This window comes from Microtus oregoni, unplaced genomic scaffold (assembly GCF_018167655.1).
Source record: "Microtus oregoni isolate MIOR12 unplaced genomic scaffold, Mior012 000042F_ref0000377, whole genome shotgun sequence".
NCBI lineage: Eukaryota > Metazoa > Chordata > Mammalia > Rodentia > Cricetidae > Microtus > Microtus oregoni.
Window position 1 is genome coordinate 16209036 of NW_024543209.1, and position 144179 is coordinate 16353214.

Sequence of the window (144179 nt, forward strand, 5' to 3'; positions counted from 1 at the left end):
AAAAGATTGTTGAACCCTACCTGATCAAGTAAGCAAGTCCCTTAGCTCATACTCTGTCTCCTTTAGTAGAATGTCTTTTGCTTTTTTAAATTTTACTCTATGTGTTTGTGTGTGTGTGTTTTGTGTGTCCACAAGTGCACACATGCAATAGCATGTGTGTAGCGGTCAGAGGACAACTTGTGGGCATCAGCTTTCTCCAATCAAACCATCTCTCCCTTAAGTTGCTTCTCGTCAGGTACCGGATCAGCGATGAGGAAATTAAGTAATACACACGTTTCTTTTGCATTTTCCATCACGTCCTAAAACTATACAGAGTACTCTGTTAGAGACATTTTACTGCATGCATCCCTAGATTGCTTCTCCATTCTTATTCTTCATACTTGGTTTTCTTTCCTATAAAACCTTCAAAAATCAAGCTCTCTTATTCTCTTCACCGTTCCATATGCTTTCTTAAACAACTGTGCCTGTACTGAAGGCTTCAGCTACCAAATATGGACTAGAAGTCCTCAAATGTGTATCCCTATGCCGGGGAACTACAGATCTAGTCCACTTCAGCAACGCAAGCAGTTGACAGCAGCTTACATACCTCATACCAGCTTAAACTCAAGGACTGTCCCTGTCAGCCCGAATCACTGTTCTCCTAGTCAGTGGGTGGATCACCATCACCCACCCTCCCTCGACTTCCATTTCATGTCCTAAATAATTCTTGATCCATCACTTGTCTCCACGGCTGTTGCCACCAAACAAGTTATCAGTAGTATTTTTTGAATGACTATATTGCCTGCAAGATAACCTACACATACACCCTTTGGTCCTTTATAACCATATCTCCTGCTAAACCCTGAACATTCTCTTATTTTTAATTTTGAAGCAATTTGACTGGCATGAAAGTTGTAAAGGTACATTATAAAACTCTTTCACAATAATATCAAAAGATATTACCAAATGGTAGAATTTTGTCATGTCTTATATTGTTTGATTTATTATTATTCTTTCTTTTTTTATTTTTTGTATTTTTGAGACAGAGTTTCTCCATAGCTTTTTGGTTCCTGTCCTGGAACTAGCTCTTGTAGACCAGGCTGGCCTCGAACTCACAGAGATCCACCTGCCTCTGCCTCCTGAGTGCTGGGATTAAAGGCGTGCACCATCACCACCCGGCTTATTCTTTCTTTTTTTATAACACATATAAAACATTTCCCTATTTGAAAGAAAATTCCACACAAAATTCTTCCATTGTACCTAAATGTTTCATTGTGTCAAGATAAGATGTTATTTTAGATAATTATAATATAATTAGCAAAACCACAGAATAAAGACTTTAATTACAGAACTGTTACAAAATTTTCCAATTTTCCTACAGAGCTCCTAACACGCCATTGTGTTAGAACAGAGAGGAGAAGGCCATCAGGTCTGCATGCAATCACGTTCTGGGTGTGCAGGGTCTAGAGGGTGCTAGAGAAGACTAGACAGAAGGTTGCCTGAGGTGGCCACTCCAGTGATCACCTGTAGATGGGACTTCTTCTCTGTGATGCTATGGGAGACCCCATCAAATACAATGGCCCTGCCACCTAGATCTAGATGGAATTGCTTCAACTCTGTCACAGAAAAGCTACGTTCTGAGATGGGTGACGATTCAGGAAAACTGCAGCCCTGGAGCTCCCTACACAACCTGCTGCAGCTCCACAGTCCTGAGGAGGGTTAGCATGCTGGTAGTCTATTAGTCGATTTAGCCTGTGTCTTTGTCCAGGTTTCTGCTGTTGTCAAGAGACACCATAGCTGTGGAAACTCTTACACAGGACAACATTTAACTGTGGTGACTCACTTACAGTTCAGAGGTTCATTATCATCATGGCATGGCATGGGGGCATGCAATCAGACATGGTGCTGGAGAGGTAGCTGAGAGTTCTACATCCTGTGCAGGCAATGGGAAGTGGTCTCAGACACTGACTGTGGCTTGAGCATATATGAGATCTCCAAGTCTGCCTTCACAGTGACACACTTCCTCTGACAAGGCCACACCCACTCCAACAAAGCCACACCTCCTGATAGTGCCACTCTCTTTAGGGGCCATTTTCTTTTAAAACACCACACCACATATGAGTTTCCATATCGTCTCTCTCACTTCCCCATTCCAGATCATTCTATATCATGTCCCAAACAAAGCATTGTAACTTATCACGAAATCTTCATCTTGGCATCTCTATACAGGGAAATACAATCCAGGAAGGTGTGTGGCCTTTCTGTTTCCCTGCAGAGGTCATGGCTCATTTAAAGATTACTAAAGCAAACAGTCTATACTAAATATGTAATTCATTCAGATTACTAGAACAAGAGGAAGTAATTATATAACTCCTGAAATTTATCCAAGTTTGGCACTATCAGAGTTGGGCCAAAGAAGGAAGCTGAAGGCCAAGATCCTGAACCCATCATCTGCTAGAAGGATGCCCACAAGGTGATTACTTCCGGTTTGAAAAGGAAGATGAATATCTGGTTCCAGAACCAGGAGAGATGGCTCAGCAGTTAAGTGTGCTTTTGCAAAAGACCCCAGTTCACTTTCCAGCACCTAAGGAGAACAACTCACAACTGCTCAAACTTCAAAGGATCCGACGCCCTGTTCTGGCCTCTGCAGACACTGCATTGATGCATACATATCCACACAGATGCAAGCATACACACATATTGAAAAATAATAAAAATAGATCTCTATAAAATAACTGGTTCCACCACTTCTAATTGGGAACCAACAATGAGAACAGATGGGAAACTGAGCCAAACTGTAAATTACAAATAAAACAAGGAATGCGTGCCTTGAAGTTCCCGGAAGAAAAGCTGCACCGTGTTACAGATGCCACCAGGCTGACGGTTGGTTGGAGCATCCAGGCTGAGCGGGGTTGGGATGGGCTTTCTTTGGCTTCTGTAATAGCCCCTTCTTGCGTGAGGACCTGCCTGACCTAACCTCCTATGAGGAGCAGATGAAACCTTTGGAAAGTATTAATGTAACATCTGCTTGCTCCCCTGAGCCCCAACACTAAGCATGCCATTAGATAGCATCTTGAAGCCTGCAGCAGGGATTCCCAGGCTGCCATGAGCCGCCCACCTGATGTTCCCAGCTTGTATTTGAGAAGTGCCTTGATTTATGACTGTCTTCCATTCTGTAATTATAGCAACTTGCTGAGGCCTTTCACAGGAGAACATGCTATCTGGGCAACCCGAAACCTTGCTCCCAGACTGGAGTTACTCATTTGATCTTCAGAATAAACTGCCTCTCTTATGCACTTTGAGGTGAGAGCCATGCTTTGTATCAACAAATGTCACTCTTCCCCCGGGGGGAACAGGACTGGGTGGGTGGGTGGGGCCAGAACCTCACCACCAGAGAGGAACCAAGCGAAGGGAAGAATATCATGCCAACCTACAAGACGACTCCCTTTCTACGATTTTATATGTTAATGAGTGTAACCCAATGTTCAGATTTTACCCAGGCCCCAGCGTTTTGTTCAAAAACAAGTGAGCCGAGAAGAGAGAGAGAGGGAGAAAGCCATGGTGAGTCACAGCATAGCTGAGCCTGGTGACCCGGGGGCCGAAGCACACAGGTGCTTGTGCTGTCCCATCAAGAGCTTCATGAGTGAGCCAGGTGTTATTTGTTGTGTCATCTAACAGCACATCCTGGAGATTTAAACATTTCCCAGAAGGACAGTGTGTCTTCCTTGGTTCAGAAATGTGCTCCAGCCGGCACGACCAGAACACTGAGTTGTCAGCAAAGACAGGGAGCCAGGAGAAACCTGTGTTTTCCTTTAGAAACTGATCACTCAGGGCGAGTAACCTAGAAAACAGAACGCTTTCCACGAAGGTGTAGACCAAAATAAGCAGGTGAGCTCCCACCGACAACGGCTGGCTGCTGGAACAAAGAGACTCTGAGCGGGAGACAATGAAACAAACTATAAAGGTCAAAACACAAGCCATCCATGGTCAGTCATCTTCCATCTACCGCTTACAAGTGATAGAACGTGCTAACTGAAACATCCCCGGCTAAAACATAACAGTGACTTATTTAAACTCGGCCACCACTGCAGACATCTACCGACTTCGTTCCTTCACCATCACACTTAACCCTCCCGGTAGTCACTGATTCACCTAACAGAAAGGCGACTCACTTTCTCCAAACCACACAGCAAACAGGAAGCATTGACCTGCAGCTGTTTTCACCTTCTCCACTTCCGCCTTCTTTAAGTCTACCCACCATCCTGTTTGTGTTTGTCTTTTGAGTAAGAAGAGGGCAACTCAAGGGCATCATTTCAGCGTTTTACGCCTTAAGGACGTGGCCATTTCTACGACAGACTAGCAGTTACAGGTCAAAAAGAGTAGTAGAGATGTTAAAATGGCCAAGGCAACACGTGGTTGAAAGGAGCCCCAAGGGAACACTTGACTTGCAATTCAAGGGCCGCGCCTGACGTTACAGCAAGTGGCCACAAGATGTCCCTACTTAACACCACTTCAGAGAAACTGCGGTCCAGCAAAGACTTGTCTAGGTGGTGTCTGATGAAGCTGTTCCTAAGTGGGAGAGGCTCCTTCGTTTCCCAGGTAGTGGGAGAGGCTCAGGTCATTTCTCAGGCACTCTGGGGTTTGTTCCTCTCAAACCTACACTACGATAAGGGTGTAAGTTAGGTTGAGGGCTAGGGAGGTGGCTCAGCAAACAGAGGTGGTTTTTTTTCTCCCCTTTTAAAAAGGTTTTGGGAGATAGAGAGATGGCTCAGCAACTGTGAGCGCTTTATCAGGGTTCAGTTCCCAGCACTGCATGGTGGCTCACAGCTATCTCTAACTCCGGGTCCAAGGAATCCTACGCCTTCTTCTGCCTACTTGGGGCATGGGACACTCACATGGAGCACACACATGGTGCCCAGACATACAAGCAGGCAAACGGTCATACACATAAAATAAAAATATAAAGCTGGGCGGTGGTGGCACACTCCTTTAATCCTAGCACTTGGGAGGCAGAGGCAGGTGGATCTCTGTGAGTTTAAGGCCAGCCTGGTCTACAGCGTGAATTCTAGGACAACCAGGGATACACAAAGAGAAATCCTATTTTGAAAAATAAATAAATAAGAAAGAATAGAAGGAAGAAAGAAAGATTTATTATTTCTCTCCCCTCATACCCTCTGTGTGTGTGTGTGTGTGTGTGTGTGTGTGTGAACATGTGCATGCCTACAGAGGCCTGTATGGCATCAGATCTCCTGAAGCTGGAGTTGTAGATAATTGTAAATTACATTGTATGATGTGAGTGCTGGGAACCAAACACAGGTCCTCTGGAAGAGCAGCACGAGTTCTTATGGGCTGAACTACCTTGCCACCCCCAAATCTCCTATATACACAGTTCTCCTTGTCTGAGTTCCCAGAACTCACATCAAGGTGGAAGGAGAGATCAACTCTACAAAGTTGGGCTCTGATCTCCATATATGTGACATGGCACATGTACCTACCTCACATGTGCATGCATGCGTGCACACACACACACACACACACACGCACACACAAATAGCCTGAAGCTTAGAAAGCTAGGAAATCATTAACCAAGAAGTCAGCCATTTACCTCTTTCCCAGGCTGCTCTGTGAAACCAAAGCCAAAGCCAGTGGGTATGTAGTTCCAACCACGGGGGAAACTGAGGCAGAAGCATGCTTGAGCCCAGAAATTTCAAGACAGCTGGGGCAACAGGAGGCCCAGTTTCAAATCAAAACAAATTGGCCACACCATCCCATTATCCACTCTTTCCCTGGCTCCGTTGTAGCGTTTCCTCCCAGTGCTTTGCTGTAACCCCCCTCCCCTCCCCCCCCCACACTCCTGCTTCAGACTCACAGGAAACTGATTCAGCAAAGGCCCAAAGGCAGCATGTCTGGGTGTAACTGCTTTCTTCTTGAAATACTTCTCAGGCTTCCTGCTGGAATTGAAGACCCAACCACCGCTGTGAGTTTATAGGTAACACACACGTTTACCATTAGAGTAGGGTATAGTCTTTGCTTATTGGAGTGGGCGAGAGGCTATCTTTAGAATTCAATTTGCAGCTGGGGACAGAACTCAGTGGTGGAGTTAGCCTAGCCTGCAGGAAGCCCTGGTTCCCATCCCCAGTACCTCATACACCGGCACTGTGATTCTAGCACTGAGGGCGTAGAGGCAGGAGGATCAAGATTTCACAGTCACCCTTGTCTGTGGAAGGGTTAGAGGCCAGCCTGGGTTATAGGAGACTTTGCTATCAGAAAGAAAGGGAGGGAGAGAGGGGAGAGGGTCCAGTTTCCAAATCACTGCTTCAATGTCTTAGATGTTTTAAAGGGGCAGTGTGACATTATTCAGCCTTAGAGGCTCCACTTTCAGCTGTGTTGGCCAGCGACAAAATCAGAACATCAAAATAAACTGTACATGCCTTGGACATCTGTGGCCTACCGGTACTAAAACATATTTACAGGTTGTCAATTTTATTTTATTTTTATTTTTGAGAGAAAGTTCCATTATGAAGCCCTGGCTGGCCTTATGGAGATTGGGGATGTTTTATTAGTATTCTCTACTGATATTCCTTTCCCTAATGTTTTTATTGCAACAATGAAGTAGCAATCACTGTATCAGCACTTGGTAGGTTTGGAGACAGTGGGTCGGAAGAACTGCTTTGCCCTGATGGTCCCTTTTCCCTGTGCAAACGCACCTGCTTGTTGAGAGGGCAAATAAAGAGTCCTCTTCTGCTCAGGGAACTGAGCGATTCGGAGAAGCTCCATCCCCAAGTCATGATGGACAGTAAGATATGCCAAAGTCATTTCTGGGTAACAGTAGTTAAGCAGCCAAGGTTTGCGATTGATTGGCCTTGTGAAAATTAAACACATAGTAGACACACCGAAGCCAAGAAGTTGTTCTAGTGCCCTTCATTTCCACTCTTTATTATGCTTCCTGGAGCAGAAAGGAATAAGAGTTTGCTTGGTATAAGATATCCCTGTGAAGTGAAGCTCGGGAGGCTTTAGACTTCTGTCAAAAGAACTGTTTCTCCAAAAGAACAACCAAAAATAAAAGTTAAAAAAACAAAACAAAAACTAGAAATACAGTGAAATGTTGACTGTAGCTGAGGCAACGGGTGCCTTACCATATCTGTACTTTCAGTTCTTTCTAGAATTATCTTTTATCAATGAACCTTTAACCAAGTGCTCAAACATTTGGGGAATATTTCATGACTCCATGATACTCACATCCACAGGTGTTAAAAACAACTCTTAGGAGGCAGTGAGGTGGGTTAGTTATTAAGCCTGAGCGGGTGAGAGTGCTTGCTACCCGAGCCTAATGGATGACCTAAGTTCAATCCCTGGATCCCACCAAAGGAGAGAACTGACTCCCACAAGTTGTCTTCTGCCTTCCCAAGCTAGCTGTGACACGATCACACTTGCATTCGTGCACACATGGTGCACACACAATAATAAAGAAAAATAAGTTTTAAAAATACTTGGGAAGTTATATAATGACATATCATGCTTATCATGTGATATATTTGCAATAGGCCTCTAGGGACTGAAATTCATTCTCCCAAAGTCATGTTGAAGTCCTATCCCCCATACACGAGATTGTAGCTATGTTTGAAGATGAGGTGTTCAAAGTGTTTACTTGAGATCATTAAAATGGGTCTTAAACTGGGTGATGGTGGTACATTCTTTATCCCAGCACCCGGGAGGCAGAGGTGGGTAGATCCCTCTGAGTTCCAGGACAGCTACATAGCGAGACCCAGTCTCAAAAACAAAACAAATGGGCATTCAGCAATATGGTCCAGCATTCCTAATAAGAAGTTGAGATTACAGGGAATCCCTCAGAAGAGGAGGTAAAAAAGAGTATAAGAGCCAGAGGGGCTGGAGATTACAAGAAAACAGGACCCTCTAAATCAGCATGAACAGAGCTCATATGAACTTAGAGTCTGAAGCAGCATGCACAGAGCTTGCTCTGGTCTACACCCGCTCCTCTGTGTATGTATGATGACTTCAGTTTACTGTTTGTATGGGATTCCTGAGAGTGTGAACGAGCGGGTCTCTGATTCTTGAGCCTTCTCTTGGGCTCCTTTTCTTCTGTTAGTTTGTGTTGTTCAACTTCAATAGTTTTTGTCTTTTTTTTCTCATTATATTTAATTTTGCTGTATTTTAATATTGTCTCTTAGAAGCCTGTTCTTTCTAATGAGAGCCAGAAAGGGCGTGGGTCTGGACCGGGAGCAGGGGTTGCAGAGGAACTGGGGGGAGCAGAGGGAAGGAAACTGTAATCAGGATATAGTATGTGAGAAAATCTATTTTCAATACAAGGAAAAACAAGAAAAATGCAAAAATAAAAATTTATAGACCTGAAGAGAAATAAGTCAAAATTTATACTCCATTATTTTAAAAATAAAACTGGCTAGGATAAAAAAAAAAGGAGTTGATATTAGGACACAGGTAAACTCAGAAGAGTTGCGAGGACACAGGAGGAAGAAAGACAGCCATGTGACTCAGAACAAATTAAACCTGACAACACTCTAATCTCAGATTTCCACTTTGAGACAGAGTCTCATATAGCCCAAGCTGGCCTCAAACTTGCTTCTGAACTTCTGATCCGTGTGCCTCCACCTCTATAGTGTTGGGATTACAGGTATGTGCCATCACGTCTGGTTGGTGTAGTGCTGGGGATCAAAGGCAGGACTTCACGTGTGTATGTGTGTGAGTTAAGCACTCTAACCACTGGGACATGCCCCAATATGGGTTTCTTGCTTCCAGGATGGTGAGGCAACAGATGTTTGTTGCTTAAGACACACAGTCTCTGGTATCTGGTGATGGCAGTCCTCCATAACGCGGAGTCCATAGTAGAAGTTGAGCAACACTAGGCCTTGGTTGCGTAGACAATGATGTACCACATCTTCTTCAACAGAGTCAGGAGCTACAGGAAGCCATCATGACAAGGCCTACGTGATAGGAAGACCAGCATATGCAGGACTCTAAGAAACACAGGTAGATCCAGCTCACTGGTCATACTTCACCCAAACCTTAGGGAACAAAATTCAAAATGTAGTTCCAACTGCAAGAGAAAGAAGGACTCAGAAGACATTCAGAGCCAGTGGCAATCACCAGGGCCATCTTGGTCTCTAAAGGCAACAAAGGCCAGCTCCTCTCTCAAGGCAGAGAAGTAACAACATAATCTTGCCATGGTAGGGAAATTTTCATTTGTTCAGCTAATGTTGATCCAGAACCGATTTGAGCCAGGGCTTTGCTAGATGTGAAGACAGAAGGAAACACAACTGGGCAGCTGCCAGTCTGGCTGCAAAGAGGCAAATGGCATGAGGAGAACCAGAGCAGACGATATTATTGAGGATTGGTGAGCCGAATTTAGAAGTCACCCCATGGAGATTTCTCAGGGAATACAGTCATACCCAATGCTCAGGAGATAGAATTGCTGTTTTTCCTTTAGCCCTCCGGGTCTAGTCTTTCCCTTCAACACGGTGCTGCTTCAATCTCTACTTTGCAGATGCATTCTCCCCAGCCCCCAAATCACTACCTGCTTCTGCTCCTGGAGACAGTCCATCAGGGACAACGGCAGGCCTGAAAGCAGGGGTGGAAGGAGGAGGGTTGGGAGGGACAGGAAGGTGGTGGGCTTTGTGTTGTATACAGCAGGAGCCAACAGGAGTGAGGAATAGCAAGGGCCTGGCGTACTGTCAATGACAGCAATGCGGAGGACTCAAAGGAAAAGGTCACTGGTGAGTAGGCAGAAACTTAGTCCTGGCATTTGCTGGCTTTTGCAGAGCTGTACAGTCCGCTGCAATTGGCTGCAGCTGGAAATGCTGAAGGGTCATTTTGTTGACAAAGCAAAGACAATGGAAAGTGCAGGGCAAATGGCTGGTTGTAGCTGTCGACTGCTTACTCTAAATTTTAAAATCAAAAGTGCTTATCCGTGTGAATTTTCTTTGTCCAGGAACAAAAGGGACCATCGGATCCTAAGAGCCGTGTGCATCCAGAAAAGAGTTTTCTCTAAAACATGCTTCTCTGTCTAGAAGGCAGCCTCTAGCATGAGGCTGGGCACCTGGGGCCAACCGAGACCCCTTGATGCAAACCCTGACCTGACACCCCCTTTAATGCAGATTTTTTTAATTGGCATTTAATATGCTAGATGCCACCATGTGACATTATTTTTTGATTCTCCCTTCCCCCATCTCCCCTAATCCTGTTTCTTCTGTTCCTTTTCTGCAGCACCTCCCCCACCCCCCCACCCCTGCTAGGTGCTTCTTACTGTTCATGCCTCATGTGTCTTTATGCCCACCCTCCGTCCTTCCTCATCATCTAATATCCTCCTCTCTTGGTCTTCTTCCAGATTTTTAGACTTTCTGCATGTTATGCTTGTTTACATATACACACACATTGCAGGCTAGGGTCCACATGTGAGTTTTTAGAGGGAACATGGGATTTTTGTCTTTCTGAATTTGAATTACCGTAATATTATTCTTTCCACGTCCATCCATTTTCCTACAAATTCCACAATTTCTCCTTTTCTCCCACAGCCATTGTATGTATATACCATGTTTTCATTATTTATCCACCTGTTGATGGACATCTAGGCTGGTTTGTAAATGCAGTAATAACCATAGATGTGCAAGTCTCTGCTAAGATACGGAGTCCTTCGCGTACACCCAGGAGTGGGATAACTGGGTCGTATGGTAGATCTATTTTTAGTTTTCGGAGGAACCTGCACACTGCCTTCCCTAATGGCTGTATCAAATGACTCCCACCCCCATCCGTGCATAAGGGCTCCTCATTCCCCACATCTGCTCTAACATTTGCTCTTAGATTTCTTGGCGATAGTCATTCTGACTGGGATGAGGTGTTATCTCAAAATAGTTGCATTTCCCCGGTGTCTAGGGGTGTTGGAAGCACGTGTAAGTACTTATTGGCCATCCGCGTATCTTCTTTTGAGCACTAGACAGTTTCTTTCACTAGTTCTTTCATTGAGAAGCAGTTTTGTTTCTTTGATGTTTCGCTTCTGGGGCTCTTTGTAGATTCTGAAGTGTGGCTGGTGAAGATTTTCTGCCACTCTGCTGGCTATCCGTTTTTGTGTGGCTGACAGTTTCTTTGGCTGTGTAGGAATGTTTTAATTTCAGGTCGCCCTATCTGTTGCCTCTTTGGGCTCGCTCTTGTGCTACTGCAGAGAATTCTTGCCTACACAAGGATCTTGAAGAGCGCTCCTTGTTTGCTTCGAGTAGGTTCAGTCTTGGGCTTTAAATTAATGTCTTTTGTCCACTTCAAGTCTTTTTGGTTTTGTTTTTTAACGTAGGTTGAAAGACGTGGATCTAGTTTCATTCTTCTCCAGGTGGTGATCCAGTTTTGTCAGCTCCATTCGTTGGTTAGGTTTTTTTCCACACTGCATGTTTTTGTTACCTTTGTCAAAAATTAGGCGCCTGTAGCTTTTGATGTCTTAGTTTCAGATCCTGTCTTCTATCCCATTGATCTACCTCTTTTTTTTAAATGCCAGGCTGTCTTTGTCTGTAGTTCTGCACCATAATTTAAGGTCAAGCAATGATACTCATTGTAGAAAGATTTATTTTAGAAGTGTTTTGAGGACTTTATACATGAATGCTGTTTTCATATCGTTCCCTCTCCCCCACCAGCTCCTACTGAGTGTCCCACCAACATATACACAGAGAAAACCTACTGAGTCCAATTAATGTTGCTTTTAAGTATAAGGTGTGTTTAGGGCTGGCCACTTGGGATTGAATACCCATCAGGGTGGCTTCTCCCTAGAGAACACTGAGTCTCCCACTTTCAGCTGCCATGAGTTTCCTGTAGCTCTGCATCTGAGATCTTATGAGATCCCCCCCATCCATGTTGAGAACCGGTATTGTCATTATTCAGGTCCTACGTAGGCAATCATCTGTTTTGAGAGGTTCATGGGTGCAGCTTCCTGTCATATCTAGAAGACACTCAATCTCTCCACATATTTCTTGGTCCTTCGACTCTTACAATCCTTCTGCCCCTGCTTCCATGTTCCCTAAGCTTTACGTGTAGAGGTTGTATTATAGAGGTATCATTTAAGCTTGGGCAACAAATGCCATTGAGGATGCAGGGAAATGGGAACCCTTTCAGACAGCGGTTCTCAGCATTTGATCAGTTGTGGATTTCTATGGCAATCTACATCCGTTGCGAAAAGAAGCATCTTTGATGAGGGTGAAAGTTATACTAAATAGGCACATAGGCACACATTCAGGAAACAGTTAAAATTATACTGGTTTGGAAAGTGGCAGTAGTAGGGTCTCCTGCAGTGTCCATGACCTCACCAGCTAGGCTAGGGTCATAGTGCCAGGTAAGAATTCCTTCCTACTGAGTGGGGCCTTAAGTCCATTGTTGTGGTTCATAGGCATTTTACAGGAAGGTAGGAATATTGATTGTTTTTTCCTAGGCAGCTTGCACAGCACCATCAGATACTACAAGAGCTCATCCTCAGGGAGGAGATTTTCAATGCCAGCTCGATTCTCTAGGTCCCGTGTTTGCAATGTGTTGTGTCTCAGCAATAGGGTCTTACTTTCATGTTCTGGAAGGCAACCAAGGGCAATAACAATTGCCTATACTGTTTTGGGAAGCTTGGAGACTCTGCTAACCGAGAACTCTAAGGGAACTTTCCCACCCCGTGTCTAGCTGTTTACAAGGTCTTGCTCATTAATTTTTGCCTTGAATTCCTAGACAAATGATGTCCTATTCAGAGAGTCCTTTCCTACACCTTATCTTGAAGGTGTACTGCCTTTGCCTTCCTCCAAATTTCACACTGAGCTAACACTCATCTTTAAGGCCATGGTGAAGGGTGGATGAAAAACAGAGAGCTCTTTTGGGAACCACTGTCTCAGGAGTGAGGCAATGTTAGGTGTTTTCTACAGGAATAAAGCATATTTGTGAACAAAACATTCTAGTGGGTCAAAAGACTATGTTTCTACCCTCATCTCAAATATGAAGGAGCCTAGTGATGCATTGGGCTGAACACTAAAATCCCCAAGCTTCAGTTTCCTTAAACGCAAAAAGGCAAAACTATACCATTAATTCTGAACCTGGTTATACATCAGAATTATATAGACAGATAATTAATAATACGGACTTTGGGCATAGCCCTAGTCAACAATGCTATCTACAGACTGAGACTCTGGGATGTTTTTAACTAAGAATTTGTGAAGGCATCTCTAGGGAGCTGATGAAGTCCCGAGTGAGTATGTGTTGTTGACATTAACATGACCATGTCAAGGACGCCAAAGCCTCAGACCCACGGGAGCGGCAAAGCCTTCTCCTGGTTCTTGTGTGAATGCTGAGTGAGTGTGCAGAAAGCTTTGGCCCACACATACCCCTCCCTGATGTATACAGCCTGAGATGTCCTGCAGAGACCTTCCATAGGAAGTAGCTAATAGTTCCTCCTTGTGCTGTACATAATAAGCTCGTTGAGCTTTTGTGTTGTGAAGTAGATGCCCTCTGTTAGAGCAAACCCAACCCAACCAATCTCAGCGTTTCTGTGTGTGTGTGTCTGTCCTTTCTTCATCCACAAGTTGCCCCTGTCAGGTTTCCAGGATCAAGCCACAGAGTATGTGGCAGGCATCCATTACCTTCATATCCCAAGATCTCTTGCCTTATAGATGTGCTTGGAGATGCAAACAGTGGGTGCATAGCAACCTTCAAAAACAGGCAGTATCTTAGCCAGTACAACTGGGACCCTTACAGGCGGCTTGGCTGACTCAGGGATATCTTGATCCATTCTTTAGCTCCTTTTGTGATCTCTGTCTTAGCTATTCTTTTCTCCTTTCTCTTGCCAATGTTAAGCAAAGTCGGAACCAAGTGTAGCCTTTTCTGGGATGGAGAACATTTCCAGGGAGGTGTGAGTGTGGTTCAATGACGGAGCACTTGCTTAACAGGCACGAGACTCCGGCACTGCAAAGAAAAGTCTCTCTGGCTAAGAGATAAACAACCCAGCAATGAGACACCTTCCTGTGCTTAAAGGTCACCAGACCAATCTACCTACTAGGAATCCTCCTCTTTGGACCTCAAACTTCTGTCATGTCCTTGCTCTGCTCCTAAGGGCTCTGTGCTTAGACCTCCCAGTGTCATTTATTTCTAGAAAAAAAAAACTTGCTTTTCACAACAGGCTTCAAATACCCAAAGTCTAGGGAAGCCTACATCAAAGGGCCATATTAAATAAGAGGGCCTTCAGGAGCAAAAATATTGGCAGAAGACCTATATCTACAACATCAGCTAACTGGCCAGCTTGGCTCCTGCCCTCCTCCTCTACTCCTTGAGTCCCTTAGCTCCCTTCCCCAATAAAGGCGAGGATTAACTACTGCTGGCAAACAGCTCTGTTTAGATGGAATAGGGAAAGATTATTCTGAGCTACATATGACTGTGATCCAGGAACATAGAATCACACTGCCCTGAATGACTTGCTCCAATATGGAAGTGGTTGCATGATGTGTGTTGCATACACATCAGTATCTCTACCCCTTGCATGTCCAGTAAGCTTCCAAGTCAGTATATGTAAACAGAAGTGTCTCTGTCTGTCCCATCCTGCAGCCATTTCTAAATAATTACTCAGAGGCTTAATATCAACTCCAGAATGTTTGGCCTATAATTCAGGCTTATTACTAACTAGTTCTTACATTTAAATTAACCCATTTCTATTAATCTATACATCTCCACGTGGACCATTGCTTACCAGTTTTCTGACACCTTGTCCCTTGAGCAGCTGGATCATGTCTCTTCCTGATTCTGCTCTTCTTTGTCCCTGTATTTAGCCTGGCATTCCCACCTTGCTATATTCTGCCTAGCTATAGGCCAAAGCAGCTTTTACTGTCAACCAATGAGAGCAGCATATATTCACAGTGTACGGAAGGGTTATCCCATAGCAAGCATATGTTTGGAAGCCTCTGGGGCAGGTGAGTGCTGGAGTTACTCTTGGCTCTAGAGGTGTCAGTTGCTCTGAAAATAAGTTCTGCAGTCGAATGTAAAGCAGACTCTTGTCTCAGCCCATGCAGGATCCCAATCCCATCTCCTCCACTACCTGGGAAAACTTGGGCCTATTACTTGTGTTAACTAGACTTTATGAGAGGCCACCATTTTGAATTGAGCTTCTACACAAGGCTAATTCAGACCAAACGAGAATGCAACCAATTATGCCAAGGACGCAAATAGATTTCCAAGCAGGTCTGTTTCTCCTAAAAGAAAATTCCAATCTACCTGCCTTCATATCATATGAAATACCCCATGCTTCACTTCTTACAAAAATATAAATAACCTGAACCTGATGGTTCCCAGGTTTTCCCACTGTTTCTAGATTACAGATTCTGCTACCTGCCCTGCTCACTGGTAGCTCATTCTATTTTGTCACCAGAAGCTGTTTGGTTATTGAACCATAAATACAAGCCAATTGGATCTCCAGCTGAATCTGCCATAACTTCATCTCGACACCTGTGGTCCCTGAGCCTTGGCCTTCATCTCTGCAATGACAAAGGCCATTGCCAAGTTCGCGGTACTGTAGAAGAGAAAACAAGAGAAAAGAAGCTGTTCGTGGATGCTTCTTCTCTTCTTCACAGCCAGAAGTGGCAAACACAGGGAGTCTGACAAAGCTCACATGAGCTGGAACTCTTCTGCAAGAATAACTTTCCTCGGGGGCCCCATGAAATTACTTGCTGGACCTGGAAATTACCTCCGCAGGCACCCATTCATGTGGAGCCTGTTTGATGGCGCAGCTGATGTCCTGGCTGTTTGCTCCAGGTCAGTGTGTCTTCAAACAGGACAGACGCAACTTTTTGGGACAGCAGGCCAGTGGATGGTGCAGCTGCTGTCCTGGGTAGAACATTAGCCATAATAAATGGCTGCTCAAATTTTGCAGGGAAGCAAGGGTAAGGCCGCCAATCCGACTGCTTTTAATTTGTAAGTGCTGCATGTCCCCAGTACTACAGTGTTCTGAACCACATCTTTCTAGGATTATGGGGGAGGGCAGAGAATGGGTATCCAGCATCTTTTACTTGCAGTGTTGAAGAACGTCAAGCCCGCTCCAAGTACAACACATCTGATGAGCAATTAAATGCATTTAACCAGGGAACGGATGGAACAGGCAGTTTCAGACTATGCAAACTCGCTGTTTGTGGGACACCACCCCCCTGCACTCCAGAACATGCTTCCAGCGTTCTCTACAAATCTAGCTCTTAACCTCCGAAACTAATTTTGAAAAGCAGGAACATTTCCCAGGGTAAACACAGCTCAATCAAAACTGTCAAGAGCAATGACGCATTAAGCTAATCCATCCAATCCTTCATTCCCCCAACAAACACTTACTACATCTTCATTACACCGCAGGCCCTAAGCCAAGTGCCAGAGACAATGGGAGAAAAAGATGAAGTTTCTAGACCACAAGGCATTGATTTTTTTTTAAGCTTCCTAAGAAGCTGAGATGTGCAAGCAGAGGTAAGTGCACTGCCCAGACATGGAATGAACAGCCCAAGCCCCACCAGTTCCAGGAACAACTCTCAGCTCCCTTGTCCCTTCCCCAGCCTCCTCCTGAGGCTTTCCTCAGGATCTCAGCATCTCAGACTGCTTTTCTGAGCTACCGAATAATATTGTTCCTTGGGGTTACCTAAAAAGTCAAGTACAAAAAATAATCCTAAAATAGACTATTTTACATTTGTCTTTAAAAAAAATTAAAGCAGTAAAATCAGGAGCTGGAGAGATGGCTCAATGGTTAAGGGCACTGCTGTGCTTGCAGAGAACCCAGGTTCAATTTCTGGGACCCACAACCATCAGTAACTCCAGTTCCACGAAATCCCTGTCCTTTCCTACCCTGAAGGTATCAGGAACACACATGGCACACATACATACATGCAGGCAAACTTATTTAATTTAAAAAAAAAGCAGAAAATGTATTGATTTCAACCCAAACCTCCCCCCATCAACTCATTCTTATTAAAAAACTTCTTATATTACAGCCAGCCTGGAAATCTAAACAAAGTTGCAACTACTAGTGAAAACCCTGGTCCTAAAGAGAAACCATGTGGAAAATGTTCTTGGAGGATAGGGCTGAATTTCTATGTGCTGCCCCTTCAGAGCCGATGAAAAGCCTCAGAGATGCAAGCTAGCTGCCCAGCAGCCGTCTCTCCTCTCCTCAACAAGGTTCTTCTCTCAGAAGTGAAGATGCTTAAGTACAGGGAAGCCTGGTAAGAGAGAACTCTGCAGTGTGGATTACTCAAACCTCACGCCAGTTCTGATGGTTACTGTTCTCACCAGCGTGATTTTTTTTCACGTTTGTACCTCACAATGTTCCCACCAGAGGCTCTGGTACATTTTAGGCACCTGTATCCCATCGTCTATCACAAACACTGGTCTTTGGATTCTCAGGCAGGCTTGAGCCTCACGCACTGGGTTCATACTACATAGCAACGATGCCATGGAGGAACTAGTGGTCCAGGATATTCTGATCCTTGCCGCTCAGCTGTAGCATGCACAGAACCTCCCACTGGTTGTGGGATTCTACCCATCACTTTAGCTTCTGCGTGTCTTCTTTTCTGGTGTCTTCTGCCTCTGGGTTCCTGCTGGCTCATTTGGAGGAGGTGATGGCTACACTGAACATGTACGGGCATCTTTCTCCTAAACATCACACTGTAACAGTAATTTATGCTGTGGGAGAAGGCTCTTGTACACTCTAAAGATTTGTCACACATATTGGTTTAATAAAATGCTGATTGGCCAGTAGCCAGACAAAAAAATATAGGTGGGGCAACCAGACAAGGAGAATTCTGGGAAGAGGAAAGGCTTAATCCGCCAGATATAGGAGCAAGATGAGAATGCCTCACTGAATAAGGTACCAAGCCACATGGCTGAACATAGATAAGAATTATGAGTTAATTTAAGTTGTATGAGGTAGTTACTAATAAGCCTGAACAATAGGCCAAACAGCTTATAATTAATATAAGCCTCTATGTGTTTATTTGGGACTGAATGGCTGTGGACCAGGTGAGACAGAAATCTTCATCTACAAATTTACCCAGAATTTACACTATATTAGCTATTATTACAAGCAATCCAGGGACTAGTTAAAATATACAGGAGATTATTAATAATTTTTATGCAACTGCTATGCCATTTTACGTAAGGAACTTGACCATCATTAGACTCTGGAAACAGAAAGTTGTCCTTGAATGAATTCCCTCGCTGATACCCCAGGGAGGGACCACTGTCCTCTTACCCAGCACCAAGACCGATAAATGCTTTCAAAGTCAATGTATAAGTTACAGTCCCAAGACACACCCAAAGGGTACATCATGGAAAAGCTCACACAACAGTGGTCTGGATTGAAATCTCAGTTGCTTCACTAATTCTCTGACACTAGTAAATGTGTGTAATCCACAGTCCCTTCCTTGGTAAGGGAAATAAGTCATACTTACAACACCATGAATGAAGATAAGAAATCATACCGTCCCCATTCCTGACATACATGGTGAGCACTGACCATGCTAAAGTGCTAGAATTAACACAAAGACAACTTCAGCTGTGCACACATTGGTGAAAACACACAAAAGTCGACAAAACAAGAAACAATTCTTCCATAAGGAGTCATTTATTTAAATAGAAATATATTATTTATTCAGTGAGAGACTAATTTTTTTTATTATCTGATCAGAACAAATTTTCAGCTACCAGGCCATTTGATTGGGGGCACATCACTGAAGCATATATTGTATTATTATTATTATTATCATTATTATTATTATTATTATTATTTTCCACATTTTAAATATTATGTTTCCTTCTTTCATACAGACTATTTTACCCAGTAGAAATCCCCGATCGGAGCCACAGCACATTCATATTGAAGACAGTAGAGCCCTGTCATTCAGTTGCAGCTTCCTAAAATATAGCTGGATTTAATCCATTACAAACATCAGCTCGTGTCTACACACTGGCCGTGATCACTGACACTTCCAGGATATGCAGGGAGAAAAGAGAGCCTCTACCTACTGAAAGCAATTATTCCTTGAAAAGGCATTTGCCACCTTTGACAGGATCAGTGTCTGGGTGCCTTCTCAGGGCCAACGTAGGTCAAGTCCAGCAGATCAAAGCAGGTGAACTAGAAACCAGTAGCCTCCACCCCCTCCACAGCTCCTGGGGCACGCAGGCAGGAAACTTTCTGATTTCCAGTCTTGGCTCAGTTCAGAAGGAAGAAAGGGAACGATACATTCTTGGGGGGAAATGATGTAGCCTGTCTGAGGGCACAGCAATCCATTCAAGCATTCAGGGTTAATCTTCCCAGTTAGTGGAGGGTTTTGGTTTTTTTTTTTTTTTAACACCCTGAAAATATCCCTCCATCATCACTTCCCACCAAAGGCTTCTGAGCATAGAAGCTGTATCCACAGCCCCATAAGTCATCCAAGGGTCTTAGAGTTGCCAGGGGGAAATCATGCCTGGGAATGCTCTGATTTCTGAAATCTAGGACGAGTCATCTCAGCAGACACCTCCGACGTGCTGGAGGCAGTGCCTGGATCCATGCATCCAGATTTCAGCAGGTGGAAATGACTTTAGAAGAGCCGATCCAGTGGCCTGCTCTCCACACTATGTCACTGAAAAGGCCCTGTAAAATATGAGGACAAAGCTAGACATGGTGACTTAGCTGTACAAACAAAAAGGACTTATAAAAATATTCCCTGCAGTGAAAAAAAAAGAATGCATGTAAACATCTCCTCTGGGTCACTGGAGAACCCTCAAGTCTGTCCACTGTGTCTTCCTAACGTCCCGCAATTCTGTCATTCAGCTTCTCTCTGTGGGTATCAGTCTGCCTTCTTCTTTACAGAATTTGTACTTTGAGGCTGCCTTTGAGGCTGGCGTGGTTTGATGGGCAGGACAAGGATTATCAGCAGACTTGCGATGTGTAAGAAAAAGAACATGGACCTAGAAGTAGAAACACAAGAATTGCCTTTCAAAACGGGCATAAACGAAAAACATGCAACACACGTGATGACATCATCTTCAGTGGGGGCAAGGAGAGGCAGGAGTAGTAGTGAGTCACAATGACCCAGGGTGGCCATGTGCTCCTCATTTTGTAGGCCAAGGAGGCTAAGGATGGATGAAACCACAAGGTTGGGTGAGGCAGAGCTGGACAGATACAGTGCTGCCCCCTTGACATAATCAGACCATACCAAAAGAACCAACTGCAACCAGATAGTTCTGCTGTTCAAAAGCTGAGGACGACAGAACCCATGACGTCCACTCTGTCCTCTAAGGGTAAGCACAGCCTCATCTCCCACGTACTTCTCAAGACAGAGGAATTCTGATCTACCTCAGGAACCAGAAGGATCCTAAGGTTTTGGGTTTTTTTTTATGATTTGTTGTGGGGAGGTTTGCAGAGAGGTGCCACAGCACATGCGAGGTCAGAGAACAACTTTTAGGAGTCTGTCCTCTCCTTCCAGCACGGGTTCCAAGGATTCAGTTCAGGTTGCCGGGCTCACACACCAGGGGCTGAGCCATTTCATCGCTCCAGGGTCTGTATCTTGAAAACTCTGTTTAGGGCTTGAAAAGAAGTTCTATCCAAACTAATAAGAACAAAGTTTTACTTCAACGTTGACTGTCATTGGCACAGTGTAAATGCCAGGTAAACACTGAGCACAACTCGGTAATAAAGATGTGTAAATAGAAGTTGATTCTGTCAGCATAACTATTCCAGATCTGTTAGAAAGGCTAAACGAATAATTTAGTCCAACTCCTTCAACACTGCTTGCCTGTGCTTTTGCTCTGTCTGTCTCTGTCCTGTCTGTCTCTCTCTCTGTCTCTCTCTCTGTCTCTGTCTCTCTCTCTCTCTCTCACACACACACACACACACACACACACACACACACACACACCTCCCCCTTCTCTTGATGGTAAGGATTGAACCTAGGGTTTTATGTGTTAGGCAAGCATTCCATCACTGAGCTGTATCCCCAGCCACTTCAGCGTTCTCTAAAGATTAAAGAAAAAACAGTTAAAAGACAAGGGATTCATAGCTGATGCATGTAACATTCCTCAGTAGTGACAAGACCAAACACTCAGATCTATCCTAAGCTGCTCCACCTTTACCAAGAAGAATGGTTTCCAAAAAAAGTTTGTGGTGTAGTCAAGAGCATTAATGTATCTTTTATGTTGCATCTGTTTAACTCTGTGAAGCTGTGTTACTTTCCTGTCTAAAACACCTGATTTGTCTAACAAAGAGCTGAATGGCCAACATCAATGCAGGAGAAAGGATAGGTGGGGCTGGCAGGCAGAGAGAATAAGAAATAAATAAATAGCCGGGCGGTGGTGGCCCACACCTTTAATCCCAGCACTTGGGAGGCAGAGGCAGGCGGATCTCTGTGAGTTCGAGACCAGCCTGGTCTACAAGAGCTAGTCCAGGACAGGCTCCAAAACCACAGAGAAACCCTGTCTCGAAAAACCAAAAATAAAGGAAGGAAGGAAGGAAGGAAGGAAGGAAGGAAGGAAGGAAGGGAGGGAGGGAGAATAAATAGGATCTGGGAGGAAAAGATCAAGAAGGAAGAAAAGATTGAGGAATCAGAGAAGAAGGAGGACTCCAGGAGTCAGTCACCCAGCCACACAAGTCACAGAGTAAGAAATAGAGAAAGGTATACAGAAATAGAGAAAGATAAAAGTCCAGAGGCAAAAGGTAGTCAAGCTAATTTAAGTTACGCAAAGCTAGCTAGAAACAAACCACGCTAAGACTTGGGCATTCATTAAGTATTATTGGGAGCTGGGTCATTGGCCCCTGCAAAGAGCAAAATAGTCAAAAAAATAAAAAAACAAATAACTACAGTCTCGCACAAGGCAGATCAGAAATATAAATACTAAAGATGGAGAGCATCTAGGAAATGAGTTTGTACGTAGCTGTCCTTCACTGCGGGCACTGAACTTAACCCCGAACAAGCTACAGATCTGCAAGGCAACTACACTCGCCTTCTCTAAATGGCCATGACATGTGAATTCCCCTTTACTAGATTTAGTGGCTCTCTTTAGAGTGAGTCAGAGCTAGAGAGGGAGGGCTGGCTGTGCAAGCAAGAGGACCTGAGCTTAGATTCCAGCAAATATGTTTAATAAAAGAAAAGCCCTACATATGAATATGCCCATATGCACCTGTAATCCCAGTTCTGGTGCACGGTTTGGGGGTTGTGGGAGGGACGCAGGGGTGGAGTCAGAATGATCACCTTTCTAGGCTTAGCCAAAATATGACTGGATGAATAGATAATCTGAGGAAGTTCCACATGAGCTTTGGATGCAGGGTTAAATCTGGTCTTTCAACATGAAAAGTCATCTGAAACACTCAGGCTTCAACATGAGGGCATTCAGGGGCAGTTCTGTCTTACACTTGGGAGAGGAAAAGAGAGGCAGGGCCTGGGAAACAGAGATGTTGGTTGCTTTAATTTAAAGCATCAACATGCCTAAACATCATTCATGGCTGGAGTACCATTCTCCGGGCATCAACACGGCATTGTTCATTTCTAAGTCACTCTTTATAACCAGACTGTGTTAAAAAAAAATTAACCCTGGGGCTGGGAGGATGGCTCAGTCAAGTTATTAAGCATAACATAAGCATGACGACCTGAATTGATCCTCAGAACACATGTTAAAAATCTAAATATCTGCTTGTTTATTACATGCTTGTCATCCCAGTGCGAGGCAGGTGGAGACAGGAGGATCCCTAAGGACTCATTATTCAATAAGTGAGCCAAATGACAGCCCCCATCTTAGAAAGCAAGGTTGACAGGTTGACCTCTGGTCACCAAACACACATACACACTCACACACACACCCTCCCTCATGCACACACACAAAAGTTAATCTGGAAAGGCCGCATCATCCACTAAATAACGCATGCTAGCATTTGCTGGTTAGAGGTGCTGGTCTATGTCCTCTGCATGCTCCTCACTCAGTTCCCACACCCACTCCTAACAGGGCTGCCTGAGGCATTCTTAGCCTCCTTTCATGGTGAAATTACACAATTTCAAAGCCGACAGTTCAAGAACTCCATAAAGGAAAAAAATTAAACATGAACATGAAATATAAAAGTACATGACTATAGGTCATAGTTCATTTGGAGCATAGTCTTTCAAATACAAAGCCTGATATACCTTTCCCTAAAATCTGGTCCCCTCCCTTGGTTGCCATATCCCCCATCATTGTGCACCATGAATATAAATCCCCATACACACACACCAGCACTGGATCTTAGCAAAGGGCACGAGGTGCTTCTGCAGGCTATGAAACTCAGTCAACCAGCAGCGACACCCAAATGCCTACCCTCGATCTGCCTCAGAGAATGCAACTCTCCAACACTTTAATTCTCAGAAAAAAGGAGCCATGGGTAGGATATTCACACTTTGGGGGAGCAGATTTACAGGCTCCTTTTTAGCCCTTTGTTTGAGACAAGACCTCACAGCCCAGGCTCAAGCTCCTCCGGCCTCTGCTTCCCAAGTGCTGGGATTACAGATGTGCACTACCTTGCCGGGAGAATCCTCTGAGTTTGTAGTCTGTATCTATCCCTTCTGAATGCACAGCCACAGGAGCCCTTTCACAACATTACGGATGACTTAAGGGAGTCTTGTCAACCGTCATCTCATGTATTGGAGCTCAGGTTGGCATCTTTGGCACAGTAATCTCCTCTCATGGCTTCTGTAGGCATTTTCCCCGTCAAGTCACACCTAGCAGTTCTTAGTATAATTCGTTAGTATGTTGATTCAGCTTACCAGCTCTGAGGTCAAAAGAAGATAAAGGCACCAGGCATCAACGGAGACCATTGGAAACTTACTTGTATAAACTGATGGTGGGCTCAACTGCCAACAGGACAAAGGGCGCTGCCGTGTAAGAGATAGCCAACTGCGTGGCGGCCCAGGTAACCACGTCATAAGCAACCTTCCGAGCTTTAGAGGAAAGGAAGTGATGCCTGTAGTTGTTCCTCATCTGCAAGAAGGCAGAAGAAGAATGCAGGAGTGAAAACATAAACAACTTCCACTCCATCGCACACACAAGAAGTAGGACCAAGGGAACACTGACTGAAGAGCATATCCGACCATCTGAGCTCCAATTTCAACCAAAACCCCACTATAGCTTTTCTTATTACAAGCATTTATGTATGTATATATGTATGTATGTGTGTATAATATGTAAATATGCGATTATATATAATATATATTATATATATCCCCCCCCCCAAAAAAAACAGTTTAAGAACTTGGCCCAGAGCTGGACAGTGGTGGTGCACACCTTTAATTCCAGCACTCAGGAGGGAAAGGCAGGAGCATCTCTGTGAGTTGAAGATCAGCCTGGTCTACAAAGTGAATTCCAGGACAGTCAGTGTTGCACAAAGAAACCCTGTCTTAACCATCCTCCCCAACCTGCCCCCCCCCAAAAAAAAGAAAAAGAAAAAAGAACTTGGCACAGAGCCTTCAAAAGCCTTTTCTATTTATATGTATCTACATTTATATTCTTAGTGGCACTGGTGAATTTTTAGCCAGGTTGATGTTTTTTGTTTGTTTGTTTTGTTTTTGGTGTTATCTGTTGTAGACTTTTTGTCATGTCCATAAATATTAATCTTCAATGAATTTAGGTAATTAGGGAAGAGTGAGCTTGTCTGCCTGTTCTAGTTTTGTGGAGATTTGCTCAGTTGGTTATTACTTGTCTATGATACACAGAGCTCTGGGCTCAGTCCCCAGCATCTCTTCAAACTGGGCATGATGGCATAGATCTATTATCCCAGCACTCCAAAAGTCCAGAGGTGGGGGCAGGAGGATCCAAAGTTCAGAGTCATTGTTTTGGATATGTAGGGAGCTCCAGGATAGCCCAAGCCACAGGAGATTCTGTTTCAAAATAAAAGTAAGGCAAAACGAAGACACTCCCACCCCCAACAACAACAACCCTTTTCCTCCACTCTCACCTCAGAACAGTCTGGGGTTCCATTCATTCAGAAACGCTGGGCAGTGGACAAAAGTTTTAATAACTAAGTATTTAACCTCCAGAAGCCTAGGCCATCACAACTGCGGAGTTCATTCTCTCGCTAGAAAGAACTAGAAGCTCTGCTCCGTCAGTCCTCCTTTCCATCCACCGCCTAACTTACTTGTGAAAACAGTTTGCAAGGCTGCAATAGACAAGATCTACAGAAATCAAAGTCTGAGCCAGAGAGGCCTCTGGAGTAAAGATACTTAAGGCACGAACTCTGAATACATCAGCGAGCAAAGCGCCGACCTTTATTTCTTAGTTTGTTCTAGCAATCTGTTCTTAAGTATGTGTTTAATATTTAGAATTTTGGAAATTAGCAGGAATAGCAATTTTTTTTACCTTGTTCGTATGTAGAATTTAATATACTTCATCTATTCTAAGTAAAAGATGAACCTTCAGGGGAGAGCTTGTCTTATCCACTGTGGTATCTGGACACCTATACACTGACTGACATGTGAGAGAGCTGCTGAAATATTCATAGAAAACTGCACTGAAGAATGAGCAAATAGCACAAGCTCGGGAGATAACCCCGTTGTGAACTGAATATCCAGAAACATTTAAAATTAAAAATAAAAAGACACAAAAGCCAGACATCATGGCATCCATTTGTAGTCCTGGTACCAGGGAAGTGGAAACAGGCAAATCCTTGAGGCCCATTAGCAGTCAACCTAGCCTGCTTTGAGTTCCAGGCCAGCAAGAGATCTTGTCTCAAAAAAAAAGAGGGTGCCAGTTGAGAAATGACACCCAAGGCTGCCTTCTGTTCTCCACATACATATTACAAACGCACCTACAAACACCCACCAGCCCCCCATCACACACACATAATCAGGCAAAATGAGTAAATAGCAAAATTTACATATAGCACAATGAAAGTCATTGGAGCCTGAAATAAGAAAGACTATAACCACAATCAAAGGACAAGATTAAACTAAACCTAAAACACTGTACTTAAGACAGTAATTGTATGCTGACTATAACGGACATATGGGGTTAGGTCCAGTTCCAGGAGATGCAGTTCCGAGGCTGCTACCTCACTGACTTCTCAGAGACACCATGAATGTCTTCTAGGCTTAGTATAATGATACAGGACATTACGCAGGGTATCAGCAAACTGAAGTGTGATAGACCCTGCATTAATTAATAAACATGATCATCTGTACATGTGCATCCAGTTTTTAGTGATGAGAAATGTGTTCGTTTCTCAAGGGAGTAATCTGTTGCTCATAAAATTCTTATTGTTTTACTCTCTGCAAGTGAATCCGTTCATCACTTTTACAATGGCAAGTCCCTGTACATTGAAGTTCTTCTGTAATAAGAAGTTTATATACATTATGATTTTTCCAAATATCATTCCAAGAAAAGAAAATAAAAAGTATTCCATGGGGGAACTTATTGTTCAACATCAAAAAGTCACTCCCAACAACCCCAAACCTTCAACTCACCCCTGCTTAAAGCAGAACAACACACACACACACCCCAGGTTGCTGGAGGAAAAGCGCCACCAGCTGAAGGATGCTTACCGCTCTAGCTGCCAATGTGACAGGGACTCCAGTTAAGAATGTGAAGTAGTATCCAGGGTAAACGCCATGCCACAGAGCAGACAGGACGAAGGTGAACACAGTAGGGTACCAGGGAACCCGTTCGTAGCACACACTGCAAAGAGAGGAAGGACTAGCAAAGCCCCAGCGCAAACACTGCAATGCCCTCCACCTGCACCTCTCTGGGGTCGACCACGTGGAAGTCCTCAGGTCCACCCTGAGAGATGCCTGCCTGACACTTAGCAGGAACTTGCAATGAAATGCCGGCAGCCTGTGCTTCTCTGGCATCCTGAAACACTATCAGCCAAGCGGCTCATGGCTCTGCTATCAGTTTTAACCTCACTAGACTAGATGGCCTGGGCCCCATCACGTGGTCTACTATAACAAAGGTCTCAGTGGTCCCTTTCAACTCAAGTTCCTGCCTTAAAGAAGCAGGTTCCACCAAAGGGCGAATCGACTAGAGGCACTAATATGAGTGCCAATGGCATTCAAATGCCCGAACGCCAGATAAGTATCTGTAGAAATGATCTTCATTTAGACAACATTAATTTATCTTTCCAACCAGGCCCCCATGCCACCATACTAATCAACATGACAACCCTTTTTATCTTTCTGGTAGGAACTCTAGTGAGAAATCAGTATGACATTTAGAGGACCTGCTCTGAGCCCGACAAATTTTAAATCAAGATAGAGGTTGAGTAGCTCTTACCCTAAATGTCTGAGGCAAGAAGTCTTTTCAATTTTGGATTTTTTTTTCAGAGTTCAGAATGCTTACATATGCGTTATCTTGGTTTTGAGACCCAAGTCTAAAACATAAGGTCATTTGTGTTTTGCATAATACACCTTCCACACACAGCTGGAATGAGGAGTCACCCGATATTCTAGTGTGTGTGTTCTGATTGCCATCTGTCACGTGATGGCAGACGGGGAATTTTCCTCATGGGACATCATGTTAGTGTTCAAAAGGCTTCAGATAGGGGGGCATTTGAGGTTTCATGCTTTCGGATATGAGATGCTCAGTGTGGGAACTACACTGTGAGAAGCTAAGAGAAAAGTCAGCTGGATCCCTGAAGATCTTTGGCTCTTCTTGAGCCAAAATTAAAATTAGTGATAGGAAGTGAGAGGGGACTTTCTCCCCAGAACTCAGGCTACGCATTGCCAAAGTCAGTCAAGGTGGCCACTACATTCTTCAGTAAGTGACAGCGTCCCAGTAGAAAATGCAACAGTGAACTCAGCAGGTATCAAGAAACCACCAGGGATGGTTCAAAAGTAACTGATTTTTGTTGTTGTTGCTGCTGTTGTTTTTTAAGATAGGGTTTCTCTGTGGAGCCCTGGCTGTCCTGGAACTCCGTAAACCAGGCTGATCTCACACTCACAGAGATCCGCCTGTCTCTGCCTCCCGAGTGCTGAGGTTAAAGGCGTGCGCCACCACTGCCCTGCAAAAGTAACTGACTGACACTCAGACTCAGGGCTTCATTTCCGTTTCACAAGAGGAACACAAATGCAGCTTGTCAGAAAAATACAGGCTTGAAACTCTGCTCTCGGTAAGACTTCTTTTTGACAAGAGAACTAGGCATGTGCTTTTTTTATTTTTTATTTTTCTCAATTCTTTGCATCTTTTTGAATGAGTGAAATGTGTCATTCTCAATCTTCTTGTCCTGTGCATTCCTAATGGAAACTGTATGACTCTTAGCATGCCGGAACTACTCAGCAGAAAGAAAGAAAGGCTGGTGGTAAAACTGCTTGCAACATTGGTTAAAAACAATCATGTTCATATCAGAATTTCAAAACTGCAGGAAGTAGCAGTTTCAAGGGGGCAGCACATCAGCTTTATTTGAAGAACCACTACATGGTGCTTGCTTTGCTTACATAGCTTCAAAGATTCATCATGTATGTGTCTGCGTGGGGGTTTGTACGCATGAGTGTTTGTACCTTGGAGGCCAGAAGAGGGCACTGGATCCCTCTGCGCTGGAGTTACAGGTGGTTGAGTTACTCCATGTTGGTGATAGGCAGTGAATTTGGCTCCTCTGCAAGGCCAGTCTACACTTAATCACCCAGCTGTAACTCTTTAGCTCTGCCTCAGGGTTCGGATTTGTGAAAGACTCTGCTCATCAAAAGCAAAACCTGTCTTTTCCCATGGTCCCTGCAGGTTCAAGGGTGTTCACAACGTGGAGTTCAGCATTCCAATGATAGTACACTCATAATTTTCTAATAAGTAATGCTTCTAAATTTAGAACACATATAGAAACAGGTCAGAGAAATGTCAGTACAAATCCAGGCATGTGGGGTACTGTAGAGCTCTCGGAGCTAGGGACAACAGCAGCTCTCATACGGGACTTGATGTTGACACTGACTTCCTTAGATCTGAAAACGAGACTCTCCTGGGTATCAAGCCAAACAGCAGGGAAGTCAAAAGCCTTGTTCCGGGAACAGACCTTTGGCCCTATGTCTGTCACTCACAGATCTGTGACTTTGGGCATGCCATGTAACCCCTCTGTTCACTTTCCTCAGCGATAAAACAGAGTAATCCAGCTAATAGCATCTCACAGGACTGCTACAAGGAACAAACTAGTATGTGGAGCTGAATAATGAGCATTCTGGGATGAAACAGGCACATGCCGGGATCCTCTCAATTCAGCATTCCTACTTTTGTATTTCTAAGACGTGAACAATATTGTCGACGTGTCAAATGGCATGACTGGCAGGCACCTGCTGCTCCCCTAGGAAGTCCCCAAGCACATCCCTGCCATGAAAAATAAGGTCGTTCTGTGTCCCTTACCATTTCAGCCAAGTAGACGTCTGAATATTCCAGTTTTCTAAGTACATTTTGAAACTCGTAGCAGTCTAGAAACAAGAAAACAATGCCTATCGTTAGCTTTAAAATCGCCCGGGCAAGGGAAAGTCCTGCCCAGAACTCCCTTGCTTCCACAACTGATGTGAATCTCAAGCAGGATTCCGCACAGTTCAGTCAATCAGCTGTTCTGCCACCGGCAGTAACATTTTCTGGCATTTATAAGATTTACTTTGCAGCTAAACCTTGGCTTGGAGACGCAAGTCTGCTCAAAACTTATTTTTACATTAGAGCAAAACAGAGGGAGAAATTCTGTCAATTCCCTCTCACTCTGATTTAAAAAAAAAAAAAAAAACAAACAAAGCCAAATGTCTTAAAACTACTCCAAAAGGGGATTTACCACAGGGAAAGTCTAATTATATGATGGTGGGGCTTTGGGGACAAATTAAATGAGACTGTTATCTTTGTGCTATGTGACCACATGCAAACTAGGTCAGCCTTTTACAGTCATTTCTATAAATAGCCTCACAGTCCCAGCTGCATCCAATTTTGCCTGGAATAGGAAGAGACTTCATGCATGAAGGGATCACAGTACAGAATAGAAGATCAAGAAATCTCACCCATCTGGCAATAGTGTAAGTCAGTCGACTGCCAAAGAAGACAGCCCCAAATACGCCATGAACTGAGCTTTCTCATTCAAAGAGTAACAAGTGTGGCTTTTCCTGTAGAAAATCTTCAGTCATAAGAAACCCTGTGTAGGCCACACACCTGCCTAATGTAATGAGCTTGGAAGGTGAGACTAGGCTAGGAAGATAGATGACATATAGCTGCAAAATGGCCTGGCCTGACAGAGGATAGACAGATAACACAGATAGGCCAATGAGAGAGAACATAGGTTGGACAGACAACAGACGACAATAAATAAATGGTATAATAGATATATAGGTAGTATGATTCTTAGTTTCTTTGTCAACTTGAAACAAGCTAGACTTATTTGGGAAGAGGCTCTTCAGTTGTGAAAATGCCCCCAACAGATTGTCTATAAGCAGATATATTGGTTGTTTTCCTCACTAACGATTGGTGTGGGAGTGGTGGGCACTGTGGGCAGTGCCATCCCTGGGCAAGTGGTCCTAAGAGGTATAAGAAAGCAGGCTAAGAAAGTCATTAGTGAGCAAGCCAGTAAGCAGCATCCCTCCATAGTCCCTGCATCAGCTCCCACTTCCAGGTTCCTGCCCTGTTTGAGTTCCTGCCCTGACTTCCCCCAGTAATGGACTATGATGTGGAAGGAGAAGCTAAAATAAACCCTTTCCTCTCCAAGCTGCTTCTGGTCATGGAGTTTTATCACAGCAATAGAAGCTCTAAGACAGGTAAATAGATGTGGATAGATGACAGTTAGATAAATGATAGAGAATAGATCAAAGATAAGAGGAAAATAGATGGGCAGAGGACAGATGAAAGGTAGATGAATGATAGGTAACATAACAGACGATACATGACAGATTGTTAGGAGAGCTATTATTTATTGACTTTTTATTGCTAAACCCAGTTTGTTTGTTTGCATAGCTGGCTGGCTGCTATAAAACACGGCATCGAAGCACTGTAACTAAACCAGACTTCCTTGTTGTTCTGTTGTTCTTGCCCCACACCAAATACAATGAAAATTAGTGTTCTCATTTTCTCTTCAGTAACAATGTAACTTAATATCAGCCTTTGACCCCAAGCACACATCCAAAATGAAAGGATTCTGTCTTTGGTGCACACTTGGGGTAATTCATGGGCAACTAAAAACCAAGGGGGTCAGCTCTGAAGGACAGCGACCTATAGTGCTCCAAGGGAGCGAAGTCCCTAAACCCCAGGGCTTTGTCTGACAACTGAAGTCTTCACAGGTTTTTCCAAGAATGAGAAAGGTGCTTATGATGTCTGGAAATTTCCTACTGAAGAAGCAGTTTACTGGAATGGGGCAAATTGCTCACTCAGAACCGGTTCTAAATTTGAACTTTTTTTTTCCTTTTAACCATATCTGCCAGGGCTTTCTGACCCAAGGAGCCCTCAGATTCTCTAGAATCTAAAGATCAGCATTCCCTCCCCCATAGTTGAGACTCATTGCTTATGCAATCTGATAAAGCTGAGGCATCAAATAGCACAATGAATTTAAATTGAATATATGATACAATTTGGTGAGGGAACAGGCACAAAGTGGAAGAGGAGGAGGCGAGGAGGAAGACATGAAGGAGAAGAGGCTGAAAAAGAAGATAGAAAGGAAAAGAGAGAAGAGGAGGAAGAGGAAGGGGAAAGGGGAGGAAGAGGAAGAAAATGAGGAGAAAGAAGAAAAGGAAGAGGTGGAAGAGAAGGATGAGGAGGAGGAAGTATAACCCTCCTTATAAATTTTGGTAGGGGAAACGAAGGCCTCCTTCCTTCTGGAGGCCCTCCAAATGCAGAAGGCCTCAGGCAGAATAAGATGGTGGTTTTCTAGGTGGCTCCTTTTGGTCTGCTTTCCATGAAATGTGGGTGGAAGATGGCCAGTCGCCCAGGTTTCCTGCTCTCCCTGTCTGCACCAGAAAAGATGGAAATCAAAAACTAAGAGCCACCCTAAGTGGGCTGACTAGGGGACTGGCGCTCCCGCTGCACAATGAGAAGCTTCCCCTTCCTCCACTGCTCTAGGATGAAAGACTCTGTGGCTTGGCAGTCATGTGCTAGTCTGTGCTAGTGCAAACAAGGTACGCACACTGAGAGAGTACGGTTTGAAGGGAACCATGTCTGTCTCCAAAGACACAAAGAGAACTGTGGTCCAAGAATAAAGACAGATGGAAAGACACACTATTCTAGTGCCCTAAAAGGTGTGCATTGGGATAGTTCTTCTAAAAAAAAGATCAAATTAATTAAAATTGCTCCCCCCCCCCAAAAAAGAAAATAACCCACAGCCAAGCATGTGTAAGTCGAAAGGCACATGCCTCTGGTCCACACTCTGGATTGAAATCCAAGTCAAATGCAAAGAAAAGAAAATGGCATTTTCGCTTTCTCGTTGGTAGAACAAGAATGAAACAATAGAAAGGTTTTCCTGGCTCTTTTACAAATTTTTGGTACCATTTTTTCCTTGAATCATTAAGAGTGTCAAGAAAGAAGGTATCCTGAGAGCAAAATGATAATAATGTGGAGGAGAAAGAGGAGGAGAGGGCAATAATCTGAAATACAAATGGTGAGGAGAATATGGGGCCGGGCATCTCCCCAAACAGCTTTCCTAGACACCCCGACGAAGGACTTTGGACTCCCACACTCAAAGCAACTGCGGCCATTTGTTCCAGAAGCGCAGTGTTCTCACCTCAATCTTCCAGATGTTCAGGTTAGAGAGCAGATCCCAGCAGAAATTCCCATCGGCATCCACTCCACTGAACCCAAAGCCAGCTGCATTGTGCACCGCGTCCGCTGTGGTTTTAAGACAAAACGTCAGGAACCAGGCAAAGGTCTCTAAAGGACTGCCAACATTTGTCTAGCTACACACTGAATGCTTATTCGATAGTTTCTTGGAAAATGTGCCAACACACACACACACACACAAAGGATATGGCACCATTACGAACTGGGCTGTTTGGTGACCTTGGTTTCTATTCATTTGTTCTGTAGCCTCTGAATGCTTGCTAAAATGGACGTCCATAGAATGGACAGAGGTGCATCAAGGAATGAGGAATGATGTGAAGATATCAGTAGTGGGATTCAGTGATTGGAGGGGTGAAGAAATGGCATGAAGATGTCAGTAGTGGGATTCAGTGGCTGGCAGGGGGTAGGGGAAGAGAAAAAGGCAAACACACCGCTGCTTAGAGGTAAAGGCCAATAAGGGACACAGTGGGGACCAAGGGTTATCACTAAAGATATAACACATGGGATTTGTTACTTTCCCCCTGGCTGAAACAAATGTAATTTAAGGAAGGCTTATTTTGGCTCCTGGTGGGGAAGGCATGGTGGGGCAGGAGGCAGCTGGTCACACTGAGGAAGCAGAGAGAGGTGGAATGCTGGCTCTCTGGCCACTTTCTCTTTTTTTATTTAGTCCAGGACCCAAGACCATGGTGCCCCTTACACTCAGGCAGGTCAAGCCTCTGCTAAGCGCTGCAGGTGATTTGAAATCCCTCCAATGGGACCAGCAACATTAACCATCTCAGGTGTTAAAGGGTAGTGGGCTATGTCAGGAGAGAGCCCGTTCTGGAAGAAAACAGGAGCTTAACCTGGACAGGCTACATAAAGGGGCTGATGGGCTAACCCAAGATGCAGCTAAAGAAAGTTTATGACAAACTGAGCTGAGCTGGGAACTGGGAGCCGGCTCCAGAGGAAGCCGCACAGGGCCACAGTGATGAACACCCTAAGATAGTGTGTGGGAGCAGAGCTTGGGAGGTAGGGAAGGGAGGATTAAGAGTGTAAGATTATTCTGGGCTGCAACTATGGAGGAAGTTGAAGACCAGCTTAAACTACACAGGAAAATTCTGGCTCAAAAAGAAAGAAAGAAAACAGCAAACCATCTAACTCACAAAGTCATTCTGAAAGCCCCTGCTTCCATCTTGATTTACTTAACTAAATTGTAAGAAAATGGCCCTCAAAGGAACAATCTACCTCGAATCAATGCTGTAATGAGGTGTTTTGTAACCGGCTAGAGTCCTGACAAGCCCTCGCTGTTATGATGAAGACCAAGAGACTACTTTTCTCCTTTATCATATTCCAAATTCTGTTAGAAATTTCTTCAAGAAATTAAGTCACCAGTGACTCACACTAATTAAATCAAAGCCCTTTCCAGTTCTAGACTGGAGGAGGTCCGAGAGGATTCGCTCATAAAGGTTTAAGTCCAAATGCAGACAGCTCTCAGGCCCACTGGAGAGGAGCCTGCCTTCAGAACAGCCACATGAAAGGAACTAGCATCTTCCAGGTGGGGGGCTGGCTCTGAGCTCAGTGGTCGAGCATTTGTCTAGCACTGTCCTTGGGTTGCATCTCCAGGATGGGGAGGGAGCAGGGGGGGTGAGAGAGAAGCTCAATGTTTATCTCCTCTATTTTTGGCATAGCTGATGATTTAACGATGCTTATCTTAGGCTTGGCTTCAACTGAAAACTATCTGGTTTCTCATAGAAGACAGGATTTAAAAGGACAGAGCCCCATGCCATCCTCTCTCCTTTAGAGGGAAATTCAGTAGAGAAGAAAAAGGAAACAAAGAAAGCAGATGCCCGAAAAGGGACCTCAGGGTTTCATATATGTGAGAACACATCTATGAATGACAGATGTCAACTAGGTGACGGCTAAAATCACAGCTGGGCAGCCCATGGCAAGGCCAGCACAGCAATTCTTAACTTCCTGTCTCCTCCTTTAGTTTTGTGCCTACCACTCTGAGTCAGAGCCGAAAGAACCAAGCAGTGATCGTGTGCATGAATGTGTTTTCCCTGGTCATCATCTGTGATAGTCAGATCTTCACAACACACAGGTAAAAACAGATTTACTCAGGCCCAGATGTTGCAATCCATCACTGTAGGGAAGGTGGGGGTGGCAGAGCAAGTCACATTGTGGCACTCAGAAAGCATAAAGAGCAAGGATTCCCGTGCCCATCTAGGTCCTTCTCCCCCATTCGGTCCCTTCAGCCTAGGTCTGGTGCTGCCAGCATGCAGGAACGGAGTTGCCCCTCAGCTCACTATCTCTGGAAATGCCCACACAGACACACCTAGAAGTGTGTTGTACTAATAATCTGCATGCTTCTCAATCCCAGCAAGCTGGCCATCAAGATGAGCTACCACACACCTTTCTGGGTCTCTGGACCCCACACCTTTCAAGTATTTCTTATCTCCCATCACGGCGGCCTTAGGAGGGTCGGTAAGGATATGCTCAGCAGCATAAAATGCAGAAGTTAGAGGAAGTGACTAACTTCTAGAAGCCTGTCCCCTAAGGATCAAACAGATGTAACAATGGAACCTGTGTTGAAGAAGCTGTTGAAAGTGGACTAAGTTCACACCCAGGACCCATCCGGGAAGCTCTCCCATCCGGGAAGCTCTCCCATCCGGGAAGCTCTCAAGAGATGCCATTTTTATCATGATGGCCTCTGCTAATGGGAATGCAAAGGGGATGGAGACTGGAGGTGTCTGTTCAACGTGCAGACCATTCCAGTGTAAGCAGTGCCCGAATCTGAAGGCCGGAACTGATTCCACATCCTCAAAGGCTGAGCGCTCCTTTGTGAGGTGATTCTAGCTTCCAGAATCACCCTATTTGGAGAGTCAGGATTCCCTGCTCTGCACAGCGCTTTCTGCAGAAGTTTATCTAAGATTCCATCATGACCTAGAGCAGCCAGAGTGAGGTTCTGACTCATAGCTCCAAACCGGCTTTCCTTTCTCCACGCATGATGTAACCTACTATGGCAGACAAACTGATCAGGATACTCTGATCAGTTGGTTGGAGCTGGTCCTTATGATCAGGATACCCCTTGGTTGGAGCTCCTCCTTAGAACACAGCTTAACAGTTGAGCCTCTTAAATTAGTAACAGTTGGTTGCGGGGGGGGGGGGGGCATTTAGAATTGGATGTTAAGTACAAAGAAAATAATTTTATTATTTATTACATTTATTTATTATTTCTATATAAACAGTAACTAGAGCAAGGCTAACACGGTGCAGTGCAACTGACATCCACGAGAGGCCAGCTTTAAGGATTAAATTTATAATTAGTACATCAGTTATATGTAAATAGCATTTTAAAGAGCTGGATAAAACAATTATTCGGTTAAGCAATTTAAATATTCCCCGATGGACTACTCATTGCTTCTTTATTCATAAATAATACAAAGGTTAATTTCAGACCAGCCCGTGGAATCGAAACTGGAAAAGAACTTCAAATCAAAGCCATTAATGAAATGTTTCCACTAAACAACCAGGAAGACATAAAAGATGGGACAGAGGCAAATGGGGAGAAAAAGAGCTCGGTGCACAGAGAAAGCTGCCCAGAGGAAACATGTCCACATTCCAAAAGTCTCCGGGGTTCTCCTAAAGTGCAGAATGACATTCTCTTCCCTGCCACCCTTCCCACCCCGACCCTGTCAGCACAAATCACACCCACCTGTGTCAGACTCTCCCCATAAGGCCACGGAATGGCCTTTTTTTCTCCTTAAATCTGCAGCTGATTTAGTCCAAAGCCAGCCCTAAAGCCCCGAGATACAAAAGGTGGGAACGGAAAGGGTAGGGGAGAAGAGAGAAAGCAAAGTGAGTGGAAACAGAGAATGCAGTAAAAGGGAAAAAGACATCCTCACTCCTCCTCGACACACACACACACACACACACACACACACACACACACACACACCTATACACATTTGTCCTCAGGTTAGAGCAAAGAAACAGCATTAACTATTTTGCATGGGAAAACATACTAGATACCCAAGATAGAGATGCCTAGCTACTCAAGTAATAAAGAAGGCAGCATTTTTAACTAGCAAGGCAACAGCAGAATCGGGGAAGGGGGTCGAGATGGGCTTTTGAAGCACATATCATGCCACTGAGGCAACTCTTGATGCCTCCTGCCCAGATGATGAAGAGGTCTGTGTTCCCACAAAAAGCCACAGTCTCGAGATGCAGAAGGCATTTCCTAGCACAAAGCCTGGTGCTCAACAAACACCCCTTAAATTAAACTGAATGGAAATGGAAACAAAACACAGCACCCCATAAATTCTAATACAGCTCTGGTGCTGGATGTAGAAGTCCCCCACCTTTAGTACCAGCAGAGAGGGGCAGTTGGATCTCTGGTCTACAGAGCGAGCTCCAGGACAGCCAGGACTACATGGTAAGACCCTGCCTCAAACAAAACAAAACAAACAGCTCGAAGTCTGATGGCTCTGGCCAAATGCTACGGAAGCACTGCATTTGGACTCAACTTACACATAGATATCCTTGCAGTTAAAAATAACCTGGCCCCAGTAGAAATGCTTAATGGGCACAAAGTTTATGTTTGGGGTAATGAAAGTTTCTGGCTCTCAGTCTTAACTGTCATAAAAAAAAAAAAAAAAACCTGCCCATGCTGGACTGCAGGCCCAAATGGCCAAAGCCGTCTACTTCACATTACATGTACTTGAATGAAGAAAATAATTCTGCATCTGCAAAGTTTAATTTCGATTTTAAAACTTGAAGCACAAACTAAGAAGAGGACCTGAGTCACGTGCTATTCCCTAAGCTACAGTCTGTGGACAAAACACTGGGGACTGTTGAATGGCCAGTCGGACTTGAGAAGCCAAGTGGCTGCTCTCTGACCTTTCCATCTTAAATCAAGCAGCGTTGGTCAATGCATAGGCTCTTCTCTTAGCAAGTAAACAACTCCATCTAAGATTCTTTTAAAGGAAAGAGATAAACCTTGAGATTGGCCAACGTGCTGAGAGAGAGAGAGAGAGAGAGAGAGAGAGAGAGAGAGAGAGAGGTGTGATTAAAAAACAAACAAACAAACAAATAATACTGAGCTTTTCACCATGAACAGGAAAACCTGGAACTCATCTTCCTTCTGAAGCATCAAGCTCAACCAGCATTTCCTTCACTGTGTGTCACCTAAACTGACATGTGTGATGTAAAAATTCATTGTTCACTCATACAACCCAGAAAAAAAAAAGCAAGCCAGACTGTTCTGGGATTTTCTCTTAATTTTGCACTGCACTGAATGCTATTCTGGCTAAACCATCCAAGGACGACCACTGCATTCCTCATTCATTTTGGGCCACTCCCTCAAACTTACCTAATGTCCACGCAAAGTAATACTTGGGCTTTGCAGCTTGCATGACGACATATAAGTACCAGAGTCGACTCAGAAAGTTGGCTTCGTGTACAAACCAGTCATCAAGAAGGAAGGTGACAGGAAAGGACTTTGAGAGCGTCAAAAACAACAGGAGAGACAGCAAGGTCATGCACAACTTCTGTACCACAGCTCCCTAGAAATGGGGGAAAACCAAATGTAACTACTGAGGTGTGAGGACCACAGTTTTGGCAAGAGCATCGAAAGAACACGGTCATCCAATATCTTCCCTAGAAAGGGCAGTGGATGGATATGGGTTTTCTTCCTCAAGACACAAATCGCTAAAATTAGGTTAGGTGGTATATTTACATGCAGAACACACATGTAACCCTTGAGGACTGGACGTGTTCACGGTAAACATGGGACATAGCTGAATGTGTCTTTTAGTATCTTCTACCAACATAAGTTAGGTAGGGTTGTTTTTCCAAAACATAAGGGAAATGGATACCATCATAGGGTAGCAATTTTACACTAGAAAGCAGTAACCATTTGCTTTCCACCAGTACAGCCTGGAGAGGCAGGGAAACATGCTTGAGTCGCCAGCCAGGAGGTGGAAGCTTCCAGTATAATGGATTCTGTGCAGGTGACTAAACACCTGAGCCAGTTCATAGGCAGATAATGGAAAGCATTTGCTTCCAAAGAAGACTCAAATGTTTAAACTGGTATCATCGTCAGCTTCATCTGTTACTATGTCACAAGGCTGTTGGCAGAGATTTTTGTCCTGCCTGGTCCCGCAGCCGTTCGGTCCCAAAGAAAAACACACAGAGGTCTATATTAATTATAAACTGGTTGGCCTATTAGCTCTGGCTTCTTATTAACCCTTACATCTTACATTAGCCCATAATTCTTGTCTTTGTTAGCCACATGGCTTGGTACCTTTTATCAGCAAGGTATTCTCATCTTGCTTCCTTTGTGTCTGGCTTCCTCTGTGATGACTTCAGACTCAGCCTTTCCTCTTCCCAGAATTCTCCTTTTCTGGTTGCTCTGTCTATCCTTCCTGCCTTGCTACTGGTCAGTCAGCATTTTATTAAAGCAATACATGCAACAAATCTTTACAGGGTAGAAGACCATTGTCCCACAGCAAAAGGCTATTATAACCAGGGAAGAGGGAAGCTCAGTTGACAAAATTCTTTCACTACACTGGCCTGTGGCATGTCTATGGGGCTTTTCCTAATTGCTGGTTGATGTAGGAGGGCCCACTAGGCAGCTGGGTCTAGGCTGGAGAAGAAATGTAGCTGAACAGGAGCCTACAAGCACTTCTGTGGTGTCTGCTTCAATTCGACTCCAGGACTTTTCCTGTCGTCCTTGCACTGGCTTCTCTGCGACTAAATAAGGCCTTTCCTCCCCTAGCTGTTTTTGATTATGGTTTTATAGGAGACACAAACCACAACATCTGGGGTTAGGATGTCCTGACTTCTAGTTTAGTCAACGTTCAGTAATTTTGCCCAGTTCCTCTGACTTCCCAGGCAATATCATCCTATAGGTATGTTGTTCCCAACTTCATAAAAATGGGCATCCTTTCTAATACGGCACAGCAATGGCATCCTTGGCAGGACTGATTGAGGCTTAAGTGAGTGGACACGATATGAACTGAGAATACAGCCTGGATCTAACTAAGTGATCTAGCATACAGAACAGCTAAATAATTGCCTATATTTGATTTTAATCAAAGGGGGGGGACGATTGGTCAAGCTCTCTGCTAAGCTGTTTGACATTGGCTTTTTCTGTTTCATTTTTCCATTCTAGGGATCAAACCCCAGATCCCGTGCATACTAACCAAGCTCTATCACCAAGCTACACTCCCAGCTATACGACTCCTTAATTAGAATGACTGTTAGCGAGGGTCAGCCCTGAGAGTAAAACCCTTTCTATGAAACCCCAAGAAACATGCTGAATGCTGAAAACTTACAGTGGGAGAAGGTTCTGGCAAACTGTGAAAACCTCTTTGCTTCCAGTTCACTTCCAGCAACTTCATATGGATATGTCTCCCTTCAATGAAGGCTACGTAGTCCTTGAAGTTGTTACAAGGGCCAGCTATGACACTCATAAAGTTGAGATGGTAGCTTAAATATTCCAGAAGCGAGGGCTTCACTCTGTGAACATAAACGGAATTTAAAACTTGAGTACTCATCCACGTTCAATCCTCCAGCAGAATATGGCCATATACCTGAATGTTATTATCCACGGCAAAGTCTATCTCTCTTCTGTTCTCTATAAAATCCAGCTAAGAGAGACTTCTTTAAGACAGGAACCATGGACGAGATGGGTGAGTGAGATGGTCCTAGTTCCACATCACCCTCTGCTGGTGAGGCCCATGAACACTGAGGGAGGGTCTCGGGCAAAGGTTAGTCTAAGCCTGGGAGCTGCTCTTTTCTCTTCCCCTCTATCTGCCTGCATCACAACATGAAGGTACAAACAAAGGCAGGGTGAGAATCTGGCCCAGCGTCAGCTGCTGAGATACTCTGGAGAGGGGAAATTCTCTCCTGACTGCCAACATAAATACAAAGTAAATAGTGGGTGGACCCGACCAGTTTCCACTTGGAAGCCACACAAAACCAACTGTGACAATCTGTTGTCTGCTTTGGTGTCTATAGAGGTCCTGAAAAAGAGACCAGGGAAAACCTGCAGTGCATGCCTCTGCTTAACGCGTCCAGGGCGCGCAGGATGCCTGCTCTAGCAGGGTGTTATCGTAGGCGAGTTCCCAAAACAGCATCATTCTCAGGTTCCTCTGATTGTGGCGTAAGCTGGTTGTAGCTACACAGGGCCGAGCAAGAGACCAGACTGTGAGAATCCTCCAGTGCTTCACAACTGTTTCCAAGTCTCAGTTCCTTCATAAAGGATCCCCTGGGACTCCTTTGGGATGCCAGCTGACCTTAGGGATGCCAGCTGCTTCTAGAACCCTCAAGTAGGAACACAACCCCCAGCCATGGCTGTTCTTTGTGAGCCACTCCAATGGAATTTTCATCGCTATGTCATTGTTTATCTCCTGATCCATTGGGGGAGCCTCCCCCTTTCTAACACCCCTTCCCTTTCCCTTGGCCATCCACACTGGCCAAAGAACACATTCAGAATCCCTGACTCCTCTACTTGGATTCCCTTCTGTCCTGCTTCCTATCTTTCCCTATGCTGGGAACTAATCATGCTACATGCAATGGTAATTACTATTTCTCAAAGGCCCCCAGATACAAATCTAATAGAAATGATTCTGGGGTAGACACATACATCCTGAAAAGGGAGACTCTTACAGGATTGACAAAATCAGAGAAAAGCTTCATCTGCTCTTGACCCTATGGCACACAAAGATCTATATGCAAGGTTAGCCATTGCTTAGTATTGTCCAAAGGCAAAGATTAGTAGACAGGCAAGGGCCCGTTAACAGCATTCAACAGTAATACTACTCCCATATAATAGAATTAATATATGAGTACTTATTAAAATGAAGAAACTCTAGACCAGTCGTTCTCAACCTATGGGTTGCATATCAGATATTTACAGTGCAATTCATAACTTATTACAGATATGAAGTAGCCAGGAAATAATTTTATAGTTGGGGTCACCACAATATAAGGAACTGTATTAAAGGATTGCAACATTAGGAAGGGGGAGAACCACTGCTCTAGACACATCCAAAGGACTTAAGAACATACTGCTAGCTGCTAACTTACTTCACAGCAAGTCGGTGTTGCTCGGCAGAAAGGTCTTCAGCTTTTCGGCCCAATCCTATGAAAGATAAATGAAATTCAGATTAGGGTGTCTTCCCAAACTCATTTGGAAAAAGCTGATTATTTTTGTCTCCTCCACTAGAAAGAATCACTTTTGGTTTTTTGCATTTCTTCAAAAGCCCTGCAGGAGGAAGGCATTGGTTGAGCATGAACTTAACACACACACAAGGCCCTGAATTCCACCCTTACAGCAGGATGTAAAGTTATCCTACATCCTGTTACCCATGAGTTTGCCTGGAGAAGTCTCTATAGGTTTGTATGAACAAGGGAGCATTCAAGGTTACTTGTATTTGATCTGCCTGGAAGTCTGTTAACTCCAGAAAAGCCTGCCCATCACCTCCACATAGAGATTCCTTAGCACACAGCAGTATTCTAGAGCTCCAACAGTTGGAAGAGTGCTTCAGCTGCCTTGCGTGAGCTGAGCCAATTCAGATATCTCTCTCATGATGCCAAGTGAGAAACGTGGTGCGGTGGCTAACGGTGACTGTCAACTCAACAGGACCTAGGATCACCTAGGAAACAAACCTCTGGGCATGCCTGTGTTTCTAGCGGCAGTTACATGAGGTGGGAAAATCCACCTTAACCACAGGCAGCACCACTTCAAGGTGGGTTTACTAAAGAGAAAAAAGTAAGCAAGGCACCAACACACAAGCCTCTCTGCTTCTCAGCTTCAGATGCCACGTGACAAGGTACTCATGTGCTTGCTGCCATGTCTTCCGACTATGATGAACTGTATTGTCGCTTTCTGACATCAAAGGCAATGTGACAAGAGCTCATGCACCTGTTGCCATGTCTTCCCGGCCATGATGGACTATACCTCCAACTGGGAGCCGGGTTTGGTCAGAGGATTTTGTCATAGCAACAGGAAAGCTTACTAATAGACCCGAGAATTGCGATAGCTCTAACAGGACGCTGGGAGCACTGGGATGAGACATAGTGGGGGAGGAAACAGAGACTTTCTCCTTCTAAACAGCAAAAGGAAGCTAATGCTGACTGCAGGGAAAACACAGAAAATCACCAAGTCCTCAAGAATAATGCTTTAGTTTCTGTGACTCCAAGATAGCATGCACATTTTACAGAAAGCAAGTATTACTTGTGGTTGGAAGTTTGCTGTGAATGAGTTCAGAGAAGAAGAAAAGACAAAAATCTGGTGATTTTCTGTGTTTTCCCTGCAGTCAGCATTAGCTTCCTTTTCCCACAGGTCAGGGAACCCTGATTGCTCTTCGAGCAGATGAGGGAGGGGGACTTGATCAGGGGAGGGGGAGGGAAATGGGAAGCAGTTGCGGGGAGGAGGCAGAAATCCTTAATAAATAAATAAATTAAAAAAAAGATAAACTAAAAAAAAAAACAAAAACCAAAAAAAAAGAAACTAAAGCATTATCTTGTGGGTATTTTTTTAACCTCCTTTTTTTTTCTTTGTTCGTTTGAAATAGGATTTCACCAGTTAGCACAGGCTGACCTTGAACTTGCAGCCCTCTTCTGTACACTATCCAAGTGCTTTGAGTACAAAAGTGAGCTGAGCCACATACTGGCTCTGAAGTATAACCAGCAACATAAGAACTCTAAATCTGCCTAGTAACCATGAAGGCAATTCCACAGCACACTTAAACTAGGTGTGGTGGCTCAGGCCTGTAATTATAGCATATAGAAGGCAGAGACAGGCAGATCGAGTTTCAGGCCAGGAAGGAGCTATAATAAAATCCTGTCAAGAGAAAATGCCTAAGAAAAGGCAGAGTGTTTCTGGAATTCCCTCATTCCTCCCACACACAAGGGGGAAAAAAATAAAAGAAAAAAGTAAATAAACATTTCACTCTGTGTTAGGAATACTCCAGGAAATGTGGTAAAGGGAGCGTCCTTTAAATTGTAAATTTAGGTCCAAAGACTATTCTGAAGTAAAAAAATAGAAGAAGAAGAAGAAGAAGAAGAAGAAGAAGAAGAAGAAGAAGAAGAAGAGGTGTCAAAAAACAAAACAAAACAAAAACTGCACAGCCCAGTATGGTTGCACCGGGGAGGAAACAGGAAGATTCCAAGTTCAAGACTAAACTGGGTTTGCACAGTGAGACCATATCTACACACACATACGTACACACAGAGACAACAATACGACCCCACTCTGTTTTATGCAATCAGATCTCAATACCCCCATAGCAATTTACAGAACTGAACTCACTCTGACTGTTGGTTACTTCTGTTAGTCTATACTGGTAGACACGCCCAACCTTTTGACATGGTGACACAAGTTGTCATATATAAAGTTGACACTCAAGAACAGAACAGCATAGCTAATCCCACCTACACCCCCCATCCCCAAATCTTACAATGTTTTAAGTAAGTTTATGATTTGGGTTAAAGCTACATTCAAAGCTATCCGGGGCTTCCTCAGACCCATGGTTAAGATATTCCTGGCAGCTACTACACCAAGCAGGGTTTCCGTTTTCCTGAGACTTTCTGATTCTGACAATATAAGTTGCATTTTGGGATGTGTCTGGGTCCTGGGAAAACCAGGATGGTTGGTGACTCTACGGACACCCCATTCTTGCTGCGGAATGGCCCAGTTCTATGCAGAGTAGCTAAAGCCCCAAGGATGAATGAAATACACGGGGTCAAATGAAACATGGTCTGTTCCCATGCTTTAAGTAAAACAAGGACACTAGTTGTTGGAGAGAAATCTTCTCAGCCTGGCTACTATAAAGACATGTCAACAGTGGAGATCGTCCTGAGCACAACACAAACCCACAGGGCACCTGCCCATTGAACCCCTTAACCCTGTATTAGAATCATCCTCCCTTCCCTGAAAAAAACCACTCTACTGATGGAAATCGTGTGCTCTGACCATTGTTAGGAAAAACCTAATAGAAAAAAGTGTTCAGTTTTACACAAGCAAAAGACTCTTCCTTCTCTCAGCTTTTTATAGGTCAGGCTAATCTTATCAAACAATTTTTCCAAGCACACACCTCCCCCAGGGGGCTAAAAACCGTAGCATTAAAAACTGATTACCCAGCCAATGCTGTTACATTTTTTATTGCCCTCTAAGTTTTTCAGAGATGAAATCAAAGCAGAAAGGAAGCCGTTGTCTTAATAAATTTGGAAAAGGTCAGAGGGCATCATGAATTAACTTTAAAATGTAAACAGAAACCTCACTGTTCTTGGAGCAAACACTTTAGTGAATGTGGACTGTGGATTCAATTTAAAAAAAAAAATGGGGAGTGAAGGCTGGGAAAGCAGAAGGGTGTGACTACGGAGGCCTGGAAACTGTGAACAAGAGAGAACAAGGCCTGCCAGCGCTCACGTAAATCTTGGACTGCGTGTGATGGACGTATGGGAGTACCGGACACCTGGATGGCTCTGAGAGCCAAAAGGAAGACTGTTTCTCACCATCGTGAATTTGGAAAGCCAAGGCTGTGATCTTCTGAGTGACAATCATCAGAGGCCTAGAAAGAGGACAGAAAGTGGAAACTGGTTCAAAAAAAGGGGAAAGAAACTTCTATCTCTCTGCACGGTGGTTTTCCCCTTGCCGTTTACCAAATCCAATGCAGAAACAAAGACTCTAACATATTCCATTTTTATCCCCCTTGCAAGTTGCTTTACATATGTGGACAGCATAGTGCTCGCCAGGACAACCCAGACCATCTCAGTTGGCAAAGGCAGTATCAACACCAGAGAACAGCCTACATGAGACCTTCACATGACCGGGTCAACAAACATTGCATCATGAAAAGGCCTGAGGGAGGGTCAGCAGGATGGAATGTTCTTTGACAGGTTGCTAGCCTAGGAGCCAGCCCATATAGTTTAGATGGTTGGTAGGCTAGACCGGTTCTGTTTGTATACGCGCACTCTGGGATGTTCAAATCATGACAAAATTACCCAGGGACACATTTCTCAAATCACGCTTGCAATGTTAACAGACACAGGGCTGTTCCTGGTGTCTTCATCCATGTCTGCTGCAATCTGCTTTGCTCTGTTAAAGGCAAATCTGGCCTGCACGCATAGTAAGATATATTTGTAAAGTACATCTGGGGAAAAACAAGCAATTTGTTAAAACACACACACACACACACAACAGCAGTCTTAAATTAGTAAAGACAGCCACTGCGGTGAGACCTTTCCTGGGGGACATGCGCAAACTCCTGTTCTTCCCAGATAGGGCACCAGTGAAATCCAAAAGAAATGAGTCCACTCCAGTCTAGCTTGGAGAACCGGAATTTAGCATAGATGCATAGGTGAAGAGTTAGCGACAGGAACATGGGCACCTTCTGGGCAGCGACTGTACTGAAGAGGACTCTGCCCCCACCTCCCCTTGTAAATCTTGACTGTTTTTATATCCTTGAGAAGGTGTGAGACCCCATGGACTTTAAGAGTCATCTTGTGAAGAACCTCACACACTTAGTGGGCTCACTTATGTGAGGGGCTCATGGGAATAATTGCAGCTTCTCTATTTTAAAAACAGCAATAGCCATGTCATGCTCAGATGACGGAGTCTCACAAGAGCCCCAAATCAAAACTTACCTACAAATGGCACTTAAGCCAAAAAAGCTAGGATAGCTGGATGAGGGTTAAGAATCGTCATTTTAGCTTTCAGCTGTATATAGTACATGCCTGTAATCCTATCACTCAGGAAGCTAAGGCAGGAAGATCAGGAGTTGGGGGGCTAACCTGGGTTACTTAGAGAGACCCTGTCACAAAAAAAGAAATACATCAATTTTTTGTGCTTCAAAGTAAAAAAAATGAATGAAATATTTGTAAATAATATCTTTTATTACTTAATAACAGACAGTTCAATTTAAAGGCAGCCACAGAGTCTCAACAAATAACTCTCGTGTGTGTCGGTGTGTCTGTGTGTGTGGTGGGTGCGTCTGTAAATGGATAGTAAGTACATGAAAAGATGGCTGTTAGGAATTAGCAGGCACAGAAATTCAAGTGGGAATCACAAAGAGGTACCATTTCCAAGCACCAGTACAGCTGTAATCAAAATGACAGGCAATGACAAGTGTTTGCATGGATAGAGAGAAATCAACACCCTTACACACTGCGAGTGACAGTACGTGGCGGTTAATTTTGATCATCAACTTCATTTGATTAAGAAACACATAGGAAATTAATGAAGCACACTTTGGCTGTGTCTGTGAGCGCACTTCAAAAGGTTTAACTAAAGAGAGAAGATTCACCCGAAATGCAGAGAGCGCGGTAGCATGGGCTAGAGCAGCAGACGGAATAAAAAGGGGAACAGAGCAGGAGAGACGGCTCACAAAAATAGCGATGACTCTTTGAAATCCTCCTGTATCTCACATTGTGTTTGTGGAAGTCCAATAGCCAATAGGCAGGACGTAAAACAACATAATGTTGTGCTAGGGAAAATGGAGGTAGATCTGCCTAGAAGCAGGGCGGGCGTCTGTGCGCGCTCAGAACAGGTGACAATACCTACAGCCAACAAGAAGGTAATCAGGTCAGCCACTCTAGGGCAGCAAGCCATGCCATGCTCTTTTATGTTGAAAAATAAATGAACACCATGGTTTGGGTCCTCATCAAAAGGGCTACCTGAGAGTTTCTAGAAGACCAACTTGGTCATATACATCCATGTGTCTTTGTCGCTCACCCTCTTGATGTTCAACAAGACCTCTGACCCAGAACGTGCAACCAAAGGCTGAGAGCTATCTTTCCCAAAAGAGGTTCTCTATATATAAACACTGCATTCAAGGTGGTTTCTAAATATGGCCTTCAAAGTACCATAGTTTTCTTTCCAATGCCGTTCTGTCTTCCTTTGCTTTCTTCTGGAAGCCTGAAAATGCTCAGAGTCAGGCTTTCTATGCAAATCCCAGCATATATTTTTAAATGTGTGCCACATTTTGTGTGCACATCCTATGTGCAAACCGTGTAAAGCTCTGTGCCCAACATAGCCCACACATATGCGGTGTCTGAGCACACACGTATCAATAAAGTGATAAAATATTATGGAATTAGCCTAGACCTACATCTCTGTAAAAATATATTTGTTTTCACTTACCAATGACTACACTAAGTGTACTCCATTGCCTAAACATTTAATAGTCTAATATGCACAAACATCTCTGTCCTCCCTCTCTCCCTCACTTCTCCCCTCTCTTTTTCTCTCTCAGTAGCAGGGATTCAAGCCAAGGTCTCCTGTATGCTAGGGAAGCACTCTATCACTGAGCTCTATCCTCAGTCCTTTCTTCAGAGTTTCATTTAGGCGCTCAGGTTTGCTTTGAACTTACTACAAAGCCCAGGCAGGCCTTGAACCTATGACTCTCCTGCTTCAGTCTCCTAAGCAGCTGGAATTATAGGCCTATGCTGCTAAGCCTGGCTTAAATGTCTGTCACATTCAAGACCCTATCTGCCCCCATTAGTATCTTCCCTGTTTGGGAGGAGGAAAAATGTCTCACCTGAGTAATCTCCCGTACCTCTGTTTCCATTTAAGTATGGGCTTCTCAAGGAAGCTGACTACTGCAGGATGTACTGCTGGAGCACTCAGCCAAGTCAATGAATACTAATTAGAACACTCTACCACTGGAATATGCAAACAGCACACTGTTGCCATGCCTTAGAGAAGATGTAATTCTGGGGTGGGGGTGGGGTGAAGAAGAGACAGCTGTGGGTTAAATGTCATCTAGCAATATGTATACATATTAATCTTATACATTATCTGTTTTATAGTCTCAACAGATGGTGTTTCTATTTGAAATATCTAAAGAAGTCCCTAACAACTTACACACATATGCACACACACTCACACACACACACACAAAACACCTCAGGGATGAAGAGATGGCTCAGCAGTGGGTAAAGCACTTTCTGGGTGAGCATGAAAACCAGAGTTTGGATCCCCAGCACCCACATAAATGCTAAGTGCACATGGTGGCCTGCCTGAAATCCCAGGACTTGGGAGGCAGAATTGGAAGCCCTGGAGCAAGCCAGTCAGTCATGACAGTCAAATTGGTAAGCTTTTGGTTCACACAGAAGATCCTGCCTCAATATATAAGGTGGAAATGATCAAGACAGACACTCAGCCTCAACCTTTGACCTCAACATACAAGTACACAGCTGTATACATCCATCTTCATACACGTGTGTACCCACATCCATACAGTCACACACGCATGTGTACTACACACGAGAAAGTAGGCAATTCATGTAAACGAGTTATGTGCTCCTAAAATGTCTAAAGCCCACACACTAGAACCAGAACCTGTTCACCACAAGGAAACGTGGTCCTGAACCCTTAAGACTAGAATCTGCAAGAGTGACAGGATGGCACCAAACTGTCCCTCACAGAGCCACCCCACACCCACTACTCTTTAGCTACGACTGTTTCCAAATGTGAACTGAGATCTACCCAATCTAAACAGAGGTTCTATCAGGTGATGAGACTTGGGAATTGAATCCTTAGAAGCTTCAAATTAAAAATGTAAGTCCCACATATACAGTATTTCAATCAAATAAAATAGTCTAAGGTACACTGTTGTCTTATGATTGGTATTCATGCTCATTGGTGCCCAAAATTCAAAGCTCAGCATAAAAGATGTGGTGGCTAGCCTCTGGTGTGGCCGTGAAGGGTTTTCTAGATGAGGCTAGCCTCTGGTGTGGCCGTGAGGGGTTTTCTAGATGAGGCTGGCCTCTGGTGTGGCCATGAGGGGTTTTCTAGATGAGGCTAGCCTCTGGTGTGGCCATGAGGGGTTTTCTAGATGAGGCTAGCCTCTGGTGTGTCTGTGGGAGGCTATCTGAACACACACTGCAAGCACAGACACAGTAGGAGATACACAGATGGTTCCCTCATGCAACCGTAGTCCTTCCGCAGCACAGCGAGGCTGCTGAACCTGAGCCGTGCTCCGATTTCTCCCCATCAGCCACATCCTTAGATTCGCACACCCTCATCGATGTCCTGCTGTGCCCTTGGACCTGAGAAGCCTCTGAAATCAAGGGGAGGGGGCCATCTTCCCTTTCTGACATTGTTTTTTGCCCTGATTAAAACAAAAAGCAAGTAAAACCATACTTTGTCTTCTTGAACTTGAGATGATTAATCTAATCTGGATAAAGAAATATGAGTGAAAAATAGAAATAGAAGCACAGAAATGAAGTAAGACAAAACAAGCAGGTGAATATAAGTTTGAGACATAAGAATGATACAGTGACAATTTCCAACCACCACACCACACACACACAGACACACACACACACACACACACACACACACACACACACCACTTTTTTCAAAGCGTTAAGCTCTATTGTTGGCACTGACCAAAAACATAGTCACCATTTCCCATTTCAACAGGGCACAGGACAAAGGGACATGGCATAACTTTTGTCTGCAGAATTAAACTCTAAGTGACTCTTCTAAAGACTGAAAACCTAGCCAGAGCCGGAAGGGGAAAAATGTGACAAAAAAAAAAAAAGCCAACCTTGAAATCTTTTTGCATATGTATTCTCTTTCCAAATCACAGAACGCGATTATACGGAAATTGACTGGGCTGAAGGTCAGATGGGGTGCCAGATGTCATAAAGCAACAGAGGAAAACACTACCTGGAGGCAACAGGGCAAATGGCCACCACCAGGAGAGGGACCACAATTATAGTTCTATTGTGCACCCCTAAGATATAGCAGGGAACACAAATGGTGGCTGGTCCAAATGCCAACTATGAATCTCCATGATCCTGCACTATGCATTCAAATATATTAAATAACATTCCAGGAGTATTCATGACACTATTCATAAAACAAATATAAAGTCACCAGTAATGGCCCCTCTGGGAGAAGCTGTCCTATGTTTTCATTATGTCTTCCCACTCCTCTATAGAAACCCACATTCAGAGAAAGAAATGGAAGCTTGGCACAGATTCATCTCCTATGCTTTAAAAACATTTTCCTCTTCCTCTCTGTCTTTTTTTTTTCTTTGAGATAGGGTCTCAATGTGCAGCTCACTCTGGCCTCCACCTCAGAACAATCCTCCTCCCTTAACCTCCCAAGTACTGGGATTACAGATGTGAGCCATTACACCTGGCGTAAAAACTTCATTCTCAGGGGCAGCATTAATCTAGCCATTTGATTTAATTGTCCACATTTTTTAGACCATTTAGGATTCTTCCAGTTTTTCACTATTAACGAAAATAGCTTTAAAAATCCCCATGAATATATTTTATTTCCTCACAGTGATTCAATTCCTAACAATTTAGCCTATTATAACATATGAACTTGAAAACATTCTTTCTTGAGATGTGTGGGAAAACTGCCTTCCAGGAGGGTAATATGTATTTATACTCCCACCGGCAGCGTGTGCAAGGCCTCTTTCCATGTTTTCAAAAATACTTGGTGGCCTAAATTGCCAACACGAGGGAGAAATCATCTGCCTGGATCTGGCCTGGACTGGAAAAGAAGAAGTCAGAGTTCTGGCTGCCACCCTCAGAAAACATAACTTCATTTGTACCCTTCTGTGAGTGAAGAAAATAAAAAACCAATTCACCACACACACACAGACACACAGACACACACACACACACACACAGACACACACACACACACACACACACAATCGGCATTACTACAATTGCTGAGCTCCACCAGGAAGAGGGGTGCATATTCTAATGCAGTGGTTCTCAACCTTCCTAATGCTGCGACCCTTTAATACAGTTCCTCATGTTGTGGTAACCCCCAACCATACAGTTATTTCATTGCTACTACATAGCTGTAATTTTGCTACTGTTATGAATCATAATGTGAACATCCGATATGCAGGATATCTGATATGCAACCGCAAAGGGATTGCAACCCACAAAATGCCTTCTGTAACCCACATTCAGAGAGAAAACATGAAGACAGCCACAGCTATTAATACATGTATCGATTTAAATTGCATTTGTAGTACTGGCAAAAGTGTATCTTGTGTGTTTTCCTTACTGGGCCAGCCTACGGAAACTTGATTACTTTTTTTTTTTTTAGTTTTTTTTTATTTGATTACTTTTGAGTGATAAATAAATTTTCAAGTCCTGGAACAACCTAAAGTTCAAGTGTGTATGTTTTCCCAAATTAAAGAGATCGGTATATGTTCAGACACAAATGCTAATCACCCCAAGCCCACTAAACGCCTGTCTGTGTTCTTATACTAAAGGTGCAATGAAGAGCGTTAAGAACTAAGATGTGCCTATGTCCTCAAAGTTTAGACCCTCCCACGTCAGGGTGATTTGTGACACCAAATGCCACTTTGAAACAATACTTCTTGGCAAAATCCTCAACAGCGCCTTTCAGTGGATAGAAAGAGCTAGGTGAAGTCAATTCGTTCTGAAAGAAAGCCTGTGGCTGCTGCATGCTTATAGAAAGAAGGGCCAGTAAAATGGTTCAGCCAATAAAGGTGACTGCCACCAAGGCTGATGACCTGAGTTCAATCCTCAGGACTCACATGGTGGAAGGAGAGAACTGACTCACACAAATTATCCTCTGACTTCTAACCTGGGTGTCGTGCCACGTACACACATATAGATTGAATAAAATAAAATATTTTTAATATTTAAAAAGCAATAATAATAATTTTTAAAGAATCAGTGTTGGTGAAGGTCCCCTGTAACTGTTGTCAGCCTGTGATTGAAGCCCCTTGCCAATTTTAGGGTGGGGATACCACTCCATTTATAATGACTAACATTGGCCAGGAAGATGGGTTTATGTCTGTCATTTTTGTTTTAAAATAACAATACACATATTGGATAGCATGGCCACTCAGCTATCAGAAAAATAAGTCACATACAACTTTCAAGTAGTAGGCTCGCCTTCTTTAAATCTGCTCCCTAAGCACGTCCATGCGAGCTGAATACTCCGCAGTACCACTGCAGGTAACCTCCAGAGACTTCTTACAGAAAATTTAAAAAAAAAAAAGCCACTAAATAAACACCACTTGAGGGAATCACCCAATTCAGAGAGTGAGGAAGATCGGAGCTGGTTTGCACCTTCCCTGTCAGCAAACACGGCATCAGCTGTGCAAGCACGTGACTGCTTTCCCCAAATGCCTTGACCTTTCCGTTCTGGAAACTTTCCGTGATTTTGACCTTGCTAAAAATAATGCAAAAGATGCGAGGTGCATGATACATACCCATAAACCCAGCATACATTTGAGAGGCTGAACTGAGAGTTGAAGCCCAGCTTATGCTATAGAGAAGAGGCCAGTCTAAGGGTGAGGGGTGGGAGAAAGAAAAGAAGAAAAGGAAAGAGAAAAGGAGAAAGCTTCATGGTGCTGATGAAGCAAATGGAGGAGGAGGCATAACAAGACTAAGACATGAATGAGAGATGTGTCTTGAGCCATCCAAAGACAGAGAATCAAAGTGTATGAGCTGCTTGAAGCTGCTATGACAAACTGCTTCATGCTGGATGGCTTCAAACAAAACTTGAGTTCTCTTTATTGGGATCTCACCAAGGCCAGCTGGCCTAGGTCTGAAAAAGCATGGGATAAATCCGGACTAGCTGAACATAGCAGACAATGAGGAATACTGAGAATTCAAGAACAATTGCAGTGGGTTTTTGACCCTACTGCACGTACTGGCTTTGTGGGAGCCTAGGCAGTTTGAATGCACACCTTACGAGACCTGGATAGAGGTGGGCAGTCCTTGGGCTTCCCACAGGTCAGGGAACCCTGATTGCTCTTCGAGCAGATGAGGGAGGGGGACTTGATCGGGGGAGGGGGAGGGAAATGGGAAGCGGTTGTGGGGACGAGGCAGAAATCCTTAATAAATAAATAAATTAAAAAAAAAATCCATGGTCCCAGACAACAGAAGACTAAGGCTAATCACATGCACATAAATGGTGGTGGTTCCTTCTGGAAGCTCAGAGGGCAATCTGCCCCACACTTCTTCCTGGCTTCTGCTAGTTGACAACATGACTGGACTCCAGTGACACACCTAAGCCCTACCCCCATCTTCTGCACACAGTCATCTTACTTCTAGGTGTGGCTTGAGTCTATCTATCCAGACCTTTATACGAAGACCTGTCAGACTGCATCGGAAACTCGTAATTTAAGCCAGGGTCACCTCAACTTAACTGATTGCATCTGGAAAGATGCAGTTTAGAAATGAGGGCACAGCTTGGGGCTGGGTGGACACAAGTTTGGGAAGGACAGCTAACCTTGGACATGACCCTGGCTACACGATAGCTTCCTATGTGATCGAGACATATGAGAACACATCCATTCTGCAGCTGTGCGCACGTCTGTCAATTTCTTCCTGCTATATACATGGCTCTCAGTCTGTCTGTGAATAATGGATGCAAGAACCTTTGATACAGGAGCAAGGCCTCTGCTTGGAGTGTAGGTCGTCCCCCCCCCCCCGCTACAATGACCCCCTTGCATAAATGACCTGATCTCTAGGGTCATTTCCTCTATTTCCTCTAGCATGAAATCAGGGAGGAAACACGAAACAAAACAAAAGGTGCCTGAAAGCAATCTAGGCAAAGAATCCTTGATATCTGCAGTGTTCTTTAATGTTCCCAGCAGCCTCATCCACATTTAATTCAACAGCGATTATCTTTATATACTAAACTTCCTTCAGTGGCTTCCCAAAGTCCCCAACCTGGTTTTGGACAAACTACTATCTCTCATATATATATATATATATATATATATATATATATATATATATATTCTTATTTATTTATAAATACACATACACACCTATGCCCACACATTTATAGATAAATGTATATATAATCAGCTTCTTTAGAAGCTGAGATGATTAACTTTATGTGCCAACTTGATTGGGTTAACAGACGCCCAGACAACTTTTTCTTTTTGGATATGTGCGTGAGGGTGTTGAGAATCAGGGGCATAAGTGAAGAATTCCTGTCCTCATGGATGGAGGTATTATACAGTCAGTCTTCTAGTTCTGTGCTGGAACACCCATCTTCTCCCTTCCGGCATCTGAATTCCAGGCTCTGACTTTGTTAGGGTTTCTATTGCTGCAACAAAACACCATGACCAAACACAAGTTGGGGAGGAAAGGGTTTATTTGGCTTATACTTCCATATCTGCTCATCATCAAGTCAGAACAGGAACTCAAACAGACAAGGAACCTGGAGACAGGAGCTGTTGCAGATTCAGGGTGGATCCTAGCCCACCAGTTCTTTCCCCAGAAATACCCTCATAGACAAGTCAAGAAGTGTACCTCACCAATCTCCTAGGTGATTCTAAATCTAGTCAGGTTGACAATGGCTCTTGACCATCACCACGACTGATTAGATCAAGGGCATCACCACGTTCCTTATGGCTATGTACAGCACAAGCACCATTGATTTCAGACATTTCGGCCAGTCCCAGCTCTTAACTTTATTTGTCATCAATGAAATAACCCTCTTTTTAATTAATCTTGTTAACCACCTCACAGTTGGTGGCATATCTACTCATTATGAGTCATATGGATTTATGTATTTCTCCCTTAGGGAAAGGTCTATTTAGCAAAGATTCACTGAATGGGAAACAATCTAGCTAGAGGAGAGAAGTCAGGTTCTCCTGATCCATGCTGCTTGTGGGGGACAGAGCCTAGTTCCTGGGGAATTCCTATCAGATGACATCAGTCACCAGGAACAACACTACCTTCATTCCACAAGGGTCATAAGAGGCTGTGCTTGAACTAATATGAACATATATAGAAAGGGGTGTGTGTGTGTGTGTGTGTGTGTGTGTGTGTGTGTGTGTGTGTGTGTGGAGAGAAAGAGAAAGAGGTATGTGTGTATATATAGAGGTATGTAGTATGTGTGTATGTATATAGATAGAATAGACAGATGATAGATAGATAGATAGATAGATAGATAGATAGATAGACAGATAGATGTATATACATAGAGAGGTGTGTGTGTGTGTGTGTGTGTGTGTGTGTGTGTGTGTGTGTGTGCGTGCAGGTTCACATGCACTGTGGAAGTCCGAGAACCACCATGGGTGTTGTTCCTCAGTTGCTATTCTTGTTATTTGAGACAGGGTCTCTCATGGCCTGGAACTCTCCAAGCAGGCTACGCTGACTGGCCAGTGAGCCCAGGAATCCACCTGTCTCTGTTTCTCCACACTGGAATCACATGTATGTGTCACCATACTTGTTTTTCTATGTGAGTTCTGAGGCTCAAAGTCAGTTCCTCATGCTTACAGGCAACTGCTTTATTTACTTTACTGACTGTTCTGTCTCCGCAGTGCCGTGATGTAGAATTAGCATGGACTGTACCAGAGGGCCAATGCGGAGAGGGGTGACCCACCAAATCACTGATTGGTACCAGCTCTACCAGGGACTTCCCTTGTAGTTGACAGAAGTCAAGAGGATCTGGAAGTAGAATCATGGGTTTCATACAGCCAAAGGATGCTAAAAAGCTTCAGGGTACCACCTGTTTATCAGCAACAACATATTATTAACTAGTAAGAGATGAAATGCAGGGGGCTAGGGAGATGACTCAGTGGTTAAAATGCTTCCTGCTCTTCCAGAGGACCCAAGATCAGTTTCTCTGGGGAACATCCATCTCTAATTCCAGCTCTGGATCCAATGTCCTCTTTTGGCTTCTACCAGTACGGCATTCAAGTTGCATAAACATAAACAGACAGATAGACACACATACACACATACATTTAAAGATCTCTTAAAGAGGTGAAATACATAAAGGAAGTGTGCTAGGAAGTTTTACATAAATTTGACACAAGCTAAAGTCATCTGAGAGGAGGGAACATTGATTAAGGGAATATCTCCATAATACCCAGCTGCAGGGCATTTTCTTAATTACTGATTGATATTGGAGGGTCCAGTCCCTTATGAGTGATACCACTCCTGGGCTGGTAATCCTGGGTTCTATAAGAAAGCAGGCCGAGCAAGCCATGTTGAGCAAGCCAGTAAGCAGCATTCCTCTATGGCTTTAGCATCAGTTCCTGCCTCCAGGTCCCTGCCCTGCTTGAATTCCTGTCCCGACTTCTTTTGGTCACGGTGTTTTATCACAGCAATAAAAACCCTAACTACGACAGGAAACTGAGTAAATACTTTAGGTTTTGTGGGCCCTATGTATAACTACTCTACCCTGTCATTGTAGTACAAAAGCGGCTGCAGACAAGCAATAATCACACACCCAACAGGGTTCAAATAATACTAAAGAAAATGGGAGGGGACGAGGTTCCTCTGACCTCCTCACAATGGAGAGATAGCAGTTGTATAGAACAGGTAAATTTTTAACCTCATCCTCATTAGCACAGAATCTCACAGTGATTTAGCTGGTCATGATAATCCTTAACCTGTACTTAGTGTTTACAGACCCTGAGAGACTTAGTCATCGGTCAGACATGTCCCTCTCCAATTAAAATACTCACCCAGAAAAATCTGTAGTGAGGATTCCATAGTGGAAGATGTATATCCGGCTGATGTGGCATATCGTAAGGTATCCCATGGCTACAAAAAAGGAATACCTGAAACACAAAACACAGGGGACCCGATTAATGTGTGTGACAGTAAGGTGCTCAGTCAATGTTCTCTTAGTCCTTTCTCTCACCCTCTGCAAGTGACTGGTCACAAAGCCTTGAACGTCCCAGCTACATCCTAGTCCATCCCATCTCCCTTTCTACTCCTCCGGGTCCTTCATCCTTTCCTCCCCTGACTACAGCTTTGGTAGCAAAAGATTTCAACTGGAACAGCTTTACAAACTGCAAACCCCTGCGTTTTCCCTCTAGCTCTTCTGGTTTAATTGGCACCAGGTACACGTGGGCATATTCTTGGTCTCCTTCTCAGCGCAAACCATTACGTTTATATGGTGAGTGCCACTAAACACATCTCTCTATCATATGCTCATGACTCCCTACCACACCTCAGACATCTATTTCCAATTATTCCTGAGAAACTCCCCTGTGTTTGTCAGAGATACGGCACAGGTGATATGACATATGAACTAGCGATACACCCTGTGGCATGCACACTGAGAGACATTTACATATATGTATTCTTACCAACTTGCAATTTTAAATACATATGATAATATGTACAATGGAAAGAATGCCCCCAAATGTGTATGTCAAAATCCCTAACCTCTATTGTGATGGTATCAGGTGCTGAGGCTTTTGGGAGATGATTACATCATAAGGCTAGAGCCCTAGTGATTGGGATCAGCACCTTTATAAAAGGAATACTTCTGTGCCCATTGTGGTGGCACATAACTATAATCCCAGCACACAAGGGGTTCAGGCAGGAGGATTAGAAGTTCAAAGGCATCCTCAGGCACATAGGAAATTTGAGGCAAATCTGGGAAAGCCAGAGGGATATCCAGAGAGCTTTCTCATAAAGGACTATAAGAAGTCAGATGCTCACCAGAAGTCCCTAGAATCTGGCCTTTGTCCTCCAGAGATATGACAGACTAATTTCTGTCTTTTATAAGTCATCTAGCTATCTTAGATAGAGTACTTTGTTGCCAGCCTAAGCAGACTAAGACACTCTGATGAGGTACTGTCTCCCTTTCTTGACTGTACGTTCCATGGAAGCACCAATGTCCCTTAATGCTTGTTAGCCAAATCCACCTACTCTGTGTTAATTATACAAATATAAGCAGTACTTTCTTTAAAGGGTTCAATGAACCTATCAAGTCAAATTAGAACCCCTGAACACAGCGAGCAAGGGGCATCCCACTCTGAGCTCTCCTCCACTACTGTAAGCTCATCTCCAGCTGTGGTCCATGTCCACTTGATCCTCGATGACATTGGCCTGCCCACGGCACACAACTGCATCATCTCCAGCTGTGGTCCATGTCCATTTGATTCTCGGTTACACTGGCCTTCCCATGGTCCACAACCGCATCTTGTTTTCAGACCAGATGCCGTTCTATATGACCCTCCTATTGCCTGCTACTCCTTCCTCCATCCTACAGCTCATCTGGAAACTGCCCAGTTCTCAGGCAAGGCTCAGCTCCAATGCTCCCTCTCCACTATCACTTGCTCAGACATCCTCCCTGCTTGATCTTGGTCATTGACCTGGCCGGATTTAAAACTTCTGAGAAAATAAACATTTGAATATATCTGTGAGGGTATTTCCAGGAAAAGATTAGCCCTCAGTGTGGGTGGCAATTCCAACAGGTACACAGATAAAAAGGCCATGGAGAAAGCAGCGTGTGTACACCTACTTTTGTTCTTTCTTTTCTTTATAGATTTGCTAATCTCACTTTATATGTATGAATGTTTTGTCTACATTCACCAAGTGAATGCACCAAGTGTGCACAGTCACCACAGAGGCCAAAAGAGGGCATCAGATCCTCTAAAACTGACATTACAGACAGGTGTGAGCCACCACGTGGGTGTTGGGCATTGAACCTAGGTCCTCTGGGAAAGCAGCCAGTGCTCTTACCTGCTGAGCCATCTCTCCAGTCCTAGCTACTCATTTCTGAGCATGGACAGCTATCATGAGACAGCAGCTTCTCCAGCCTTCCACTGGGCTCAGTACCCAAGGAGCTTCGGTGACAGATTATGACGTCTGAGATGTCTAAATTCCTGGACTAAGTAACTACAAGGTTCTCTGCCTTCCCAGCAGATAGCCACTGTTGTGCTACTCAGCCGCTATCATTTAAGTCAATCTAATAAAGCCCCTTTATTACATGTGTATGTCTGTCTGTCTTCCTCTCTTTCTCCCCAATGTGTGTGTGTGTGTGTGTGTGTGTGTGTGTGTGTGTGTGTGTGTGTGTTTATGCAGGGTCTCACCATGTAACTTTGTAACTGTGGCTGGCCTGGATCTCACTCTATGTAGACTAGGTTCATCTGGAACTCATAGATCTACTTGCCTCTGTTTCTGCCTTCCAAGTGCTGGGATTAAAGGCATACACCATCATGTCTGGATATATACGCATATTCTATTGATCTTGCTTCTCTAGAGCATCCTATCTATTACACCACCTTTGTTTCCCAAGCCCAGCATAAAACAGTGCTCAGCTGCTTGCATTCTTCTAGTATAGAACACTAATAAATTAAAATTATCCACATGGACATCTGCTTCCCCAACTCTCTGGAACCCTGAGCATTCCAGCCCTTAGCCTGACACATGGATACACAGATGCGGGGTAGGGAGGGCATCGTGACTATTAGAAGAAATGGATATGCTTAACATTTTAAATGTCTCAGGAAACCAACAGGTAGAGACATAAATCCGAAAGCTGTAACTTCTAACATAGGTCATAAACTAGGGGAGATGAATATTCTGAAATTAAATTGTACCGAAACTCACATGTTCACATTAAAATAACTCATGAAATCCAGGTCAGTCCAGGGAGTAGTAAAGTAAGGACAATAGCCAGAGACCGAGCACAGAGAGTTCACTAAAGCATTGCATGGCATTAGCTTCTCTTTCATCTTAGTTACAGAGGACTGTATTACAGCTGAGGGGCAGTGGGCGGGCATTTGCCCACTGTGCACAAAGACCAGAGCTGCTACTCAGTGTCACCAAGAAGAAAGGAAAATCATGAGAGTTAAGTGGGCTTAACCAAAAAGTTCAAAGTCTGAAATGTTCTAAAATGAAAAATATCCACAATAAAAAAAAAAGAACGAGTATCATGTCAGCCCTCAAAAAGATGCAGATGGCAAAACATTTCCAATCTTAAGGCTTCAGATTCAATAATTCATGCCACTGTGGTCTATGCTTATATTCCAAAATCATAAAGCCTTCAAACCTGGAAACACTTCTTTTTAAAATATTTTCAATAAAGAATAGTCAGCCTACGTCATACAAAAAAGACTTCCCTTACCTCGGTTCCATTCTCAATCCCTTCTAACCATAAAGAGTTGACAAAGCCAAAGGCCAAGAACACATGCCTTGAGAAGCAAGAAGGCAGAGGAGGGCGAGGACGCCATGCTGCTTCTGGCTTCCATTCCCTTTCTCCAAACAGCTCATGAGCTCAAGGCAGAAGTCCAAAGCAGATCCAACCGACAATAGATTCTGCCAGAACCAGGTCCACTGTAATTGCACCTGTTTCTTGCCTGGCTTATAAGACAATCCAGTGGTTGTCATTAAACCACAGCTGTCAATGACAGGGATAAGTACTGAATCATAATACAACAGGGCATTCTTGCACTGACTCTACCTAAATTCCCGTGTGGTGCAGAAAACATATTTTGTGAACATAAAATAATAGGAGTTCAAAATCTGTGGAATGAGATATTGGCAGGGTGACTATTTGTTGAAAAAGGAAGGTGGCAGAGATTGGGACAGGACAGTTAGTAATGTTCTCTTATTGACCTAGCTGGGTATGATGTTCTCTTTATAAAAAAAAAAAATCATTTACTTACATAAGCATTCATTACCTCGACTAAAAAGACAAAATCAAATCTATATCCTATCGCACTTGTTTTAGAAAGACTGTTAGCAATGATGAAGTCAAATACCAACCGATATATTAATCATTTATGTATTGAGAATAATGGAATACATTGAAAAGAGCTTAGTCTAGGATATAGCACAAAGCAAGGTCTCCAAAATCAACCAACTACATCACCAGTCGTTATACAAGGCCTCCATCCTGGAAGAGATGAAGCAGAATCTGCTTCAGCTGGTCTCAGCACAGCAAGCTGATGTCTGTGCTTCCTGCCTAATACTGCGACTTGGGATGGAAACAGACGTGGTACCCTAAGAACTCTCTAAGAAAACATCCTGAAGAACAGCTAGGCCAGAAATGAGTTCCTTGTGGACAGCAGACAATGCTCACTACCTCTCTGTATCTCTTCCGAGTCATCAGAGGGAACTCCCAACACTAGACCTGAAAAGGAGGACAATTTAGATGGAATCATGAAATCATAGTCTTCAGAATCTGCAGTCATCGGAAGCGGAAAGATGGCTCAGAGGGTAAGGATGGCATGAGGACTCAAGTTCCAAATCCCAGCACTCATGTAAAAAGCTGGTCATGGTTGCTCTTGCCTGTAACCCTCACAGATGGGGGCGGGGGCGGTAGGAAAGACAGACAGATCCTAGGAACTTTCTGGACAGCCAGTCTAGACAAAAGTAGTGAACTCCAGGTTTCATTGAGAGACAGTGTCTCAAGCCAGTGAGGTGTCCAGCAACAGAAAAGGACATCAGGACATCTGACACTCTACGCTGGTCTCTGGATGCATGCAAGCACATCTGTGCATGTACCATACATATACACCTACTACACACATGCACACACATGGGGGGATTCATTCAGAAATAATCACATAACTTTTTTTCTAATTAAAAAGGAAAGAAAAAGAACTGTCATTCACATTATAACAAACACCACACTTCATGGGAGTTGGAGAAAACTAACCACAGAGAGGCTAACCCACCTGTCCGGATTTCACATTTCCTAGCCTGTTTCTCTGAAACAGCTGAGAGCAAAAACAACTTTGGGACATGGTTTAAGTGACATGGAGCTCTTCCTCTGGGAACTGGACCACTCCCTACTTCTGCAAACTGGCAACCATTCAAGCAAACAGAAAGAGGAAGAACAAGTTTAGGCATCTTCCATTTTTATTCTCATAGCAGAGGCTTCTGCTACCGACCACAAAATTGCTATGGTGAAAATCATTGTGTGCTGTGAACCATTCAGCTCCACCCAGGCTGGAATGTCCCAATCCCACACTCTAATTCCCAGACTCTAGGGCAGAACATGGAGACCTAGGCCTGCCATGGAACAAGGGCTCATGTAAGTATTTGACCCTCTAAAAACCAGAAGGCACCCCATCAGCATCTGTCAGTATGAGAAAGAGCTGACAGATTACAATAGGCAACTGGTAAAGTCCCATCCCAGTTCAAGACGCTAATTGTATAACTGATAGGAGGTCCTCAATGGACTGATGCTGGCATGTCAACCACACACACAGGGCAGGCTGTGTGCTCAGAAATGACTAACACAAAGTAGAATCCATGGGGGTTTTAGTTTCTTGCTTGTTTGATTTCTGTGTCATGTTTTGTTTGTTGTTTGTTTGTTTGTTTGTTTAAGAGAAAGAATGTGAAGTAAAGAGAGTGGGAACAGGGACCTGGGAGGAGCTGGAGTCCTCTGGAAGAGCAGCAATATTCTTAGCGAGTGATCCTTCTTTTCAGTCCCCAAAATCATTGTTTAATAAAAGAAAATTATTAATAAAATTTTAAATAGTTTTTAATAAGATACAAGGAAAGGGGAGGCAAGATACTGATACATATACATATCATATATGTAAATGTAACTTTCTAGCGCCCACGAAAGGCAGAAATCAACACTGTGTTTTCAGACAGACCACAGGAAAGACAGACACACATTGTAAAACACACTCCACCAGTCTATCTGCTGATCATGTGATCACACAGACTTCAAGGACGAATTAAACTACTTCTGTGCCTTGAAAGCAAACATCACGGCACAATTTAGCTCTCCCTCATTGAACAGTTCTCTAGTACACTACATGTTTGCATATTCAAAGTGTACAATTAATGAGTCTTGATTTACACAAACACTCAGAACTGTAGTGAATCTGAGAACGGACTTCACCTCACCCCTACACATTTACACATACTTCTGAAAAGCGTGACCCTTGCCCCATCTCCTAGCACCACTCCACACCACAGATTAGCTTGAGTTTTCTAAAACCAGGCGGCTTCCTTCATTCTGAGATTTATCCTGAGATGCAAACACGTCATTCTGTCTCTCCAGGGTTTCTTCCTTTCCACAGCTGCATCACGCACCAATGCAGTGAATGCCTAAGTTGTGCCCAGCTTGAGGCTGCCTGACAAGTGGATAAACCTTCTTTCAACTGCATCCCTTTTTACATCCAGCCTTTTCTGAAGATTCCCATCCTCCCTGTTCTCTCACATCCTGGAGACGCTCAGATGCATCACGCATGGGGAAAAAGCAAAACACATTTCCCCTAGAAGGTCACAGAATTCCTCCCCGCCCACTGCTCAATCTCGGGATCTTACCTGTGGATATTGGATGCACTTGTGGTGACCATGACTCCATAACTCATCAACACCAACACAAAGAGATGCACAGCATACCTTTAAGATACAAGAAAAGGGGAAGCAAGATACTGAGAACAGTTTATACTGACCTACCTACTGGGTACCCCACCCCTAACGACTCCAAAGAGCAACTCATGCGAAGACATAAGTCCAAGTGTTGTTCTATAGAATCAAAACACTGTATCTCAAAAGGCACTGGGAAACCTGGACACAGCTTGCAGTTGCAGTTGTAGGAATGTCCAGAATCAGTAAGTTAGTAGGTCTTTTTTTTTTAATACAGTGGTTTTTATCTTTTTTTAAGATTTATTTATTTATTTATTTATTTATTATGTATACAACATTCTGCCTCAATGTATACCCGCACACCAGAGGAGGGCACCAGATGTCAGTACAGATGGTTGTGAGCCACCTTGTGGTTGCTGGGAATTGAATTCAGGACCTCTGGAAGAGCAGCAAGTGCTCTTAACCACTGAGCCATCTCTCCAGCCCCCTACAGTGGTTTTTAATACAGAGGTTGACTCAAAAGATCCATCATTCCCCAATGGTTTGTGGCAGGATTTGCGCAGTATCCCGGTTCCTTCACCAAACTCACAAATTTCCTTTAAGAGACATCGTTAGAAATATTCGCCTCTAAGAAGTGTCACTCCCTAGGTATTTGCCACCTTTGGGTGTTAGGAGGTGTCTACACTAAGATTAACCCTCCATCTGTTAGAGAATGACTCATGTCCCTAATCCCTGCACTGAAGTCTTTGGACTAACACCAAGTCTCTAAACAGCAAGACAAGAAACACAGCAACATCTGTAAAGAGTAGGGAGGGGTCCCCTAATCTTAGGAAGAACTAATCCTTATAGCATTCCATCTACATGACTCAAGGAGGTCTTAGAGGTATAATCAAAAGAAAAAAAAAAAGACAGCACCGACTTTCAATGGTTAGCCTCTTTGTTGGAGCCAGTCTATGACGCAAATGAAGGTTCCCATGACGTCCCCATCAGTTTAAATTAACGCATCTACAACAGTCACCATCTCGCCAATATTTTTACTACAGGAGGTATTTTAGAATGCCATATATTTCTTACCACGAATATCATCACAAAACATCCAAGTGACAAATGAAACTTTAGAATTTATGAGGTTCATACTCACCAGCCAAAGCAAAACACAACAAAATAAATGCCCAAAATGGTGGCCAATGCATGACGGACCTCGGGGCTGGCTTTACCAGGATGTAAGTAGATTCTAAACCAGAAAGCAGCAGACAAGGCGAAGAGCTGGCAAGCCACAAAGTTAACCTGTGGAGACAGATAACAAAGACCCTTTCAGTGCTTTGCCTATGGATAAATTTGTTTTTGGTTTTTCAGGTGTCTATTTCAAGATGCCTCTGAAACAAGTATTTGCCCCCCCCTCCCCCTGAGCTGAGTGTCTGGAGAAGGAAGGAATGAGCCATGGAAGAAGAATGTTGCCTGCACATGGTGCAGTAAATCCAGGGCTGGAGAGATGGCTTGGAGGTTAATACTTCTTCAGTTCTCAGAACACATACAGGAGATCTTTGCCATCCAAAACTCCATTTCCAAGGGATCTTCTGGCCTTCTTGGGTACCATATATGCATGTGGCGTACAGACATATATGCAGGCAAAAGACTCATACACAAAAATAAAGAAGTGATAAACCCAAGAGTCTCTTCTTCAGTCCCTTTAAACTTACAAATGCTCTCCTTCCCAAGAAAGGAAATTTTAGTGTCTAAGTTAGCTCAACTTTCTAATGCTGCGACCCTTTAATACAGTCCTCATGCTGTGGTGATCCCCAACCATAAAATTCTTTTCATTGCTACTTTGAAACTGTAATTTTGTTGATGTTGTGAATCATAACGTAAATATCTGATATGCAGGATATCTGATATATGACCCCGAAGGGTTCATGACCCATAGACTGAGAACTGCTGCTCTAAGAAGACAGGAAGTCTGTTGACTGGGTTTCCTTTCCTGACTTTCAGCACTTCCCTAAAAAGAAGAGTATATTGTCTGACTCACCCTTGTGTGTGGTTTAAATGCAATACACCCCACAGGCTGATGTGTTAGAACTACTGTAGTAGGAGACTGCTTTCTCATTTCCCGACTGCTCAGACCCGAATATTCACACAGAAACTTTATTAATTACAACACTGTCCAGCCAGTGACTCAGGCATACTTCTAGCTAGCTCTTACATCTTGAATTAACCCATTTCTATTAATCTATGTATCCGCACAAGGCTGTGGCTTACTGATAAGGATCTGGCGTCTCCTTCAGTAGCTACATGGCATCTCTCTGACTCTGCCTACTCTCTCTGTATATCTCTGTTCGGATTTCCCACCTGGCTTTACTCTATAAAGCCATTGGCTGAAACAGCTTTATTCATTAATCAATAAAAACAACACATTTACAGAAGAACATCCCACATCAGAGTCCACAGTTGGTGATGCTGTTTTTTCAAGGTTGTTGTATTGCTAGTAGGTGGAGCCTCACTGGAGGAAGTACGTCAAGGGAAGGCCAAGGCAGGAAGATGAGGAGTTCAAGGTCATCATCTCTGGTTGCATATCTGAGTTCAAGGACACCCTGGGCTATATATGCAAACCAGGGAAGGAAGACAGGGAAGTAGGGAGGGAGAAAAAATATTCCTCAATATCTATAGGAAAGATCTGCTAATTTTTGAAAAAGAACAAACGTGTATCTTTGCATTTTAAACTTAAGGGTAATCTAACTTGAAACATGTTGAGGAGTCCAACCATCATCAAAAGCTGGAAAAGTAATGTAAACCCTTCGAAGTATTGAGGATGAAAATCAGATCAAGGCACTTGTAGAAAGCAATAAATTTAAAAAAAAAAGGATTTAAGACATTTAAACATGAATAAAACCACAAGATTTCATCATCATTTTTCCAAGACTCAATGTGGGGCAGCTGTTACTGAAATTCATTAGCTCTTTACTGGGAGAGTGGGAGGGAGAGAAAGGGGGAAGAAGAGGGACAGAAGAGGGAGAGGGAGGAAGAAAGGGAGGGAGAGGATGAGAGGGAGGGAAGAGGGAAGGAGGGGGCATCAGCTACACTCACACTCACTCTGTTTTCTCAATGGAAAACAGTAGTACTTTAGATCCCTCATAGAAACCAGCACTTTCAGAAAGCTCCGTTCTGTCTTTGATGATGACTGCACTGTTTCCTCTGTGTGTAAAAGGTTGTGTCTCACCAGACACCCAAACACACCTGTTCCCTTGGACTCCATCCTTACCTGAGAAGACCCAGAGAAGAGGACTTAGGAGCCTACTGTGCAAGCTTTGATCCTATCTTTTATCTAGGCTAAAGGAACAACTGGCAAGCGTGCACACAAAATAGAGTGAGGTGCTGGGGTAGTAGACCACTCTTGTAATCCCAGCAGAGGGGAGGCTGGGGCAGAAGGATTGCTAGTTCAAGGGCAGCCCAAAATTTTTGTCTAAAAAAAAAAAAATTAAAAGTTAAGTGTGTGTTTATCACACATTGCTTCCTCTCAGCCCAGTGACCAGTCTACAACCACAGTAGGACGTATTTACTCAGGAGGGTGCCCACAGTAGGGAGTATTTCCTCAGGAGAGTGCCCACAGTAGGGCGTATTTACTCAGGAAGTACCCACAGTAGGGCGTAGTTACTCAGGAGAATGCCCACAGTAGGGCATATTTACTCAGGAAGTCCCCACAGTAGGGCGTATTTACTCAGGAGAGTGCCCACAGTAGGACGTATTTACTCAGGAGAGTGCCCACAGTAGGGCGTATTTACTCAGGAGAGTGCCCACAGTAGGGTGTATTTACTCAGGAGAGTGCCCACAGTAGGGCTTATTTACTCAAGAGGGTGCCCACAGTAGGGTATACTTACTCAGGAGAGTGCCCACAGTAGGGTATACTTATTCAGGAGAGTGCCCACAGTAGGGCGTATTTACTCAGGAGAGTGCCCACAGTAGAGCGTATTTACCCAGGGGAGTGCCCACAGTAGAGCGTATTTACTCAGGGGAGTGCCCACAGTAGGGCGTATTTACTCAGGAGAGTGCCCACAGAGGAATTTGCTCTATCCTTTCTGTTTGGCCAGGAACCATGGAGCGCTTTTACATGAGGAATAACTCAGAGAATACAGTAGTATTATTCTGGAGCATAGCCCTCAGGGCAGTAGCAATAGCACTGCCTGGAAACCAGTTAGAAAGGGACCTTCTCTGCCACCCCAGACCTACTGAGTCAGGCACTTTATGAACAGGATCCAGTTACACGCGTTTGTGCCCCTCTTTACCCCAGCACAATCCACTCTGAGATGGTGCTTGACAGGAAAAGCTTTCAATGAGCTAAAGAATCAACCACTCAGCATTTGGAAGGTAGAGGCAGGAGCATTATGACAACTGTGAATCCAGGCTAGGTTATGCACTATTCTTCATTTCAGCCAAGCTACAGAGCAAGACCTTATCTCAAACCCAAGTTACAAGCAAACAAAACAAAAAGGACACAGCCTAAAAGTGATTATTGTAAAAGATTGTCTGAACTGACAAAGATTCCTTACGGCCCAAGCTTCAGTGGGGTTCCTGAATCTTCTAGATCCATACCTAGTGTTAGTAAGAGCCACACACCACCCCTCCTGATCACCCTTAGTGTCTGATCAGCCCCCTGCTTCATCACCTAGGGTCGTCTTTGGACTAAAGAAGCTAATACATATGAGCACTTGAAACAATGCATGCACTCTCTAGTAGTCTGCAGTCCCCAACTTAACATGTGCAGTTGAGCACAGGATGAATTCACCAACTCTCGAAGAGCTATTTCCAACTGACATCCCCAACCCTCCCCCTGCTTGCTCTGTACCCAGTCTCTCTCCCACCCAACATTCACATGGTACCCAAGTCACCTTCATCATTTTTTCCTGTATAAAGAGGCAATATGGTGGCCCTGAACCCAATCATTCATTCCCTTGGCTTCCAGCTCCTAAGCTGAGTTTTATAAACCTACAGCAGAGACAAACTTGAAAGTCAAGGAAGTTTCCAGAAAGGAGATAAGTAGGGTTTTTTTTTTCCTTTTCATTGTAAAAACTTGTCTTCGTGAAAAGCATCCAACATATGCCAAACCTCCAAAAATTAAACTTCACCTCTTAGAGGAAGCACAGATAAAAAAACATGCGGGCATGCACCATGATACTGTTTTATTAAATCCTCCACATTTACAAGGAACACTGGTCACAGGCAGGGTATTTCTTTTCCCAGTGCTGCGCATGCCGGGGGCTGCAGGGTCATTCCTGAAGTCCAACAGCTCTGTGCCCACAATTACAGCATTGTGTGAACCCCACTGTACAAAGATGAAGTCGAGGGCAGCTGTTTTGTTGATCAGATTCCCAAACCCAAGCTAAGCTGGCATGACTCAGATCCAGCCCAAGCTCAATTTCCACAGCCTTGACAAGATTTCGGAGTCACTTAGAGGCAATCAAACACCCCCCCAAAGTATGTATTCCTATCCCACCCTCCCAGGGTGGGCTGAGCTTTCCAAACGTGGCTCATAAATGACCTCTGCTTCTCTCACACTCTACCTACCAGAAAGCTGCTGTGTGGGGATTTCTCGTGACCTTCATAGCTTTCAACTAAAAACAAACGGTGTCAGGACCTAAAAATATTGCCTTCCTCCTAATTGGAGAGAGGCAAGCACACTGTTCTTAACAGATAGCAAATATCAACAGTCCGAAATGATTGCCCCCTCCTCCAGCAGCGTACCAGCAGTATGCCAAGGAGGGGCAGGCGAGAGGGCAGGCCTGGAAGGGTCTCCTTGATGGTACCGCTTTATGCGCACCAAGACTAAACCAATGTGATTGAAAGATCCCTGACTTAAAGACAAACAGTCCTATCCTGCCTTGCACTCCCAACACCCCCACCAGCAAAGAAAAACAGAAGGGGAACTCAAACTGCGATTCCCTTCTGTCTTCTGTTTCACAGAACAAAAAGAGTCTGTTCCACACCCTTCAGCTACTTTTCACTTTCAAAGAGATTCTTATTCCTGGTGCCTTGGAATGTCAGCAAGACATGTTTTGAAATCTGCAATAAGCCCATTCTTCTCCCCAGCCTGGGGATAAGCAAATGTTATTAAAGATGGATAATCGATGTGCATAATTTTGCAACCTAGCAAATTTTCCATTGATAGCTCCTCTCATCCCGAACATAAGTGTCTTTTATTGAGTACTTACAATGGACGGAGGACAATGACGAATTTCACACTAATGATTCTGATAGTTTTATGTGGTAGCCTGCTTCCCGAGACACAGGGAGACAATGAGGAATACCATGGAATGCAATGGCTGAGGTCACAGCTCTAAGGAGGTCACTCATGGTTCTGTAGCACTAAATCTCAGTTCCTAGCATCCTCCCAAGAAGCACTACCACTAGGAGATATTGCCATCTGCCTTTAGCGCACTTCCATAACAATGTGACCACAAACCAAGTGTCTTAAACAACAGAGACTTAGCATCTGATTCTGGAAGTTGGAAGGCTGAGAGCAAGATATGAGCATGATCGGCTCCTCTGGTGCCTCCCCCTTAGCTTTACTGACTGTCTCGCCCTGTGTCCTCACATCACCTCTCTGTGTGTCACTGTCTTAAGATTCCATATAAGGACACCAACTATACCAGATTCCATATGGGCCACCTTCATCAGCACCTCCTTAAAGACCATCTCCAAACATGGTCACATTCTAAGACACTGGGGGACTTCACTTGTGACATTGCCCAATAAAAACCCTCACTCCAAAATCCAAGAGCCGAAGTAGACATCCTTGTTCTTATCCCAGAAGGTAGAGTGGGTAGAACTCAAAGCCAAGGCTGCAGAGGATGCTGTGGGCCTCATCAAAACCTGGAGCCAGCTATCTAGAGGCTCTACCAAAATGACTGCCAACAGGACCACCCAGTTGCTGGCCCTGTTTGGATACAACCACCCTTGTGAAATGACAGTTCATTCTAGGTTTGCATATGTTGAAAAGGTCCACTGTTCTTTGGCCTTTGCTTCAAACACACCAGCTTGAGAACAGTAACAAAAAGCACTTTTTAAAAAAGTGTGTATTCATGTATGTGTGCATGACTGGTACCCACGCAGGATCTTCCTCTGTCACTCCCTGCTTATCTTGCCAGACAGAGTCTTCCACTGAACCTGGAACTCATCAGTTTGGCTAAGCTGGTTGGCCAGTGGTCCCTGCGGATGGATCCACCTGTCTCAGCCCTCAGCACTGAGACGAGCCCCGCTCACAGGTGGAGTTCTTACATGGGTTCTAGATGATGAAACCCAGCTCTCCATGCTGATGCGGCAAGCAATTTACCTACTGAGCCATCTTCCCACACTAGCAATCAGCATTTACTGAAACGTGTTGTGTGTCAGAGGCTCAACAATTGTCAGTTGTCATTCAAAGTGATTCATATCATTTAGTCATCGCAAAGAGTGTCAACAACTTCCAAGAAAACTAAACTACCAATCCCTTAAAACATTGCACTTTGTGGAAGCACTCTGAGTTAAACTGGGGATCCTCATGACCAGCACTGTCCAGGAGGAATTCAAAGCAATACTACAAGGGGTAAAGGTCCTTGCCAATGATTGTTCTTTGAGTGAAACTCTCCAAGTCCCCGGAGTTTGTATTCTCACATACCAAGCCTACTTCAGCAGTTCTGAGTAAGATGAGACTTAGCCCTCTTAATTCCTAGAGAAACAATCCACACATACTTGTTGATAGTTCAACTTGCACAGGAAGACTTCTGGCTTGCCCTGTCCTGAAAATACCATGCAGCCTTGTATTAGTTACAACTCAAAATGAACATTCTAAAAAAGCTGGCGCTATTTGGGGAGGGAGGGAGGCAAATGATTGTGGTGTCTCCTTAGACATGGCAAGGGTACATCTACCCTATAATCCTTGGCTCAGTAAACGGGGAAGAAGGAATAGACTTCAAGACCATGCAGGATCTGGAACACCCTATCTTCACACATGCTCTCACCCATCTCCTCTGGAAAAAAAAAAATTCACTGCAACTGTTAGCCAGCACAAAAAAAAGCCAATAATAATGATGGTGTAGCTAGCATGTACAGTACCAAGCACATGGCCAGAACTTGCCCGAGCCCTCTTTCTGTCCAAGTCCTTTCATCTCCACAACTCTGAGGATACTCTTATGTAGGTAGGAGTCAAAGAAATTAATTACATGACAAAAAGATTAAGAAATTTATCAAAAGTTCACACACCAGAAAGTCAGTGGCAATGTTGGGGCTGAATTGTGGAGATCTAAGCTGAGAATGAAGCTCATTTGATACAGTACCTGCCTCGCATTCACAGAGCCCTAAGTTAGTCCCTAGGACTGCCGGGGATGCTACACGCCAGTGATCCCAACACTGAGGAGGTAGAGGGAAGGGACTGGACGTTCACTGTTCTCCTCAGGGAAAAAGCAAGTGTGAGGCCAGCCTGGGCTATGGGAAACCTAGTCATAAAGAACAACAGCTCAGGAGACTGGCTCCTGGGCCCACCAATGGCTCATTTAACTCAAGCTTCTCACCCAGTTCCAACATCTCATTCTCTAGATGAAGAAACGAGCCCAGTAAGCGTTCCAGGTCACAGAGCATTGAGCCTCAGAGATGGGACAGGAATTCAGGTGTCCTGTGTGAAATATGTTCCCTGTGGCTATAAGGCATACCTGGGAGAAGCCATTGAAAAAGAAGAAAGGTATTGTTTGCCTCCCATTTTCAGTCCAGGGGATAGTGAGCCTTGGTGATTCAGGCACAAGGTGATTCATGGCAGGGGCGGGGCATGTGGTAGAGGAGGCCTGCTCACCTCATAAGGTCCAAGATACAGACAGGAAGTGGCAGAGGTCCCAACATCCCCTTCAAGGGCATAGCCCCAGCAACTCAACTTTATCCAATTAGGCCTCACACCGTAACACATGGATGTTTGGGAGACATTTTGGATCCAAATATAGCTTCCTGACTCGGGTCCAGCAAGCCTTTCCGTGGCTCTCCACAGCCGTGGATAAAGGTGGAAATATAACCGAGTGAGGATTCAGAGGGACCTATGTAGGAATAGGGTCTTAGCAAAGAACTATGGGTGCCTGAAGCGGGCAAGGGATGCTGAAGAGGCCTGGAAGAGAACGTGGAGCATTTGTGGATGATGTTGTAAGCTTGAATGTATCAAGACCTACATAGAGAAAAACATCCTTACCCTAGGAGGTATGTGTGCGTTTTGCATAGAGGCCATATATATTTATATAATGTCTATATGGCTAATTAAAATATAAATATTATGTATGTATTAGCACAAAATATACATATATTGCATAAATGTGTATGTTTATGTGTACTATATATTCTTATGAAATCTGAAATTTTCCACATGACTCAGGTGGAAGTTGTAATCAACTTCTCTCAGTCTGGTTGGATAATAAAAATAAAGTAGATTTAATCCAGTAAAGAAATGCCACCATGTTCTTGGTTATATGAGAAAATAACACCTATCCACAGGACTATAAGGGGCATGCAGTAGAATGTGCTAGCAGTTCCTGAACTGTAAAACTCCATATGAGTTAGCTGAACTACAAATTGTAACTAACTACCCAGACCACCCGGAGAGAACGATTATCAATTGTCCACTAGAATCAAAGGAATGTTTAAAAAAGAAAAATTTAATTTAAAATTAAAAGAAAATTCCTCCCAAAACAAAACTGAAAAGGATTGAGGTTTGAGCTAGAGATGGCTCATCAGGTAAAATGCTTACCGCCAAGCCTGATGATCTGAGTTCAGTTCCCGGGACCCATGTGTTAGACAGTGAGATCCAAGTCCAGCAAATTGTCCTCTGACCTCCTCCAAATCCATGCAGGAACACACACACACACACACACACACACACACACAAACACACACATACACACACACACACATCATACAACAGAAATTCTTGTTTCCTTCCAAAACAAAATTAAAAAGGTTAAGATTCACTGGGACTGAGGCCTCACCTTAAACCACAATGAAGGAGAAGAGGCCTTTCTGTTGTAAAAGATCCCCAGGTGCTTACAACAGGCAGATGAGCTGAGCCCTGCTTCTACTCACCATACTGCTAAGTAGCAGATAAGGGGAATATGAGTATTTAGTTCAGTGCTACAGTAATTAAAGGCATTACAAAAACATATCAGACATATTTATCTGATCCAAACCCCTCAAGTGGTCCCCAGAGGGACGTGGAGACATGGCCACACTCTCTACAGACGGAAATGGAGTCTCCTGACAGCTAGATCTGCTTTTCCTACCTGGCTAATGGGAATTATGACATCACTGACACGTTTTCAACATGGCGTCCCTATGTGCTGGCTGACAAACCCAGAGAGCCCTTTGTTAACACTGCCTTGTTCCTGTGCCTCCTCTGCTTCATGGACTAGAAGAAGGCTACAGGAAAGACTTAGCACATTATAGACCCAAGGTTTTACACAGGGCTTAAAACAAACAGGGATCTTCCTGTCTCGGTCCCTCAAAACAGCGCTGGGGTTGCAGGCTTGGAAGACCACGCCTGGTTCTTTATATAGGGGCCGAGGATCTGAATTTAGGTTCTCATTCCCCATGCATGCACAGCAAGTACTCTTACCTATCTAGGGCACTTTCTAGCCCAGGGTTTGGTTTTTTAAATGCTGTGATGTCTGAAGATGCCTTTAAATATTTTAACCTTCATATAAAATATGTATCTCTAGGTTGCACTTAATAAAATCATAATGCGATTTGAAATTTTAATAATGAGCAAATAGGGAGGTGCCATGGGGTGGCTCAGCTGATAAAGAGCTTGCCATGCAAGTATAACGACTGCGTTTGGATCTCCAGCAACTGCGCCTGGCATCACAGGAGACATCCCATATTAACCTCCAGCCTCGACAGACACACACAGAGGCACACACACATAAACATGTACATATACATACACCACATACACACATGCATAAACACACACACATATAGACACAAAAAAACAACTGGCCCAAATGGAGCTTATAAGGCCAGTCAGACAAACTAAACTAAAACCTCGTGTTCCGGGATTGAACGGAACATACAACAGGGGTGCCACGCCCTTCCTTCTTCCAGGCCCCGTGTAAAACCACACCTAAATGAAGCCCATCAGACAAAGCCGTGTGAATTTTCACTGATTTCATTTTATTATAAAATTAATAAATGCTCACCTTAAATAAAATAATAGGAATCTATTTTCAACAGAAGATGAAAAAAACTAAATGAAGGGATGATCTCACCATCTACCTTCCTTCTTATAAGATCAGTGAACACGCCTTAATACATTTTCTATATTTAATTCAAATATAAAAAGGTAGTTTCTCTTCATGGGTATTGGTTTCTCCTTTGGCTTCGTATAGTCATAGTATAATGTCTCCCCTGTGATGTGGTTTTCCATTCTGCTACGAAGATGGGCATCTTTCTCAGGGTGGTGATTAATTCTGTCAACTTGATTGGATTAGTAAATACCTAGGGCATTCATCAAGCGCTCCTCTGGGTATGCCTGTGAGGGTGTTTCCAAGGAAGACTGGCCAAAAGGGAAAAACCCATCCTGAATCCGTGGCATCATGCCATAGACTGGGATCCAGACTGAATGAAAAGAGAAAGTGGGGAAGTCATTTGAGCACTGGGTTCCCCCTTTCTCTGTTTCCTGAACCACCATGATGGGAGCGAGCAGTCTTTGGCCTTCACAGACAGAGCTGGTTCCACAGTCATGTCCTCGGCTCCAGGCTGGACTGAATGGCCTGAACTGTGAGCCTGAGTACCCATCCCTTCCTCAAGTCGTTCCTCTACAGCAATGAGCAAAGCAACTAAGACACCAAATCCGCTGCTCTCAAGTTCCCTTTCACTTTTTAAAGGTCCTGGGTACTCCACAGTACGGGGCAGAGGAAGGCCGAGTGAGCAATCCTCACTCCTTATGGTTTTACAGATAGCCTGTCATTTCCAGTTCTTCCCCCAGGAAGGTATGGTAGTCAGCTTCCGGTTGCTGTAACAAAATACTTGGGGTAGATCATCTTAAAGGAGTAAAGAGGTACGTGGCTCAGAGTTTCAGAGATTTCCATGGCTACCTGGCAGCATAGCTGTGGTCCTGTAGCAGGGCAGATCACTGCGGTGGAAAATGAAGGTAGAAGGAGTCTGTTCACCTAATGAAAGCTGGGAAGCAAAATGAGAAAAAAGGAAGGACCAGAATCTAGATTTGCCCTTCAAGGCTATACTCCCCAACAGTTGACTAGTTCCCAGTTCTGCAGAATGTTCCAGCACCTCCCAACAGTGCCAATGGCTGACAACCAATCCAACTCATGACTTTTGGAGGATGTTTAAGATCCAAACCATAACAAGGAAGATGCATTCCACTTCCTATCTGCCCGAACAGGTAAAGGATGGGTAAATTAACAAAAGTTAAAGGGAAGCACTGAGCATGCTCAGTCCAGCCCCTGAGGGCTTCCCCTTCGAGAACTAGACTATCTACACAAAGGCATTCTCCATTGGTGCTCTCTGCATATTATCTTACCACAAGGATCTTTCTGCTAGAAGGACAGGAAGTTGGTTTCATTCAAGAGTAAAAATGTACAGTGGGCCCTGGTGTTGCAGAGAGGCAAAGGGATCTTATGTTCAAGGCCAGCCTGGGGAATCTGGAGAGACACTGTCCTCAAATAAATAGCAAAGAAAGGGGCAGGGCTGCATATAGAACTCAATTAAGAATTACAGCCCAGCATGCATGAGGCCCTAGGCTCAATCCTCAATACTCCAGCAAGAAGGAGGAGGAGGAGGAGGAAGAGGAGGAGGAGGATGAAGAGGAAGAGGAGGAGGAAGAGGAAGAGGAGGAGGAAAAAGAAGAAGAAGAAGAAGAAGAAGAAGAAGAAGAAGAAGAAGAAGAAGAAGAATTAAAGAGTTGGTAAACCTATTGTGATTCCATCATTATTAAAGCAGTATTTTAGCTCTGCTGCTAGTTGCTTGGGTCTTATTTTCAAATCGGTCCTGTATCTAGGAAGAGTAAAGCATACTGTGTCAGTCGTCCGGGATGTTTTGCACATGACATCATTCACTCAACCGTTCTACAGTTTCTCAGTTGCTTACAGCTTTTGTTGTTACAAACAACACCATACAGAACACTTCTCTACACATAATTTACTCACTGGGGAAGCCTTGGCTGTAAGATAAAACCCTGGCTCCACTGAATGATGTAGTTACTCAAGATTCTAAGTCCTGCTAGTTCCGTTCAGTTGCAACTCCCTCTAGTTGAATGTAAGACTGTTTCTCCCCACCCCTGGAGGCTGGCATCGGATGTAGCAATCTGCTCAGTTGTTTTCAATCAACTGGTGGTGAGAAACCTGGGTGCACTACTTTCAATTTCCTGGGTAGTGGCTGAGCACATGCACATGGCTGATTGGCCTCCAGCCAGGGAGTTTTGTGGTCGCTAGACTAACATCTTCAAGCGTTCACAGCAGAGGGGGAACATGGCCCAGATGTGCTGAACACAGTCCCTGGATCAGCAGAAAGCAGGAGACAGTAGAGCAATGGCACACATGGAAAAGTGGCCTTGTGAAACAGAAACCGCCTTGCCCCCCCCCCAGATAACCTCAACTAAATCATACAGCCCACATCTCTGTACAGTGACTGTATAGGGAAGCGTGTCAGCAGGTAAAGATGCCTGCTGCCAAACCTAAGAACTGAGTCCAATTCCCAGGACCCACGTAGAATAGGAATCCATACACATAAACACACATACACAGATAAACAAGCAAATGTGAGTACACAAAATATATACAAAAATGGGAAGTGTAGCTACTCTCATGGAATGGAGCTAATGCATGTCAGGCGGTGCATGCAGCATCCACAGCATTAAATGTGCTGGGCAGCACATGCCAGATATCACAGCGAGCCTCTCGTCTGCCCCTTTGAGCCGTTTTCTGACACTGAATGCAGGAAGGACGCTCAGAGGCTCTGATTCAAGGCCACCAGTTTCTTGGAACGACCCTTGTGAGAAATTATGGACAGGAGACAGAGATCTCCCCCAAATCACAACAGCCTACCAAATAATAAACTCCTACAGTGAAAAGGCAATTGGCCCATCAGCTTTTCCAAATTATATTTGGGTTCATAATTGTGTTTTTAAGACACACATTCACAACTCAATTTCTAATCGCCTCTTTATTTTTAAATTCTTAGGTATTTATAATTACATTGGAAATGTAAAAATTAATTTTAAAAATTAGTCCAATCAGCATCAATAATATAACAGGGCAGTGTCATCTCATTAAAAATCTCTCTCTCTCTCTCTCTCTTTCTGCAAGTGTTTAGCTGTTTCCTGTCACTAATTAGACAGTCAGTATAACTATCACCAGAGTGTTTCCAGTGGGTAAAATTAAGGTTAAATAAGATAAAGAAAAAGAAAAACTCCCAATTAGCCCCTTTGCTCCATAACCTTTGTTGTCTCCTAAACAAACAAGCAAACAAAAATGACTATGAACAATCTTTTTCTTGGTGAACTCAAGATAAAACTTAACCATTCTGAAGTAAGTTTCTCCAAAGCCATACCATCAGTAATAAAAACAATAACAACAATAACAACAACAACAATAATAATAATAATAATTGCTATTGAGGATCTTAGCTTGAGTGAGACCTTTAGGGACAAAGAAAAAAAGCACAGCTAGAGTTGCTGTCTTATGCAATACCCAGGGGCAAAACCAATTATCTCAGAATATGTTGTGAAATTTCCAAAAGTCTCAAAACAAAATTAATTTTAATTTGGTTTAATTTGAAAATAAAGCACATTGCCATTTAGTTTTCATAAAACAGAGCTCTCATGGGGCTAGCTGGAATACAGCACAACTGTCACATCTCCAAAAGCGGAGGACCTAAAGGCTTGGTGGCCGTTGAGGAACCTCGGAGGAGGGCGACTGTCAAAAGGGGATACTGTCACTATGTATATTCCCCAGGGGCTGCGCTATTCTGAGCTCTCACTACATCATCGCCTTCTCCATAATATTTGTGTATAATTAAAAAGGAAATCAGCATGGACCAGGAGTCGAAGCAACTGCATGCCCCTACGAATCATCCCTTCCTTGGTTACAAAGGCACAATGATCAACTATAGGTTCATTTTATTTTCAATAGTAAGCAAGCTTTTCTTTAGTGTATATTAGTTTTTCAACCTTCTCGGCTCTCTATGGGGTCACAGGATAAAGGGAATTATTTGAAGTTTTGTTTGTTTTGTTGGGACAGGGTCTTGGTAACACAGGCTAGCCTAGAACTCCTACCTCAGCCTACCAAATGCTGGGATTACAGGCCCGGACCACCATACTCGGTGCGGATTTCCGTTTCTACAATCAGACTCCATCACTGACCCTTCTTCCTTCACTCACACCATCCCACTGCTCTGGCGGAGGCCCAGACTCTCCTCGTCTACTAAACCCAGTGAGCACCGGGACTTCTTAGTGTTGCTTGCTCCCCCACATGACTCTGCTCGTCTGGACACAGGAGTCATGTTTTCCTGTCCCTCTTCTCTTGCCTTTCTGGTTACTGCTATTTCCTCTACATTGAGGATGCTGCCTCCCAAGGCCCAGGCCAGGCCAGGCTTTTCTTCTGCCACACTATAAGGGCAAGGTGACCTAGGTGGTCGTGGCGCATGCCTTGAATCCCAGCATTCGGGAGGCAGAGCCGTCTAGACTGGTCTACAGAGTTAGGTCCAGGACTGCCAGGGCTACACAAAGAAACCCTGTCTCAAAAATAGACAGACAGACAGGCAGACAAATAGATGATAGACAGACAGACAGATAGATAGACAAATAAATAGACAGAACAATAAATAAATAGACAAATAAATGAATGATAAGCAAATAAATAAACAAACAAACAAAGGCAAGGTGAGCAATTGCTTCTATGTCACCAAAACCCAGTTGTTCCTTTCAAATTATCTTCTCAACCCAGAGGTCTCTCCTAAATTATATATATATATATATATATATATATATATATATATATATATATATACGCCTTACTCTCCTACTGAAACCCTCACTTGGAAAAACCACAGTCATCAATTTCATTCCATCTACAGCAGCTCACCACTTTCCTCCTGCTTATTCAGTCCTCCTAAGTAGCTCACCAGACAACCACTGCACTCTCTCTTCTCCCCACCTAAACAGACTCAGTCTCTGCACACTGTATATTAGGCCTCTCTGCCCACTTTAAATCCATCCACTTCCCTCCCTATCCTCCCTCCCTCCCATCAAGCCACTCTTATATCATAAGGGTAACCTACGATAACTCCAGCAGCCACCCAACTGACTGCTGCCCCTGGTTTTGTCCATTTCTCCTCCTCAATCCTGATCTCAACTCCGAGTCACCTCCTGCTAGAAGCTCTCTCTCACCCAGTCCCAAGATAACAAGTATGCTGCCATTGCTGGGGTAGCGCCCTCCGTGTCCACAGGAACATTTTTCTCACACTCTTCTGTAGTGATCTCTTTACTTAAGCAAAACCCTTCCAGAAGGTGGAGGCCATGTTTCTTCAGGGTAGCTGTCACAGGTTTTTATTCTGAGCAGACACTGGCGAAAGCCTACTCATTCTTCATGAAACAGCAATACCAACCAGAGGAACAGTTCTCCTCATATCTAGATTGGAAACTTAATGAGTTTGCTGGGATGGTTTGCAGACGTATGGACCAAGGGTTGCTCAATGAAGCATGCCTGATTCTCAAGCCACTGCATCCCCAAAAGCCTACCCTGAGTCAGGGAACAAAAATTCACAAAAGTTACAGCCCTAGCTCCCTTCCCAACTTGGCAGGTAGCTCCACCGGAAACACTACTCTGACTAGCAATTGTTTGTGACTTTTGTGACTTTCGGGAAGAGCACTGGAAATTTTGTAACTTTCATGAACTTTTGGGGTCTTATATGTTTTGTAAGTTTCCTATTTTTTTAATTCTCTCTTCCCTCCAAGCCTGGATGCTTCCATTCCAAAAAAACAGCCACCTAACAACATCCGCAGTAACTACCATCTCCATTAGGATCTCAATACTGTTCATGCACAAATAAAGAAAAGTATGAATGAAGGTTGCAGTCAGAAGCCAGAGGTGGGAAGCATGTCATGGGGAGTTTTCAAAGAAGGGGGACAGAGTCAAGACCTGGGGACTCAGGGCCTTATAATCTGGAAGGATAATGTCAAACTAATGGGGCCTGGTTGAGATACTCAAAAAACCTTTGTCAGGTGACACTTGTTCATTATCAAAGACATGGTGTCCAGATCCAATCCTCACTCTCCATTTGAATGGGAAGCATTATAATAATCCTCCTAATCCAACCAAGGAACTTCACTGACAGTAGGAAACATTTTTACAACTTTAAGGAAGGAAAATAGAAGAGAAGTTACTACAGGTACTGGAGTTAAAAGTGCTACCAAAACCAACTCTCAGGGAGGTTAAAATTTCTCACACTATATTTAACAAATTCACACTATATTTACCAAACCAATGGAGGGCCTGCAGCCTTGCCACCTGAAGTCTTGTTTACAAAACTAACCAGAATGGATGGGAAGAGGCTTGACTGTTAAAAGCACTTGTTGCTCTTACAGAAGACTCAGGTTCCATTCCTAGCACCAACATGGGAGGCAGCTCCCTGCTGTCTGTAACTCTAGTTCCAGAGTATCTGGTGCCCTCATCTCGTCTCTGCAGGTACTACACACACACACACAGTGGACAGACACATACACAGGCAAAAATTCATACACATAAAATACAAACAAATAAAGTAAAATATTTCGCTTTTCCAAATCTGTTGCTACCAAGGCCTTTATATGCCTAAATTTTGCTGTAAGAAAATTTCAACAAGTATTTCAGTGAGAAGCCAGTAAATGAGAAAATATAAAATAACTGCATGCATATATAATATGTATCATGAGTATACTTAGTAATTAATAGTATGTTTAATAGCAATGGTATATTTCATAGTAAGTAAACTATATGCAGTAAATTATGTATGTTTCAACATAATAGACTACACTAAATAAAACACAGAGGTGGTTAAATACATGAGGTTGTCTAACTTTCCTGGAGAAGCATGAGTCCTGATTCACTATACCAAATGGTATTTCTAGACTTCTACATCCATAAATGTGGGGGGACCTCTGATAGTAAATCTAGGATTTAAATCTCAAACTCTCATTATCAAGATAATCAATCATAGGTTAAAAGGGTTTTAAAAGATGCCACAATCTAATAGAATCTTTCATCAGAAATGAAGAATTACTCACGCTGGGGGAAAAAAAAATACCTGAAACTGAGTCAAAATGAACTTGACTGCTTATAAACCGTGCACACAAAAGAAAGTTTGAATTTGTTTGACTGAAGAAGAGGGAGAGCAGAAATCAGACAGCTTTTTAAAATCTGAGAACTGTCTGTAGAGTTGGGCCACGCGGGCAGATATTTCAGAATACAGAGTTTAAAGACTGGAGGATGGAGAGATATAAATGTTTGGGAAGGAGAATAAATAAAAAGTAGAGGTGCAGAAAGGATGTGGGAACAATCCATCTTCTCAAGACAGTTGTAAAGCTCAGATGGGACCCGAACATTGACAGAACAAGGAAAACAGTAAAAACTCTAGATAAAGCTGGAACACACTCCAGGTACACCAGGAGGAGCTCCACTGAGCAGCCATTTCCTCCCAACTGAAGCGCTTCCTGCTAGAGGGAGGATGGGGGCTCATCCGACTCAGAAATCAGAAAGCTAGTGAGATTTGGGAAACCCAAAAAAGTTACAGGATCCCAAGACTCCATCCCATGGCTACGAACGCCATGAACCATTGCTGGAGAAAGAAGACTTTCTATCAGAACTGCCTGGGATACAGGGAACGAGGAAGGAAGCTCCAGGCATGCAGCTTTTGTGAGCTGTCACCCACACAGGTGACCTTTTCAATGATGCAGCTACCTGTAAGTCACCCGTTCTCCTGTAAGCAATCCCAACAAACCCACTGGTTCCCCGTGTTGTACATGGGTGCAATCATTTCTTTGCTCCATCATCTTAGCCCTATCCGAGGTGAACAGATGTTAGTTTATACCTCTTAGTAAAAGTCATTTGACATTCTCATTCACAGAAACCTATGGTGTGTTACTCTTTGGAACTGCATGCAATTCGCAAAGAAGACAGCTAAAGAAAATACAGGAGGAAAGTAATAGTATTAAGACAATTCCAACAGGTATCAACAGCTCCCATAACTAGTGGCTCCGGAAAGGTCTCCTTCTTGACTTGGCCTTTAATAAGTCGTGTACTCAGCTGGTAAAGGCAGGCAGAATTCTGCTTCACTGGATGGAAACACTTTCTAGCTTTTGTTATCTTTAGAGTTGAAAAGCGAGAGGCTAAACTAGCTCAGCACTCATATCCCTTGACTCACCTCCTCTCAGCTCCCAAGGGTTCAATAACGCCACAGGGAAGCAGTACAGAGGAGAGTGAGGGCACCTCCCCGCACGAGTCAGAGGGCCACGTTTACCTGCTGCATGACAGAAGCCAGTGACCCAAGCCAGCTACTTCTTCCAGCCTGCAGCTTCAAATGAAGAACGGGGCTAATAACTGTCGGGTCTTCTGCAGAGTTCATGTGTTTTAAATAAAAGGATTCGAAGGAAACTTAAAAATGGCAACACACTGCACAAATCTAACTGCAATTGGTGCTACCGTCTGGATTTGTTAGGGTCTGAAGAAAACGTCTGTGCAACCTAAAACTTAAACGGATGCTAGGCACCCATGCCCATCCTCTAGGTAGTGATGGCACAGGCTTTATTTTCAGAGTAAAAAAACTGTCTTGAAGACGATGTGTCTCCCAAAGGTTCATGTGCTGGAGCCATGGTCAATGCAGCAACCTTTGGGAAGCGGGACCTACCAGAAGGTGGTTAGGTCGCTGGGGAAACCGTCTTCAGAAAGGATTAATATATTAAGACAGCCCTTACAAAAGTAGGCTGTCACGTGACACCAGCCACGCTCTTGTCCCCTCTGCAAACAAACAGCTGCTTTTCCCAGCCCCCTGCCATGCTGTGACCAGGTCAAATAAATGGAGGCAGTTGAGTAGGTACCGGTGCCTTGCTGCCAAACCTGGTGACTGGAGTTCAGTCCTGAGAGCCCACATAGAGGAAAAAAGGAAATCATCCTTTTTTGAATTCAACCTGCACACCATGGCATACACATGCACACGCGTGCTCGTGCACGCACGCACACACACACACAGGTGCACACACTCACACAAATAAACAAATATGAAAAATAATGAGAACCACATTCAAGAAACCAAATCACCGTTAGCACAGACATTGCTTCCCAGGTACAGTACTGGAGCTTAGGTTCTCCAAACAAAGCTGCAGCTTTGTCTTGAAGGGAAACCAAAGGCACCTCACAATCTGCTGGAAACGGTAATTGCAATGTGTCGTGTAGCCCTGGGGCAACTTCATGGTCGTCTGCAGGAGCTACTGAAAGCCTGGCCATGAAGGCTCACATACCTGCTTTTGTCTCTGATTCAGAATATACAATGGCAATGGGCACAGAATCTGGGCCCAACCTGGATAGTCATCTGCTACTCACCCCTTCCTTCTAACCTGTATCTATAGAATGGACACACTGGACACACACCCTTCCATGTTCAGGAGAAATAAGGTCTTAGCACATTAAGATACATAAAATAAGTGATAGTCCTATCAGCGGCCTCTAGGACTCTGTTGATGAAGAAGATGTTATTTTATTTCAAAATGAGCAGTTTTAACCTGAGTCTTTTTTATTTTTATTACGGGTGTGTGTGTGTGTGCATGCACTGCCATGGTGCATGTGGAGAGGTCAGAGGGTTGTCAGGTTCGCTGTCAGGCACCTTTTCCTGCTGAGCCATCCCACCAGCCCCTTAAAGGTTTTCCTTTAAACAGGCCCCTTACACGACTCCGGGGAGAGGATGACAGGAACTATTCATTTCCTTTTTATTCCACTTCATAATTACAGTTATGACTATAAGCAGAACTTGACCTCTTAAAAAGCTACTCCACACAGAGAAGAAACTCCATATTCCTTAACAGTCTAACTGACCCATCAAGAGTGACTAGCTACTCCCATAACCCAGGAGGATGCAGTAACAAGGACCTTCCTGGGGTGGAAACTCAGCGGTGAAAACCAGGCCAATATTAGTCATTTTCTACCAACAATCTGGTCTTTGATCTTCAGGAAGTTTCATCTGTTCCTGTTTCTTGGGCAGCAAACAAAAGGCCTCTGGTCTACCTAGTGATGGCTGTGATAAAGAGGACTATTTTTAAACCCCACCAAGAAAAGGAGCGAGACACACCAAGAGCCCGGGGTATCCTGCTGTCTCCTAGAATCTGGCAGGCTTGTTGGAGACAGTCCCCAAGGAGCCAGCTCTGTCTAACGCCTTTTCTTTTCTCATTTCTGCTCCTTTCCCCAAATCTCAAGCTGTGGCCTCCTCATCCCTAAGGGCTTCACTTCCCTCATCTATTTACCTCTATGCCAGTTCCACCAAGTCCTGCTGGCAGAACCGAGCATCACCTGAGCGACACCCTGCAGTTGTCTAAACGACGCTTGGTTGGATGTTCTGAAGTGACATGAAGGCTAGTCTCACCAAGTGCCATGGTGCCTACCTATAATCCGGGCACTTGAGAGTCTGAGGCAGGAGGATGGTGTGTATGAGGACATTCCTGGATACATCTTGAGTTCAAAGGCTACATGGCGGGACACTATTTCAGCAAGTGGTACCCATGCCTCCAGAACTTTTCTAAGCCATCATGAAACTTCCTGTCTCCTATGGTGGTTCTTCTCTTTCTCTTTCACTTTGGAGCTGGATCCTCCCACACTCTAATCAGAAGGGGCTACCTGCTGCTACTTGTCAGTTCCCAGGAATGCAAATTCTATAAGGAGGATTGATGGGGTTGGGCAGGGAGACACTTGTATACAGGGAAGCAGGACGCGCAGAAGTCCTTACAATTTTGATTGGGATGTGACCTGCCCCTTGCCCCAGGTCACCACTTCCTTCTGGGCAGAAGTTAGACCTGTTAGAGCTACTAAGTAAAATGCAGACCCATCGACACAATCTTTTCAAATGGCTACTGACTTAGGAACACACCAGTCCAGAGGATCATGGGAAATAGACACGTTAAAATCAAGAGCTGCTATTGGGCTCTGGACAGATGGCTCAGCAGTTAAGGACACATGGTGCTCGGGGGAGGAGCCTAGGTCCCTTCCCAACACCAATACTAGGCAGCTCTCAATTCCCTCTTCAGTTCCAGGAGACTGGATACCTTCTTCTGGCCTCCACAGACACCTGCACACACACAGGGCACATATATTACACTCCAGCACATACACATAAAATAAATAAATCTTTTTTTAAGAGTTGCTACTACCTTAAACATGATGGTCCTTCCAAGCACACCTGATGTGTTACAGTGAGGACACTGTTTCCCTAGCCCCATAACAGCCACTAACTAGCTCTGTGACAGATATAGTATGAATGGCATCGGACAGCCATTAATGGAGACGCTATGCACAGAGATACTTATTGCAGCACACACAGGTGCAGTAATGCTCCCTGTGTAAACTATACTGGTTATCAAAGATGATAAAGACTGAGTGCATGCCTCCCCTCATCTTAACCTTCGGGGCCAAAACACTCTGAACAGGAAAATTTGTACCTCAGATGACTGATCTATAATGTTCCTATTGGACTAAAACCTTCCTATAAATTGGTTTAATATTTTGGCTGTGATAAAGTGACTTATACTGGGAGAGTTGGTTTGTGGCCATTCTCACAGAAAATGATGAGCTGATTCACTACACATAAAGTTGTCATTGGTGAGACAATCAGTATATTATTATTAGATGTATACTGTTTGCACACTCTATGAGACAATCAGTATACTATCAGATGTATACTGTTTGCACACTCTATGAGACAATCAGTATACTATCAGATGTATACTGTTTGCACACTCTATGAGACAATCAGTATACTATCAGATGTATACTGTTTGCACACTCTGAGACAATCGGTATATTATCAGATGTATACTGTTTGCACACTCTATGAGACAATCAGTATACTATCAGATGTATACTGTTTGCACACTCTGAGACAATCAGTATACTATCAGATGTATACTGTTTGCACACTCTGAGACAATCGGTATATTATCAGATGTATACTGTATGCACACTCTCTGAGACAACTGGTATACAACCAAATATAGGCACACTCTATGAGACAATCAGTATACTATCAGATATATTGTATAAAAACTCTATGAGACAATTGGTATACAATCAGGTATACTGTAGACACACTCTTTGGAGAAGCACGGTCATCCCACCAAAGATCTTCTCATCAGTCATGAACAGACCATAAGTATTTAGCATGCAGGAATTCCCAGCAGAAAGATAAATAAAACAGGAATTTTCATACAAGACTTGAGGGAGAGGAAAGTCCCCAACCTTTATCTCCTTTTGATGACTGCTACAATTTACATATGCTAATTTTACCGTGACATCCAGTCTGGGACATTAAACATCTCCATCAATAGATCATGTGATGGTTTATTTTGACTGCCAGCTTGGTTGAACTAATAATAATGAAGGGCATTAATGAGGCACACTTTGGGGTGTGTCTATGGGAACTTATCCAGAAGGGATTAACTGAAGAGTGAAGATCCACCCTGAATGTGGGCCACACCCTCCCATGGGTCCCAGACTACAAAAAAAGGGGAAATGAAAACTGCATGCTGAATGCTGGCTTGCCTCTCTCTACTTCCTGACCCACCAGGATGTGAGGAGTCTCAGCATTACAGTCCCATCTACCTCTACCACGCAGAAGCACACACACATACAGACACACACAGAGACATACACACAGACACATGTACACAGACATATACACATACATACACACAGAGACACATGTACACAGACAAATACATACACAGAAACAAACACAGACCCCCCACAAACACATACAGACCCCCACATACACACAGACACCCATACACACAGACACACATACACAGATCCCCCCACAGAGACACACACAGAGAGACACACAGACCCCATACAGACACAGAGACACACACCACACACAGACCCACACACACACAGACACACACACACAGAGACACACACATAGACACACACACAGTGACACACAGACCCACACACACAGTGACTGTATCCTTTTAAATTATGAGCCAAATTTTTTTTAAAAAATCCCTTCTTTCATTGTCTCCTTAAGCTGGTTCTGTAGGGCATTTTTGTCACAGCATCAGGAACGTCACTAGTTCAGACTGTCTTCCCTGAACAGAGCCCTGTTTGGCTGGTAACATCATCCAGAAAGTATACACTCACATGGGCTCTTGACAGCAACTCCGAGACAGCTTTATCTCCTCCAACTTAGTCAAAGACCCCTTCCTCCAACTACCCTCACTTACCCTGCCCTCACCACACACCGGTTTCATAATTCTCCAATGCCACTCCCTTTCTTTTCCAGCCCACAGTTTGCCAGGTCCTCCCAGTCGCTCCTCTTCCTCCTAAGAGTACCCCCCTCCCAAGTACACTCTCAAAACTCTCCAGCGGTTCATCCAGTAAATACCCCAGCTCAGGCTGCCTCATCCTGTTTTCTGACCCTTCCAGCGACAGCAGCCGCAATGTTCTGTTAACTAAGCTCAAGACCTGTCAACACTGCCCTTGGTGTCACTGGAACTGCTGGACTTTGAAATAGAATTTCTGACCTCTAAATCTGACCCCAACTCTTCCTTCTGCCACTTAAATACCAATTACTGGGGGCTCTTTTCTTTCTAATTCAAACAGATCATTTATCCATGCGTAAATGAATTTGATTAAAACTTTCATTTAGTAACTGGCTTCTCTTAAGGAAACTTCCAAACTGCTTTAAATTGGAGGAGGTATACAAAGGCTTAATTAGAACTTAGAAATTGAGAACAAAAGACAACAAGCTGACCAGAAAGCAGTTGGCTGTAGCCCAAACTGACTTTAATGAGACACGTAATTAAAATAGAAATGCCATTGAATGATTGCCTTAACCAACCCCTGCCAGATGGTGCTGAGGTTGGGTTAAAAGAGAGCCTGCCTTCGTCTGTCTACTTCACAGTGGCTTAGGGAACCTACCCATCCAGGCGTGGTGGTTCTGAGAGACTGGGGATGGGTTATGAAAGACAATCCAACCAAGACAGAGGCCAGCTGGGCGGTGGTGGCGCACGCCTTTAATCCCAGCACTCGGGAGGCAGAGGCAGGCGGATCTCTGTGAGTTCGAGACCAGCCTGGTCTACAAGAGCTAGTTCCAGGACAGGCTCCAAAACCACAGAGAAACCCTGTCTCAAAAAAAAAAAAAAAAAAAAAAAAACCAGAGGCCAGTCTGGCCATTGCTATGGGGACACCTGCCTCCCAAGCACCATAAGACAGAGAGTCCCAAGTCACTGCTGGGTAAGCATAGCCCCACAGAGGGACTGGACCATCACAGGTACAAGAGAACAACCACATCATGGCCCATGCTGCCTGCTGAGTGTGAGGCCCTTCCTCTCTTCTCCTTCTACATTTCTTCTTTCTCCTTCAAGTACCAACTCCCTTCTGCCTTCTTCTCCCTGCCCCCATTTCATACTATTTTTCTCTTGCTGCCCTTTTCTCTCATGAGTCTCCTTTCATCATCTCTGTGCACACACGTGTGTACAAGTGGACATGCACATATGCTTGTGTGCATACAGAGGCCAAAGGTCAATATTTGGTGTCTTCCTCAATGATGTTCTACCTTATGTTTTGAGATCACAGCTAACACTGAACTTGGAGTTCATCAATTCCACTAGTCTGGCTGGTCACCAAACTCCAGGGATCAAACCATCTCTGCTTTACTCAGTGCTGGGATTACAGAAACACACTGCTGCACCCAGCTTTACCCATGAAAGATGGGGACCTGAACTCAAGTGTTCAACTTGAACAGCTGGCTCTTTCCCATCATTTCTAGAGTGAAAGAAAGAACAGTACTCATAGATCTGTTGAATTAGGTCAGGATCCCACAGAACCCAGCTCTGGGTTCAGTACATGCTGTGCGTATTACAAAATGGCGGGAGCTTGGGCACCACCTTCTAGAGGACGAACACTGCGGGCCACTAATAGGAGATATCCTCAATGTCCACACATGAGGTCCAGCCCATTCAATGTCCAGAGCTCCTGTCTGCAAGGAGATGCAAAGACAAAAGAACTGCTTAAAATGGAGATGGTGTGTGGTGGTTTGAGGACAATGGCCCTCATAGGCTCATATAGTTGAATAATTGTGCCCAGTTGGTACAACTGTTTGAGAAGGATTAGGAGGCGTGGCCCTGTTGAAGAAGTTGTGTTACGGTGGCTGGACTTTGAGATTCTGAAAGTCAAAATGCCTCTCAGTTAGTTAGTGTTTTCGCTCTCTCTCTCTCCCCCTCCCTCCCTCTCCCTCTCCCTCTTCCTATCCCTCTCCCTATCCTTCTTGCTCTTCCTCCATCTCTCTGCCTACTTGTGGGTTGGGATATAAATCTCTTCTAATGCTCCAGCACCATGCCCGCCTGCTAGCTGCAGGTTCACCCACCCCCTGAAACTGTAGGTCCCCAATAAACTCTTGTATCGGCCATGGTGTCTTATCACAGCAATAGAAGAGTGACCAGGGCACGGCGTTACCAACAGCAAGCACTGAGGAAAACTGTGTACGGTTATGCTCTCGTGCTTCAGATGGCTGGAGCCAACCTCACATCTGCAGTGCATTTAAGGAGCACAGGCCAACACACACAATTCTTCACGGGCAGTTCGGAATCGCATGTGTAGCACAGATATCACAAGATGACCTAAGCTAGACAGGCGGAAGTGCCTAGGGTTAAGTCCTCATTCACTGTGCTCATATACACAGATGGCCATGGCTCAAAACAAATGGCTCAGACTCCTTACCTGTAAAAGAGAAGTGTAAGCTGAACGTGATGGCACACACCTTTACTGCCAGCAGAAGCAGAGGCAAGCAAATCTCTGCAAGTTTGATGCTAGCCTGGTTTAGAGAGCATGTTACAGGACATGCAGGGCTACAGAGAGACCTTGTCTCAAAAAAACCAAACAATAACAAGAAGTATTAACAATGGCAATGATTAACTAGAAGTATAAAGACCCCAGAGCTGTGGAAGTAGTAACATATAAAGTGCCTGACAACTATCTTGGTCTTTTGTGCTAGCGGAACAAATCACCTTGAGTTGGGTAAATTACAAACAACAGAAACAGCTCCAGAGGTTGCACAGTCCAAGGTCAAGCCACCAGCAGGCTTTGTGTCTTCTAGAAGGTGCCTCCTATATGTCCTCACTTGGCAGGAGTTCCCTCCACTTCTTTATATAGGACATGAATTTCCTTCAAGAGGGCAGCACTTTCTCTCTCTCTCTCTCTCTCTATCTCTATCTCTATCTCTCTCTCTATCTCTCTCTCTCTGCACTGGTCATGGGTTTCATTATACCAATCCCAGAGAAGACTCAAGCACTCAAGCATCCACTTCACCAGCAAAACTGAGCAAGCTGTCAATCTCTTCACCTGGGTCCCTACTTCATCAGGGATGTCCCATTTCTAGACCACTGGAAAGTGACCTTCTACCATTCTGCTGTCCTGCTCAATCACCTTGCCTGAGGGAGAGGAAAGACTGACGTGAAGCCGTCATTCCTCAGGGGAGACCAAGGTGCCAAGGATTGACTTGCTGACTCTCCTGCTTCCAGCCCACAGGCTGCTGTCACCCTCCTACTGCGCCTACACAGAGAGGAGTCAAGCTCCCCAAAGCCCTCCAGTGGCATGAGCTGCAGCTAAGACGGTCCAGCTCAGGTCAGGATGTAGAAGCACCTACTTCATCTCCGGATCCATACTGACGCCTCCCTGCTAGCTTTGCCTGTATCAAAGCTGAAATGTGGAGGCCTAGAGAGTTAGCTCAATGACCCAGGTTCCACTCCCAGCACCCACAAGGCAGCTCACAACTGTCTGCAACTCCAGTCCCAGGAGACCCAGTGTCCTCTTCTGGCCTCTGTGGGGACTCTACGCACATGGCTCACAGACACACCTTTAAGCAAACATTCTAGACCAGCATGAACAACTTAGTGTGTCCCTAGAACAAATTTTTAAAGCGATGGCTCAGTGAGTAAAGATGCCTTGCTACTAGGCCTGACAACTGACACCAGCATGTGTGACACCCTTTTAAAGCTCCACCCCTGGTGCACACTGCTCAACTTTTGGCTGGCTGCACAGGGGACGCTCCTCTGCCACAGCAACTGTTGGCTGTTCATAGAACCTTAGGGAGGGGCCCTGTGAATCCTGCAACTTCCTCAGCGTCATTAGATTCCTGATTCTTGTGAGCCTCCCCTCCCCACTTCTAGAGAGGAGTGTGTCAATTCAAAGGAAATGGTTATGCAACACTTGGTACTACAAGAAATAGAGCTGATTATGTGAAGAGGTCCCAGTAGGATGTGGGATTCCCCTCTGAACGCGGTGAATACCATTGGTTGATAAAGAAACTGTCTTGAGCCCATGATAACGGAAATGGGTTAAATTATAAGATATAAAATGATGGAAATGGGTTAAATTAAGATGTAAAAGCTAGCCAATAAGAAGGTAGAGCTAATAGGCCAAGCAGTGATTTAATATGGTTTATGTGTGGTTATTTCAGGAGTCTGGGCGGCCAGGAAACGAACAAGCGGCCTCCTGCTACACCAGTTGAACAGGTGCTACTCACAGCAGAGCCCGTTACCGCCTGGGGTTAGAGGATGCAGCGGTAAGAGAGGGACGGTCCTATCTAAGGTGATAGCAGTGATGACCAGTGGGCAGAGATAAGTAGGCAATTATCCAATGCGACCATGGTGGATGACCACGCTGGACAACGAGGATCCCAGAGACAGGTAATGAGGCGACTCTCCTCAGAGCTCTAGTTCCAGCACCAAGGCTAAGCGTTAGCCTCTCTGCCTCAAAGGATGTCTTGCTGTGTGTCTATCCGTCTCTCCAGCTTCCATGGTTGATAGTCTTCATGCTCCCACGCCACCCTCTACCAAACTGACTACAGAGATTACAACTCACCTTTTCCCTCCCAGGGCCAAGGCCTTTAGATACCTCTCCATTCCGCTAGGCTAGATGTCTGCCTGTCCTACCTCTATACCGCCTTGTGTACTTACATTTCTCTCTTTCTCTTCCTCCCTCCCCCCCCCGTGTGTGTGTGTATATGTGTGTGTGTGTGTGTGCGCGCGCGCGCGTGCGTGCAAGTGCATATGCACATCTGTGCGCCTTGTGGTAGCTTGATATGAGTTCTCTGCGGGCAGCGAACGAGCTTTGTTCATCTTTGTCAATGTGGTGGTTTATTCATAAGCCAGTTTGTCTAATCGAAGGTGCTCAGATATCACTCGCGCTGCTTAGATGTTTCTTTGAAGTCTATTTTGCATGAGCAGGGGAAGTGAACACAATTTTCCACAGTTAATTAAAACCACACTTGCAGTAGACACCTTCTACGGCAATGTAACGTGATGGCATTTAAATGAACAGAATGAAACAGTCTACATTACTGAAATTAATCTGCTCAAAAAGAAAAAGACAAAACAGCTATTTTAAAGGAGGCGTGCCTCACCAAACAAGCAGAAACGCCAAGGAAGAGAGGCTCCCACCATCAAGCAGTCCTCTTCTTTTGAACTCGAGCTGCAACCCTTCCCTGGGTCTCGAGCCTGCCAGCTTGCCTGTAAATTTTTGGGCTTATCAAACCTCCACAATCTACAAGCCGATCCTTTCAAAGAAACCCAGATGGAGAGATGGAGGGAGGGATAGATAATCAGCTATAGGAAGAGTCACACACATCGCCCTGGTTCTCACTAACACAAGTCATGGCAATGAAAATTAATTTTACTCTTGAGAGCTAGCAAGATGGCTCAATGACTAAGAGCAGAGTCAGGATGGTGGCCCCTGCTTTTAATCCCAGACCTGAGAGGCAGTTATAGGTGGTCTCTGCTGAGTTCGAGGCCAGCCTGGTCTATCCAGCAAGTTCCAGACCATCCAGAGCTACACAGAGAGACTATAAAAGACTATCTTTTATAAAGGCAGTTCCCAGCACCACCCATCTAGGTGGCAGGTGACTCTTCTGACCTTCACAGGCACCTGCAGGCATGTGACACACATGCGGACATTTGGGCCCAGGCAGAGGAAGGGACCCGGTCAGTCGTCCTCATCAACTTAGACCATGAAACCCAATATGGACAAGTTCAAAGAACCGCCACATACGGGCTGCCCATGCATGCTTCAGCATTGCCAGGGCATAAATTTCCATTTCTTTCAACGTGGTACACATACATACTTTTGAGCCCATACACACACAATAAAAGTAAGTAATAAGGATCTGTCTTAACAAATTAATCTTATCCTTTAGAATCCAAGGACTTTCCCGATTTTTTTTTCTTTCCAACATCTCCTTTCCGAAGATGAAGGCTAAAACTTAAGGGCTGGCAGCATGCCCAATGCCTCACTGGTTCTGATACAATTCCAGCTGCTGCTAGCTCAAAGCCTCAGATCAGTGTGTGATGAAGGACACGGACTCAGCTTCGCGGCTGGCACAAACTTTCTTGCCTGCGCTGTGCACCAGCAACGCAACAAGGTCACGGCTCCTCCACTACGCTAGCCACACTGTCACCAAGGAGGCACCTGGCAAGCCCACCGCCTGGGCCTTCTGCCTCGGCTCTCCAGGTCTGAGCACTTGAGGATCCACACAGCCCGAGTTTCCTCACCCTTCCTGCAGCCACCGATGAGGGCTTGAGAAACAGAAAGAGAAGCCAAGCGTGATCCTAGGTAGAAGGGGAGGCCGCTGGCTTCAAGCGAGGGACTTGAGACCCTGGCTGCCTGCGAGGCTCTGAATCAGGAGGGTCCACAGAAGGCTCACCTCAAATCCCATCACCTCCAGACAGAGCCCGTGGGGGGGGGCCTTCGAGACACGGCACGTGTTGGGGTTGCAGCGTAAAGGGGTGAAAACTATGTCTTGCTGTGGGATTGAGGAGAGCTGCATGAGGAAGAAAATAGATACTCCTGAAATAAAATAAACTAGCCAGAAATTCCGAAGGAAAACCACAGCACCTGGGGTCAGCCATACCGACCAGTTCTATCTAGTTCATTTATCGCTCAGCACTCGGCCTTCCGAGGAGAGAGCGAAGCGGTTGGCATGGTGACCTGCTCAGCTTTGGGCAAAAGCTAAAACTTGTAAACACAGCTATAAACTACTCACCAAGCTGGCTGGAAATATTTATGACAAATTTAAACGTCTTTAGGATAAAAATAGCATTGCATATTTATCCTTCTAGAACTTCTTTGCCTCCCACAGCTCGACCATTCAGATATTAATATACCACCTTCCCAGGAACACCAGAGAGAATTCCTAAGCTGCTCGGAATGTTTAGACACCAATCAACAACTCCATGTGTAGGAACCTAATTTGAGTGTTTAGGCTTCTCTTTTAATTTTCTGTTTTAAAATTACTTATTTATTTGAGACAGGGTCTCATTGGCTGTCGTGGAATTTACTATGTAGACCGGGGTGGCCTCAAACTCGCAGAGATCCTCCTGCCTCCGCAGTACTGGGTTTAAAGGTGTGTACCATCACTACCCATCCCTGCCCTAGCCTTAATATAGTCACATTTTACTGATTCTGAAGAGATGGTGAGAATAAAAATTTAGAAAGAACGTGGATTTTGTGTCAAAGAAAAAGAAAACAGTTCTGCACTAGCTAGCTGGGCAAGGTATCAAATTATCATGAACCTTGGTCTTCTCCACTATAAAGGAAGGGAAGGAATGAGATTATAACTGTGGTCATTCTTAATCTTCCTAAGCAAAAACCAAATAAAACGTCACCTGCATCCAAATGGCTCATTCACACCACACAGGGTGAGGTGTTCTTGCTGGGGTTCCAAAGCACTCACTTTCTTCTTCCCATGTCCCCTCTGAAAACTTTCAAATCTGGTTTTACAAACTGAAAACCATTTACAGAGCTGGGAAGATGGGCTCGATGACTGGGACCCCCTGCTGCTCTCACAGAGCAGTTGTGTTCAGTGCCCAGCGCCCGCATCAGACAGCTCACAACCACCTGTAACTCTGGCTCGAGAGAACCCAGGGCCCCTTCCTGACCCCCAGGACAACCCACAAGCACATATCCCAGCAGACACAAAACATATATACATATATTTTTTTTAAATTAATTTTTTAAAAAATTACAAAAACAAGAGAATTCAGCAATCTCCGCTTTCAACAGTGAAGCGAGAGTCACAATATTGAGTGCTAAGTGTTAAGTCTCAAACCCTGAACTAATGGCGAAGGTGACTATTTAACTTAGCAAGGTGAACCTGGCCACCAGGTTCTCCTAGCATCCCTCAGCCTGTACCTGTTACAGGGTCCTCCTGGTCTGCACACTGGGCCCTCTACACAGAACTCTCCAACCAGGGGACTGGGCTGTTCGTCCCTATATCATCCAAACACTTTGATTACCTGCCCTTTCTGTACCTTTGCCCGCTTGGCTGCTATACCTGGTTCCCCTCTCTCCCCTCTCTTTCCCTACCCGTATCTTCACATGATCCAGCTCAGTCTGGTCAGGTTCACTCTGGACACTCCCAGATGTCCCTGTCTCTGCTTACACTCTCCCTTTTGTCTACAATAAACCTTTTCCTTCATCATATCTAGGAGCAGCCATGTCCTTTTCTTCTTCTTTTTTTTTTTTTTCATTCACTAAGCCATTAAATGGACTCATTTGTGAAAGAAGTATAAAAAGGATAATAGGGCTGCGTGTTGGGAGTGGACACCTTTAATCCCAGCACTCAGGAGGCAGAGGTAGGCAATCTCTGTGAGTTCAAGGCCAGTGGAAACTGGAGCACTGACCAAGTATGGTGGCACACATCTGTAATCCCAGAACTTGGGACATGAAGGCAGGAAGGACAGAAGATAAAAGCCAGCCTCAGCTACATAGCAAGTTTGAAGTCAGCCTGGGCTACCAGAAATGCATCCAAAAGAAAAGTGAGGAGAGAAGAAATGAAAGACAGGAGAAAAGGAAAAAAAAAGGGTGGAAGGAGCTGGCACACTTTATGAAAAGGTGAGAAGCCCACGAACCAATTACGTTCGGCTAGATTCGTCTAGGGGAGGATTCAAGGGCAGGCACGGATTAAATGGCAGGCTGAGAACAGTAAAGAAAACCAAACACAGACCTACAATTCAGAGACTGGTTCAGCCTTGAAAATAGTAAGCTGCCAAATTGCTATGGCAGACAGGAAGTTTCCAAGTGAGGAAAAATTTAGAACATACCCCTCCAGGGGTAAAAGCTCAAATAACCCTTTGTACAAAGCTCAGACTATTGTGACCTGGAAAAGCTGTTGGGTCTTACAACTCCCAGTGCATCCCAAGCAGCTTCTAAGACTCTCGGGAGGATGAGGTGCAGAAAGCAGTGTGAGAAGGTCCCGCAGGCTGTGGTGGTAAGCAGCTCGGGAGAAGAGGTCTAGCCCACCTCCAACCCCAACCTCCTCCCAGTGAGTTCAGCCCATCAAACTCCATGTCTGTCCTTTTCAGATTAACTTCATTTTGTCTCTTACAGCTTCTCAGGTTTTGCAGTTTCTTCACATCTGTCTTCAAATATAGCCAATTCCTTTCTACCTTTAAAAGCATTTTTAAAAATCTCTCTTGCCCTTCCTGTCATCTTCATCTTTCTTCTTTGAAGCCATCAGGCGTCCCTGGGATGGGTCCGGTCATTGTGTCTCTCCTCAGCCCCTTCTGAACTCAGCAATTATCTGTGCTCACAAAACTCCCTTCTCCACCAACCCCAACAAATTTCTTCTCAGGAAATTCTAACATTCCTCTTCCCATGGACCTGTTACACCCATTCCCTTGTTCTGACAATGTTCCTCAAAGATACAGGTTCAAGGTCGAATAGTTTCCTGTCCATCTTCCTTCAGACACGTCTTAGCATGACTAAAGAGTTCACTAAACTAAGCTTTCCCAAGCAAGAGTCCACCACACCACCTGAAATCACAGCCACCCCTTGATGTAGGTACCACATGCTCACTTTCCAGATCAGACCCTGAGGGTTGTTTTTCAGTTTGGGGTTTTTGTTTTGTTTTCTTTTTGTTTGTTTGTTTAGTTGGTTGGCTTTTGGTTTTTCCGGACAGGCTTTCTCTGTTTGACCTTGTTTGTACTGGCACTAGCTCTGTAGACCAGGCTGGCCTCAAACTCACAGAGATCCACCTGCCTCTGCCTCCTGAGTCCGGGATTAAAGGCATGCGCCACCACACCAAGAGAGGCCCCAAAAGTTTGGATGGATTGTACGAATCAACATTGCCTCTAGGTCTAGAATGAAATCAACACGAGCCAATTCTTACAACTGCCATCGCTGATCAAGTGAGGTCACGGGCAGATCTCAACAGGACATGCACCAGTCCATTACACAGCCTGACTCTGAAGTTTCGCCTCCTTTCATTCCTTCAGCTTGCCACTTCAAATCCCTTGTGTTAGAAAAGCTGAGTCCCCACGGACAGCAACCTCTGCTACAAGCGGAAGGTGCCAAGGCTGGAGAGATGGCTCAGCAGCAACGAGCGTACTGCCCTTGCAGAGGACTGAGGTAGGCTCCAGCAAGCACTCAGTAGCTCATGGCTACCTATAACTCTGGCTCCGTGGGCATCAGACGCCTCTGGCCTTCACAGGCACCTGTACTCACATACGCATTAAATTAAAAAAAAAAAAAGCAGAAGGTCTCATGAAACCAAAGATGGGAAGAGTCAAGCCCAGGATTACACAAGTAGCATGTTTTAGAGTCTGACAGAGAGGTGGATTCCTGCACCCCAGGGTGGGAGTTAGGGGCTCAGAAGCAAGTCTACACAGAAGGGAACTCTAACCAATCAGAATGCTCTGACCTCTCACCTCTCTTAAACACCAGTAACACATCAGTGTCAGTTAAGAAACAGGCAGAGTGTCAAGGGTCGTCATGAAACTCTTGGCTATCTTAGCAACTTTGTGCTACAAGGGATGGAACAGTTGTCAAAGTCACCTGACTGGCCTATTGGTGCTTACAAGTAGATTACAGCACGGACTCCTGTGGTTTGAACAACACACACTTAAAGCATTCTATGATAAAGAGAGACTGAATGGTGAATGGAGGGGCAACACTCTGAGATCATTGCCAAGGTCAAAACTTAGAGAGTTGTGAGATGCAGGAAGGGTTGTCTGGGCGGGCCTCTGTTGAGGTTAGGGAAAGAGAAGTATTTTCTTACTTAACAATTGTTCATGGGTGAAGATTACCCAATCAGGAGCCTGAAGATTTAAGATGAGTCAAAGTCCTCACATCCTCACAGAAATGACTTAAGAAGTATGCGAAGATTCTAATAAAGCCAACTGTAAGATGAAATAAAGCCAAGCACGATTGCAAACTGATATAATTGCATATTCATGTTCCAATCTTTTAACCAGAAAACTCTTTGGAGGCCGGAGATATAGCTCAGTGGGATAGCACTGTCTAGTGTGTGCCCTAAGTTTAATCATCAGCATGAGGGAAAATAGAAAAAGAATGGGAAGAGAAACAGGAGATGGATGGGAGAAATGGAGAGAGAGAGGGAGGGCAGAAGAAATAAAGAAGGAAGAGAAGGAAGAAGGGTAGATAGGAAGGGAAAAAAGAAAAGAGGGGAGAGGGAAAAGGAAAGTCCCCCCAAAACACGGCCCTAATTCTATTTCCACCAGTATGGTAAATACGATACTCATCAGAAAAATAAAAACTAAGAAGCCAAGGTCATAGTTAAAAGGCGTCAGTGTCAGCTTTACCCAAATCTCAGAAGAGCGAGAAGGGCACAGCAGTGATAGAGCTCCCACACTCAACCCTGTCAACGTCTGTCCCGAGCTGACTGTGCTTACCACAACCGATGGATGAACTGTCTTGACACATTGTTACAATTAGATGGCAGTTACAGGGATCACTGTTTGAAACCAGCCTCCTGCACTGGGTCCAAAAAGAACAGGCTAAAAATAATAATAATTTAAAAAACGATGCAAAACATAAAAAAACAAAGTTGCTCATACAAGGTCTCTACCACCGAGTTTCCCCATCAAGCCCCACGCCAGTTTTAAGAGGCACCACAATGAAATTATCTCTACCTACCTTACACACACACACACACACACACACACACAATAACCGAATGCTAATTCATTAGCTATTTTCCTAGTATTCTATCATCTATAGTTTCCATCTTAAGTGGGTCCCAAGGGCCCATGTGTTAAAGACCTGGTCCATAGCCTTGAGCATTATGGGAAGACGATTGAGCCTTTAAAGGTGGGACCCAATGAAAGAAGTAGTTAGACCCCTGAAGAGGATGTAGAGAACCCAGAGTCTTCCTGCCTCTCTTGGCGGCCAGGGAGGCAGAAACTCCTCAGCCAAATGCACAATAGGACGCACAGTGAGACCAGAGCCCCAGAGGAACATGACCAGGGAACCTGAACCCTCTGAAGGAGAGATTCAGAGCAAACATTTCTGCTTTATGAGCTGAGAATCTCAGATAACCTGACAAGCAATGCCAAGCAGACAAACACTGTCTCATTGGGCCTGCCTTTCAGGGAAGTGGATAAAGTGATCTGCGAATGTTATTGGTTTGGTTTATGTGTGACTAAAGAGCTCTGCCCGAAAAATTGAAATCCTTGTCAGAAATCGAAGGAATTCATATTCAATTTTATGGAATGAGAAGTTGCCTCATTCTACGATTGAGAATAAAACCAAAAATAAGTAGATAAGTAGTAAGGTAGGTAGACAGACAGATAATAAATAACAGACATATAAGAGATTATAGATAGATGATAGAAATATAGACAGTTGATAGAAAGATCAACTTCGACCACTTGACAGACCACTTTCATGTATGAATTTATTTTATTGGGGGACAGGGACAAATGCTTTTGGGTGTTTCTATACTTTCTGGAACTACAAACAACTTCAGATTCATGTTACATATTTCACAGTTAAGCCTGAGAAGCATTTCTCCAAGGACTCCAGTTCCTTATGATAGAGAATGACATTAGGGACCAGGATCTAGGCTTAAGTAGCACCCACTGCTGGGAGAGTTGAATTCTTATAGACCACTCAGCTGACAGACCAAGGAAATATGTGTGTGCTAACCTTTGAATCTTCAAATAGTTATATTTTCTTCTTTGTAACTTTCTGTATTTATATTAAGCTAAGCATGGGTTTATAGTGATGAATTGGTCGTTTCCATCCACAGTTGATCCAGTACAAAAAAGTATTCTTGGAGCCAGTGAGATGTCTCCGTGGGTAAGGCACTTGCCACCAACCCTGACCACCTCATTTTCAATCCCCAGGACCCACCCAATAGAAGAGAAGAACCAAAGAACCATCTCCCACATATTGCGTATACAGGCCTTAGTTTCGGGTAGGGACAACAATCTAAAGACTCACCTGAGGATGACAGTTGATGTGTGGGCACATACAAACATGTAAGAAAGGCTGCTTAAATGTGCCAATTCTAAGAAATCCCCTGAGTATCTGGCAGAAGTAAACCCAAAGTCTATCGAAAGGTTTGCCCTGTAAGCCTGGATCTCAAAACTCCCCATAGACGAACTCAAACAGAGCATAAGGACGCAGCCCAAAATCACCCTGGGAGTGAAGGTGCCAGCCACGAAGAGTGACGCCCACTGAAGTCCCTTTAGACATGGTGTGGGCGTGCAGAATAGTGTTGCCTGGGCTGGGAGAAAGGAAAGGCAGAGGCGGGGTATGCTTGAACCAGGAGAATAATGAGGTCGGGCTTCTTTTCAGAGGGGATGGAATGTTCTAGAATTTGACTATGACAATGGTTAGGCATCCTCATGAGTACATTAAAACAGATAAAATAGGTGAATTATGAGCAAAGCACAGAAAGTATATCAATAGAGGAATTAGTAAGACTAAAAAGACTCTGTGGCTCTTTTAATAGTTACATTATATTGTTGGTTATTTTTAGTTTTTATAAATACAGCAATGATGATAGAACTTTCTCAGGAGCAGAAGAGAATTCCTTTAAAGTTAGCAGAACAAAGAAGCTGCCTTCCATGTTCAAGGTCCTCTTCAGGAAATGAGCTTCATTGACACCAGACCCTGCCCCATTGATGATTCCCCTCCCTGCCCCACTGATACCCCACCCTGCCCCACTGACACTCCACCCTGCCTACTGATACCCCACCCTGCCCCATTGATACCCCACCCTGCCTAGTGATACCCCACCCAGCCACTGATACCCCACCCTGACACACTAATACCCCACCCTGTCTCATTGACTAAACAGCATGCTGAGGTCTTCCTGGTAACTATTCCACGATCACATGGCTTTGCACCCTTCTTTGTCAAACCATCTCACTTAGTCCACTTCCTTTGGTTTAGCAGTCTTTGGCAAGCCTGATTTTCTTAGAGTCATTTTCCTTCTAATGTCTCCAATGTTTTTAAAAGCTACCATGTGGAACCAAACCGAGACACACATTACTTTAGACTAATAGGTGTTTGAAGGTTCCCAAGTACACAGGAAGTAGCTTTACAACTCTGATAAAGCCATGAGTAGTTCATTTCTAAATTACTTTATAACACACTGCTTTCCTTCAAATTGTCTCTATAACTTCCACTAGCTAAGATACGCCATCATAATTCCTTATTCGTTACCATGAGTCAGGGCCCCGCCTTATATCTTGATGAAATGACTGTTTTTCATTTACAACCTCATTATCTTATAAACTAAGACAACAAAACTGGAGTCAAATAAAGCCATCTCTAAAGACACTCTAAATGTTTAAGTGGAAAGATGAAAAATATGGCAAAGTAAGTTTTTTGTAAAGTGGAAAATTGACCATAAACCTGAGAATATGGACTAAGGATGTAGCTTGCTTGGTGGTGCTGCTTACCATGCACAGGGCTCAGCATCTGAACCCCCGCATCAAATAAGACAAGCATGGTGTTGCAAGCTTGTAATATTGGACCTGGAAAGGTGGAAACAGAGAGATTGGAAGTTCAAGGCTATCTTCACATACATATCAAGTTTGAGGCTAGCTTAGGAAACAAGAGTCTCTGTCAAAAAAAAAAAGAGGGAGGAGGAAGAAGGAGGGGGAGGAGGGGAAGAAAGGGGAGAAGGAAAAGGAGGAGGAAAAGAAGAAGAGAAGGAGGAGGAGGAGGAAGAGGAAGAAGAAGAAGGAGGAGGTGGAGGAAGAAGGAGGAGGAGGAGGAGGAGTAGGAGGAGGAGGAGGAAAGACTGCAAAATGTTTATAAGGCGGTAAGTTCAGCTTTTGTAAAGTCCACCTCATACTCCACACATTAAAAAAACTTAAGAAAACAATTAATTTAATATTCCCTACACAGTCTACCCATATGAGTTCTCTTCCCTTTTGGTAAATAACCTATTGGTAAATTGACAACTATTGTCAGGAGACAAGGCCAGTCAGTGTTCCTTTCACATGAAGGAGAGGATGAAAAGCTCACTCTTGACAGACAGGAGTGAAAAACTGTTCTCTGCATGAACTCTTCTCCAGAGCAGCATGGACGTTGCTAGGATATTCCGCCTTTACTCTAACTAGGGGATTCTACAATCACAAAGGCCAACATACACCAACATGCACCTCTTCCCTTTGGGGGAAAGAATTAAGATATAAAATGTACCGCTCTGACCTTTCAGCCACATCCCCTGAAAAGTAGAAACAAAAATAAAGGTATGTCCTTAGTTTGTGGGGTGACCCTAACTCTCAAAAAGTCCTTCCCTAGCACCTAACATCAACCCTTCCTTGATTCCATTGACAATACTGAAATCACACAGCTTGGGCTGAGAGAGTCTAGTTTGCATGGCTTCTCAGCTTTCGGCTAAAATCCAGCCACTGGATTGTCTTTTTTTTTTTTTTTTTTTTTTTTTGGAAAAAGCAAGGAGAAAGATTAGGAGACTTCTCCATCTACCCCACGCATGCACAGGATACTAGAATGCCTCTGAGAATGCACCTCACCAAATAATAATCATTGTAAAGAGCATCACCTCCAGTGGGTGTGGATTATCAGGGCTTCCAGGTCAAGTGCTAAAGATGGAGTCGTTTTCTCCCCATGCACAGGGGATACCGGATCCATGTATGTCTCACTTCCCTCATCTGAGGCGAGCAGTGGAAACAAGACTTTCCTCTCAGAGCTCCACCTGAAGGGGTTATCCGGACTCTCTGTATCCCCAGCTCAGGTGATCAGAGACCATGCCCACCCCTCTCACCCAAACAGCAGGAGGTCAGTGTGTGCAAAAGGATAGAGAAGGAACAGAAAGGGCACAGAGGAGGCCAGGTATCTTCAAGGCTCCGCAGGCTGATATGAATCAGTTCTTAAGAAATAAGGGTTAGTTGGGGGAGCAGCACAAGGCAGAAGAGAGAACAAACTGAAGAACTGTAGGTTGTTCTGTGGGCAGAAAGCAGACAAAAATTCTGGGTGCATGTAGACGCAGATTATGTCTGAAACATGGGGAGGGGGAACAGCCATCTGGGAAATGGACCAGTAGAGAGACTGGCTTGCCCTCTCCGTCCTTCTGTCTGCCTATGTGTATGAAACCAAGTATATACGCTACCTAGTCTAAAAATTAATATTTTGTTTATTTGTTCATTTGTTTTGTCTTGAAACAGTGTCTCACTCTGCACCAAGGCTGGTCTGGAACTCACAACGTATCCCAGGCTGGCATCAAACTCCAGCCTCAGCCTCTAGAATGCCTGAATAATACTCATGAGTAACCATGGCTGACAGAAAGGTTAATTCTCAAAACTCACCCACAACTGAAAAAAAGGTTAACGATAAAACATCTAATATACAAGAAAGATACTTACTAGAACCTATTGTCCCTGGCTTCAGTAAACAAAAGAGTAAAAGCTAAGAATTTTGAGGGGACAAAAAATGTCTTAGGAACAAAGAGTTTTTGATTGGGACAGGTGACTTCACTGCATGACCTTTGGATCTGGTGAGTTCCTTCCTCTTTGCAGCCCCTGTCTCTGGATACCACGGCGGAGTCATCCCTGTGAGTCACCTGCCACAGGTTGAAGCTGCAGAATGATCTGGAAGGACCAAGCAGAGGAGGAGAAACCCGGGAGAGCATTTTTAACCTTAACCCCTGGTGCAATGAGAGTTTAGAACAAGCTAAAACCAAACGCACCCCATCACTTGCTCCCTTGCTCTTTTCCACACTTGACCGGCTCCTGAGCACAGAGTTCTGTGTTGTGTAGGTAAACTAAACCTGAAGACGGAAGGCAGTGGTAACATACAGAAGAGGGTGTCTCCATCTGCTCAGCCCAGAAATCGGAATTCAGTATTTTAACCTGTGTTAATGCTAGTATAGACTTTCCAACCCCTACCTAAGGCAGATAGGGTCACAAACGCACAAGAGATTACCCGCTGGAAACTTAAGCAATGCTACAAACAGAGCTCGGGTATTACAAGGAAGTTGGTCAATGATTCACCAAGCCCACATTTTTTTTTTTTTTTTTTTTTTTTTTTTTTTTTTACAGAACTGGAAGCACATTAGAAACAGGTTAATGAAGAGTTCAGTCAGCTGGGGGTCATCGCAGTTCAGCCCCGGGGGATGGTAGCCTTGTGTTCCTGGCAAAATTTCTAGAAATTACCTTTGGACTGAAGGAAGTTTTTCCTGTATCTATCTACTCGGAGGCCCAACTTGCTTAAATAGAAAATCTCTTTTCTGAACAACACACACTGAGTTTGTACAAATTTGCTGCTACCAAAGCTGTTTGCAGATTGTATCTCTTCAAGTATAATCTGTCTGTCCCTCCAAGTTCTCTTATTGAGTTCAAGGACCATGATACGGAATATTTGAATGATTTTCTTTTATGGGTGATTTGACTGTAGACACAAAAAGAAAAGCCTTAGACACTGTCTGTACACACAAACCAGAGACAACTGATCCAGAAACAATACAGAAACCAACAGCCATATCCAGATACAGGACTTCAACTCCAGACAATGAGAACAGGAATGGAGTATGTTATAATTAGGCATAATTAGATTATCAGTAATGGAAGCAGAAATTAGAAACGGATCTATTCAGCATGAAAGTCAGGCTCTAAATAATACAGAGGCCTAACACCCTTGGCGAGAAAAAAAAAAAGACCTGCTTCCCATACTTATTTCAACTTATTCATTCCAGGCCAAGAATGTAAATAAAATTCCATCACAACCCAACAAGCATATATTTAACTCCTACATTGTGTAAGCACACAAAGGTGCCACTGAAGTCAATAAAAAATGACTGGAGTCCTTTGTCGAGAATCAGCTTCTGCTCTTACACCCAGATTCTTATAAACCAGACCAGAGTCACTGGTGTGAGGAGCCACGCACACAAAAATCAACCTCAAAATGAACCCATGGGTTTGTTTGTTTTGTTTTTAAAGGAGAGCCTGCAGCAAGCGATGTTATATATGTCCCCCAGAGGTTGGGAGAATAGCTCCATAGATAAAATACATGCCTAGCACGCGTGAAGTTCGATTCCCTGTGTTCCTAGCAACCCAGTCATAGTGGTGAACCCCTAATAATCCTAGTAATCTGGGGGTAGAGGCAAGAGGATCAGTGGGTTAAGGTCACCATCAGGACACAGTGAGTTTGAAGTCACCCCATGCTACGTGAGAGCTCTCAAAGAAAAAACAAATAGACCTTCCCATCAAGGTAGTCTAAGCTACTTGGCAAGGGGGTCCCCCCCTTGTAAGGTAAAGTAATTTTGAGTTTTCTATTTGGTTGTACACACACACACACAGCCATCAGAGGATAACTTTATTTAGGCAGTCTGGCTTTGTGTCAAACACCTTTCCCTGCGGAGCCATCTCACTAGCCCTGAAAAATAACTTTGACATGAAGTGTCTGTTTTCATTCCTTGCTTCTGCTTCTCTTCGCCTTTCTGCCTGTAAAGCCACCTCCTCTGTCCAGTTCAGATTCCTAAACCACTAAGAAAAGACAATCGGGTCTTTAAAGCCAGTCTGCTGACATTCTGTTTTGGAATGGTGATCACTACCCACAAAGAATGCGACTCTTTTTGAAGTCTCCGTGCCTGTGCTGAAACTGCTTCTGTCTAGAATATTCTGCTTTGTCCCACCTAGCCCCGAACTCCCCCACAAATTCCTCTTTTCTCAGTCCTTCTCCAGTGGCATTCCTTCTAGCACTGGAGGCTGCCCAGAGCATCTGAGACCTTAAGGCCTAAAGCACACAGTGCTCGCAATACTGAACACTTCAACAGACATGCCAAGATGGCAGCTGAGCAAGCATCTACAGGTCCTCCTGGAAGGCAATGACCACGTTAATCCCTGCACTTCGCACAAAGCAAGGTGTACTTCAAGTACTCAATGCATAACTTTTAAAAGAAGTCTTTCGGTGTTGGGCGGGGCAGGAAACACGGAACAATAAATGCGTGCCTACAGATGCCTTCCTGAAGGTGGTACTATAATAAGGAAAGGGGTATCTGCAGAATCAAAAGAGTAGGGGTTAGAGATGTGGCTCGGGGGTACAGCATTTAACTGGCATTCACAAGGCCCTGGGTTCAACCCCAAACCGGAAGCAAAATACTGACTTTATTTTATAATTTGAAGCTTTCAAGGGAAATGATACTTGGTGTTTATTGTGATTACTTTATGTAAATTACAAGAGTGTCAGCTGCAACAATATCCCCCATTTGTCAGGGACAAGATTATAATTTTTGTTGTTGCTGTTTGGGCTTGGGACTTTTGTTTGTTTGTTTGTTTGTTTTTGTTTGAGAAGGGGTAAGGGTGTCTCTGTATACAGACCTGACTGTCTTGGAACTCACTATGTAGACCAGACTGGCCTCGAACTCACAGAGATCCACTGTCTCTGCCCCACAAGTATTGGGATTAAAAGTATATGCTACCATACCCAGCATAATTTTTTAACACAAATATACCTTAGTTATGAATGTAACTATTAATACAGGATGACATCCTGTCTTTTATTCCTTTATGTAATCAGGAGACTATATTCTCATTCATACTTAGCCTATTTTCAAAATCTAAGATGCTGGGCCTAGCCGAACAGTCCTCAAGTATCTGTATAAATTTTTAAGTATAAAAATCACGACGGTCACAAAAAGAAGAACCATGAAGAAAAAACAAAAGGTCTCCCAGGCCCTGGCGGAGAGGGAACCATGGGACCAAGGCAGACATGAAGGCACAGGACAGGCATAAAGCGCCAGGGGAGGAAGTGTGTGTGCAGAAACTAGAAGCTCTGAAGACATTGGAAGGACAGGGAATGAACCATCCACTGAGAAGATGGATCAGTGTGGCTGGGACACAGTGTGGTGATGTCACAAAGTCTTCAGTCACAGCACAGGTTCAAACCCTGCCTCTTTCCCTTCCTACCTGGAAAACTACAGACAAGCCCTACCAGTCCTTGGGATGTGTTCTTTCATCTGAAATTTGGGGAATGCCTCTGAAGTATGTGGGAGAGGTGTATATTCCAGTTCATGTGCACACATACAGGTGTGCATATGGAGGCCAAGAGTCAACCTGGGTATTGTTCCTTGGAAGCTGTCGGGCTTATTGAGACTGGGTCTCTCGCTAAGTCCTAAGACTTGTCAATTGGGCTAGGCTGGCTGGCCAGTGAGCCCCAAAGATCTGCCTCTCTCTGCCTCCCTAACACTGAGATTACAAGTGTGCCCAGCTTTTGACAAGAGGTCTTGGGATCTATCTCAGGTCCTGATGCTTGCATAGCAAGTCCTTTATAAAGTGAGCTGTCTTTCTCTTCAGCCCCTGCCTTTTGATTATTTGATTATTTAGTTTTGCATACTGGTTGGTTGAAATCTTATATCTATAACAATTGGCTAGACACCCACAGTACAAGCCTTCAATATGTAGAGTTGATAAGGTCATTAAGCCAGATAGGTAAGTTGAGGCCAAGATGTAAAGACCACCTATTGTCCACAACAAGGAATGCTAAAGTCCCAGGATCCCTGCTTCAAATGCTGGGAAATGCATGGTCACACTTCAGGCCACCACACTGTGGCATAAACCAATATTCTATATGAGGGACATCCTGGAGACCCGAGGTGCAGACTTTCTGTTCCATGTGTACAGGGTCCTTTCTAAAAGGAGAGGGTTGGAGTGAGGGATACCCCCAAACCCACAGCCTTGTCTTCTTCAACAGCATGGAGTATAAAGTTTGCACCTATGTGGCTCTAACACACCCACATGGGGTTCTCTAGTTGTCCCCAAAAGCCGCCTTCTCCCCCCCCCCCCCCATAGCCATCTCTTCAGAAGCACAGAGGAACTTTCTAGACACAGCCACGTGCTGCTCTAGGAAAGACTGCAACCTCAGAGGTAGGTCACTGGGCTCGTTGAATTCTGGGGCTTCAGGGAGACACCTGCACCGCCCTAGACCGTCCCATTAGCCTAACCTCAGACTCAGCAGGCAGGGTTCCCCTTCTCAGTCTTTACCAGTGTGCTGCTCCTGACTTCCTCCTTGGTGACTCACCTCCCCACCGGCCTCCCGCTGCTAACCTCACTTGGCTCCTATTTAACCAAAAAAGGGTCAGTGCTTTCCCCAAACCCTACTGCTGCCTGGGATCATTTTTCTTCCACCAAGCCGCAAAACCCCTTCTCCTTCCAGACTTCTCCCCGTGCGCATTCAGTGAGCTAATAATGCATGCAGGAAGGCTGGCACAGCAGGACACATCGTCCTTGGGTCTTTCTTCTCACTGCCAAAAACCTTCCGGAAGTCCTGAGATCTTACCTATCTCGTTATCTTCTCCATCTCAAAGCCCCAAATACACATGAACAGTTTCGACCCTGAGGGCAGTCCATCAGCTCCCTGGCACCTGGAGCTTGCACAGGTGACCCGACTTTTACCCTGACCTCCATGTCCACACCCTGCCTGGCACTGTCACCCAGATACCTTCCACTCAAGAAGCCCAGCCCCCAGCTGGAGCTTGCTCTGCACCTGATCCTTGGAGTCCCTCCCCTTTATAGCTCCCTTCTCTCTGTTAGCACTTTTACCCACTTGCCAGCATCCTTCAGCACCCCTGCTTAACTTTGCAACAGCCTTCTCTGAAAACACTGCTCCTGGAAAGAGCTGTTGACAGAGGTGCAAACGTGAGATTCACGCTCTGAAAGTTGGATGGCCAGAGGGATGGGCTCAGTCAGTAAAGCACGTCCCTTACAATCATTAGGACCTGAATTTGATTCCCAGCAGCCATGTAAACATTCTTGGTGCGGTAGCACCTTTATTAAGTACAGCCTTGATGATGTAGAGACAGGAGGATTCCTAGACTCGCTAGTCAGCCAGCCTAGCCTAAACGGTGACCTCTAAGCCAGCGAAAGGCCCTGTCTCAGGGAGGTATATGGAACCCTGAGGATGGCACTGGAGGCTGTGCTCTGGTTCCCACACACAGACATGTATATGCCGGTGCGTGTGGGCGTGTGCACACACACACAGTAAACAACTGAACACTTAATCTCCAGTGAGTTGATTTTATGTAGTAGTCCACTAAATTGAACTCTTTCTCCAATCCCCCCCCCTTTATGATTTGGAAGTGTCGTGTTCCCACAGGCTCTTAGGTGTGAATGCTTGGTCCTTAGCAGGGGGCACTGGTTTGAAATCTTGGGAAGGTGAGGTTTTACTAGAGAAAATGGGATGCTGAATGGGGAGGTCCTGAAGTTGACAGTCTGGCGCCACTTCCTGTTCTCTCTTTGCTTTCCCAAGCCCGGTGAATGTGAAGAATCAACCACCGTGAGTTCTGCTTCCACGGGTCTCTCCCATCACCAGCTTCCCCCACCATGACACTCGGTACCCAATGCTTCCACAGGCCTCTCCCTTCACCGTACTTTTCCCATCACGACAGACTATACCTTCACATTATGGGCCAAAACATGTCTTTCCTCTCACAAGTTGCTTCTTTTCAAGTATTTAGTATCCAGTCACCGAGATGAGAAAAGTAAATAATACACTCCCTTAATAAGCGCTCTAAACCAGTGGGACTCAACCTTCGGGTCACCATCTCTTTGGGGGTAGAACAACCCCTCCACAGGGGTCGTATATCAGATATTCTACCTATCAGATAATTACATTATGATTCATAACAGTAGCAAAATTACCGTTACGAAGTAGCAAGGAAATATTTTTTTTTGCAAGGAAATAATTTTATGGTTGGGCGTCACCACAACATGAGGAATTGTGCGAAAGGGTTGCAGCAATAGGAAAGCTGAGAACCACTGCTCTAGACCTTCGCCCTTCCTCAAAGCCCCGCTGCACCCTGCATCCTTGCCTCCTTCAGCAACGACCTCCTGTATGACTGCAATATGACCATCCTTTGACACTTTAACCATTCAGTGTCTCCCCTTGGACACACTCTATAAACCAGATGGACTTGCACGTCCCAGAAGCCCTCCTGCCTTAGCCTCTAACTGCTGAAGTTACAGATGTGAGCCAGCACGCCTGGCTTAGATGGGTCACTGCTAACAAGCGCTAAGGAGATGGCACTCTGAAAACACATCCTGCCTTACCGAAAATGAACGTTTAGGGTCAGCATCACTTCACTCTTGCTTGAATCAGCTCTTCCCATGACTCTGGAAAACCTCGGGAGCCAACAGAAACTTGACTCTTGTCGTCTGTGGTCTAATAGATTAATCTCTTGTAACCCGATCGTTTATGACATCCAACAATGACAAGAATATGAACGGGGAAGAGGTTTGACTTTGCAAAACTGACTGAAGCCAAAGAAGAAGCAAGAAGGAGGGAAAGAAGAGGGATGGAGAGGAGGGGATCTGGGGGTGGGGGACTCTCTTGACTGATGCTCTGTGTCCTAATGGGTGCTCACACCCTTCCTGAGCTGAGGTGAGCTGTAGCAAACTCAGGTCACAGTCTGGAGACTGTACAGATAATGGCAATGGCGGTGTTAGAATAAGGTCCCTTCTTCCAAAAGGCCAACCTCTTGTCCCCTTTAAAAGCAAGGTTCCAAGTCAGGCGCGGTGGCACACACCTTTAATCCCAGCACTCAGGAAACAGAGGCCAGCAGATCTCTGTGAGTTCAAGGGCAACCTGGACTACAAAGCAAGTTCCAGGACAGCCAGAACTACTATCTCAAAATAAACAAACAAACAAACAAGCATCTTGGGCTGGGAACACCTCCTTGGCAGTTTTCAAGGTCCCGAGTTTAATCCCTGAAGCCAAAAATCACAAAATCAAAAATTGTTCTTTGCATAGAACTTGAATTAATAATTACCAACAGTGGTATCTACTGCTATAAACAACAGACCCTTCCTAGGCATCTAAAATTCCCCCAGGAACTAGGACAAAATCTGAAACCATGAAAAAACTTGAGTTTGAAATCAAGTTTGCAAACCCAGCAAAGTCACAGTATAAGGTGACTTTCACCCAGGGTCTTGTGTGTATACAGTAAATTGAACAGGAGTCAAATATGTCCTGCACTTCTCTTTCTGCTTCCTGAGGTGCCAGCTATGAACTCTGTAGTATGCACCACCTGTTTACTTGTGTGGTCCTCTCCTCTGCTGCTGCGTGCACACTTCGACAGTGCGGACCTTGACTTCGCATCACCACACAGCCAAGTACCTGGTACTAACAGGATTAAATAAATATTTAATGTATTTAACAACGGCTGTGGAATGTGAGCCGAGCTTCTAACGCAGGGCAAGATTTAGATAAGAACAGAACCTGGGTTTTCCATGCGTAACCAAGGACTTCAGCCAGGTGACCAAAAGCTCAAGGAAACCTGAGGTCACAGATCTCAGCATCACACCCTTCTGCTCTGTCACCCTTCACCCTTCGCCTAGTGCCAGATCTCCAAGGCTGGCCTTCGTACGTGCACTTTCAAAAGGAAATTAAGATCTATTTTTGTGCATATGAGTGCTTTGTCTGCATGTACGTATGTATAGCACATGCATGCCCAGTGCTCTCGGAGGTCAGAAGAAGTCGGGTTCCCCTGGAACTGGAGTTACAGATGGTTGCGGGCCACTGTATAGGTGCTGGAACCACGTCTAGGTTCTCTGCTAGAGTGGCAGATGCTCTTAACCACTGAGCCACCTCTCCAATCCCATGAGTTCTCTTTTAAACGGGATCACAGACCTATGTTAAACTCCTAAACCCTGGGTACTTTAACATCAGAATCATTTCCTGGATTCTTATTCTAGTCTGTCTGTTTTTCAATAGATGATAAATTGAGAGAAAGGGGGAGGGGGAAAGGGAAAGAAGGAAGGAAGAAAGGAAGGTAGGTGGGTGGACAAGGCATTACGGTCTAAGGCTGAACTGGCCCTTGATAAAAACACACAAAGCACGGGGAAACACCAACCGAATGATAATGTCAGAACTCCGGTGTCCAGGAGGCTGCGTCAGCCTTGCCTTGTAAACATGGAGCTGCAGTTCAGTCTAGAGTTAATCATGTCACACTCCAGCCAAAACTCTCTGCAGAGAACACGAGCCCTCAGCCTCCACTCCTTATTCCCTGCAAATGGACAGGGGAATTTCTTGCCTAATTTATCCTGAGTAACTGAAGGTTAGTGTCTAGATAATTCCAAGTCCACATAGACAAGTCTCATTTAAAAATGCAGGTTTAGTCTTTGGGGATATATATATAATGTATGATATACATATATACACACACATATATATACCATATACTGACTCCTGTAGAATTTAAAACAGATATACCACAAATATTATATATATATATGTATATATACACATAATTTATGTTATGCACATGCTGAGGTCAGAGGACATCTTTCAGAAGTAGGTTTTCTCATCTCACCACATGGGTCCCTAGGACTAAACCCAAGTCAACAGACTAGACTAGCCTCAAGTGCCTTTTAACCCACTGAGCTATCTCTCTGGACCTCACAGTACAGTTTCAGCAAACCTATCCACGCTGTGGAAGCTCCGAGTCATTCCCATTTCCTATACATCATTTGAATTGCAGTGCTCTATCTGTCTGTCATTAAGAGTTTACATTTAATAGCTTCAGGAGTCCCTATTTAAAAAAAAAAAAAGAAAGAAAGAAAGAAAGAAAGAAAGAAAAAAAGCTGTAAGAAAGGCTAAAGACGTCTATCATAGACGTGACTGGGCACAAGCTTTAGGATCTATTGCCCCCAAGAACAGATAAATAGGATCATCAGATAAGCAGCAACAGTTCCTCCATAAGCCAGGACACAGAGGATAGCTTTGCAGACAATATACTTTTAAGTCTTACTCTCTTTGGATTTATGTATGTGTGTCTTATATGTATGTGTGTGTACCTGTGTGTGTGAAAATTCACGCATGGATCCCCGGGGCTGGAATTACAGTGGGAGTGAGCTCCCCGATATGGGTGAAGGAAACCAAATTTAGGTTCTCTGGAAGGGTGGCAAGCACTCTCAACTGCTCAGCCATCTCTCCAGCCTCAATGATAAACTTCTTGAGGCGGGAAAGCCAGGATTGAAGACAATTGAAGGAATGTGATTGATTAGAAAGTATGAACGGGATATGAAATCTTAAGACACTGGGGAAAGGCTTCAAAGACAAACCCGCGGCCACAGCTTGGTCCTGAATTATATTAGTTATGATGTGGGATTTTTTCCCCCAGGCCGAAAACAAGTGATTTGAGGTGTCACATGAGGGGCACTTCTTCCACCAAGTTGCTCAGACTGACCCTGCTGGGCAGGCTGACCCAAGATCTCAGAAATGCCAAGTTTTCCTTATGACTTCCCATTCATCCCATGATGATCTGAGTTCTTTTGTGGTTTGAACTAAAATCATTCATATCTGTAATGTTCTTCTCCAGATTAGTTACCAACACCCACATCCACAGCTCACAGTGGCTTTTAATTCCGGCTCCAGGGGATCCAAGACCTCTTGACCTCAGTGGGTACCTGTTCTTGTGTACACATATCCACCAGGGGCCTGCATGTGCACATATGTGTAGATGCACACACATACATTTTAAATTAATAAAATAAATCTCTTCTAAAAACCAGAGTAACTTTTACCAAAACTCTATAGAGCTTGGGGATGCAGGAGGATGCAGCCATAAGCTTAATAACACAGTAGGACCTGCCCTCTCAATTTGCCTTAGTACTTCACCAGTCCATTATGTCTATACAAAAGGGGGAAATAAATAGAAATTATTTTCTATTATTGTAAATAGATTATTGTAAAACAGAAAATGCAACTACAATAGATTCTGGTAGGAACTAGAGCGGTCAATGCAAAATGAACTCATCCTATGGAAATTTCGCAACAATTAAATTTAGTTTCCAGGTGAAAGATTTGTTTTCTGTGCCTGCCTGCCTGCCTGCCTGGATCCCTTAGGCTCCCCAAGTAAAGAGAAATTGACTTAACATCTGAGGCTTCTACCAAGTTCCTGATTCTCAGAGTTTTGCAGCTGGAGAAGGCGCAGGTAGAACCTGAGGATAAGGGTGGTTCTATAGTAATGCAAAGGCCAGGTCCAACTTCACCACTGCCCAAGGACTGCAAATGGAGGGGCAGCAGGTACAGGCCTCTCTAGTGTGAAAACAAAGAAAGGAAACAGATCTAAGGAAATGGAAATTTTTTTCTTTTTGCATTTTTGGGCCAGGGTTTTACTATGTAGCCCAGGCTGAGTTGGTGCTCTTTACGAGGCCTAGACTGGTCTCCAACTTGAAGCTGCTAAGTCTCAAAGCCTGATACAAATGGCTGAGGTTCCATTTAAGAGAAGCAATCTTCCTGCCTCAGTCTCCCATGTATGGAAATACAAGCATGCACCACAATATCCAGCAAAGGGGGGAAATATAAACTGGGAAATTTTAGCAGAAATAAAATAGTAGGGAAAGCAGGAGTCTTATTCCAACATGCCCTTTCCAAGTCCATTTTTATCAATAGGCGTTTTACACAAGCCTGAGGCGCCAAAAGGAAGTAAGCAAGACTGCATGCACCTCAGAAAGATTTTTCCCCCCTGGACTAGGGCAGCATCCAGACCATCTCGGACACCACAAGCTCTACCACTGAGCTGCAGCCCCGGCTGTCTTTGCAAGATTTCTTATCAGGTTACTGTTGCCAATTTTAACTGTAATGTAGCAGACAATTCCTGAACAGTCCAAAATATTTCCCCGCAACCCCTCTCCTCCCAAGAACCCGCCCAACTCAGAGGCTTCTCACAGCAGGGATGAATGAAGACTGAATAGCAAAGACCCTCTTGGTCTGAGAGGCATCTCAACAAGAGACAAGAGGATCGCCCCAAGTTCTAGCGCAGCCTGGGCAAAATATAGAGTTGGCTGCCAGTCTGAACTACAGAGTGTCAAGGAAGTCTGGGCTATAGAGCCAGGTGCTGTCTCAACATACAAGTCACCACCAAATGCTATACTAGATACCCACACACCTGGTTAGTCGGGTTTTTTACTTTTTGTCCTTGTTTGGTTTTGTTTTGGGATTTGGGGCGTCTCACTCGGTCACCTAGAAAGTAGACAGCAACACGCAGCAATTTTCCTGCCCCAGGCTCTGGTGAACGTGGATTAGAGGCGTGAGCCACCACGCCCAACTCGATCAGACTTAATTCTGAACATAGATAGGATCGCCTAAATTTAAAATCACGAAGATCTAAGTACACTGGTGGGAAAGTGCTGGATTCGTGAATCACACCACTGAAGTTTCGATCACAGACCAAAACTTAACTTCAGTCCAACTTGCCTGTTTAGGTGAAAGGATAGCTTTCACGCATAAAAAGCGACCAACTCGAAAAGAAGCCCTCGCACCTGTGGGCTGGGCTGAGCGGAACCCGGGAGCATTCCTCTCCCCAGCCCGAGGATCGGGGTCGTGGGTGGGACGCTGTTACCTGGTCTAGCGGGATGCCAAGGAGCTGACTGAGCGGGTGCAGGCAGGTGGAGCCCGTGGTGCGGTTGGAGAGGCTGGCGGGCGTTTGCGCAGCCATCCTGCATCTTCGGGTGCGCTATCTGCCGGGCGCTGTACTCTGGCCACACCGAGGGCTCGCAAGGACCGCGTGGGAACCCGGCGCCAACTCCAGGGCGCGGACCTGGCGCTGCGGGCCCCCGCGCCTGGGAGGGCTGGGCCCCCGGCGCTCGGCTTCCCGCTCCGCGCCGCCCGCCGCCCATTGGCCCGAAGCCGGGGACGCCCCGGAGGAGGAGCCGGGCAGAGCAGGGCGCGGATCCCCCGGAGCCCAGCCCTGGGCGGTTGGGAGACGCCCAGCCGCCTCCCCAGTTAGTCGGACTGCGGGAGGGGGGTGCGCCCCCGCCCTGGGTTCCTCCAAAGTCGTCTCACCCTCCTACCAGGCAGCGGAGGTGTCCTGTGCTCTCTTTTCACGCCCAGCTCCTGCTGCCGTTCCGGAAGCCAGAAGAGAGATCTTCGAGCTAGCCAACACCCACATTCTGCTCACTTCTTAAGATTCATTTATTTGCTATTTATAGGCAGGATCTCCTCTAGCCTTAGCTAGCCCTGAACTCCCAGATACTGGAATTACAGGTGCGCACCAACTATAAAACGCCACTTCAGATTCCTTTTGTTCTTGCCCCCCGCCCCCTCCCTTCTTCCCTTTCTCTCTCTCTCTCTCTCTCTCTCTCTCTCTCTCTTTCTCTCTCTCTTCCTCTCTCTGTGTCGTCATTGTTTGTTTTCTCTGTTTGTTTTTGTTTTGAACTCCTAGTTTTCCCTGTATGCATCTCCCCAGTGAGGGATAACAGGTTTCACAACACACACACACACAAACACACACGCACAATGTTTATTTTACTTTACACATATGTGTGTGTCCTTCTGGAGGCCAGAAGAGATCATGGAGTTGCAGGTGACTGTGAGCCACCATGTGGGTGCTGGAACCTGAACTCAGGTCCTCAGCAGGAGTGTCTGTCAATGCTCTTAGGTCCTGAGCCATCTTCCCAGCACCCAAGGCTGATCTTTCTTTACCTTCTCTGGTCAGGCCACAGCTTCTCGCAGGCAGACACTGGAGACTGCTAGCTTCCTAGGCTTGTCTCACTCTGATCAGGAGCTGCTTCTCTCCTGTAAACTTTGTTTACTGTTTCCTAGGCACGTGGTGGCAGCTCTTCACTCGCCACATCTCTGTATTGGGAAATCCTTTTCAACCCTGATACATATTTGAAAACATCAGGGAGACCCTTCTAACACCTGAGTCTCGCTGCATCTAGCCAGATGTCAAACTAGCTGTTCAAATTGGAAGTTTGAGAAGCACCCAGGACCCTACTGAACAGAAAGGAAGTCAGAAATCAGAGCCCTCAGTGTGTGTGTGTGTGTCTTTTTAAAGATTTACTTTTTTTTTTTTAATTTGTGGTATGTACTCACCTGTGGAGGTCAGAAGAGAGAGAGCTGGAGTTACAGGCAGTTGTGAGCAGTTCATCATGAGTGCTGGCAACTGAAGTCCAGTCCTTTAGAAGAGCAGGAAATGCTCTTAACCACTGGGCTTTCCTGCCAGCCCCCACATGCCTTTGCTTAATCCATGAAGTGCCTGGGAAATCAGGGCCTTTCTGTAGCAGTGAGAAGTAATTGAACATGAAGTCCACATCATAGAAGAGAAGATCCACTCATGTCTAAAGCTGTGTACCTCCATCCTCTGTGTACCTCCATCCTCCGTGTACCTCCATTCTCCGAGTACCTCCATTCTCCGAGTACCTCCATTCTCCGAGTACCTCCATCCTCCGTGCACCTCCATTCTCCGTGTACCTCCGTCCTCCGTGTACCTCCGTCCTCCGTGTACCTCCGTCCTCCGAGTACCTCCGTCCTCCGTGTACCTCCATCCTCTGTGTACCTCCATCCTCCGTGTGCCTCCATCCTCTGTGTACCAACTTCAGGACTATGGCATCCAGGCTCTATTTAGAAAGTTTCAGTGGCCCCCATAGCTAGTTTTCCATCATCATGAGGATTTTCTAGCACCCTGGAGGCAGCCTTGAGTTTTCCATGGGCTGTCCCACACCTGCTCCTGCCATGGACCCAGGAAAGCCCAGTCTCTGAAACAGTGGACTGTGACAATCCAGACTTGCAATGAGACGATGGAAACACTGTTGTTTTCTGAAGAAGTGCAGACTCGTGCAGTTCATTGCTGATATGGCCTTCATCCACCTAATGTGGGAATAAAATGTGAAAATAAAGAAACACCCGCATTGTAAATCTGGTATGATGCTACACACCTGTAATCCCAGCTACATGGAAGGCTGAAGTCTTGGGATTATGAAAGCCTGAAGTTGGTGACCAGCCTGAGCAATGTTCGGAGATTCCATTAGTATCTTTTTCAGAAACCTCGAAATGTTCACTTATAAAGAGGCTTTTAGAAATACAGAACTCTGGGCTGATGTCTAGAAAGCCAAAGAAAAGAAGAGCTTTGTGGGTCGGTGTAAAGCATCTGGAAGCTGACAGTCCAGGATTGGCTGGCAGAGAATCCAGTCAGAGAGGTCGTCAATGACTTTAGGGAGATTTTGTGAATGGGGACTCAGGTTTCAAACTAAATGGATAGCCTGTCAAACACAGGCAATGATTGAGGTGGGAGGTGATGTATGATGTGAATGTGTTTTATAACCATTGATTAATAAAGAAGCTGCTTCAGCTAATGGCTTAATAGAGTAAAGCCAGAAATCCAAACAAAGATGTAGAGAGAGGGTAGGTGGAGTCAGAGAGTGTGCTGCAGGAGACAGATGAATCAGAACCTTGTCAGTAAACCACAAGCCTCATGGTAAAATATAAAATAATGGAAATGGCTTAATTTAAGATAGAAGAGCTAGCTAGCAATACACTTTAGCTATTGGCCAAGCAGTATTTTAAATAATACAGCTTCTGTGTAATTATTTTGGGTCTGGGCAGCCAGGAACGAACGAGCAACTTTCCGATTACAAACAACTTCCTTCCAGAGGCATAGATTTTCCTGTTGATGTTTAGCAATGTCATCCCTAGAAAGCTACAACCAACAGTAATCAGGTAGACCACAGTTTTTAGACCCATGCCCCCTGCCAAGGAGCAAAGGGTGGGGGGAAGTCTCCACTATTCTACTCCCAAGCAGACTCCAGCACAGGCACATGCATACACATACACATAGACACATGCACACACATATGTGTACACATGCATACATAGGAATATGCATGAGACTAACAAGGCTAGGCAAACTCACCAAGCATCAACTCTGGAAGATAACCAAGCCGAAGAAATACTCATCTTAAATGAGATGACCGCTTAAGTGGGGTATTGAGATCAGATGGGGGCTGCAAGCATTTATTAAAAATGAAAAGGAAGGCATGGTGGTATACGTGCTGTCCTACCTATTGCGAAGGCTGATGCAGAGTCATTGTTGAGCCCAGAAGTTTGGAAGCAGCCTAGGAAATGTCTAGAGCTTGTCTAAAGAAAGAGAAAGAAACTCTTAGACAGTAATGGACAGGCCAGAAGTAGACTACTGGCTTAGTATTCTCAAGTGAATGTTTTCCATAAGAAGGTTAGGCTCCTTGAACTTCTAGAAATTGTCCTCTGGGGTGAGGGGGGCTGGAGAGGTGGCTCAGTGGTTTGGAGTACTCACAGCTCTTTCAGAGGACCTGAGTTTATTGCTGAGCATCCAGGTCAGTGGTTCACAACTGACTGTCACTCCAGCTCCAGAGGATGCAACCTCTCTGGCCTTGAAGGGCACCTGCACACAAAATCATGAACAAACCCACAAGCAAACAAAAAACAAGTAGAAGGGCTATCTCCATGAAAATGAATGTTATCAAAGGCAGTGCATCGTATAAAAACTAAAGGCCAGGTACAAAAAGGCCTGATGAAGATCACGCCCTGTGGTGAAAAGGGATATGCCCCTGTTGTTAGGGGAACCACACCTGTGGCACCAGACTATAAGACCAACACCCAGGGGGCTGAGGGAAAAGATCATGAGTTCTAGGCCAGATGGGGCTACAAGGCAATATCCTGTTTCACCATATCCCCTCAACCCCCACCCCACAAATAACACCCGTCACATGCTAGTTCTGCCAAGCCTAAGATGGTCAAAGAACAAGTGAATTAAGACTATCTTTTAAGTTTTCAGAGATACAAATCCCTTGTTTGAAGACAGTGAAAACTGTCTTCATGCTATGTGTCAAGCTGAACTTGCCGCTTAACTTTATATCTACACAATGACCGCATAGACTCGTGGAGTACTAGCATTGGTATGGTTTTCTTTGATTCTCCCAACATTTCTAGGAGGGTGGGGGCCACAGTTTTATTGTTATGTCGTCTTTATTCTTATTCATTTGAATACTGACTTACTGGAGGCTTTTGCAGAGGTCACCAGCTTCATTCAGCTGGTACACAGCAAAGATACAAATAGAATTCACAATTCCATTTGATTATCCAGAGGTCTGTGAATTATACTAGGAGTCCAGCTTCAGGAAAAGAAGAAACTGTTTGCATGGGATGCTGAGATGGAGGCTCAGCATCTGCGAACTGACCAGAGAAGAATGAGAACTCAGCCCCAGGGAGCATTGTCTCTGGGCCTTGAGTCATTTCTACTCACAAAGACATAGGGAACTTACATTTTGCAATCCATGCTCCAGTTTCTTCATGTTTCAGCTCAACTGATAGATGTGTCTTTGGCCATATATTATTGTCTATTGGCCAAACATGTTTTCCAGGCTGGAGATCAAAAATAACCATTATTTTCTATTTTCACATGTTCAGAAAATAAAGAACCTAATAAAACTGAACAGCTATCCAATGTACCACCAGAGTTACCACATTTTTTTTTCCTTAAGAATACTTTGTCTGTAAAGACCTTTGAGCTGTATCAACACCAGTTATCTCAGTGAGCTAGCTCCTCCCATCCAGAGATACTGATAAATCCAAAGACAACAGAATCTGCAATAAGAGAAAATAAATCAGTCACTAGAAATGAAAAAGCAGAAAGCCAGATGCAGAGAGAAAGCCTGCTAAAAACATTTTGTTAATTAGAATACTCAGAACACTGTTTTAAGATAGGATTTTGTGTCTCTGAGTGGTCATCATTTAAGCCCAAATATACCATGGAAAGCAGGTATAATGAAATCTCTCCATCCCTGAGTGGGCTGGGGAAGCTACTGCCTTTTTTTCTGGTGTGATGACTTGTAGTCATCCACATCTCAGGCCTCAGCTTCCTCCATTACAAAGTAGGCATTAGAATTATCACTTTGACTGGGTAGTGATGGTGCACATCTCCAATCCCAGCACTTGGAAGGCAGAGGCAGACAGATCTCTGTGAGTTTAAGGCCAGCCCAGTCTACAGAGTTCCAGGACAGGCTCCAAAGATACACAGAAAAAGCCTGAGAAGAAAAAAAAAAAGATTTATCATTTTGTCCAGTATAGTAGTATAGACCTGCAATCACAGTGTTGGGAAGGAACAGCAGCAGAATTGCCAGTACAATACCAGCCTGGGCTGTGTAAGAAGATGCTGTCTAATAAAAAGGGTGGTGGGAGGAACATGAAGAGAAAGAAAGGGGAAAGGGGGAGGGAGCTAGGGGAAGGGAGTGTATGTTGTTAAAGTGATTGCCTTGAAAACCCCAGGACCTGAGTTCCACCCCCAGAGTCCACATGAAATAAACTGGGGGCTCCTGTTTGCAATCCCAACGCTGGGGACCCAGAGACAGACAGATCCCTAAGATCCCTAGAACTCTCTGGTCAGCCAGTCAAGACTACTTAGTGAGTTCCAGCCAATGAGAGATCCTGTCTCAAAAAAGTAAAGGTAAATAGCACCTGAGAAGCAATATTCAAGGTTGTTCTCTGGTCTCCATAAGCATGTATACACACACACACACACACACACACACACACACACACACACACACAAAATATGAAGAACCATGATGTTTGGGATGAGAAGTGAAGGAAATATTATGTAAAATAACAGCAAGTGTTTGTTTAATATTAAACCTGCTCGGTTGTTGCTCACTCTTGGTGCACTTTTTGAATGTAATTAGTGCGTATGAATGTATCGCCTTCATGTGTGTCTATGGACCACATGCATACCTGATGCCTACAAGGTCAGAAGAGGGCACTTCATTCCCTGAAACTGGAGTTACAGGTAGCTGTGAGCTACCACATGGGTACTGGGAATCAAACCCAGGGTCTCTAGAAGAACAGTCAGTGCTCTTAACCACTGAGCCATCTCTCCAGCCCTGTGGGCTTCTGTTAGCTTTCGTCTTTGAGGAAAGAGATGTTTCTCAAGTCTTCCCAAACTTAAACAGAGCTAGTGACCATCACTGAGTTAGCATTAGCTGGGGATCGCTGTGAAGAAGAACACAGCCTTCAGTCCAGGGAGATCTTGGCAACTAAGTGACATGCTCAGTTTGTCCTTGCACTCACTGGCTCAGGGAGGTCACTATCCTCAACGACACCTCTGATGTCTGCTGTCCTCATCTTTTCTCCCTCCATCTCCAGGTGTCCCTGCCTGCTTTCTCTTTTGGATCTTCTGCCACCTGGAGAAGCCTACAGGTTGTCACAGAGTGGCCAGGATCGGCAGGGCATTGAAGGAAACGCTCCGTTTGAAGATTAGCTCCATCTTGTCCTGTGTCACATAGTCAGAGGCTTTTCTGCTCTGATTTCTTGTTACTGTGGGGTCCCAAATTATTCCTATTTCAAAAAAATCTTATAGATAATAAAATATAATTACAGGTAATCTTCGGGGTGTGGAGGTAGAAACCGGCATTGCCAGAACCTGAGGTAGGCTGCAGGGTTTGTGGGGGGGGGAGATGTTGTTGTTTAAAGGAACAGTTGACACAGGGTCTCGCTATATGCCCCCGACTGACAATGAACTCTTTGCAATCCTCCTGCCTCAGGCTCCTAAGGTATTAGGATTACAAGCGTGAACCACCACATGTGGCTTGGATTCGGCTTCAAAAATCATCTCTACTAACATCCCTGCAGCCTAAGATGCTTGGATCCAGCATGCTCCATCCTTATTCCCCTTTGCATCCCTCCAAGGGTCAGTGGTGAAGCCACTTAAGTTTCCCAGAGTCCTGCAGAATAAGCCCTTCCAACCCAGACTGTGCTCGTGGAGACTATTCAGAATCACCTTTGACTCTTATATTTTACACTATTCTTCATTCCCTACTCAGCCATCTCATTCCCCAGAGCCAGTGTCAGGACCAAGCATAGTGTTGTTGCGGGACAAATAGACGGATGTTTCCTGGCAATCAACACAGCCAGCCAGGCTCATGACTGTCTCTTCTATTGTCCGGTAAAATCCTCATGACCTAACTCTTTGTACTAAGCCCGTGGAGTGATCAGTCAGCACCTTAGACTGGCTAGCACAGGTGCTACATGTTCAGGGAATCTAAAGTTCATACATCCACCAGCTCCCTTTGGGCACCCCTAATGTACAATATCTGAATCTTTGATTTCATTTTGGATTTTTCAATCATTCGAACATCAATCAATATCGCAATTATCTTGCTTTGTTTGTTATTGCTGTTTTTAACGGATTTTTGATTTTGTTTTGTGACAGGGTCTCACTATGTGTAATCCAGCCTGGCCTTTAGAACACCATCCTCCTGCCTCAACCTCCCAAGTGTTGGGAATACAGGCATGTATCATCATGAGTGATACCTGGGGGTCCTTGTTAATCTGTTTTGAAGAAGAGACTTCAAGATTGTCCGAGCATAGCCTTATCTGCAAGTCTTCTTCAGGATGCAGATCCCACAAGTCCCACTTGGAGAACTGTGCCTTTTTTATGAACACTAATTCTGTATTCAGCAAACATTTGTTTTAAGAGGCTACAGCTTGATTTTTGTTGTTGTTTGGTTGATTGGTTGGTTTTGGTGGGTTTGTTTGTTTTTGAGACAAGGTCTTAGTATTGTAACCTTATCCAGCCTGGAGCCCACTGTGTAGACCAGACCAGCTTCCAATTCACAGAACTCTGCCTTTCTCTGTGTGTTGAATACTGGGATTAAAGGCTTTAAAAGCTTTTGCCACTTACTCAGGCCAGGGCTATGATTTGTAAAGCTCTGCTCTCTGTGCTCCAGATACACAGGAAGGAGCTCATCTACAAAATCCCTCCCCTCATGCATCCTCAAACAACCAACAAAACAGTACTAGTTACTAGACAATGATAAGTACACAGAAAACAAAAACAGAAAGGTTCAGCAGGTAAGAGGGGGTGGTGGGTTCCACATGTCAATACAGAAACAACCCTGATCTCGGGGGAACAAGGGATACCTCATTCCAGAGCTGAATCGAGTGATCATAGCCCAAGGAAACAGATTAACCCATACACCCCACTCTAAGGTGGTGAGCTTCGCGAAGATTGTTACAGTTTTTATAGTTGTAGAACAAGAGAGTCATTAATCAAGGCATTTAAAAAAAATAACTTATTTGTTTTTATTTTATGTACATTGGTATTTTGCCTGCATGTATCTCTGTGTGCGGGTGTCAGATCTTGGAGTTACAGACAGTTGTTAGCTGCCATGTGGGTGCTGGGAATTGAACCTGGGTCCTCTGGAAGAGCAGTCAGTACTCTCAATCACCGAGCCATCCCTCCAGCCCCCAGAATCAAGGCACTCTTTAATAATGGTGGTAGAACCATCAGGCAAGTAGCTAGCAGAGAAGTGAGGAAACTCTACTCTAGGCCTCAGAGGCCATCACATGGCATTCTTAGCTTTTGGATTGATGGAAGCTAGTGATCATTAAGGTCACCTGCCCCAAAAGGGTTTCACGTGATAATCACGAAGGTGTTAGATCTGATGCTGAGGCGGAGGATGAGTGACTATTAAGGACCCTGAAGTTGGCAAGACAGATTGTTCTGGAACATTTCAAACCAGTCCTTCAACTCTCCACAATGACATTCTACCCAGCCATCCACCCTGGTTGCATTTGTGACACAGGTGGCAGTTTTCTCCTTCGAGCTTCAGCTCACACACACAAGGCCGTGTTTGACAGGGTGGCGACAGACAAGACGTGTAGGAAGTGAGTGATTGCCCAAGCAGATTTCTCTTCTTTTTCCAGTACATGAGACAGCCGGGGATGTGGTCACATTGGTCCACTGTCAGGAGGCAGGGAAAGAGGGATGCTGTCACTCATCTGGCTCCCTCCTTTGCTCTTTCTGATTGCTGTGACAAAATCCCTGACAACAGCCACTCCAAGAAGGAAGGGTTTCTTTTGGTTTGCAGTTTGAAGTTACAGTCCATGATGGCAGGAAAAGGCATGGCGGGAGGAGCTTGAGGTAACTGGTTACAAGGCACCTACAGTCAGAAAAAGAAAGAGGAACACCGGTGCTTAGTTCACTTTCTCATTAGCTTGTTTTGGGACCCCAACCCATAGTTAGCGAGTGTTCTTCCACCTTAATTACCCAGTTCTAGAAATTCCCTCACAGAAATGCCCAGAGGTATGTCTCCTAGGTGACTCTAGATTCTGTCAGGTTGACAATAATGGTAACTCTTTCATCTACTAAGTGAAAATACACACACAGAGACAGACAGAGAGAGAGAGAGAGAGAGAGAGAGAGAGAGAGAGAGAGAGAGAGAGAGGGAGAGAGAGATATGCTACAAGCTATGTGTATGGAACAGTCTAACATGATATGACTGCTGCCATCTTGACTATAATCTTCATCTTGCCTGGCACATGGTCCTGGTGTGTGTCACACACTATATAGGTCCATGTTGCTAAGCCCTCAGCCAAGGATATTGTGCTAGCCACTGATGACTGGACTATTTGCTAATGGACCTTGAAAACGTTAAGTTTTTTAGAAAGGCTAAGCACATTCCAGCTAGTTTTGGCCACCATCTGTCTCACTCAGCCTACAAACCCCTCCCCCCTGCCTTGGAGCTCTGGGACCCAGGACTTGGTGGATGATTCCGTTTGCTACCTTTGTCTGTGGCCCTGTGACATAGACTGCCTTGGGTGGCAGGTTCTCGTACCCAAGGACCATGTCCTTTTTGACTATCATTTCCTTAAATAATGCACACCAATGACGGTGGGGGAAGGTAAGTGTGATCATAATGGTTCATTTCCACTGTCAGCGTGACTGGACTTGAACCACGTAGGAGACACACCTCTAGTGTGTATGTGAGTGCACTCCCAGAGAGTCTGAGGACGGCTGGTCCATCCTGAAAGTGGGTAATATTATCCCATGGGCTGGGGTCTGAAACTGAACAATATGGTGAAAGTAACCAAGCAGCAACATTCCTCTCTCTCTGCTTCCTGATGTTAGATACAGTAGGACCCGCGGCCTCGAGCTCCAGGCCTTCCCCACTGTGATGGACTCTGCCTTCAACCTGGGAGCCACAGTAAACCCTTCCTTCCTCAAGCTGCTTCTGCCAAGCGTTTTGCCACAGAAATCAGAGCAATAACTAATAGCAGACCTAGCGAGACAGCTCAGAGGGTACACATGCTTGCTCCCTAAGCCTGGCCTCCTGAGTTCAGTCCCCAGAAGCTACATAAGAGACACAGCTCCATCCACAGCCTCTATGTTTTGAAGATTAGTCAACTGCTATCTTGACTAGTGAATTCTTCTGTGAAGGTGCCAATCTCTTGCACTTTCTCATCAGCCCTCTTTCAGCTGACAAGTTGCCTGACATTCTGTCCTAGGTTGATCTCCACCATTAAGATAAGACATTCTGACCAATAGCAACTCTGGGGACAAAAGTGTTTATTTCACCTACCATCCATCGAGGCAGGAAGTCAAGAAGGAACTTACAGGAGGGCTTGCTTGCTATTCCACACAGCACTACCTCTGTAAAGGATCAAGGAACTCACTTCACAGCCAAAGAATCACATTGGCAACCAGCTTACCCTCACAGACCAGCTTACCCTCAACTCTCCTACACAGTCCAGGGCCACTTGTCCAGGGAATAGTGCTACACACATGCCCACAAGCCAAGCTAACTTAGGCAGGTCCTCTCAGATGACTCTAGACCGTGTCAAGTTGATAGTTTAAGCTAACCAGGACTCGCAAGAATCAGACTCGTTCTGTCCTTACAAATGGAATCCTAGGATAGACTCTCATGGCCATGGGTAGGTGACCCCTGAACCAATGAGTGGATGCACCCCTCTAACTTGTGCCATGCACTCCTCTGTCGGGCTGGAGATGGAATTGGATCCTTTCAGACCCAAAGAGGGGGAGGGGCAGTAAAAAAGGGGCTCTGTAATCAAAAGATGGGGAAATGAATTGTAGGCTTCCAATAAGGACAGACATCTACGCCAGCTCTGAATCTTGTGTGCATTAATCCCTCTTGTGATTCTGCTAATGTCTCCAGCAGCTGCCTCTCTGGTTTCAGCTACATTAGCTTCTCTCTGAGTTAATTTACTCACTGTAGCATGAAGAGGAGGTGAGATAATGACCAAAGCTATTTACACTCTTAACTCCTTCATTCTGTTCTCTACATCTTCAGTGAGTGGAGAAAGGGGGAGTAGCTTGGAAGTGTAGTCACCACAGAAAGCAGGGATAGAATTAAAATGCCTGTGGCTGTAAACTTTCTCAAACATACCAGCTCCCCAAGAACCCCTAAGTTAAATTCTAGCAGTCACTCCTGAATAGCTATGATCAATTAGTAGCAAGGGTCTTTCGAATGGAAGGACTCACAGAAAGTACCCAGGAGAAAAAAAACTGATGTAATAATTACAGTTGACCCCACAAGGGTAAAAGAAGATGATGACGTCAGAGATAGATTTAATTATTGGCTCTTTGTAACTCAGTTTTTACACATTTTATTCCATTTCTTTGTGTGTGTAAGTGTGTGTGTGTGTGTGTGTGCATGTGTGTGTGTGTGTGCGTGTGCATGTGTGTGTGTGCGTGTGTGTATGTGTGTTTGTGGGCACACGTGCTACCATGCACTCATGAAGGAAGGAAGGTAAATTGTGGGACTTAGGTCTCTTGTCCACTGTGTGGATCCTGGGATCGAACCCAGGTCTTCTGGTTTATAGGGAGCCATTACCCGCCAAGCCATCTTACTGGCCCATAATTCAGATTTTTATAAAGATACTCACTGATCAAATAAGACCAAGAAAATCAAGTGCATGTGCATGTATGTGCATTTATATGCATGTGTACATGTGTTGTCCTGTGAAGTGTGAAATGTACCCCCGTGGGTTAATGTATTTCAACGCTTCGTTTCCAGCTGGTGGGGCCATTTACAGTGATAGTGGAACTCCTGGCGTGGGAAGTATGGCTGACAGAGGAGAGGTACCAGGGACCTTTAAAGGCGACAGCTGAGCCTGCTTTCAGCCCAAGCCCTCTCTGCTTCCCATCTACCACCATGTGACTTGCTGCTTCATGCCCCCGCTGCCATGAACAGAGTTTCTGCAGCCACCATGCCTTCACCAGCCCAAGTCAAAATGAATCTCTCTTCTCAAGCTGCTTCTGTTGGTCATTTCATCATGATAATGGGAGAAGTAGCTAGCACCGTCTGTATGATACATCAGGAAGTCCTCAACTTAGTTCTCTGAGTCCATACCATGAGACACAACATGGTGGATATGAAAGGAAAACAGGGCATTGGCCCAAGTGAGGGACATCTCCGCTTTCACTGCTTGCAAGCTGCAGAACCGGAGCAAACTCCCAACCCATGTAATCTCTTTGCTCACTTGCAGAATGAACGAACATATTTGTCTCAAGAGAATGGGCTAACAAAAATCAAGTCCTAGGCCTTCAGAAGATTCCTATCTTCCACCAGCAGGGCTGACCTTATAAACGTGCTTATGGATGGCTTGCCTGAAATTAGACATTCGCTGTCACAGGACGTCAGCATGGGCCACAAACACAAGTCCGTGCTGCCTCTGTAGCAGCCTGAGGTTTGTTTTTCATAGGTCCCTCCTCGGAAAAAGACCGGGTTCCTGGCTGTACCTCAGAAAAGACTCTGGGCACCTGGCTGTGCAAAGCAGACATGGAGTTTATCAGGAAGAGATTTTAACATGGATCTAAGCAAGGGAGTTCAGAAAGAGATGCTCAAAGAAACAACACAGCCCAAGCTTGCGGGTGGGTGTGGCTTCTCAAGAGAGGTTGCTCTTGGTGCCTTAGCTGAAACAGGAATTTTTGGGAGTCTTCACATTTTCAAAGATTTTCTAAGAAACTCCTTCTCTTTAGCTCCTTTTTGTTCCAGTTTTTGATAAAGGAGATGCTAGCATAGCTTGGACTTAGATAGAATTACAATATGATATTGTTGAATCATGAGCCACAAAGGTAGGACTAGGAGATGAAGACATGTCTTTTACTGTAAATGGGGAGCCTTGGGAAATTCCTAGAAATGACCAGGTCGACATCTTGGGAAGGGAAAGAGGCACACATGCTTAGACCTTACACATGATACATTGTAATTTTAACAGTTTTACTTGAAAATCCATATAAAAAGAGTATTGTCTACATGTAGCCAGCCTTCATAGCAAGCATTAACTGTGTTGGCCTTCCTGCCCCTGAGCTGGTGGGAGTACTCACTCAGACTACTAGGCGGGGGACACCTTGGCTTTCCTGTGGACTACACTATCCCCTGTGTTAACAACGGCACAGCGTGGCCGAGGGGGCTCAGCAGGTAAAGGTGCTGGCAGTCAAGCCTGGAGACCCACGTTTGATCCCCAGGCCCCACGTGGTAGACAGACAGAATTCTTACACTCTGTGCTCTGACCTCTGCACATAAAGAAAAGCACTCACAAACATTCACAAATTAGTTAATTAATTTCATTATGTGGTCCATTGTTTTAGATACCGCCTATTCTTTTAATTTTCTTTCTTTTCTTGAAAGGATTTTAGTTTATTTTTAATGATGTGTGTCTGTGGGGAAGTGAGTATCCACGAGAGCACTGTACCCAAAGGCAAGAAGAGGGCGGTGGACTCCTCTAGACCTGGAGCTTAAAGGCAGTTTTGAACTACCATATGGTGCTGGGTTTTGAACTCAGGACCTCTGAACCACTTAGGATGCTCTTAACCACTGAGCATCTCTCTAGTCCCTCTATCAATTTTTTTCTTCTTTTTTTCAAGATTTCTTTATTTATGTATTTTATGTATTGGGGTGTTGTGTCTGCATATACATCTGCATATCATAAGAGGACATTGAATCCCATGACACTACAGTTACAGATGGTTGTGAGACCAGTCTGGACCAGTCTGTTCTGGTCGCTACTACTCTGGTCTGGTCAAGACTGGTCTGGTCTGGTAGAATCTGGCCAAGAGCAGTCTGTTCCGGTCTAGACCAGTCGAGTCCAGTCTTGTCCAGTCTTTGTCCGGTCTGGTCTGGACTGGTCTGGACGAGTATATTCTTGTCTGGTCCAGTGTTTGTCCAGTCTGTTCTGGTTGAGCAGTCTGGACCAGTCTGGTCTGGTCGAGACCGGTCTGGTCTAGTAGGAACAGGTCCGTACCAGTCAAGACCGTTCTGTTCCAGTCTGGACTGGTCGACACTGGTCTGAACTGGTCTGGACCAGTCTATTCTGGTTTGGACCGGTCAAAACTGGTCTGGACCGGTTTGGTCCTGTCTGGTCTGGTCGAGACCGGTCTGGTCCAGTCTGGAACAGTCAAAAACCGATCTGGACCGGTTGAAACTGGTCTGGACCATTCAGGACTGGTCTGTTCTGGGCTGGTCGAAACCGGTCTGAACCAGTCGAGACCGGTCTGGTTCAGTCTGGAATGGTCAGAACCAGTCTGGTCCAATCGAAACTGGTTTGGATTGGTCTGGTCTGGTCGAAACAGGTCCATACCAGTCGGGATGGTCTGTTCCAGTCTGGACCAGTCGAAGCCAGAATGTTCTGGTCGAATCCCCTTCTGGACTGATCTGGTCCAGTCAAAACTGGTCTGTTCCAGTCTGGACGGGTCAAAACCGGTCTGGGCCAGTCTGGGCCAGTCTGGGCCTGTCGAAACCAATCTTGATCACTCTGTTCAGGTCTAGGCCAGTCAGGACCAGTCTGTTTCAGTCTGTACTGGTAGAAACCGGTCTGGACTGGTCTGGTCTGGTTGAAACCGGTCTTTTCCAGTCTGTGCCAGTCGAGACCAGTCTGGCCAAGTATTTTCTCATTATGCTCCATTTGTCCCTTTTGGTATGGTAATGTATATCCTTGCCATTATATGTGATCTGCTTTTTTATTTTGACTTTATAGGGGATTGCTCTTAAGAGATTGTCATAAGTCTCAGAAGAGACTAGAGCTTTAAACAGAATTGAGACTGTTATATACTATGGGGACTTTTGGAGGTGCACTGAATGCATCTGCACATTATGATATGGCTACAAGCTTATGGGGGCCAGGGAGTAGAACATAGTGGTTTGAGTGAAAATGGCCCATATAGGCTCCTGGGGATGACACTATTAGGAGCTGTGACTTTATAGGAGTAGGCGTGGTGTTGTTGGAGGAGGTATGTCACTGGATGGGGTCTTTGAGGTGTCAGAAGCTCAAGCCAGGCCCAGGGTGGCATTCTGTCTTCCTGCTATTTATTGGATCTGAATGTAGAACTCTCAGCTACCTCGCCAGCACCATAGCTGCCTGTCACCATGCTTCCCACTACAATGGCAACAGATGAAACCTGCAAACTGTAAGCCAGGCCCAATTAAATGCTTTGCTTTATAAGAGTTTCCATGATCATGCTGTCTCTTCATAAAAATAGAAACCCTAACTAAGACACCATAGGAGCCCTTTGGCCAACAATTCAATTATATGTAACCCATTCCTGGCACCGGAAACTTTGTTTGGTGACATGAGATGTCCATCTGAAGCTCTGTCTCCCCCTTAGTTTGGTCATTTCATTTAGATTGCCTTCATACATACATGAAGTTAAAAAAAAAAACAACAGTGCCATTCAGATAATACACTTATTGTCTTTATATAAAATTGCCTTTACATATGTAGGCCATTGAGTATGCCTACAACAATTTTTTCGCTGAATGAATGAATGAATAAATAATGCTTTAGTGGACATTTGCTAAGGGTTCTGAGAATAATAACTCACATTTCTTTCTAGGTTTGATTTCTAATAGAAACTAGCTTTGGCTTTTGTTTTGTTTTTCCATCCAAATTTGCTTTGAGTCAGTGATATGATTCATAACATTAAAAAACAGGTTGAACTTGAAATCAACCTGCAGGAAATGAGCTAAGAAGCAGAGATCAAGCAAAGTGGAGGGGCTTGATAGAGAGAGGGGGAAGACAGAGAGAGAGAGAGAGAGAGAGACTCTCCTAAATTCCTGGTGCAAAGCAAGGACATGTCAACAGTAGTTTTGTTCTCATTACTATAATTACATTGTTTGAAATAATTAAATCAAATGCAAAGTACAGAGTAATTCAATCTCCAGGATCCAAAAGGCACATTTCCCAGGTGTGGCTGGCCTCTCTCTCCTCTCCACCCTGAGATGAGTCACTATAGAGATTAGCAGAGAGGGACCGATTCATCTTTGAACCCTCCCACACCCATACACAAAATCATGGCTTCAGGTGGGGAGAGGTGGATGGAAGAATCACCCCTAGAGGGGTGGTAGCTCTGTCTCAGCCAAGCCTGCTGGGATCCTTTAATTGGAAAGAGGAGACAGAGGAGCAAGAGCCATGGGCATCCTGGCAAGGAACTCTGAGTCGGGTGAGGAGGTGATGGAGCATTTGAAAACATCCTTAAAGAAAAGCATGGTCTCAGGACCCTGCAACCCAAGCTTCTGGCAACATCTGGCACCTCCCTAGGAATCCCAAGGCCTTTTCCTGCCCATTTATCTATGGGTGATGGCATATCAGGAAGCCCATAAAATTGACCAATCTAGAAAAGCAAACAGCTCACCCTTAAAAAAGATAATAGTTCAACAGGAGGAGGGTAGTTTCAGCCCTTAATGTTAGCTCAAGGAGGCTTCTGGTTCCTGTCCTATGGTGTGTGCCAGAAGTCCCACCCCCCGACCTCGTGCTTTAGAGAATGAACTCTCCCTCCCCTGTGCCCACACACTATGCGTTCTTACTTCTAAATCTTGCTCCAGGTACCCCCAGATTCTTCCTCTCAAATGACCGCCAACTCTCTCTTCTGGTTCAGTCTTATGCTAGCGTCTTCTCTGTGTGTAGCCAGAGTACCCACCGCACCCTATAAAGTAGAGAGGCAACCGTCGGCAGCTGTTGCAGGTGGATAGAGATTTACTTGCAAGGCTAGGGTGTCACTGTAGGTTCTATGTGCCATGGGGCCTCTTGCGTACAGGAGTCCTTGAGGAGAAGCTGAGTGAGTGGCAGGGAATGGAACTGGCAACCTGATCACCTATCCCCAGATGACCACAATCTGTGTGCGGCATTAAGTAATTCCAGAATGTAAAATCAGACCTTGCCTTTTGGGTGTCAAGAAAGTGTTCCTGTTGGTAGAAGAAGATAAACCAGGGTTGGGGGTTCGGTAGAGTGCTCACCTCGTATGCACAAAACTCTGGGTTCCATCCCTCACACTCCATAGACTGGGCATCGTGACTCATGCCTATACTCCAAACCCTCAGGAGGCTCAAGGTTATCCGTGACGACACAGCAAGTTTGAGCACAGCCTGAGCTATATTACAAGACACTACTGTTAGGAGTCAGGCATTATGTGGGCCCCTGTCACCTGGAAGGATGCACTCAGGCAGTACCCTGGCCAGCCCAGGGTCCTGTGGCTGCTACTCGCAACACAATCTAAATGCAGGTGTAAAAGGTTCCTTTAAGAGACAAGCTCCGCCCATTGCTGCTCCCTTCCCGAAGTTCTTCTGAAGAGGCAAACAATTCTCTGTCTCTCTCGTTCTCTCTTGGTTGATCTTTCTCTCTTCCCTCCCCTTCCCTCTTTTCTCAATAATCTCTCCAGTTAAACTCAGTATGCATGGCGTGTTTGTCTGTCCCTAACCCTCCCCACTCCCATGGGCTCCCTCCCTCGCAGAACAACAACACCTACCTCACCACAGAAAAAGAAACTGAGGATATCTTAGTCACTGTCCTATTGCTGTAAGGAAACACCGTGATCAAGGCAGCTCATAAAAGGAAGCCTTAAATTGGGGGCTTGCTTAAGGTTTCCTTTAGTCCATTGTCATACTAGTGGGGAGGGCATCCTAGCACACGTGGTGCTGGACCGGTAACTGAGAAGTACATCCTGAGAGACAGGGCCTGGTACGGGCAGTTGAAACCTCAAAGCCCACCCTCAGTACCCCAACCCCTAATCCATCTAATCCTCTCAAGTAAGGACACTCCCTGGTGACTGGGTATTCAAATGTATGAGTCTATGGGGCCATTCTTATTCAAATTACCACAGAACAGGAGCTGGAGACAGGGAGGGCCTTACCTAGGAGGAAGAAGAGGAAGAAGACTAGGGGAGAGGGGAAAAGGATATTTTATTTAACATTTTGTTCTTTATATATTTTGGAGATCAGACCTTTGTCTGATGCGGAGTTGGTGAAGATCTTCTCCCATTCAGTAGGATGTCTTTTTGTCTTAATGACAATGTCCTTTGCTTTACAGAAGCTTCTCAGTTTCAGGAGGTCCCATTTATTCACTGTTGCTCTTGTTGTCTGTGCTATTGGGGTTATACGTAGGAGGTGGTCTCCTGTGCTCATGTGTTGCAGTCTACTTCCCATTCTCTCTTCTATCAGGTTTAGTGTGATTGGATTTATATTGAGGTCTTTAATCTATTTGGATTTGAGTTTTGTGCATGGTGATAGATATGGATCTATTTTCATTCTTCTACAGGTTGACAACCAGTTATGCCAGCACCATTTGTTGAAGATGCTTTCTCGAATATCACCATAGAATCTTCGTCCAGCGACGGATGGAGATAGAGACAGAGACCCTCATCAGAGCAACAAACTGAGCTCCCAAGGTCCAGTTGAAGAGCAGAAGGAGGGAGAAGATGAGCAGGGAAGTCTGGACTGCAAGGGGTTGGTCCACTAAGACAGTGTGCCTGTTCTAATGGGAGCTCATCAAATCCAGCTGGACCAGGACTGAATGAGCTGCGATCTGATCAAACTGGACTCTCTGAATGTGGCTGACAATGGGGGCTGACTGAGAAGCCATTGATAAAGGCACTGGGACTTGTTTCTACAGCACGTACTGGCTTTTTGGGATCCTAGTCTATTTGAATGCAAAGTTTCCTAGGTCTGGAAGTAGGAGGAAGGGCCTTGGACTTCCCACAGGGCAGGGTTCCCTGCTCTCTCTTAAGGAGGGAGGGGGAGGAAGGAGGGGGAGTGGGGGAGCGGGAGGTGAATGGGAGGAGGGGAGGAAGTGTAAATTTTTGAATGGATAAAAATTAAGAATAAATAAATAAATACATGCAACAAAAAAACCCAATTTGTTAAGTTGGTTTGCAACCTTGAGACCTATCCCTATTGTGTGCACCCCTTTGCACTCTTGCTTGAGCACTGAAGACTGCAGAAATGGGTTGATCCACATGTTTCCCGACAACACTATTTGTTGATTTCCTAGTAATTCAAAGTTGGTTGATACTGGGGATTGCCTCTTTGTCACATATCAGTTTCTCAGTCTGTCAAAGAGATTGTTACGCTTTTCTTAGCAAAGCCATATCTAACTTGATGTCAATAATTCATGGCGATAGCAGGAAAGGTCTGTAGTTTTTCACAGAAAAGAAAATGGAGGTGTCAGGTAGGATTGCAGCACTGGAAACCTCTAACCTCATCCGGTTTAAATTTCTAGCTGCTCTACCCGTTTCTTTAACAAAGGACTCTGGGCGGTTCAATATTTAGCAAATTAATGAGTTTCCTCTATTTTGATTTATTTTAGAGAAAGCATTATCAAAATATTTAAACAACTTTGATTCTATAAATATTCTAATGGAGCTCAAATTTTACACTAGTCATTACTATAGCAACACCTAGGGATGTGAAGGTATCATGTTTACGGCTCTACGAATCCTCAGGGTACCAAATTGATACCAAAATCTTATTAAATGCACCCTGACACGGTACAGAAACCTGAGGGGTTTTGTTGCCAGGGAACCTCATTATCAAAGCCCTTTCTCTGGAGCTGACAATGATCTTAGAGCAACAGCGTCACCACAAAATGCCAGTTACCATGGTTGAAAATGCACTATAAGTCTCTGTTTAAAAGAGACAGACGAGTACTGGGGATGGAGCTCGGTGGGTAGAATGCCTGCCTAGTATGCAGGAAGCCCAGGAATGGATCCCCAGCACTGCACAAACAGGGCAACTTCTCTATAGCTCCAATATCATACTTATATTTCCAGTTAACCACTCAGCTGTTATTACGGGGACCACTATTAAACATAGAGCCGGAAGTACAAGGACTGCCAAAAGCCCAGATGGTTAAAGAAACAATAATGAGTTCAGGGACATTCACAGCTCCAGACTCCAAAACAGACTTTAACATAACAGGTTTATCACTGACTGCAGCAGTGTCTCCTGCATATTAAGGTAATACCATGATGCCAAAGAGAACTAGTGCTTTAAGATTTGTTTCAGGCAAAACACTGAGGGGCCTAATAATTCCCCTTTCCAATAATTTCCCCTTCTTTTCTTCCTTCCTCCCCACCGTCTTCTATTCCAACACTATACTATCATAATCATAAGCTTTTAATATATTTAAAATGTATTTCTTTTCAAACATTTTTTATGAGCTCCATGGAGCCAATTGGACCTATTTAAATGGACCAGACTCGACCAGAATAAGTATCATTTAACTCTTCGCTTATCATTCCTGATCTCGGGAACCCCTGAGAAATTCCCTCCTCCACCCCCAAAAGAACCCTCCATCTTCCATCTTGAGACACTCCTCCCTCAATCACCAGGATCTAAAATTTTTCCAGACATAATTTTCTGCCTTTCCAGCATCTTGTGAAGTCCAAGCTGCCAGCCAGCCAGTTCCACAGAGCCCAAAAAAACACGAAAGTAATCAGCCACCCCAGGACATGGTCAAGCACCTCAACTCTCCGACACCCACAAAATCTGCAAAAAACAGTCTTGGGAGACCTCACAACACCCACAAAATCAGTAGGAAGCAGTCATGAGAGACCTGATGACGCCCCATTCCCACCCATTAAAGACCCCAAACTCCCCAAATTTTTATAATAAACAAAAGGGTAGAATGTTATGATTTTAGCCAACCACCATGGCTGGCACTTCTGGGTTCCAGGGCCACACATGTGTGGACAAGTCCTCAGGCAAAAATACCTAACTGCCCCAGGGACCTTAAAAGGCCCTGCATGACCCACATGCAGCATGGTTGCATCACCTACATATGACCCAGCTACATAAGCCCTTGCATGCATGCACAAGCTCCGTCATCTGCATATGATGTAGTGACATCATCCCCCTGTGCGCTCACTAGGCAGCCTTTAAAAGCTGGATGCGCCATCTTCAGCCCACTCTTTCTGCACAGACTTCACCAGGCCTGTACACATCTCCTCTAATAAACTCCTGAGCGGGTTTGTTGCATGTTTTGTGTTTCCTTCTCACTCCCACCATGAAGGTAAGAGGACCGGAAGTTCAAGACCATCCTCAAATGCCTAAGGAGTTGGAGGTCAGCCTACATTACATGGAACTCTTCAGAAACAAAGGGAGGGTATGTGATCAGGATACAGGATACCTTTTCCTCCTTTTAGCTTTATCAAATATATTACTTGAACGTTTTTTATTCATTTGATGATTCTGAGATAGAAATAAGTTCCGCTGTTGGTATTGCAAGGCATGCTGGCAAAAAAAAAAAAAAAAAAAAAATGTCCTTTGAGAAGGAGTTCACTCACTTTCCAGATGAGGCACAGTGAATCAAAGTCTTTCTTTTGTCCTGAAAAATGCCTACAGCCCAACACCTAGCCTTCACAAACAGCAAACAGGCCCTCCCCAATGTGTCCCCTTCCACAGGTGTCAACACACCTACACCTCTGCCAATTGTGCTCCTCACCCTGGCCCCTGCCTACAGTCACTGATTTTACCAGCACTGGCTCTCCTTGTTTTTTGCAGCACCAGCTCCTTGGAGAACTTGAGAAAAGAAGGCTCTCTGCGCAGTGGGTATCATGTCACGGGACCTAAGGCAACACTTCATGTTTCTACATAGGAGGGCTGCACATTGTCATTCATTTCCTCTGATTGGCAGGGTGAGGTATCATCTCTTCCAAGATACTCATTCTTAAGACCCCTGTCATAATCATTTCCCATCTCCACCTTCCTGTACTCCTTTGTTCACAAGCACTGTACGAGTAGGAATATCTATCCTGTGGATGTGTGGATCTTTAGAATAAGTCCCACAGTATTTTGTATGTTCTATAAGTGTTCCTTAGCTACATAAAGCTTCAAAGGTTTAGACTGCAGATGTAACTAAGTATGAGTGTACTAGTCTAGCATGTACAGGGCCATAGGCTCAATTACTGAGGTGAGAGAAAGTTCAGGATGATTGTGTAAGCATCCTATCAGCGTAACAGTGGGCAGACTTCTTTTCAAGACCTTTCTTGTCCTTCCAGCCTCACAGTTTCATTGTGGTCAATGAGAAACCCACTCATCACCTCAAATGACCCAATCAAGAAACTCCCTTACTGGCTCACCCAGCTGCTTGGGTTTCAGTTGATTCGAGATGTAGTCAAGGTGACAACCAAGATTAGTCATCATAGAAGGGTAAGACATTTTATCAGCGACAAAAATGTATTTTGTGTGTCTATGTAGTGTAGTGGGATTCAACTGTAAATTTATTGTTGATTCATTAGCTTGGAACATGGTACATGTCAATAGCAGGTGCTGGACCAATGATAAGTGAGTGTGTGCATGATAATTGGGATATAAATATGGGAACAATAAAATTGAGTGTATTTCTACAAACATGCTATCTGTGGCTCCCTGTCTTTCCAGTGAATGTTTATGTGATAAATTACTTAATAATCATGACTTTCTTTAGTTACCTAGCAACATAGTTAAAGAGCTTTACCTGCATCTAATTGACCTGCTTCTTTCTGACTGGGGGATTATTATTGCTAATTCATGAGGCATGAAATGTACATGTCACATTTGTGCAGGAATGGTTCCTTGTGAGGATTCTGCCTATTCTTGATGGATTTCACCACCTTTGGAAACCAAGTTAGAGACCATAAATGAGATTTCTTTTGTGCAGAGAAGTGATTTCAAGACAGGGCTCCTCTGTGTAACCTTGACTGTCCTAGAACTTACTACATAGACCAGGCAGGCCTCAAACTCAGAGATCCACCTGGGATTAAAGGTGTGTGCCACCACTGCCTAACAATGCTTTTTAAATAGAATATCTTTATTAATTCCTTGAGAATTTGATACATGCATATGTAGTTGGAGGCTGCATGTTCATCCCCAACCTCCCAGACCAGAAATAATCACATCAAAACTGTAATTAAAGCACTGCTTGGCCAACACTTAGGCATATTGCTAGCTAGCTCTTAAATCTTAAACCAGCAAGGTTCCTGTGGGCATCTGTCTCCTTTGGCAGCTACATGGTATCTCCTCGATTCTGCCTACTTTCTCCTCCTCTATCTGCTTGGAGTTCCCACCTTGCCCTATTCTGCACTGCATTAGGTCCAAAGCAGCTTCTTTATTAATCCATGGTATTCACAGCATACAGAGGGAAATCCTACATCACCTCCCCCTTTCTGTCTAAATAACAAGGAAGGTTTGAACTTTAACATAGTAAGATTACATACAACAAAACAGTTACCAACCAAGAATTACAATTACAATATTTAGTCCATTTACATTTGGCAAATTAAGAAAAATACCCTATCATCTACCCTACCTTTGTGAGTCTAAAGTTTTATATATAATTTATCTTTTATCATAACTAAAGAAAACTATAACTGCTCTTCAACTCCATCAAAAACTCCAGAAGGATATAATATTACCAAAGTTAACAGGAAGTGCATTGTAAGCAACTTCCAAAACTCTAGAATTGACAGAGAAATCTCACTGTCTGAACAGTCACTCAAAGTTCTTCTGTATCATTGGGGAATCAATCTTCAGCCTACAGGGAGACTTTTCCATGAAGCAGGAAATTTGAAAGTCAGTTTGGTAGTTTGTCAATCACTTTCTTCTGTGTCCTGAAAAATGTCTGCCAGTCTCTTTCATGAAGCAGGAATCCTGAAGGACTGTCTCACTTTCTTTAGGCAACTTCAGCAATCATTTTCCTGTGGGTCCTGCATGTCCAGTTCATACAGCATAACATCAAGAAGTCCAGGCAAGAACAGTTTCTTGCCTGAATGACTAACAAACTCCATAAGAAGCCTCTTCAATGCCCATCATCCACTTGAAATAGACTGGTGCTGCCAGGAGCATATGTGTCCCATTGTCATGAAAAGACCTAAGTTTTTAAACATTTTAAATGTCATATTCTGAAAGTCTTTGAAATGTTTGAAGAATAACTATCCTTCTTAAATGTATTTCTGTACATCTAGAAAGCCTAACTAACACGATTACAAGCTTGACTATTATAGATGACTATTAGCCTATATTTCTTAATTATTCATTACATTCTTAAATGAGCTGAACAAGCACAATACCTTATACATACAACAAAACTGACCTCAAATTTTTATCAATAAATCAAGATCCATACCAATGTAAAGTATTCATTTCTATAGTATATCCCCCTTTAAATGTAAACAAACATTTGTAAACAATCATTTAAAGAATTTGGGAATAGTTCTCTTCAAACTGCTTCCTGCTTTTTGTTGGGCAAAGTAATTTTGGGTGTTCACAGTGACCTTTTGAGGGGTCTTGGTCCATCAAACTATATTAGCCTAGAAGAAATCCACAGGTTCTCATCTTCCATGGAAACAAAAGCAGAACCTCTTTTCCAAACAGCAGATCTTTAGACCCAAATTTTGAAGTCAAGATACCTTTAAAATATATATGTTGGTTTAGCTTAGCAGTCCATACAATGAAATGTCTCTGTATAGCTCATTCACAGTCAAAAATTTAAATAAAACACAAAAATTTACATAATCCAACTCTATATATATTTCATCTTTATGTGGCTTATTTTTTTTACTCCTTTAATCCATGACTATCTATACTCTGTCTCTTTAAAGACTTTGTTTTATTTTTCTATATTCTTTTTCTTCTCTCTCTCTCAAGCCCACATACATTTATCCAACAATGTAACCCATTTAAAGGTCTTTTCAATCTAATTTGACTCTATTATATATCTGTAATCTTTTTCAAACCAGGACCACTTCTTAAAATGCTAAGTGATATGGCTAGAATGAAGGCTGCTTTGCCTTTTGGTTCCACCCAGTCTAACATGGCAGAGGTCCATTCAGCTCCAGCTCTCTGAGCCATGCCCACAGCCCCATTTCCAGGCACATAGTGGGTCTATGTTGCCATTAGGCAAGTTGTAGCACTCTGCTCACAAATCCCATTCAAGTGCTTGGTCTTCTGAAAGAGCCAGAGCTGTTTGTGCAACTAGCATAAACCAGGAAGCCTTTTGAAAGGAGCCGAACAGCCTTTGCTGTCTATGCTATGTCAAGAAGACCTCTCTTAAAGGAGCCATGGAGCTCCCTGCTTGCTGCCAGCAAACAGAGCTCATCTGGAGAGGAAAAAATGTGGCTACAAGGAAGCTGCACTAAACTCTGTTCTTTTGTGTCTATAATTCCTTTCCAAGCTCTTTCAGGGTTTATGTGGATGTAGTTGTCCATGTTGTGGCACCAATCTGTAGTTGGAGGCTGCTTGTTCGTTCCCGGCTACCCAGACCTGAAATAATTACATAGAAACTGTATTAATTAAAACACTGCCTGGCCAATCACTTAGGAATATTGCTAGCTAGCTCTTAAATCTTAAATTAAACCCATCTCTATTCATCTGTGCATCACCACAAGGTTGTGGCATACCAGCAAAGTTCTGGTGGGCTTCTGTGGGTGTCTTTCTCCTTTGGCACTGCATGGCATCTCCTTGACTCTGCCTACTCTCTCCTCCTCTATTTGCTTGAAATTCCCACCTTGACCTATTCTGCACTGCAATAGACCCAAAGCAGCTTCTTTGTTAACTAGTAGTATTCATGGCATACAGAGGGGAATTCCACATCATGCATGCAATATATTTTTATTGTATTTAACTCTCATTCTTCCCTCTAGCCCCTTCCATATGCCTTCAATTTCCCACCTCCTCTCCTCTCACCTTCATGTCCTTTTTTTTTTTCCTTTTTTTTTGAGATAACCTCTCTCTATGTAGACCAGTCTGGTCTCAAATTCACAGAGATCTGTCTCTGTCCCCTGAGTGCTAGGATTAAAGGTGGGTGCCTGGAACCTCCACTCATCCCTGCTTGGTTCCAGAAAGCTCTATTCCTGTCTCTTTCTTTCTCCAAACCCCACTCACTCAGAGAGTCTCTGAACTAAGGAAAGGCACCAAAAAGTCTTAGTGACTATTGCAACTTGCTCCTCTGATGCCCACCTAAGAGCCCGTTTTTGACCATACTTGAGGAACAAACCCAGCCTGTGGCAGACACATCATCACCCCTCACCTACAACCTTTAAAATCTACCTGCTTTAGTTCAGGAATGCAAATTCCCTGGCCTCTATCTCTGGGACCAGAGAACCTGCTATTACTGTATATGTGTTGTTGTCATTGGTTAATAAAGGAACTGCTTTGGGCCTATGGCAGAGCTATAGGGGAACAGAGCTAGGCAGGGAAAACTAAATGGAATGCTGGGAAGAAGAGGCAGAGAGAGACCGCATGGAGCTGCCAGAGTCAGACATGGTGAATCTTTGCTGGTAAGCCACTGCCATGTGACAATACACAGATTGCTAGAAATGAGTTAAATTAATGTAAGAGTTAGCCAATAAGATGCTAGAGTTAATGGGCCAATCTGTGATTTAATAAATACAGTTTCTGTGTGGTTATATTGGGGCTAAGCTAGCAGGGCAGCCAGGAACTGGGCAGCAGGACAAACAAGCAGGCCTTCCTCCTACAACCCTGGTCTTGAACTTATGATCCTCTTGTCTTCATCTCCAAGTGCTACTGTTACAGATTTACAAATGTATGCCACCACTCTTGGCTACACTGTCACACTTTAGACAAAATATTTAGTCACATCAAATATTTTTAATAAGGACTAACTTACACAGCCCCAGTGACAGTCTAAATAGTAGATATAAGACTCCATTCTTAGCTGGGTATGGTAGCACATGCCTTTAATCCCAGCCCTCAGGAGACAGAATTCAAGGCCAGCCAGGTCTATAGAGTGAGTTCTAGGACAATGCGGGATATACAGAGAAACCCTGCCTCAAAAAACAAAACAACAACAAAGTCTCCAATCTGAGCTGGACCTGTCCTGTTATTTTAGCTACTCAGGAAGCTGAGGCAGAGAATTATAAGTTCAAGGCCTTCCTGGGTAACTTAGAGAAATCCTGTTTCAAAATAGAAAAATAAAAAGTCAGCTAGAGAGATTGATTAGTGGTATAGTGCTAGAATACCACTTACAGAAGTTGCAGAAGTTGTTGTGTTCAGTCTTCACCAACACACATACACACACACACACACACACACACACACACACACACACACTGAGAGAAATGAGGGAGACAGAAACAGCAAGAGTCAGAGACAG

The 144179-nt window shown here is 44.4% G+C and overlaps 1 protein-coding gene across 1 annotated transcript; it reads right to left on the bottom strand.

The window, feature by feature from the left end:
* Nucleotides 1–18603: 18603 nt before the first annotated feature.
* Nucleotides 18604–116890, bottom strand: Mboat1 (membrane bound O-acyltransferase domain containing 1). Its single transcript, XM_041632999.1, has 13 exons — nucleotides 116608–116890; nucleotides 64895–65040; nucleotides 63709–63786; nucleotides 57144–57239; nucleotides 45202–45257; nucleotides 41770–41824; nucleotides 40014–40197; nucleotides 38048–38240; nucleotides 32642–32745; nucleotides 29311–29375; nucleotides 26514–26646; nucleotides 23807–23958; nucleotides 18604–19926 (listed from the first exon to the last, which is right to left on the bottom strand). Exons 1-13 carry the CDS (start codon nucleotides 116701–116703, stop codon nucleotides 19806–19808), a joined length of 1479 nt encoding a protein of 492 aa, XP_041488933.1. The 5' UTR covers nucleotides 116704–116890; the 3' UTR covers nucleotides 18604–19805.
* Between the last annotated feature and the right edge of the window lie 27289 nt (nucleotides 116891–144179).

Coding starts and splice junctions, on each gene's coding strand:
- Mboat1 (XM_041632999.1), bottom strand. CDS start 116,703: ATGGCTGCGCAAACGCCCGCCAGCCTCTCCAACCGCACCACGGGCTCC. Junction 29,376..32,641: donor TGAACATCTGGAAGATTGAG/GTGAGAACACTG, acceptor TCTTGTTTCTAG/ACTGCTACGAGTTTCAAAAT. Junction 26,647..29,310: donor ACGTCTACTTGGCTGAAATG/GTAAGGGACACA, acceptor CTCTCTTTGCAG/TGTGTGCTACGAACGGGTTC.